The 144,179-nt window shown below is 37.7% G+C and overlaps 3 protein-coding genes and 4 long non-coding RNA genes across 11 annotated transcripts; 5 read left to right on the top strand and 2 right to left on the bottom strand.

Moving 5' to 3' along the window:
* Positions 1-12,848: 12,848 nt before the first annotated feature.
* LOC148407714 (uncharacterized) lies at positions 12,849-19,919 on the bottom strand. The gene is made up of 3 exons (XR_015868689.1): positions 19,743-19,919; positions 19,432-19,571; positions 12,849-12,970 (listed from the first exon to the last, which is right to left on the bottom strand). It is a non-coding gene; the product is annotated as an uncharacterized LOC148407714 (long non-coding RNA).
* A 27,556-nt stretch (positions 19,920-47,475) lies between these two features.
* On the top strand, positions 47,476-54,078 carry LOC148407713 (uncharacterized). Its single transcript, XR_015868686.1, has 2 exons — positions 47,476-47,707; positions 53,689-54,078. It is a non-coding gene; the product is annotated as an uncharacterized LOC148407713 (long non-coding RNA).
* A 34,271-nt stretch (positions 54,079-88,349) lies between these two features.
* On the top strand, positions 88,350-92,842 carry LOC148407712 (uncharacterized). The gene is made up of 3 exons (XR_015863672.1): positions 88,350-88,509; positions 91,078-91,227; positions 91,343-92,842. It is a non-coding gene; the product is annotated as an uncharacterized LOC148407712 (long non-coding RNA).
* A 2,396-nt stretch (positions 92,843-95,238) lies between these two features.
* Positions 95,239-110,858, top strand: LOC148407711 (uncharacterized). The gene is made up of 3 exons (XR_015863671.1): positions 95,239-95,337; positions 108,667-108,913; positions 108,998-110,858. It is a non-coding gene; the product is annotated as an uncharacterized LOC148407711 (long non-coding RNA).
* Positions 107,818-110,970, bottom strand: cbln2b (cerebellin 2b precursor). The gene is made up of 4 exons (XM_088402277.1): positions 110,679-110,970; positions 109,949-110,442; positions 108,976-109,095; positions 107,818-108,883 (listed from the first exon to the last, which is right to left on the bottom strand). Exons 2-4 carry the CDS (start codon positions 110,225-110,227, stop codon positions 108,686-108,688), a joined length of 597 nt encoding a protein of 198 aa, XP_088258403.1. The 5' UTR covers positions 110,228-110,442; positions 110,679-110,970; the 3' UTR covers positions 107,818-108,685.
* A 1,641-nt stretch (positions 110,971-112,611) lies between these two features.
* fbxo15 (F-box protein 15) lies at positions 112,612-137,779 on the top strand. Of its 5 annotated transcripts, XR_015863717.1 has the most exons (10): positions 112,612-115,684; positions 115,956-116,060; positions 116,768-116,995; positions 119,640-119,834; positions 119,926-120,055; positions 121,329-121,411; positions 121,954-122,099; positions 122,312-122,436; positions 126,287-126,526; positions 137,603-137,779. XR_015863717.1 is itself a non-coding variant. In XM_088402529.1 (9 exons), the coding sequence occupies exons 2-9, from the start codon at positions 115,997-115,999 to the stop codon at positions 123,946-123,948; spliced, it is 1,203 nt and encodes a 400-aa protein (XP_088258655.1). In that variant the 5' UTR covers positions 112,612-115,684; positions 115,956-115,996; the 3' UTR covers positions 123,949-124,437. The 5 variants fall into 5 exon arrangements, 4 of the variants coding, with proteins under 4 accessions (XP_088258655.1, XP_088258654.1, XP_088258657.1 ...); XM_088402529.1 differs by lacking the exons at positions 126,287-126,526; positions 137,603-137,779 and adding an exon at positions 123,682-124,437 and having other exon boundaries at positions 115,956-116,025; XM_088402528.1 differs by lacking the exons at positions 126,287-126,526; positions 137,603-137,779 and adding an exon at positions 123,682-124,437.
* A 353-nt stretch (positions 137,780-138,132) lies between these two features.
* Positions 138,133-141,617, top strand: LOC148407708 (uncharacterized). Its single transcript, XM_088441880.1, has 2 exons — positions 138,133-138,342; positions 139,674-141,617. The coding sequence occupies exons 1-2, from the start codon at positions 138,268-138,270 to the stop codon at positions 140,397-140,399; spliced, it is 801 nt and encodes a 266-aa protein (XP_088298006.1). The 5' UTR covers positions 138,133-138,267; the 3' UTR covers positions 140,400-141,617.
* The last annotated feature ends 2,562 nt before the right edge of the window (positions 141,618-144,179 follow it).

Here is a 144,179-nt window from a genome sequence, read left to right as displayed (position 1 = left end):
TGTATTTGTATGTTTCTTGGACCGTTCCAGCCTGTTAAGGGTTAGGGTTAGTTTTAGGGTTAGGGTTAAAGCCTTTGTTGGCTCGTATGTGTGCAGGTGTAATGAGAATGTAAAAAAAGAACAAAAAAACAAAAACAAAAAAAACAACACTTTGGAACTTTAAAATTCTGTTGAAAATAAACACTCCATATTTTCTACTGTCCAGGTGTCCCAATACTTTTGACTGTCTGTACGTCATGGACTTGGAGGGAATGATACTGAAAATGCCCAACATAACGAGTCGGATGTCCTCAACCTTGTCAGATGGCCCCTTGGTCATATTAACCAAATGGTTGCAAAAGAGATGGATAGAGTTACCATAAGGCAATAACATTTTTTCACCACCACCTGTTTACAACAAACATGAATGATTTCATCACCGATACATGTCAGGGCAAGGTCATGACCAGGACTTTTTTTGAAGTAGAATTGAAGGGTGAATTTTAAACAACAGATTCACCCTCCCCTTCTTGGCATTTGTGAATGTCAATGAGGACATCGTGTGTTTTTTCATGCACCGCTGAAGGGGCTACAACAGGAGGGGGCGGCAGTAGCATCCAAATTGTGCATGGGGATGGCCGTGGTGGTAATGGCTGCCAGCCTTGGTAATACAGAGCATGACACTGCGGAGATAAATACCTGCGTGACAAATAAATGTGTCGGCCAAGAGGTATTCATCGCAGGCTGTGTACGACGTGTGTCCTTATGACAAAGGAGAGAGACATTTGTCAGTCTGTTCCACAGATGGCCCCTTGGCGCTTGTGATGTATGGTCTCAGTGTAATTGGCTGCAGAGAGAGAGGAAAAAAAAACATATTGTCACTGTCCAATGGAAATCTGGTACCAGCTAAAGTTTTACTATTTCAACAAAATATTTAAGACCTTGGGAAACATTGTACTAATGCACCTAATGCAGTTAAATGCACCAGTTTTGTTTTGCCTCTTTGTGGTCATTAGTTTGTCTGATGCGAGAATTTACTGTATGTTAGGGGGACTTCAGGGGATACGAGCGATTTTAACAGGGAGTTGGTATATGTCATCAAATCGAAATGAATTCTTTTTAATGCCATGGCAAGAAAAGCGCATGTTTATTTTCAAATAAAGAGCAAATTAATTGCAACATGAAGCAAATTATTGCTTAGCACGGCTATTTTTAGGCAGCTGCACCCATCCTTCTTCACAATAATTCTCAAGCTCCATCATATGTAAATGGAGATGTCTGTGCAAAGCCATTTTCAGGTCTCTCCAGAGAAGTTCAATCTGATTCAAGACTGGGTTCTTGCTGGGCCACTTCAGGACATTAGCAGAGTATTTCTGAAGCCAATCGATTGAGACTGCTGAAAACCTTTGCCACCGTCTGAGGTCAAGAAGGCTCTGGAGCAGGTTTCCATTCAGAATGTCTGTAGATATTGTATCTTTTCCTTCTATACTGACTAGTTTGCCAGTTTCTGTTGCTCATAAAACATCCCCATAGCAAGATGCTGCCGCCACCATGCTTCAATGTAGAGATGGTATTGGCCTGCTGATGACCAGTGACTCGATTCCTCAGTCATTCAAGTCCTTCTTGGCAAGTTTTAAACGTGCTCCTGTGTTCCTTTACTATGGAGTGGCTTTCGTAGTTTAGTCTGAATGTGTTTCCGAACTATTGAGGCCACTGTGCTCATTGAAACCTTCAAAGCAGCAGAAATTTTTTCTGTATCCTTCCCCATATTTGTGCCTCAAAACAATCTTGTCATGTAGGTTCATCCTTGGTGTTTGTACTCTGACATGCACAGTCAACTGTGGGAACTTATATAAGCAGGTTTGTGCCTTAACAAATCATGATGAATCAAATTGAATTTACTGCAGGTGGATTCCAGTAATTTGTAGAATCATTTCAAGGATGATCAGTGGAAAAAGGATGCAAATGAGCTAAATTTCCTCACGGCAAAGGCTGTGAATACTTAGTAATACTCACTGTGATATCTTAGTTTCTATTTCAATTCATTCAATAAATGCCCCCCAAAAACCTTTTAGACATTTTTTGTCATAATTGGGTATTGTGTGTGGAATTTTGAGGTAAGATATTAGTTTAATATCGTACATAATATATACATAATACAGAAACGTGCTGTGAATACTTTCTGGATGCAGTGCAGGTCAAGTTGGGAGGAGGGAATTTTGCTTTCTTTTACAAAATTTTACATCACAATTTCTAATCATGGATTTGACACCTTTAGTTAAAAAATACAACCAATCAACCAACCAAAAAACATTCAAAGGTTTCTTTAAAAAACTAGAGGTGCAACTGGTCGTGTGAGATTGATAAACTGGGGATATTAGGGATGTTCGTGTTTGTGTGTGTACAATTTAATGCAATTTGGAATGAGGCTGGCGAAACGACAAAATGTGGAAAAAGTGAAGCGCTGTGAATATTTTCCGGATGCGCTGTATGTGATTAATGGCTGGTCAATTAGCCATTAACTCTGGTGCCCACACAGCGACATCACAACTCGAGCGAGAGTCTTCTCACTACTCCCCTACCACTGCTTTTAATGACTTTCCCCGCTTCATGTTTTATTTTTACGTCTCCAGTGCTCAGCGCAAACTGCAAAGGACACCCTGCAAGCAAAAATTATCAATTATGCATGTCATGAAATATGTATATCTTTTGTTTATTCGATGGGACGACTCTGATATTTTTTCACCCCTTTTCTCAGTGAATTATCAAGACAATACAGAGAAGGGATTTGTTTGATTGCTCACAAGCCAGACTATGTTGATATTGGACAGCTCCGATGGGCATGACCCGCAGATGACTTTATGGGTACATCATTTTGAGAGCAAATCTTGTCACTTGGCACCTCAAACCAAATAGTAAATCTTTGTCCAGTTAAAGCTATTTGGCGGACTGATGGTCCACACATTGGGCTGAGAGAAAATCGAGAATCGTCTATTGGAGAGTAGGAGGTTGTAGGGATTAGAGCGTGTAACAAACTTCTGAGCACGAGGGAAACAATTTAGCCACATTTCAAACAACACCTGCGGCCTGCACACTAGACTTCTCAAAGGCAGGATGACAAATAGTGGTAGGTTTGATTGTAGGGAACCATAAGTAGCCTCCTAAATGTCACAACTTGTTGCAGATTTTTTATCAGTGCCAATGCCACAGCGTCAAATTGTTTTCACAAGAAAAAATCTAGTATTGTGAACCAGGGATGGTAAAAAAAAATCAATCATTTGACTGAAAATTGTGGCAATTGTGATGAATATGATATTTAAAAAACTGATGCAAGAAGTGCATCCGTGACTTCACCCAGCTGACACGCTGTTCAGTCTCAACTCGGTTTTGGTTTAACCCAAAAAAAAAAAAAAAAAAGACAACAGCTGAGGGTACATCCACTCTGTCTTATATTCCTATTTAGTGCAACTCTGGCATTAAAAATAGGAAATCAGAAATCTTCGGTTTGGAAACCTTTAATATTCAAAGAACTATTATGACTGTTTCTCTGCCCGAATAAATGTAAACATAGTGATTAGACATTTTTTTTAATAATCAACATAGCTGCTTGCAATGAAGAAATGCTTTGTCGTGAAAATGGGTGCACCGCTTGCAATGAAACAATGTTTGCTATGAGAAGGTTGCCATGAGAAGGTTGCTGTCTTGAAGGACGGTTCTGACCAGCCTGCTCAAGCTCAACCACAGACATATATGATTTCACTTATCTATAAAATATCTTCCAGAATGTTTTGACAGGCAGAAAGCTTTTTCACACATGTACTAATCATATGCACACAACGAAGGACAAGTACACTGGGTACTGTGTTTTTTTTCTCTCTCTCTCTCTCTCTAGGGTGGGAATCTTAATGTAAATAAAGACTTCTGAATCAGATAAAAAAAGAGGGTTCAAAGAGGCTGGTTTAGAGCGGAGTAGAATTGTGCAGTCCTTCTCTGTTCTCCTCATGCATGAGCTGAAAAAAAAACCCTTTCTCCTTTTTTGTTTAGTTTCTTACAAATGTCAAACAAGTGAACCTGACACTTCCACAGGAAAAAAAATAATACAAAAAACAACAACAAAAAATATTGGGAGCCATAAAATCTTTTTGAAAATCTAAAGTGAAGATGGCGTTACACATAAAACAATGACAATTCTACAAATGAAATCTCATCAAGTAATGCAATTCCACAAAGTACTTTGCTTATTAAAGTCAAACTTGAATGATTCACCTGCCTCCCACAAGTGCAAAACTACATTTTGAGAAGTAAAACTCAATGATTCACCTGCCTCCCACAAGTGCAAAACTACATTTTGAGAAGTAAAACTCAAGGCTTGGTTAAAACAAATGAAAAAAGAAAACTTTCCACAATCCCCAGGAACACCATCAAATCAATTAAAATCCATCATACATCTTGGATAAAGAATTGATTTGAATTAGATTACCAAAATAGGTCAAATGCTAAATGTGTGAATAATATTTAAGGCAATGCGGTTGCCTAGGCAAGACTGAAAAAAAAAGTGAAGCCATAATTTTGTGTTGCAATGGTGTAAATGAAAGTTTCAAGCAGGTCGCTTGCCCGTTGTTTATCTCCTTGTGTACAAATGTGATTGGAGCCAAAGAACGTGGGCCTGAGTGCTGACCCTGAACACCGTTAAGCCACATGGAGACAGATAGGGTGATTAAAGCACCCTAATGGAGGGAGAGAAGTGACGCCAATTAGATTACGGTATGTGCAAGATATTCACTGGGCCTTCTAATTTTTTTCTCCTGGCAGACAAACAGAAGAGCAACTTAGACATCGATAACATAAGTTAATGGTCTCATTACAATATAAAATTCCTCGCGTCCATGGAGAGAAGGTGTCATCGGTCATGACATGAACACAAACATGCATACTGTACATGCACACAAAAGTCCTGCTCCGCAGTTTGATGATGTTCAATAAATATTAATAATTAATCTAAGGCCATATGGACTACGGGAGAAAAAGCAGAACATGCCAGTGTATGCATTTGAATTATTAAGTGTTTAAAAATCATCTCATCTCCCCAGTCTCGGATGCATTAATTAATATCATGTACTTTAAGAAGCTACAGAACAAGTTACTGCCCCAGTGGAGTTAGACAAGGTAAAGTCATTTAGGCTTGCAAGAAAAAGCTCTTATATCTGCCAACGAGACAATGCAGTTTCTAAAAAAAATGCGTGTAAAGACTGAAAAATGCGGAATGAGTCTAAATGATGTTCAATTATATAAAATAAAAATGTATAAAAATGTTTTGACTCTGTAGAGAATTTTAGAAACTACACAGGAAAACTCCTAAAAACACAAATTTTTGGTTTTGGGGGGTATTCAAATAGTTAAAAAAAAAAAACAAAAAAAGGAAGATTTAATCGCTCCAAACATTTTGCAGTTATGGAAAAAAAAATCTAAAATCATGAATTTTTCATAATTAGCAATTTTGGGCATTTTGAATATGACCTTAAATGGTGAACTGAATGAGTGAATATTCAGAAATAGAAACTGAATCTCTTAAAAAACAAGATTGATTAAACAAGATTTTATGTGGGGAAATTTTGTGAAAAATTGGAATTTCTGGAACGAGTATGTTGAAATTGGAATTGTGTGAAATTGTGATGACTCATGTTCACTATATGAATAGGTAAATTTTCTTGGATGAAACATAAGAAAACTTCCACTTAAAGTTATGTTTTTATATATATATATATATATACAGTGGGCCCCCGGGTTACGAACTTAATCCGTTCAGCGGCTACGCTCGTATCTCGGATTGCTCGTATAGCGGGCAATCCAAACCCATGTTAATTCGTGAATGCGTGCAACGCGCGCCGAAGCCTTAGGTAAAAACGACACACTGTATACATATATTAAAATCAAGTGACATAATCTGCTGTACACTTACATTACATAATAATTACAATGGATAAATAGCTTTTACCTTTAAAACGACGAGACTTGAGCTGGGTGTAAGCAGAGGGGGACAGAGCCCTACCTCAAAGTCAACACGGCGATAGAAATGCTATTGCTCTTACAGTGTTACAGTAACTCTTTCAGTCAGGGTGCAAATCACGCAGATACTAAAACATCATCCTCTTATTTCTTTCTTTACCGCTGCTAGTAATTTTAGAAGCTATGTCTAACAGATAAAGTTTGCAAAGTCTTCACAACATTCCGTTTTTCACTAATTTTCTCTCCTTACTTTCATCCTGTCCCATCAAGCTAGATAAAGGCGTTCGGCCAATAGCATATCGGCATTTCTGTGATTGACGTGTGACGCCGGCCAATAGCATCTCCGTGAGTGAGACCGGGTGACCTTAATCGACCAATAGCATATTCGCATCTCCGTGACTGACTGATAATTATTCGCACTTTTTTTTTTAAACGGTTGGAATGTATTGACAATTAATTTAAAAAAAAACACACATTTAAACCAATGACAATTCTTTGTCCTGCAATCGGCACATTTAATTTCATGTCAGCTGTTTTTCCCTTTAGCTGTACAAACACTACACTTAAATGGTAATATATTTAGACACCGTGAGTGAGACAGTCAGTGTGACGTTGTAAGAGCAATAGCGTTCACGTTACTGCCCCAAGCATCTACTGATGATTAATGCTGTCGCTACTGTTGATTTTACTGACGCAATTAATCGAGAACATATCTATATACTCAATGGCCGGCATGTCGAATTGCTCGTAAGGCGAGAGGTTTGTTCGTAAGCGGAGGACAAAATTCTCCCTGATCCACGCTCGTAAGGCGAATTGTTCGTAAATCAGGGTGCTCGTAAGCCGGGGGCCGACTGTATATATGTTTAAAATTTCTGAGGGGAATTTACCTGTATTGATGAATCTCTCATTGGAAATTCATGAAGCAAGAAAAAATGGTAGCCTACCTGGCCATAATTTTCTATGCTCAAATATGAATGAAGTTGATCAGATAAAAAATATGGAAGGGGATGCAAGAAACAAAAATGTTCAGAGTAAAAAGTAAACTGCAAAAAGTGCCAGACCAAATACAAAAAAATATTCTTAAAAATCAGGCATCTTGTTTTGACCCCCCCCAAAATCTGCTAATGGGGTAAGACCCAAAACCTAATAACAATTTGAGTTAAAAAAAAAAAAAGTCAGAATTTTTTAATTCAAGCAGGTTGCAAATTAAATTTAAGCAAATAGATTTTGATATGAGGTCAAACTTGAAATTTTTTTATTTTAAATTGCATTTACATAGCACTTTACACAGCGATTTACACTGACTATTTATCTATTAATAACACAACATCAGGAGGAACTGGGTGTTCAGTGTCTTGCTCAAAGACACTTTAATGGGGTCACACTGGTGTTGGTATTGAAACCACATTCAACCCCATAAGTACTGTATTTCTAACACTTTTATTAATTAAAGCAATGACTGTGATGCAGTAGATTGGGGTAAATATAATTCTAACACACAATAACTTGAATTACAGGAAAACATAGGTGTAAATGCTTATTTGTAAGTCTATTCTTATAATACGATTTTTTTTTGCTATCAATTAATAAATTAAAATGACTTTTTTTTTAGGAAAAATAGGAACGTTTTGAGCAAATAGTTTCTTTAAAAAAGAAAATTGAAATACTGGTAAGCATATTTTTCTACACAAGCTTTTTTTCCTTTTTAGACAGAAAAATAGAATACATTTCTTATTATAAGCATTTTCACTTTCTTAAAATTGATTTTTTGCAATGTAGAATTAAAAAATAGCGATAACATATTTGTGAAGGCCTTGAGTCTTCACACTATTAAAAAACGTTTGAGTGCAGATTTAAAAAGAAGTGCGACAACAATGTGCTCTCATGTTTGATGTTAGATTTGATCATTTTCAGTTTTTCTGAGAGACATTGTGTTTTGCATGTTTGCAAAATTAGCAGTCTTTTTTGTTATTTTAAACATAGAACTTTTTTTTTTTTTACTGTCATTCTGTTATATTTTCTCTCTAGTAAAACGACACTAACTTATCTTTGAGAAGTCTTTATAATACAGTAGGGCCAACTTCAAGGTCTGAACTATAAAGCCGGAATTTCAGTGTCAAGCGAGGTCACATCACACAACGTTGACTTAAGGTTGAGGTTAAAAAAAATAATTATTGCTGAGGTGAGGAAGTAATAACAAGGGTGGAGTGGGAGAAAAAAGCAAACACCCCAAACAGTCCAAAGTTGTGCAAAAAGTATCAAAACATTTGGAAAAGTAGGGCATCAACAACACACACACACACAAAAACCACAAAGGAAATGACTCCATGTTACTTACATATTGAAAGAATTATAATAAACAACTTGAAATGCAAGATATATCTGAAATTTCACTCATCATAATAACAAATAAACAACCCAATTCTGAAAAGGAGCAATCAGATATAAACAGTAAAATGAAACAAAAAACGAACATAAAAAAAAACACACACACACACACACACACACACACACACACACTTTATATACACACATATATAATGCAATAGTCCAACACAGTTTTTGGAGGTTATTTATTCGTCTTGTAAAGTTGGGTAAAATGTATGACCCACACAAAAACCTAAATAAGTGGAGATGTTTTAACCAGACCAATCCAATCTTTGGGGGATTCAAAGTTTGATATTCATCCTCTAGGGAAACCTATGTTTGTTTACGTCGATATTTTATATATAAAATTTCAATAGTATGAACTACAGGCTAACTTAAGAAAAAAAATAAAAGAATATCATTTAAAGTAGTGCTCTATTTATCTTGAGACCACAAAATGATAAGCAAAAATGTTACCATCATCTCTGATCTAGGGTGTTCACTTCGAGAAAAGAATGGTTGCACCGCTACGTGGGTGCTCCCGTCAACGATACTAATGAAAAAAAAAAAAAAAAAAAAGATGAAGCTGCCTTAATGGCAGAATCAAATAGATGCATAGCTCTTCCTGACTAATGCACATGCGGCCCAAAAAGTGCTCTGACTATTAACTTGCCATTTTTGTGATCATTAGCTCTTGACTTGTTCACTCTACCGAATACCTTTAAAACATTTTTTGGAAGCTTTTTCTTCAGCAGCCACTTGATGCTTTTTTTTTTTCACTCGGTCCTCAGAGGGATAAGTGTAAGGTGGCACCTTGAAGCTTAAGCATCATGCTAATAAGGGTAAAAAAAAGTTGTCGGAAGGATAGAGGTTATGTTCCCAACCCATTTTTAGTGGCTTGCAGTATTACTTGTGAGTTATTATGCTCAGAAAATGGATTTGGCTTGCAGTTCTTAGCTGCTGCTTAATCTTCATCACTGTCTGCAAATCGCGCATATGAGTGTGTATATGTGTTGTATCTATGTTTCACATATCACATTCAAATACAGTAGTATTTCTACTTACGAAATGAATTTGTTCCAAAAGTAATTTTGTACCGTGAATCTTTCATAAGTAGAGACGCATTTTACATGTAAACAGCCTAATCCAATCCTAGCCCTCGTTAATCAAAAAAAAACATTTAAAAAAAAGTCACAACCCATTTGAATTAATCATATTAATTGTAGCAGTTGACAAGACAGTTGAGAGCAATGACAAAACAGTTGAGACAGAGAGAGAAAGAGAGAGAGAGAGAGAGCGAGAGAGAGAGAGAGAGAGAGAGAGAGAGAGAGAGAGAGAGAGGGCGTTTAATTTGCACATTTTTTTTTTTTTTTTTTAGATTTCCTGTAATCCAGGAATCATTTACAAGTCCACTGGAGCAATAATATTTATTGTCTGGATTATTTTGAGCATGTAAGTTTACTTAAATTTAGTTTGGGGTCATGCGAAGTACTTCTTGTGTGATGTCATTGATAAAGTGATGAACACATGTTAACAACGCTAAAGTCGGACGCGATAGACCAACGTGGTATGTTACATATGTTTTTTTTTTTTTTTACGCGAATATGTACAATGTTAGCCATAGCTAATGTCAATTTTATGTTTGTTAACTCGGTGTAAATTGTTGGTGGGATGTGTGGCAGTAAACAGTAAAGATGAAAAGTGGAGGACCACAGTAAACAATGTAAAAAGACTATTGTCTCATTGGTAGGCAAGCTGGTAACTTTAAATTTTAAAACAGTTTCTTGATGGAAAAAAAACAATTGGATATTATTTTTTTGTTGAATCAAGGCTTTTTCTTTACACCTTGATTATATTTACCTTTGATCGCCAAACCTATGTTGAAAATAATTTCAGTGTGTTTTGTGCAACACATTTGAACTGAATCATTATTTTGTCTTTTTTCTTCAATACATTTACTAACTGAATTGCCAAAAAGAAAAAAAAAACACCAATGATAAACTGTAGATAATCTTCCATTTCATCTGCCTGTGCCCTTGCCAGCGGGAATGAAGGCAATTGAGTTTCCACAAATAATGATGACATTCTCTAACAATAGTTGAAGGGGCACAGGATAACAAAAAACAAAAATAAAACTCAGAATAATTCCTGGGCTTTAGTAATAGTGGAAGGTGAAATTGTTTAATAGGAAGTTGGGAAGAAGGAGCATATTCATGTCTTCCCAGCAAGGACCAGATGGCGGCATTTTTCTCAGCTCTGTTCTGTTTGTAAACAAATGTTCATTGCTTGCTCCGGTTGATTCGAATTCAATTCTGTCTGTGACAAGAGTGCAAAAAAAAATAAAAAATAAACAAAAGAAACACTTGTAATTACTTCTTATGCAACTGACACTGTATAGCAAGTACAAGAAACATTTTCTCTTTCAGGCACCATTTTGGTATTTATGAGGGTCATAATTGCAACAATCAACTAAATTATTATCATTAAATACTATTATTGCTTTATTGAAGGGTCATGAGTTCACAATTTAATATAAAATAAAATGAGATGAAGACAAACATATATATTTTGAATTAATAACCAAATGTTCTGTCCTTCTTAGATGTTACAATGGCCTTTATCTAAACAGACAGCAGACAGCAAACTAGTGTAACTCTTTAATTTACCTGTGTCAGTAGTACAGCTCTCACTAATTTAGGTTGTAAAACAGTAAAGAAAGTAAAGAAAACATCAAAAATAATTCAGGTAAGTCCCATATGCAAAAATGATATATCTTACTAAATGAACACAAATTGCATGAGTTAAATCAATCATATAACTGAATTACAAATGATATTCCAGTCAATAAAAAAACGGTAATTAGATGCAAATGAGTATGAGTATCAATGCAAAACATTTGCATATGCTAACATTTACCAAAAGGAAATACCTAGTGCAAACAAAAATGCTAAGGAGCTAAACACATACAAGGCAACACTATATAACATCCAACCATCCATTTTCTAGAGCCGCTTATCCTCACTAGGGTCGCAGGCTTGCTGGTGCCCAGCTGGCTTCGGGCAGTAAGCGGGGGACAGCCTGAACTGGTTGCCAGCCAATCACATGGCACACAGAGACTAACAACCATTCACGCGCCCAATCACACCTAAGGACAATTTAGTATATCCAATACACCTGCCATGCATGTTTTGGGAGTGTGGGAGGATGCCGGAGTGCCCGGAGAGAACCCACGTGGGCTTAGGGAGAACATGCAAATTACACACCGGAAGGCTGGACTGAGGTGGATTTTAACTCAGGTCCCTTTAACGGTGAGGCGGACGTGGTGAAGATAAAAACTAACATTAGCTAGCATGTTATCTAGTGTCACAAGTTGGACCAACAAATATTGAGAATATTAACATGAATGACAACATTCTAATGAAGAAAAGACAACACACAGACACTCGTGGGCCAGATCTCACAAAGAAAAAGAACAACGTGTGCTCACCGACTGCAACTGCTTCCAACTGAAGCCCGCTCACCACCAATAAATGCACTATCAACAGCGGCCAGAGGCCCGCGCCAAAAAACAAAGACAAAGCCAAACAAGGCACCAGTGGTGGCCGTCAGGGCCAGCGAGGCCTTCTCTGCTGGCCTAACACAACATCATAATAAACTATAATAATTACATTAACTATAATGAAAGTCAATTTCATTTCAAATTCATTTTTACTTAATTATTTTCCATATTCTGTTCTTTACGTGTCATATTATATCCACTTGGTTACGCTCCTTTTAGTGTTTTAGTGTTACGTTGGAGTTTTTAGCCGAATTTCATTCAGCTAACTTGTATCACCAGGCCGTATGTAATCTGCCTAAGCCAGAAGCCAGGGCATTCACATCAACATGGTGCGGGCTTCTTCCTCTGTCCCCACTTTTAGAACCAGAGCTTTACAGACTTGGCTATGGTAAGAAACCCCAACATCTGTAAAGATCACTTTTGTCATGCTGTTTAGTCCATGTAATGAATGTGATTTGCTTTACCGTGGACACATCTGTGAATATGAACTGATCAATTCATCAATGTGTGTGCGCCCTCCACTGCATATCAAAGCATTGCAGAGGATTTGATGGCTTTCAGATCCCGCCCCTCCTATTATGGACATTGTAACAGTAGGAGGTCGGCGGAAGGGAAGGGGAGGGGATGGAGAAGAGGGAAGCCGCTCTAAGCGTCATTCAGAAAATTCATCGAGGGCCTCAACGGGCAGGGAAATGAGATGGATGGAGGTTTTTTTTTTCCCCTCATTTTTAATAGAGTCATGGAACTCTTCACAGTGATACGCGTTCACTCTATTTTACCTTCCCTTGATATTTGGCTCCATCTCACAGATGAAGGCCCCCCATTTTTCCATTTGGAAAGCTGGCGTCTGGAGATAAAGACTGAAAACAAACACACACAAAAGTGTGAAGATGGGATGCTGAGAATCAGTCTGATTTGAAATGACTGTGACACAACCTGTGGCTGTGTGTCAGCTGTACAAGGTGAGGCCAGCGGGGACTCAAAATTTGGCTTCAGCCTTCTTGAGTGAAGTTTGCAAGTTCCACCTGTGTGTGTCTGGGACTTTCCCTTTCAGCAAACCTAAAATATACACGATAAGAACATTAAACTGTGAAAATTGTGTGAAAAATTGTTTGTCTATATTGCCTTAAATCCTTTATGATTGGGCTGATTGTGAACCAACACCCTAAGGAACATAGGTCATATAAAAATATGGATGGCTTTTTTTTTTGTTTTTTATGATTAGCCAGATTTTTGTAAAATAAAAATAATTTTAAAAATGTAGTAAAACTAAAAAAGACAACTATTATTCTATTTTATTGGAGTGGAGTGGAGTGTTATTATGTTTTCTTTTTTCATTTATGGGGTCAAACAGTATTTGACAAATGAAGTTTACTTTATTTCACAATACTCAACAGACACAACTTTAAAAAAAAAAAAAAATATTTGAAAAAAAAATAACCTTTGGGGAAAAAATAAAAATGTATCAAAACTAGATTTCACACAATCAAGATTTTTGGGGCCGATCACCATCATCCATCAGCGAATTTAAAGATAATCAATCACCAATTTGATACAAAATGGGCCAATAAGTGTATTTAAACAACTTGTTTATTGACTGTATATACTTGTATACTCATTATGGAGTATCAACAAAAATATTTATGAACTATTGATAATATAAAACATTTTTGCCATGGTTGAACAGTTTTTGCTGTGCCCTAAACTGTCAGGGATGCAAAACATCAATAATGTCGAGAAGGTGTTGAAGAACTGGCAAGATGGCGAAAGTTTAGTCAGGAAGTTAACTTGAGAAAGAAATTATAATGCATCAACTTACTGTAATTTTGTTACTATACTGTCATAAAATTACATTACAACTCCGAGTATATATTGCAAATAACAACTCTCTAAAATTAACAGTAACATGAGCGCAAATAAATGCCATAATGTTGCCCATCATAACGCTTGCCGGAACATGCGGGCATGGATGTCGGCAGGTAGGGGGAGAAACAGCAAAGGGCAACGTTCCACACTCTGATCTCACAACAAGCCGTCACTTAGGTAAAAAAACATCCCAAGTAAGATAATCAGCAAATCATTTGTGAAAACCTCCATTTCAAAAAAATCGGACAGGTCTGAAGATGACTACCCAATGAGGAAGTAGAGGACGTCCGTGAGTTAAATGAGATGAGCTATTTTGCGTGTCAGATAGAGATGATGACTTTTAGAGAAATGAATATTCAACTGTGTAATAAAAACATCCCCAAAAAACATATAATTTTATTGTTGGAACATTATTTCAGCATTTGCGTTCCCACGCACGCGTTCATTGCCTCACAGTCTCCCCCACCCTCTCCACCCATAACCGCAACAGTATGTTATTCGATATACGATGAAGAAAAGCGTCTAAAAGTACTTAGTAAGTCACAGCGTGTGTTTTAATTGGACAGCCACGATCAATGTAAGCACTAAAGTCAGGGGCAGACTTATACTTACGTTTTTGTAAAATTCATTGAAATGAAAGTAAAAAAAAAGAGGGGGGTCGACTTATAAGTGAGGTCGACTTGTACTCGGAGAAATACGGTACTTGCACTTGAAGTATGGTGCTGCTCCCCAAAATGTCTTAAATCACTTTCTGCACATTTTGTACCTTGCAGATATGAACATGATCCAAAATGATGTGCAACATTAAAGAATACGTGTTGTGGATTCTTATTTTTTCCCACCTGCATTGCTGGATAAGTAAGAGCTTAGTCTTTTTAAAAGCATTCTAGATTAGCTGACTCCCTCCTCTTTCATGGAAGTTATTATAAAGGCATAACCCCCTCTCATACCATTCGTACCCATTAGAGGTACCGAGTGATATTAATGGTTTTTAATACAGAAAAAGTGGTCGCTCACGAGGAAGGGAAAAAGACTCTGCGGCACTGTATTCTAACATATTACAGTGTGGGAAAAATGAAGAACTAGTCATCCTTCATGTGAAATGAAAGAGGCCACGCATTACTGTTCACCACTTCCGTCTTATTGCTTCTCTGTGTGTGCAATGTGTGTGTGTGTGCGCGCGCGAACGGAAGATGACATGTTCGCCATGATGTAGGCCCTCATTACCACATAATCGGTGCGGTGATAAAATGATTACGGTCAGGCTAAATAATATCTGCAGATCGACTAGTACTGCCTTGACTGGAGGCACTGTCATTTTTATTCACATTTATATGAGGCCAAATTTGAATATTTTATTCATATGCAAGTGCATGAATTAAATTTATTTGATGACAAAAAAAATCTTGAAACCTTGAGACTTGTGAAAGTCCCGAATGCATTTTGGATGTAAAATGGAAGAACTGGAAAGTAAAAGATGCTGAGTCCACAGTAGAAAACGCATTTGCTCTTCATTTCCCATCTTTTTTCGCCTCACTGACACATTAAAGCCATTGTTAATCTCTCAAACTCAGTACATTGCCTGTCGTTGTTTTGAAGCTCAACTGTCACCTCTTGCTCAGGCTGTAGCCTGGGGTGACAGTTACATATGACACGAATAAATGTAAAAATGGAGACTAAAAACGACTATGCTTAGGCCCAAGGTGATAATCACTCCTTTCATATGAACTTGATATTGGATTATTACACCGAATATCAGAGATGAACGTTTTTACGCAAGTAGCTATGTGCTAAAATTTTAAAATACTTTAGAATTAGAGCAAAAAAGGCATCTGCATGTGGGAACAGTAGTAAAAATAGTCACTATGAATTTACTACAATCAATATACTGCTTGCGATGAAGGAATGCTTTGCCGTGAGAATGGATGCACTGCTTGCAATGAAACAATGCTTGCTATGATAAGGTTGTTGTCTCGAATTTTGCTGTGGGAAGGACAGCCCTGACCACCCTTGCTCAAGCTCAACGGCAGACAGACAGATATCATTTCATTTGTTTTCTACGAAATATCTTGCAGAATGTCTTGACACAGAATGCTTTGCTACACATAAACTAATCATTCACACACACACAAAGACCCACGCACACGCACACAATGACAGTTACACTGGGTTCCGGCCATGATTTTTTTCTTCCTAAGGTTGGAACCTTGATGTAATTAGACACTTCTGAAGCAAATAAAAAAAAGTATTTGGAGAGGCTCCTTTAAAGTGTGGTAGAATTGTGCTCATGCAGTCCTTCTCCGTTCTCTTCATGCCTGAGCTGAAAAGGAATACATTTTCTCCTTTTTGTGTATATTTTCTCACAAATGTCTGACAGGTGAACCTGACACGGTAAATTTAGCAAAAAAAATACTGGATTAATATTAATGTACTTGATACAATAAGTTGACCAGCATTTTCAGTTTGTATTATGGCACAATATATGTTTGAAATCTGCACAGATGGGCAGGATCCAGGATTTCTTTCTAAAAAGTTGGCCTTGGTCTTTTTTCTTACCTTGTAGCCATTTATCAAAAGCATTATTTGCAGTATAAATAAGTTGTCTTTAGCACATAACCTTGATTTGCCCTTAACTTTAGCTTGAACCACGCATACGTTTTTATTTTTGTCCTGCGTCTTATTTTGCCCCTGAGTAAAAGTAGTGTCCAAGCCATAGGGGGCTGCAGTTCTTTAAAACGTCCTCGTTATCAACTTGTTTTACATCCTTACAGATGTGCCATCAAACTTAATGACAACCTCAAGGTGAACACTATTATAGATTAATGTCTATGTTTAACAGTGGGCTGAAGTTGCAGTCGGGCATGAAACGGTTTGATGTGAGACTCTAAAGATGCAGAAGACGCCGTAAAAAAAACTATACCATTAAACGTAAAATGTTAATTTAAATACCCCCGGAATACATTAGTTTAATGAGGTTTTTTCTCCTTTAAGCAGCATAATGTACTGTTTACTTCCAGTAACAGCTTCAGCATAATTTTAATTGCGCGCAGTCTTTTAATACAGCTAATATACAGCATGACTTGTCTTTGAGCTAGTCAAAGAAAAGATAGGTAACGATTTAATAGGATTGAACGGATAAACAATAACTTTTCAAATAGGATATTTCCAAACTGCCTTTTGATAGCCAACATGTAAATACATACACACAACAATTAAAGAAACACTTGCATTAACATTTTAATTGAAAATTCAAACAGGAGATTAATACAAATCTCATTTGGCCTCTGCAATTACAAGACAGTTGGAGCTCGGTGCTTTGCATTTATGTGATGGGCTAAACTTGATTTACTTCTGTGGCATAAGCAAACTCATATAGTATATATAAAAAAAAAAAATGCATATCGCACAACCTTTATCGAATTCATTGGACTGACAACCCTCAAGAAACTCCCCAGGAAAGAGACAACGTTTTGCGACCCGTCACGGCGACCATAAAGATTATTACAGTATCTATAAAGCTTGTATATAAGTACACGTAAAGCTACATCCATTTTAACATTGACACAAGGAAAACGCCGTTTAAAAAACTTTCAACAACTGTCAACTGCTTTTTTTTTTACTGCATTTATACATGTTAAAGTTTTGTCCAAGCAAAAACAAACAAACAAACAAAAAAAACAAAACAAGTGCAATAAATTGATTTAAACAAAAAAAAAGAAATGCCAATCCTTATTTTATTAGAATTACACTTTTACACTTTACATGGCAACAACAAATCCTTTTCCCTGGACCCCCCCCTCGCGCACTTCCATCAATTCAGAAACACTGGGTTATGTCAAACACAATGGCAGTCAATCACTTCACTTATGTTCACTTATGGTTGGATTGACCTTCAGATTAACTGCTGCAAAATGCTGCAAGATTCAAACTGCTGTAAATGTGTGTTTTTATTTTTAGCTATCTCCACGTATCATATACTATTTTAATAGGAATTAAGAGTGGAATTAGAATATGTCTCAAGTAAAACATAAAAAATAAAAATATCTCAAGTTTTATTTTCTGAGACAGAAGCCTAATTTCGTGAAAACACATCACAACAGATTTTATATTTTTCTGTTTTTTCAATGAATTGTTTTTCCATTCTTTTTTTTTTTATATACCTTGCATAAGTAGTGCACTAAATGCCTTGTGAATAATCTTTTGCCCTATTGTTTATTTGTAAAATAAAGAACTAATTATCACAGCTCCCCCAAGAGGAATTTTGATCAGTAATGACAGTAGTGGCATCAATTAACTCCCACTCAGTGGCAATCTGGGCTTCAATGTCATTTCTAAATATGTGTGGAAGTCAAGCCCAGGTTAGGGGTCAGTTAATCCCTCCATGTCCCTCAGCGGGCTTCCCTCAGTGCCGAAGCCCTTGCAAAAGAGCAAACTTCATCTGCAGCAGGTGCAGCTTTAATGATGCTTTGATGCCATCTGTCAAATCCCATCACTTGCTGTGGCGCCTGACATTTCCGTTCATGGCTCCTAGCAACAACTCGCCCTCCATGTTGACGCAACATGCTAACAATAAGGTATGAAAACAACACAAAACAACAACTACAAAGCTTGATTTTTCGACTCATGCCTGGCATTATTTATAACCAGAGAAACAAGTGGCTTTGTAAGTCTGACTTGAGCTCATTTATAGATTTGAGCATTTGTCTGCGCCGGAGGTGTACACAACTGTCATTATGTCATCATCTGACAGCTTCTGATTATTATGTCAAACCCTAACATATTCTTAAGATCTCTGCAGCCTCGACCTCACAAAATCATGCCAGTTATATATTTTATTATCATTATTATTATTATTATAACACTTTCAGTTGACACTTTTTGTTGAGCAACTAGCAATCATGGCACTTGTATGTGATATACGGAGCGCTGCTTTGACTCAGTCATACTCAAGGCGTTGAAAAAAAGTTATCGCCTTCATGCTCGTCAATGATGCAGACAGAATTCACTGTTTGTCCTTGTGCAGCGTGTGTAAAAGAAACTATATCAGCACCATGTGTGTTTGTCTTAAGTATCCAAGGCCTTCTGTGAACTCTGTGGGGATATGGGCTTGAAAAGGAGCATCCAATTAGTGGCTTTGTGTGAAGGGGGCGCTTTGTTTGTTTTTGGGGACAAAATAACAAAAGATATTCAGTGGAGCATTTGTTTTAGTGCTGCCAATGTCTTATCTGTGCATAAAGTAGTTGAACAAATAAACTTAAAAAGCGAATTTGCTGTAATCTTGACTGCTACGTTCCAGAAGAAGAAGCTTTGTTACATTCAGTTAGCATCATGGCAGTGCTAACCTCTTACCCAAAACGCCACAGATATTCTAACAGAAAATCAGAACACTTAGAGATTTGATAAAGGGCTATCTATCTATCTATCTATCTATCTATCTATCTATCTATCTATCTATCTATCTATCTATCTATCTATCTATCTATCTATCTATCTATCTATCTATCTATCTATCCATCCATCCATCCATCCATCCATCCATCCATCCATCCATCCATCCATCCATCCATCCATCCATCCATCCATCCATCCATCCATCCATCCATCTATGTGCTATACAGATATATATAAAGTAATCAGGCGATCATGTACTTCACCTGTGTACTCGATTGAGTGTGTTGATAGCTTTAGATGGACTGTCACGACAGAATTGGGGGTTCAAATTTCTATTTCCCTGAAGCTAGGGGCGCCACCAACTCTGTGAAAGGCTGATACAATATCTGTGTGAGCGTGATTTCTGTAAAACAGAGAAATAAGGCAAAATTACCAGCTAAACAGAGACATTCATACCAACCAAACTTGTTTACTACCGAGCTCTCTAGCTTAGCAAAGCGTGAGCTAATGCTAACGTTCGTTCATAAGCACGTTTACATTTGGAAAAGTAACTCACGCATGGGTGACAACTCACCTATCATGGACGCACACCGGGTAAACACACACACACACACACACACACACGCACACACACACACACACACATTCACACACACACACACTGCTTCAACTTCAAACAAACTTGTCAGCGGCTAATAAATCTTAATTAAGTGAACGGTGCTGCGTAACGCATCTCTCTTACTCGCTCTCACCTCCTCACTAGCTCGACTGTAAAGACTGACAGGGAACATGCGACAAGCTGGCTGAACTTTGCCTGTTGCGAATATCAAAATGAGTCTTTCGTACAGAAGCGCTTTCTGATTTTCTTTATGTAACCAAATGGTCACCACAAGGCCATATATATATATATATATATATATATATATATATATATATATATATATATATATATATATATATATATATATATATATATATATATATATATATATATATATATATATATATATATATATATATGGCCTTGTGGTGATATATATATATATATATATATATATATATATATATATATATATATATATATATATATATATATATATATATATATATATATATATATATATATATATATATATATATATATATATATATGGCCTTGTGGTGACCATTTGGTTACATAAAGAAAATACATTTTGACGACATTTTAATGGTTCAAAACAACTTTGTTTCGATTTTTTTTAATATAAGACATTAACATTGGAGGACTTACAGAGATATGCGCTGCTTGTATAACTGGGATGGAAGATTTTACAAGGTCAACGTGATAATCTTTTCAATTTAAGGTTTTATCTTCTTTTCATATCTAATATTTGTTTCATCCCAAATAAATGAGCATAAAAGTGGAAATTTGCAGCGGTAGCTCTATGTTGCATAAGTTTTATACCGTTTCCTAAAGTGCGGGGATGTTGCTGACAGTGTGACGAAGCACATTGTGTGAGTCAGGGATGCCTATTGAACAGACTGGTTTCAACAAGACAATAAACAAACTGTAAATTGTCTTCTACATTTTGATCATTTTAAAATAGGTCCCAGATAACGTTTATTTATTTATTTTTTTGCGTATGTCTTTTAAACTAAACCTTCAGCATAATGAGAGTGCTTGACTAAAAATATATCCATTTTGCCTATCACGGCAAGCATATATTCCGTCGAATGCCAATAGCTAACAGAGTGACGTGAATCGCCGAGAGCAGTTATGCTAATAATGAGTGTCAATGTTGTGAAAGGTGTATTCTTTCCCCTGATGTCCTCTAATCAGCTCCAGTCGGCTGATCTTGTCCCACCTGAAGGAGTGGGCTACTGATTTTCTGTCAGAGGGACGAGCGCGCCATAATTATGCTTGCCATTTGAAATTCCGTCACTCTCCTTTCACACCAAAGATGAGATGCGGCTCATTGAAATGGAGGAGTGAATGCTGCAGGGGATGTTGTCGATGGTAAACCTTGTCTTTTCAATTAAACATATGGTGGCCTTGGTGGATTGCTTGTGACCCACGAGGGTGATCAGGGGCACTTAAGGGGCTACACTTTGCGTTAAAATGTCTTTAATGTCCCAGGAGGCAGCGTGCCAGGTGTGACTTGACAGCTTTGTGGAACATGATAACTCAGATATTTATACAACCAATTTATATATATACAGTGTGAAAAAAAACTGAAATTCACGATAGCGAACAAAAGCCTGCAGCAAAAGTCGAGCTTCGTATATACTCGACGCGCCAGCATGTGTTTTGCAGCACTTAATACTCGGAGCGGCTTTCCCCCACTGTCAGACGATATTCTCTCATACTCTAGGTGACAGTAAATGCACTTTACAGCATGCAAACAACACTTCTTTGCAATAGAGTTAGAGAATCCTAGTACAGTAGATTCAAATGATCTAAATTCTTCCAAGTGTTTTTAAACAGACTCCTCATCTCTCCCTAACGTGGTGCTAGCCTAGATTTTTTTATGGTATTTAGATTAAGGTATTCCTTTTCATACGAATCATGAAGGTGTTTGTGCCGGGGAACTTCCATAAGCAAGAATAAGTCCACCATATTTTCCGTTCGTAAAAAAATTCCGGAAGATACGCTTCGTGGGAAATCTGTTCCATGTGGACTCCTCGCAGAGGGGGCGGTTGCTGAAGTAACGCCATTTGACACGTGGAGCTCGCTAACGCGTAAATCTTAAATCAAGCGTAACACTTGAAGACATGATAAAAGTAATAAAGGTGAAAGATGGATGAAGCAAAGTGAAAGACATGCAAGAGATTGATGTAGTATAAAAATGAATGCTTATTGTAGATTTGGCAATTTCTTCTTTTCTTTAATGTTGGATGGTTTTGTTTTCAATTTCAGTCAGATTGTAGATTGCATAACACGTTTTGTATGTTTACGTCCAAGACATAGATTTGCTTTAGTGAAAAGTCCCCTGTTGTGAAAAATTTCTGGTTGCAAATATGATTTCGTTGTAAAAGAGTTCTACTGTATAAATCTACATTTAGCATCTTAATATATGTAGTAAGATGCTGAAGAATGTTATGATGTACTTTTTCACTTTTTCAGACATTTTGCATTGGATGCATCAATGATAAAATAAAGGTCAGTAAACAAAAACACTTTCAATGACTTCAACATTCCCCATATAAAAATGCCAGTGAAATGCAGAAAAAGGGAGGGGAAAATATATATATATATATATATATATATATATATATATATATATATATATATATATATATATATATATATATATATATATATATATATATATATATATTCTGAGGAGATGCCGACCTCTGAATTTTCCAGCAATAAATATTAAGCTGAAACAACCAGTATTTCTGGCTGGATGCAATAATAGTTCACTTTAAGAGGATGTGTTACTGTATTTGAGTTCGTTTTTCATATACGTACATTATGCGTATGTTTACTAGTTGCCACAGGCATTTAAGGAGGGAGAGGGGAAGAAGAAGGGGAGGATGAGATGCTAAAGGCTTTCTGAGTCAGCCGTTAGCCCCCCAACTCACCTCTCTCGCTTCACTTCCTCTTACCTTTCACCTGCTTTGTGGCCTTCCGCCCGCAGGCAGACGTTGGCCCGTCTTAGCCTCCTTCCTCCTGCACTCTCTCCCCGCTAGGACAACAAGGTCTGACTGCTCACCTCTGACAACACTGCACCTTTTGGAGGTTGTTCATCCACCCTCTCAACATACACACTCAGACACAAAACAGCAGATGATGCCATAAGGTAACCTTGGCCAGCTGCTTGGATAAATCAGCAACATTGAAAGAGCTCAGACTCAGGTGGCACTATGGGGACCTCCATCAATACTGCACAATAAGGGATTTATATTTTTCAGTTTTTGATTTTTTATTGTTGAGGGGGTGGTGGGGGGGTTCTGCATGATCGTTATGTAGTTTTTGATTTAGACAACTGCTAATCACTCATTCACATAGTTTCAGTGATGAATGGGCATGTTTCTATGTGTACAAATATAGTATATGTACATACATTGTACATAAAGTATATGTACAGAATATCAACATTTTCAACAGACGTCAGCCAGATTCTGTGAAAACACATCTCACGTCACACATACAAACACATTAGATAGATTCTTGCGTGTTTGTTTCATCTCCTGTAAAAGGTAATTATTATAAAAGATATTTAATATAAGAGATAATTAATAAACATTAAAGTATAAAGTACATTTACATACAATGAAGAAGACACTCAGTCTTGATTGCAATTTCAGACGAGCTTCATCGCTAAAGTCCATTAAGTACAAAGACCGAATTCGGGGCGTTTTCTTGACCGCGAAGCTACCGACTCACTAACAAGTTGGGAAGAAAAAACACACTGAGACAATTCAGCCCAAGATTATATTGTTACAATTTGTGAGTACATTCCCCTCTGGGGATTTGGGATAGAATTCTTAAGAAAAACACTTGATATGACACCATCTGGTTTGATTCCATCATTCAAGGCGACTCGCTCAGGTCGACCTGGACTGGCCTTCGCACTCTGTGCAAACATCGTGTAAACACAGCCCAAGAGCCCCCCCATCTCCCTTTTCCGTTCTCACCATCTTCAACAACCCCTGTTTACTGTGCTCTTAGCAAACACTTCTGCTAACAAAAACATCAGCTCTTAGCAAAAACACCAGCTCAACATCAGCTCTTCACCAACTTTAATGTACAAACAATAACAGCCATCTTCAATAACCTTGGTTATAAAAATGACAGCAATCAACAACACCCTGTAATCATGCAATGTGAATTCCAGTTACACAACTGTTCCATTTTGCGTCTGACCCACTTGCATTTACCACAAGTTTAAAAGTATTACAAAAACATAAATCACATACAACATAGTTGAAATTCATTCATTCTGAGTGCTTGAATTGTTTATTTGATTCCACACATTACTGATTAACTTCATTCAATTTGATTACTATGCATAAAGGATCACCATAACTATTTAATTAACACGCATGCTGTTCCCGAAATACTTTTCCCTCCAATAGCTAGACAGACAGATAAACAGATAGATATAGATAGATAGATAGATAGATAGATAGATAGATAGATAGATAGATAGATAGATAGATAGATAGATAGATAGATAGATAGATAGATAGATAGATAGATAGTAATTCTACAGAAAATTCCCTTAACAATGATCCATAATACGCGGTAGTAGCGCAAAAATTGAGGAAGTTACAGCAATTTTAATGTTGCCAAGTTGTTGCCACATTGCCATCTGAAATTTCCCAATGACCATATGGATGATCAGAGGGGGATAGGGAGAATGTGAAGACACCAAAATGGAACTATTTGGTTCAAATACCACTCTGTACCACTGTTTTGCGGAAGAATAACACTGAGTTACATCACAAGAACAGCATACCATAACAGGAGCACTTGACTTTTGTTTTACACTTGAATGTCAATGATAATGACCACAGTTTGACCCTAGGAGGCATTTTTTTTCTTTTTTTAAGATTCAAACTCCTTAAAAAAAATTTCAACCAACATTGTTTAACCACTGGGGATCCGCTGTAGCAATAGACAGGTCATTATTTACTCAGCAGGATATGCCGCTCACTCTAGGTTTTTATTCCCTCGCCATGTTCAGGCGATCCTCCGCTCATTGTGCTTGTTGTCCTGTCGTGTTTCATAAATAAATGCAGCGTGCGGCTATGCTCCCTTTCCTGTCCATGGTGTTTTTGCCAGCAGTGTGCCGCACCGCTCCAAATTCTACATCTCAGGGAATTGTGCATCTGCATCACCTGTCACTCTATGGGAGGCATGCCGAGCAAGCGCCGCATGATAGATGTCTGGTTCAGCTTGTCATAAAGGGACTGTCTCGCATGGTTCAGTGACCAAAATGAGCGCAAAGCAAAAAAGGACATTCATGGGAAAAGTCTGATGAGAGAAAAGGTGATGATTGAATAATATAAGCAAGCTTTGGTAGAATTCTGATGGCCTGTGTTTTGACATTTTTCTATGCGGGGCCTTTCCTGTTGGAAAGTAAGTTTGTATGCGGCCGTCACCAAGTTTTCTCTTTTAAGTCTCTTTTCTAAATCTGTGTCCTGTTTGCTGACTTCCCACCCTGTTGAGCAAGTGACTTTCTTGTGATGGCACAATGTCACCGAAGGTTGTCACAGCACTCTATTTTCTTTAAAAAAAAAAAAAAAAAACATATTCCTTATGAGTCAGAGGTGTGCTGGATCTTGAAAATATGTTATTTTATGCCTGAATGGAAAGCAGAATTACATTGACAGAGGTAGGCGAAAATAATCAGCCAATACCGCTGCTTGGAATTTTGCTGCAGTAACTAACAAAAGAAGTTTTATTTTTTGTTGTTTTTCTTGCTTTGAAAACAAAGCGCTTTATGTCGTCGCATCTGAAGTGAATCATTTAACAGTCACGTTCTGCTGTGTAAGCTAAACGTATCACAGTTGAAAGTCAACCACATTGTTAGCAGTTCTCACTCTGCAGTTTATTCGCCTTTATTTATTTATCAGTCGATGCGTCTGCGCTCTTTGACAAAGAGTGTGTGTGTGTGTGTGTGTCTTTTGATGGTGAAGGCAAAAAAAGTGGGTGAAGTCACGAAAAACAAAAAACAAAGAAAAAAAAGATTCACCTTAGAGACTAACATTACGCTTGTTTGAAAATGTGTTTCACGGATACATGATGCTGTTCTCTTTTCCGAAAGAGTAGAAACTTGACACTTTTGTGACAGTTACCATAGCAACGAGGGAGAGGGTCTCATTAGGGTAGTATAGCAAATAAATGTTTTTTTGGAATAGGGGAGAAAAACGAATCTGGCATGATTCTTTAAGGACCATCGTGACAGAAATCAACATGAGATTTTACATTTTGCTTCAAACCTTCAAATAAAATCGCAGAGTTATTATTAAACATATTTGCCACAAAATGACACATTTTCTCAAGGAGGGTGATATATCTTATGCAGTGGTTCTGCTGGGCCTTGTCAGTCATTTTAACAGCATCACACTGTCTCGCTCTCAGCTTTTCCACTATATCTTCACACACTTAGAGTTTTACACCTTGTAATATTTTAACCCTACATAATAATCCTTTATGGAGAGTCATATTTTTATCAGTGAGTCTGGATTTTACAGAATGCAAGGGTCTGTAATTCAATGTTATGCAAATAATTTATATTATCATATTTACTGTATTTTTTGGACTATAATCCATAACTTTTTTCTCATGATTTGAGCCCTCTGGTTTATAGTCCAGTGCAGCTTTTTTTTTTTTTTTTTTTTTTTTTGCTACCCACCTGGAGCCAATCCACTGGTAGAGCAAATTTGTGTATCTGTTAAAGGTATCAATTTATGGAACAAATTTTTATCAGTTGCTGTGCTCAATAAGCGTTTTAACAAGTTTGTATGAAATTGTCAGGTTCATTTGTCAGACATTTGTAAGAAATTGTACACAAAAAAGGAGACAAGGCAATTTTCCCAACTCATGCATGAGGGGAGCGAAGAGGAACCGGCCAAGGACAATTCTACTGCGCTCTGCCAATCTCTCCGACTCCCCTTACTTTTATTTGTTACAGAGATCCCTAACTACATGAAGGTCCCGGCCCTCAAGGGGCAGGGAAAAACGCAAGTCTATGGCCGGGACCTTGTGTACTTGTCCTTCTATGTGTGAGCATGTGGGTGAGAAACTAATGCATGTATGAAAAAATACGTAGCGAAACATTCTGATAATGCATAGCAAAAACATCGATAAGAGTCACAGGTGTGGGAACGCTCCGACTGGCAGGCTTGAGCGGCCTTCCTTCTGCTTGAAAGAAAACAATGACGAGACAGTTCTTTTCCCACAAACAGTGCACTCATTCTCCCAGCGTACCATCAACATACCTAGCAGTACATCAGCAGTTTATTCATTCATTATTATCATTCAGTATGTGTTTATTCATTCACGCAGAAAAGCATTTCTTCATTGCGAGCATTAATGTTTTGTAGCAAATGTATAATCACTATATCTATAACTATTCTAACAATAATTATTCTAACAGAAATAAAATAAAAAACATTATGTATGAATTGAATACGGTGTTTATTTGCGCATTAGAATAATCTATAAATTAAAAAAGGGAGACAGAAGAAGAAGATACCGGAGTATCGATTATGAGTTTGAACTGATATTTAACTGAAAATGTTGAAAATATACAGCCTTTGCAATAAATATATTGGTGCTAAACATGCAGGCATGTTCAGTCTGTTGAAGATCAGATGTTGGTGTGCGCAGGCAAATAATTTATTTATTTTTTCCATATACCATCTCTTTGTGTAAATATATGATGTCATGACCTGTGGTTTATAGTTCGGTTGTGGCTTATCTTTTTTGCTCCATTTTGCTGGTGGTGCGGGTTATTGTACAAAAAATACGGTATATACAAATCTAGCTGGTAAATGCAACCAAAAATAATAACCTAATATTCAACGGGCATTGCATATTTCTTTGTTAACTACATGAAATGCCCCCAAGTCACAAGATAATTGAAAGTAATGACAAAGTGATGCCAGAGGGATGATCTGTCGGGGCATCCCAAACAAATCATTAGATAGGAAACGGCACTCAATTCACATGGAAAAATTCTGCAACTTTATTGAGTGCTCACCTTTTGTCTGCAATTGGTTTCACTTTTACATGATCACATAAACAGCACTAACATTTATAAATGTTGATCATGTCATAAAAAACAATAATTACTGTATCAATAAGAAGGAAATCACACACTTTCCCCCGCAAATATTGTTTAATGAACACACAAAGGCCATCTTTACAAGGACCTATAAAGTTGGATCACCTTCTATCTTTTATCTTCATGCTACCATCCTGGGCAACGTCATTAATGAGCAAGGAAAAAAAAAAAGGTTCACATCCCCCCCCCGCCCCCGTCCCTAAGCCTACTCGTATTCCGGTGTAGGAAGCTTACAGCTCCAGGTTGCCAAAACGAGTCGCCTCGTGGAAAATTGGAAATTAAGATGGCAGAGAGAGCTGACTTTTATTTATGGAAGCATCCGGATAAACAGAAGGAAATATGACAGCAATACCTGGGGAAAATGCAAATCAACCAGAACGCATTCACAACACAAGGAAGGACTAATGAGTGGAGAGCATTGAATGACCTCTAATTCCAATATTTAAAAAAAGCAGATAACTTCAATAATACTGCATTTATTTTACTGTAAGAAGAGATGTCAGGAGTTCAGTGCCTTGCTCGAGGGTGCTTCACACTTTTCAAAAAGTGAAGTACCCTAGCTCCGAGCTCTCTACAGTCAAAAATGTCCATATTTTCAACTGCAGAGAGTCTTGAACTTGCAAATTATTGGTTCAGGAAGTCCTTCCGCAATGAACAACAACCCACCTCCAAAACCACTTACCATCAGCTCGTTCACCTTTGGCTTTTAAAGAGTTATGCCAATAACCACTTTTTTGTATGGGTAAAAATTGGGATGTGATAATAATTGCTATACATTTTCAAAGAAATAGCACCTTGAGTGACAAAAACAGTCTTGCAATCTAAAAATTTTTTAACCACTGTTGCAGACATAAACACACTTACTTTATGCAACACAAAAAATATTTTCAGATTTTAATATGTAGTAATCGTATAGTGTCATCAAGCTATAACAATACAATAAATAGAGCTTGGACTCGCTTTCTAAATCCTGAATTGCTATTAGTATTGAGTATAGTGTCTAATTTTTTTGGCCCTCACCATGTCCTTAACTTGTTTAAATTCCCAAGACATATTTTTCTGTTATTTTATTATTTATTTATTTTTTTACGAGTCCAGATGTTCAATACCTAAAGTTACTGATGACTTTAGTACTTAATCAATTTAGTGCCTGTCAAGCCCAAAATACACACACATATATATATATATATATATATATATATATATATATATATATATATATATATATATATATATATATATATATATATATATATATTAATATTTTATTATATATATTTTGAACACTGGATAGCACCCATGTAATGATATAAATGACAGAGGAAGTTAGAAGCTCACTAAAAAGATATCACAACATCATGATGTCTACACTAAATACAGAAGCGTTGTGTGCTAACTGCTGAGCTGGAAATAAAGTAAATTTCAAAAGAAATAGCCTACAAGACTAATTGTTATTAATATAACAGAGACCAAAGCTGAATGTCTGGGAATGGCCCAGATTTACCTGCGCTGTGTAGTGGTATGACAAAGTCAGAAGCTAATGCTAACGCAGACGCAAGTAAAGTGTTTTACATCCTGTCAATGAAGTGCTTAGCTAACTATTTCGTTCATGCGTGGCAACTGGTCACTTGTAAGTTGCGATACCTTTGATAACGGTAACATCGAAAATACCAAAATTTGACAAAATTAAGAGTGCGTCTTATAAACAGGTACGTCCTATATTTGGGGAATTCCGGTACTTTAAATTTAGCTATTCCAGGGGTGTGTCTTCAATTTGTTTATAAAGCCGGGGGCAGGGATGGAGGGGACAACAAGTTGATGATTTGAATGAGTGTGACTATGTGTCACATTCTAATAGCCTCACACATGCCTGGTACCTATCAGCTGCTCTCATTTGTCACGATTAGCCGTAATATGAAAGATTCCTCATCTCATCCTGGAGGGCTAATTTGTTGGCTTGCCAGGCTGACACCGGAGCTTTAGTGATAAAATAACCCGATGCTCTTCTCCCTCACTGAGTGCAAAATTACAACCTTTGCATGGTGCCAAATGAGTCCACACTGACACCCTGAACATATGTAAATGAATATCTCTTAATTCCTGAGTGATATCCAGACAGCTGTGTCTAAAAATGGGCTTTGTGAGTGACATGCTGCTCTCTCGGCTTCTCTGTTTTCTGCCTCCCAACCCCCAGCTGTACACTTTGACCTCCCACTCATCTTTGATCCAGCGTCAGAAGACCTCGCTCCCCACCATCACTCAGCTTCACTCGGCAAACTCGCGTCTCGCTCCAGATTTGGGCCCCGAGTCGCTCGGTGTGAACTTCTGAAAGTCTGTTTGAGGCAGCTCCACGGTTAAGCCCTCAGAAGAGAGAATATTTGTTTATAATTCTCTTAAACCAGATAGAAACCAGCTTGCACATCCAAGGAATGGAAGCATTTGTTAATTTAATTAAACTGCAAAATGTAACAGGAACAGAGGAAATAGCTAGGCCATTTCAGTTTATTGCACGGTACAGATAATGCTATTTTGTCTGCTGTAACAAAAACAATAAAACTACAGCATTTTAGTTTGTAGAAGATGAAGGGGTGAAGTCCAAAAATGTTCTATCGGGTGGCCAGGGTGTCAGTCAGGGTGTCATGAAATAAATGTAATTTTATATATATATATATATATATATATATATATATATATATATATATATATATATATATATATATATATATATATATATATATATATATATATATATACACACGTAGACAAAATTGTTGGTACCCCTCAGTTAAAGAAGGAAAAACCCACAATTCTCACTGAAATCAATTGAAACTTAAAAAAGTAACAATAATTAAAAAGTTATTGAAAATTAAATAATCAAAATCAGCCATCACTTTTGAATTGCTGATTAACATAATTATTTAATGAAACAGGCCTGGACAAAAATGATGGTACCCATAACTTAATATTTTGTTGCACAACCTTTTGAGGCAATCACTGCAATGAAGCGATTTCTGTATTTGTCAATGAGCGTTCTGCAGCTGTCAACAGGTATTTTGGCCCACTACTCATGAGCAAACTGCTCCAGTTGTCTCAGGTTTGATGGGTGTCTTCTCCAAATGGTATGTTTCAGCTCCTTCCACAGATGTTCAATGGGATTCAGATCCGGGCTCATGGAAGGCCACTTTAGAATAGTCCAACGCTTTTCTCTCAGCCATTCTTGGGTGTTTTTGGCTGTGTGTTTTGGATCGTTGTCCTGTTGGAAGACCCATGACCTGCGACTGAGACCAAGCTTTCTGACACCAGGCAGCACATTTCTCTCCAGAATGCCTTGATAGTCTACAGATTTAATTTTACCTTGGACACATTCAAGACACCCAGTGCCAGATGCAGCAAAGCAGCCCCAAAACATTACTGAGCCTTCTCCATGTTTCACCGTAGGGACAGTGTTCTTTTCTTCGGGGAGACGACCAAGGAGGACACCACTGCTGAAAAAAAAAATCATAAAAAAGCGAGACTGGAATTTGCAAAAATGCATGTTGACAAGCCACAAAGCTTCTAGGAGAATGTCCTTTGGACAGATGAGACCAAACTGGAGCTTTTTAGTAAGGCACATCAACTCTATGTTCATAGACTCAAAAACCAAGCATACGAAGAAAAGAACACTGTCCCTACAGTGAAACATGGAGGAGGCTCAGTACAGTATATATATATATATATATATATATATATATATATACAGTATATATATATATATATATATATATATATATATATATATATATATATATATATATATATATATATATATATATATATATATATATATATATATATATTTGGTTACATAAAGAAAATACATTTTGACGACATTTTAATGGTTCAAAACAACTTTGTTTCGATTTTTTTTAATATAAAACATTAACATTGGAGGACTTACAGAGATATGCGCTGCTTGTATAACTGGGATGGAAGATTTTACAAGGTCAACGTGATAATCTTTTCAATTTAAGGTTTTATCTTCTTTTCATATCTAATATTTGTTTCATCCCAAATAAATGAGCATAAAAGTGGAAATTTGCAAAAGTGGAAATTTGCAGCGGTAGCTCTATGTTGCATAAGTTTTATATATATCAGAAACGTTTCATGTTTTTGTGTGTAATGTTTGGCAGTTCTATCTTTTCAGGTTAAGAAATGCCGTTCACTTCAAAAGAAAAGGCATTTTGCGTGTTAGCGTATGCTCGGACTCAGTCACAGAAGACAGTGCAGTATGCCTTCTTCACAAATTTTTCAAAGAAGTTTGCAAAAGAGGTTTCAGTTTTTCCCCTAATTGGGGTTTTTGAGTTTTTCCTTCCCCTTCTGGGAGCTTTGACAGGGGATGCTGTTGTGTACCTTGCACTGAAAGGATGTCTCTGTACGACTTCTTTTTTCGAAAGAGGTCTCCACATGACCTCTTTTCATCTGTGAACCCTTTTGAGACCGGTGATTTAGGGCTGTAAAAATAAAATTTGATTGAGATTGAAGTCACCAAATACAATCAAAATTAAGACTTGGCACCATAAATTTCAAGAAAAGGGCTGCTTATGCCTACCTAAATTGCCAGGACAGCCATCAACATGTGCAGAGTCATCCTGAACGGCGCTCATATTGAACATTTATGAAAATCCAACACATATTTGTGCTTTTCTTTGTAAATTTAATCAATAAAACTTATGACCTTCAACATAAAGTGTATTTAGTTTCATTAAGATTCATCGAGTAGTTTCCAAGATATGAGCATTTAAAATGGGGTCAACCATTTTGGAACACCATGGAACACACACAGACATCTAGGATAGGCACCAGCAAGGTCAGCAACGGTTGCGAGAACAAGCAAGTAACAAAATGGATGCATATATACAAAGGGGCATATATTTTTTTTGTGGGTTAGTCACATGAGTACCAGGACATAGAATTTGGTATACACCCTTTCTTTCATTAAAATAGTTTTACTCAATGTCCTCAGTGTTGTTCACATTAGCAGTGCACCTTCTGTGTATGCACACACAGCCTGCGCTCTTGAAAAGTTTCAAAGGTCCATCATTTATGGTTTGTGTGTTTCCTTCGGGACCCAATTTAATTAGTCCAAGGATGTCAGAGGAAAATTATTCGTCAAAAGTAAAGAGACAACGTAAACAATCTCCTTCAGGAGAATGATATGCATCCCTGACAGCCAGCCACCTCATGGTATATTGCAGTAAAATAATACAATACAAATAATAGTGCTATCAAGAGATAACAACATTTTAACTGATTAATCATAAAATTTACCATAATTAATCACAATCATATTTTCAACAACTATTTTATGTGAACCCTGTAACGAATAATTACTTGTGTGAAATCTAGGAATTAGCATATAATCATCAACTTAAAAAATGTTTTTTTTTCCAATAAGCCATCAGAGAACTTATTTAATGATGTATATTTTAAGCATTTTGGCGTGTCTTTCTGTCGGTGACTCTCCTCTCTTTGGTTGTAATGTTAGCAGACTTCAACTGTCACAGGAAGTAAGAATAACAGAGTTATTTTTTTAACACATTATAAAACTTTGTCAGCACTAACAAAATAGCTACTTTACATTCACCACATTTGTGATCACAACTGTTCAACAGAATTTCCATTTCAATTTCATTTTCAATTAAACATTTTTCGAGGCGATCTGAGAGGGAAAAATATGGCCTTTACGACACTCAACCATGCAGCATAATGGGCTATGTTAATCTTTTATACAAAAGGGGAAAAAAATGCTAAAATCTGGCCAAATTATTGAAGTGCATAGAGTTCTTTTTCAGTCTAAGGCACGAAATATGGTTTATGTTCCTGTAAAGGTCATATTATTATAGAATGATAATCATGTAAATTATTAATAGGTCATCTTTCATTATTAAAAGATAGTACATTACGTAAACTCTTTATTGGGAAGGAACTACGGTATTTTTAGTTACCTCTGTAGGTGTTTTATGTGGATGAATTGAACATTATAATTCCTTCTTGACAATGAATACAAAACAAATAACATAACAAAATGAGTCATAAGGACATCATACAAAGTCAAGTAAAAAGCTAATTGTAATACTTGACATTTGCCATTTATAATTGTTTTCATCAGAGAGCTGCTGTGAATACAGCAAACCTGACTCAACTGATGTTTTCCATATTTGAGTGGGAGTTGTGTCATAACAAAAAAAAAAAGGTTGTTGAAAAATCACATGGTGACGCATAAGATGCCCTGCCGTTATTTTATCAGCAGCTTTACACAATTTGTGTAACAATTCTCACTTTGAATCAAGGTGGAAATTGCACAGTGAATCAATGTGTACATTTGGATATCCACCCACTGACCCCCCTCGATTAGTTAGAAAATAAGATTGTTTTATCTCTGAAGCCAGTCCAGTCAATTCAGGTTCACTTCAGGATTTACTCCTTTTCTTTGTTTGTACTATCTTAAGAAGTATTACTTACGGATTCACGAACACACACTCTCTTGCATTTTAAACTATACAGCGAAGTTGTCCAAAAAGCAAACACTTTCAACTTTTAATGCTGCATCACACTGCTAGAGGAAATAAAGTATGTTAATATTTCTGGTCTCAGTGGTGGTAGCTCGTAATGCAGCTCACACCTTTGTTGGTGCCTAAACAGAACATAAAGCTGCGTATTGACAGTCACATTAAGAATGTGGTCTGACGAGACCTCAGTGGTGGCAGCATGATTTGTGTGTGAGTGTGTGAGGTGGTGGTGGTGGGAGATGTCATATTTCGCCCGCATGTGACATCTTGTTGGGCCTGGAAAAGCCTTACCGAGCTCCCCCTTGCCTTAACTCCCAGTTTGGAAGAAGAACATGCTCTTTCTATGCGCTCGGCAGGCTGCTTGGTCTCTCCCCTGTCTACAACAGAGCCGTGCTTCAGAATACCAATGACCCAAACTGGTGGAAGATTCTCCTCTTCCCCTTTTGCTTGGTGTGCTGCCAGCCACCCAGGTGTGACTACGTGACGGAGAACAGTTTTCACCAGAATTCTTTCAAGCTGGACATACAAGTGTTATTTTTTTTTTTATCTCAACCCCGACACTCACTTCTCTTGTTCAGACATATTTAGAAATTCAATATAGAGGAAAATTTTATGCATATTATGGGTGCTGTACCAACAGAAAAAGCAGATGGTGCTGTAGCTTGTTGCTTTATTGTATTCTTCCACATTGTACATGTTTTATATTTAATGCAGAGTTGATATTTATTGTAAAGTATATTTGTTTCATAAGCCGAATATTGTGCTGCCAGCACTTTCTGTTCTTTTTGTAGTGATGTGAAGTTCACAAATGAATGGAGTCTTTTGAACGGCTCTTGACAATATGAACAGTAACACTTGTGTGTTTGAGTTGTTCACTCCCAGTCCCCTCCATTTCACAACTAACAATCTTCTGTAGAGTTTCCTGATGAGCTAATTATATGACTCAAGTGTCTTGGACGTTGGACAAATCGAAAACATGCTGGATAATAGGCGCCGGATAGAACTGGAGGTTGGAACTCCTCATTTAGAGTTAACGATATGTAAACATAAACATTGACAAAGAGTAGATCAGTAGATGGTACCGTTGTTTAAAAAAAAAACCTGTTGTCCTCCTCCAACTAATATGTATGTTTTATATTTGAGAGAGATTGAGTTTTTGCAAAATGTCTGTTTTTCACAATTTTCCTCATAATTATTATATTCGTGTGCTGCTAGCTAGTTCTATGCGAGCACCAGCCTTTTTCACAAAGCCTTTTCCTTCCTTCCTTCCTTCCTTCCTTCCTTCCTTCCTTCCTTCCTTCCTTCCTTACCTTATTTATCCATCAATTTATCCATTACTACATCTTTATAAAAATATAATAAATTGCATTTTTATAAGCAATATAAATAGCATCTTTAAATATAAACTTTTTCTACTTGCTCTTGACTGAAAATGACATCACATCAATGCTCAAGTAAAAACACAATCACTGTTCAGTTTATGAATATGACGTGACCAAAATCCAGAAAACAGGTAATCTGTGATTAAGCACATGATGTCATTTCTAGTCTACAGCAAATAGAAAAAATGTTTTATATCTATTAAAATGAGGTGAAGAATATCTTAGCTGATAATGGCTAAATAAGCTTAATATTGCTTTTGTCAATGTTATCAATACGCACAAATCTTACTCACGCCACAGCATTAAATTCTGTTCTGAGGCGCAACAGCTTTAACAGGCCAATTTCAGTCATTGAGCCATACGGGATATTTATAGGTGACAAAACAAACTCAGGCTAGCTACTAGTGCTTGGTCAAAACTGTATACATTAGAAATTTAATTAGCAATAACATCTCTCTGTGCAAATAAATAATTGTAAAAATAAAACAATGTAATCATGTCTTCAGATAACTATAGTTAATTCCAGTCGGAGAGTAAAATTCCCAAGATGTTTGTGCTTTTTTATGATCAGATCATGGATGGGATAGGCATCACAAGTACATTATAAGAAGCTCTCATCTGGTTTCATAGTGAATGCATGCAATCGCATAATAATCCCTCATCGCATCTTAAATCATGTTTGAGTGTGTGCTTGGCACATAGCAAACACAGACGCTTAAACATTGAATATTAGTGATTTTGAGAGTATGACAACTATCCTTGCTTATTTAAATTATGACTTACTTTGTGTGAAGAAAACTGAGACATTTTCTGTGCTAATTAAAATAGTGTTGTTGTTTTTTTTTCCCAATCCTCATGATAATTTATTCACTGGGTGTCAGGTATGTGCCAAAGCAACAGATGGTGCTATAAGCCGTGACCATAGCCACCGAAAAACTACCAATTGTTATCAAAAAGTTAGCAAATGGATACTTGAGAAAAAAACTGAGTTAAACATGCTGCCAGAAAAAAAAAGTAAAACAATAGAAAGGAAATTAAACAATAGAAAATGTTTTTATATTATGAGTTTGAAGGCATCGGACGATATCAGAATATGGCGTTATGATGACCCTGAGCAAAAGTATCAGTGTCATGGTATCAAAATACAGCTCTAACATATATAATGTTGAAATCGTTTTTTGCAAAAAAGCCATTTTTCTATGTTAGTAACATTTATTTTTTTAAATATATAAAATACAACAGTTGCTACAATAACAAACATTTACCATGCTAAATTAAAATAAATAGTGAAATAGTGAAGTGCTTCCTGTGTGATGTTCTTGCTTAAGCGCTAACGATGTGCTAACAACGCAAACGTCAGGCGCAACAGCACAAAGTGGTATGTTACATATGTGTTTTTATGTCAATATGTACAATGTTGTCCACAGCTAATGTCAATTTTATGTTTGATAGTTTTACATTGTAAATTGTTGTTGGGAAGTGAGGATGAAATGAGTGATGAAAAATTGAAAACCACAGTAAACATCAATGCAAAAAACTATTGTCTCATTTGTGGGCAAGCCGGCGAATTAATAAATTCTAAAAATGCATCTCAAACTGTAACAAATACAGGTAGACATGACGGGTTGTAATACCACATTACATTAATGTTGGCGCAAGCCCTGGTGTCTCGTGCCTAATATTATATGCCAACAATGTCGCCTTTCGCATCTTGTACTTTCTCCTAATACTAGAGGCAATATTTTTCCGCCAAACTGCTTCATGACCTGAATTTTTGTAAAAATAGTAGAGGTATCACTGTTTTGTTGATATGGTAACTGTACTGTCAATATGGTTATCTGCCCATGCGAAGTAGTACTGTAACTTTGAGTAAATGTACACATTTTATTGTTTATATATTTAAATAAGACAGCAGTACTTATAATTAAATCACAGTCCTGTGAATGTTGCATCCCGAGGTTTAGCAATTATATGCATGGTGTTTTCTTCATAAAGCAGCTCAGCTGGTTGGTTTGTGTTGTCTGACACGGCTCCCATGTCACAGCAGCAAGGTTTACTTATGGGAGCACCTGCTGTGCTTCCCCGCTTCCTACTCACGGAAATTACTCCTGGAATCTTAATTAGACTATGAATTTTGCTTATCGCAGCTTTTTGCAGTGCTCTGGAGGTCCTGCCAGTCTTTTTTTTTTTTTTTATGATGCCTATTAGCAGCAATGATGGTATCACCAAAGAAGGGGTCAAATTAAACAAAGCAAAATTGTGTATTGTGTCCTGGACTGGACACAACAAGTGTAACTACACAGCTCCATGCCATTATGCTTTTCTCCAAATACACAACTTTTTGTTTTAGCTCTTCAAGTCTTCCTCTGGCCTACACGTCTGGATCATTGTTCAACGTAAGATCCTTTTTATTGACTGTCATGCACTTTTCTTACAGTTTTTTTTTGGGGCGGGGAGGGGGGGGGTGTAATTTGAAGTAAACTCAGCGCAAGTGGCTGAGTCGTTGTTTTGTGACCCTGTTTGTGTTGGATGAGCGCACCGTGCTTCTCTTGGGAGCAGCCTACAGGCATCCCACAGATCTGACACGCAGCTCTGCACGCTCACACTGAACGAGAAGGAAGAGGGAATAAAAACAACAGACACAGGAAAAAAAAAATCACTTCCCTAAGAATCTTGGCTGAATATATTAGCGAGAAATAAACATCATTCTCTACTTCATTCTATTTTCCCCCTCCAAAGCTTGAGGTCACATAATTAAGGATGGTACAATATACCCAGGAGGGAAAGAATAACATCCTCTGAAAATGGAAAACTGACACCTATTTATTTATTTTTTTTGAGAAACCCATTTTGAATGCTAAAGTGGAAATAAATCTGTTTCAGTAATGACAAGAAATTATCGTGCACTTCACATTCAAATGTTATGAGCAGGTTTTATTTGAGAAATTTGATTTGGCTCAAAGGAAACTTACCACAAACAATACATTTCTCTATTTATCCCATTGACATAGCAAGACAGGAAAAAATATAAAACACCACTCTAAAAGAAGGCTAAAATTCATGTAGTGAACTGTGTGGTTTTCCTCAGCCAAGCTTGGAAAGTGATGATTGAAATAGTTTTCATTTTGTTAAGCTTTTTTTTCTGTATCATAACTGTACCAGTCACAAAAAAAACAAACAAAAACAACAACTTTGGTTCAATTAAACAGCGATTACCCTCTAGAATACACAATAACACTGTTGTAAGTCATCCTTTATGTGAGGCCTTCCTAAACGGGGAACGAACACCCCTGGTGGTAACTTGAAGGCACTTCCTTCATCTTTCCAAAATGAGAACATATTAATTGGAACATAAAGCAGCTTGTTGCTAAATTGTGTTATAGAGAGTCCTTTGCCAAACATTGTATGCCTTTATTTTGTTATGTGTTATAAACATGCACATTGACAATAGTGAAACCATTTTCAAGCAAAGGAGCCACAAATAAAATAGAAGTCACGAATGTGATCGGAACAAACAGGGTGAGAACCCCAGAGCAGACTGAAGGCAGCTTTCAAGATATAAAAAGGTTCATTAACAAAAAGTGCACGCAATGTGTGAAGTAGCAACTCAAGAAGGCAAAAGTGCAACTCAGGAACAAAATTGGAATTCAAAGTAAAAAACAAAGAGACATGACAAAAGCGCATGTAACTGACCATAATCAAGGGCGGAACCAGCAGGAGGACGTTGCCATAAAACTCAGTACAAACCAAATTTACCAACGCAGATTGCGGAACAAGAGCAGGCAAAGTAGCAACTAAAAAACATATGGTGTAAAATAGAGATACTTGGAAGAGGGGGACTCGGAACAGGCCTAGATATTGGATGTGCACAAAGCAATAATCTGGCGAGGTCCTTCTGCTTCGGCCGCACCATATAGTCCCCTGATCCGCCCCCTAATCTGCAGGCAGGACAAGACATTAGGGACACAGAATGTGACAATAGATGTTACAAAATCTTCTGGTAATGCTGAATACATTTTCCTCACAAATACCACTAAAAATACAGTTAGACTAAACTTGATGGAAAGTTATATTTTTTCATTTTAATCTGTCATTATAATCCGTCATTATATTCGTCACCACCTGTCACCTCAAAGTTTTATCAGGTAAATCTACCAAACTACTGAGAAATGTTTAAACTGCCATATACTGTACTTGGCAGCATGAAATGATGAGCTCAGTTTTATTGGCAGCAAGCGTAAATACACATAGCCAGAAGTGACTAGCTGAATGCTAGCCTATTAGTATGCACTAGATAAAATTTTGTCCTTATAGAAACAGCTGTGCTAGCCTGGGAAGTCAATGTTTGCACTGCATTTCAGAGTCATAGTTTCATGAACTGAACTGCACACTACACACAATCTTCCTCAGCACATTCATTGTACAGACATAAAATAAAAAGCAATCTGTAGAATTAAGTAATAAGACATATTTATGTTATTTTGTATTTTAATTACGATTCAAATTAATAAATAGCTTGCAAACAGTTGCGCAAAGCATTCTGGGGTGTCTTTCGTGGGCAAAGAGGTGACGTCATTTCAGTGACCAATATTAAAAAAGAAAAAACATTAAGTCATAAATTAGGCTTAGCAAAACCTTACTTGGAGTTATTTGCGAGATGATATGTATCAGGTGAATTTTGTTTTATGTTACAGTTTCTGAAAAAACAACTTCACAGAGATAAGTGTGCCTGAATCACAAGGGTGTCTGTATGCTCCCTACAGGAGCTGATTGCTAATTACTTTAGCTGTAGATTACTGTTTAATAGTGTTTTTAAGAGGTTTAATTATTTTTGTCATTTAGAAAGATGACAGAGGCTTTTCCTTTTTTGATCATGATGACGGGAGTGAAGGATGGATTGGCAATTTGCCGATGGAGCAACGGACCGACGATTCAGATTTTCGGCTTGACCGGCCAGGATGGAAGGGGAGGACAGGGCACCGCCAACTGATGGACCAGCAAAAAAAATGTCAAATGCTCACCTTTGTATAAATATATTTCCAACGTTTAAAAAAACAGACAGGGGTGGCACAGTACTTCATTTAATTTAGTTTGCCCTAGTTAATGTGTTCGACTTTAAGAAAACGCAAGAGGGTACCTCGGTTTTAGGCACCTCTCCACTCGGTAGGGTGTCTTTAGATAACAGAAGACACCGAAATGTCAAGGGAAGGCTGGAAGATGAGACACGACAGAGGGTTTGTTGGCAGTGGGGGTGGCTGAAGGTGGAGGCGCCCCCTGGGGATACCAGTGTGGGGTGTTGTGTGCCGGCACAGGCCGGAATTAGTAAGCTACCCCCCTCCCCCTTATTTTCTGTTCATTCATGCGGAGGAGCTGCAGCACCTTGCAGCGCAGAAACACTGATGTGCACAAATAACACCGGTGAGAGGGAGGAAAGAAAAATATGGACGTGTGAGAGGAATATGGATGGTATCATGGGCCGCTTTGAAAATAAGACAGCTGGAGCAAAAGTAATTGAGCAGGGGTGTCTAGTGTCTTAACAAATCCCCCCATGTGGATCGTAATACACCCACCAGATCCGAAAAGGTACGCGGTCTAAAGTATGCATCTGCCTCCATTCAACAGTGAGGGTCACCCTTGCTTCAGTCTTCCGCTCCGCCGCAGCCCCCTCGACAAGCGCAGTAATTAAAACCACAGGTGGGACCCATAACACTGCCTGTCTGCTCCCAGCGTGCAACAGGTACCATCTGGTTTGCACTTTCTATCCTCTTAAACCGCAAGGGGTTAAAACATCAAAGTCCCGCCTCTTTTGATCTGAACAGTACAAAGAAGAATATTCTCTCTGAAAAGGTTCGAATGGGGAGGAGGAGGCACCTGGATGTACACTGACCTGCATAACCAGTATTGTGTATCTGTAATGCTTTCCTGCCTACCAGTTAGAATGGAGATCCTGCAGTGCCGATTTGTGCCGCTCTAGTGCGCAACTTGCTAAAGTGAACATGCTCAGTACACCTTGAAACATGGCCCACCTCAAGAGAGGACAAGCATAGTCCGGGTCACAGCACATCGTCGGGTATGGGATGGCGGAACATGATGGCGCCAGACGCATGGTACTGTGCAAATATCTCAATCATGGATTAATGGTAAAATAACAGTAGAATTAAGAACAGTCAATACGAATATTTTGATCCTTATACCACCAGGAATGATTGTCCGCCCTCAGGGTAATTTTTTTTCGAACCTAGATACATTGTATTGTCGTTGCAGTTCTTTTTTTGTTTTACCAGATTTTGACAGATGCATTAGAAAAAAACATTAAAACTTCATCAGATTTGAGCAAATGTGGGGTGTTCTTGAGTTTAGTTTAAACTCTGCTATGGCTCGCTTTATTAGTGACACTGTTGTTATCGTTAGTTGGGGTTGCAGTAGCGCCGGGCTCTTTGCATTTACTGTATGTAGCCTTAATTTTTGATGCGTCTGTGGTAAGAAAACTCATTTTAGCAAAGATAGAGATCCATCCATCCATTGTGCCTATCCCAGCCATCTTCGTGCCTTTGGCAATGTGTTTGTTAGGGTTAGGGGTTAGATTAGGGTTAAATTTAATTTCTTTTATAAATGTTCTAAATATAGACAGCTACAATGTTTAAGAAAAACACTAAAAAGCCCAAACGGAAACTGAAACCAGGCACTCTGAACCGTAAGGCTAATCAGTCTTCCATCATGGCAGTTATTCCTCTACCTTTTTTTGTGCGTCAGGGCATTTTTTAAAAATTCGATTCCAATGTTGAATTATGACCATTTTTTGGCCATTTACTTCCACATCATTCTCTCTGTAGTTTAGTGAAGGAATGGCACATTCCTGGTAGTGTGACAACAAAATATTAGAGGCAAGTAGAACTTTGAAATGTTCTGGGTGAAATTTCAGTTCCCTACTGTCTTCTTTCCATGCTTTTCCTTTGGAGTGAAATGCCTTTGAGGTAAAGCTCAAAGGATTGGACAAAATACTGCACAAGAATTTAAATAATGATTCACACGCACAGTTCATAAATTCCCGTAAAAGAGGCCAATCAGGTTATGCCAAACACGATGACAGCCAATCATTGTCCAAAGTGTAATTGAACTTGGTTTTCCTACTCCCAACACCTCAAGCATAAGAAGCTCAAATACCTAAAAATTGATCTAATCAGCGTACAGAAAGTTTAAAGTTGGATGTTAAAAATTATATGAACACAATTAAAAAAAGATTTGACACACCTGACAATAAAGCAAACTAAACAACCATAGCAAATGCATAGCAACTAATACATCAAGTAACAAACCAATCACAATCACTTGCAACAATACATAAAGTTTCCTAAAAGAGAGATGTGAAGATTACAAAAAGACAAAAAGTGAAAACTACATGACCAATATGACAGAGGCAACAAAGACATCTGTTTAGCAATTATACAGCAACTGATATCACAACTTGTTGATATTACAATCAAAACTGCTGTGTTAGATTACACATTAGCATGAAAGCCTTTGTAGCTTTTGAGGTACGCAGAAAGTGGTTGTTACCCCATCTTTTTCACATCTTGGTTGTCGCCATTTGGAGACAGAGTACTTTTAAATTCATTTGGAGTAGGAGTTGAGTGTTACCACTCAGGATAGAAAAAAAAAACCTCATTTGTGAGGGGGGCGCAGAGAAGGACAGACTTTTACCCGAGGCGTTGGCAGATTGCAGATGTCTGTCTCTCCTCACCCAAGTGGTGCAAACACCCAGTATGAAGCAGTCCCCCCTCCCAGTGGGGAGATTCCCTGAAATTTTGGTTCATGAGGAGCCGCAAAGGAGACTCCAGTGGGTGTACCTCATATTTTCATCTATAATCCCCAAGCATTCTGTTACACTGCTGTCTTTGTTCTCTGTGACTGCCGCAGCAACACAATTGCTATTTACATGTTAGTTTAATGAGCCTTGTGCATGTGTTTACAGAATGTGTCCATCTGTTTTAAAAATGTTCGCTCAAAACTAAAAACAGCGGTGGCATTTTATAGCACGCAGGTGAGTGAAAATATTCAGTCAGTGAAAGGCTTGCAATAAAGCATGATAATTATGGAATACACAATATGGGGATCACATTTGTAAACAATATTGTCTGTTAAAATGAGTTTAAGGAGGTGGTGGTGGGAAAGGAAGTCTGTTTCAAAGTTCAGTTCAGTTTCAAAGTTCAAAGTTGTCTCCCTACGTAACGTAGTTAGTCGCAGAAGAAAAATGCTGCATCGAGGAGCAGTCATCAAAAAGCAAGTTATTTATGCAATGCACATGGTTTGTTTCTATACAATGAAGCTATCGTGAGCTATTGCCTCCCCAATGGGTACAATTGTGGGAATTACACCGGTTTTCATTTGAAACTTAATGGAAAATCCACTTGTATTGGCGATGGTTTACGATATCCTCTGTGAAATTGTGCCACAAAGATCTGTTGGTTGTCCAAAGCTGTTGTTAACTTGGCTGACTCTGTGCAAAATCTCTTCTCCTCAACTCCAGTGTAAAAATAAGTAAAAATAGACACAGCTGCTCAGATGATGTGGCCGTGTTTTTATGCTGCACGGGTGGTACGGAGGCGAAGTAGAGGCGGTAGTGTACCTTCCTCCTTATTGTGAAGTCACATCGAGAGACGCGAGAATGGAAGTCACTCAGCGCATAACAAGCAAGAAATCCTCAAAAATTGATCAAGGAAGGAGAATAACAGTTTGGGGGTGTATAAGGAGAGGAATTAACATTGTTTTATGGTTAACTGTTACAAAAAGTTTCATTTCCATGATAGTGGCCCTTTAATAAGTGCAGGTGGCCCTCCATTTAAGATACCGTTGTACTCACAAGTCTAGCTCCAGTTTGTAGAGAAATCCTAATGCCCAACTATAATTACCTATGCTCATGTAGTACAGTAGTTACGTCATAATTTTAGACGCTGAGTTCCAAAGAGGATTCATTCATTAGGTGTTAGGGTAAATTAAAGTCCGAAAATGGATGGGACTGAATGAGTTACGTAGTTGGTAACTATTGATGGCAATTATTTGATAGACGAGTGGTTCGCATTGTAAACCGCACGTCCATCATTTTGCCAATTTTGCAAAATATTTATTTCACAATTTAGCTGATCTTCAAATCTTAATTTTTTAAAATGACAAGTAAATCAAAGTAAATGTATTGCCAACCTCCATAGTTGTGACCAGCACAGACATTTAAACATACTTGCATGTATGATTAAACAACTTGCATATTTGAAATCATTTGTAGGCTAAATGTTAAACATCTAGCATTTTTTCCCATGATGCCACAGAAGTATGACAAACCTTATGCATTAAGGAGAAAATAACCAACACAAATAGTATTAAACTATAAAAAATATTGATGAACAATGTTTACTTATGTAAATTTTGAAAATACTGGCATAATTTAGGTTAAATAGAAAAAAAATAGAAGTTCAAACATATTAAAGGTACATTGAGACATACAGTACTTCCAAATTTATCCGAACATACTTGCGAACAAATAGAAATTATTTTTTCAGTCAAAAATATTTACTCCACATTGGTAATGCCAACCTTTCGTGGCAAAGCAATTCGTCCATAAGTATAAAAAAAAAACAAATGAAAAACAGTGTGTTTTCCTCGTGTAAACCTGTGAAAAAAGTACCTGTCTATCATGTGAATTTTAGCGGTGGCCGCGTTCTGATAGATGCAATGTGCTTATTGAACAAAATATGCTTAACAACTGGCTGTGATCTGATTTTTAACTGGAGTTGGTTAGAAGCAAATATTGCTTGACTCGCCCCAGGCAGTACAAGCCCAACTACCCCACTGCATACAAGCATGTGATGTATGTCTAATGAATTATTATGTTCATGCGAACAACTGCATATGAATTGAGCATATGAAAGGGGTGTGCCGCTATTATCTTGGATGTGATTAGAGACCCTGATCTGAACGACGTACTCCCTCCCTTGTATTGGAGGGGAGGAGTCAAAATAACACATTCCGCAGGGCATGACGGAACTCAGGAGCGACTAAGCAGGGCCTTCTTTTTTTTAAAATCTAAATTCAAGATTGAGATTCTCCGTAGATAGCGGTAATGAGCAACACGACTTGGACATCAGTTCACATCCTATTTCCCACTCGCTTCTTCTCCCCTCTTCCGCCACACTTTTGTCTCACACTCCATCATCCCCCCCATCTGTTCTTTACCCCTCGTGCGTCACATCTCGCTGCCCCCTGCCAACCATCTCGACAGCACCTCCTTCTCGTCCGCTTCCACCTAAACGCCCCACTCCATCACTTCTCTTCCGGGCTCAGCAAGGAACCCGCAGAAGTAGCCACCTCAGAATTCTGATCAGCCACTTTATGGTCAAAGAAGGCTCGGCAAACTGTCTTTCCAATTAATCAATGGTTCTACTGGCTGTGGTTAACACCTGTAACCTCTGCATTAGATGGAAGGAAATGGAGCGGAATAACAAGCACCGGACATTGTTCATGATTTGTGTGAGCAGCAACTTTCACTTCTTTCTTGTCTACTCAGTAAAGTCATTGCTGGTCCAAAATCTGTTCATTGCTATATGGATGCCTCATAAATGCGAGGCCCTCTTGGATGCAGCCATGAAGATGAATAAAAATTGGTAACTAGGTCATTTGTATGGCCCAAAGCAACTCTTGCTTCCGTGCCTGCCTTTTTCCGTGTTGCTGGAGTCTGTGGAACATCAAGGAGATGAAAACACTCCACATCCTGTATATGCGGGAAGTGCTCTGCAGTGGAGGCTCCACCGAGGTTCTTTTTACATATTATTGAACAAATTTAGTACAAACCCAGATTTCAAATGTAAATTACCATGTAGAAGTTTACCGAGAACAAAAACTGTAATTGGCTATTTAAGTTGAAATGGTTCCCGAATCAGTGAAGAATTATGACAGTGGAAAAACTAAATACAGTTATGATTTTTTAAATCAAATAATTACGATTTATGAGGAAGTATTTCTGGCTTAGTTTGTATTAGCATTAGATTTTCTTATAGTCACAGTGCAAGACTTGCTTGACTTTTGTTCATGCAGCATGGGGTCAGTATATGTTTTTGAGGAAAATGAGGAATATAATATATGTATATAAAAAAGAAATAAAGAAAATATACAGAAAATTGTGCACATAAAAGTACCCCCTTTACTTAGAAGACCGTATATATATATATATATATATATATATATATATATATATATATATATATATATATATAAATACAGTACAGTGGACCCCTGGTTTTTGACATTCACCTTACAACATGGAACGCGACTTTTTTTGTGCCCTCTGTACCCCATATTTTTGCCTTACAGCACCTCAAACATGGCTGTCAGTGGGCATGCATGACTCACGTGAGTCACTCCGCGCTCATATGTCTATACACACATCACTGCTTATGTCACTAATATGCTGGTCAGCTATTGGTTGGCGTCACGACTCCCTAAGATACTGGTCTACTATTGGTCGGCCTCCCAGGGTCACTAAAATGCTGACCTGCTATTGCTCAGCAATACTCATTCCAAAATGGCAGCCAATTTAAGCTTTCCTGTGAGTGCTTACACAAATGTATTTATAGCGGATTTTAGTGCTTAATTCACACTGGAATTGGTTAGCCATGGGTCCCAAGATTGCTAGTGATGTTAAAGAGAGAAGTAAGATGATTTATATGGAAACAAAGCTGGTGATAATCAAGAAATACAAAGAAGCCTAAACTAGCCTAGCTTAGGCTACATTCACTATGGAATATGACCATAACAAGCTTGTCATGTCAATCAAAGGTAGATAAATCCTTTCTATAATTTTTTGTTTATGATGTTCTTTAATTGTATAGCTACCGTACATGTGTATTATATATATATGTAGTAATAGTTATACTATTTTGATACCATTTATTAATATGTATATACAATTTTGATGTTTTTACCTGGGGTTTTACACGCATTATCTGTAGGTTTGAATTGCAGGCCATAGGGCGAATTTGCGTTACGATTCTAGCTGCGGAACGGATTAATCTCGTAAACTGGGGGCCCACTGTATACATGTCCATCCATCTATCCATCCATCTCAGCCACAGGGCACACAAAGATCTACAACAATTCATCCAAGAACGATTTAGAATGCTAAATTCAGTGCACATTTGATGAAGCATATTGGTTAGAACATAGGTGTCGAACTCCAGTCCTCGAGGGCCGGCATCATGCATGTTTTCCGGTTTTCTTTCCCCAACTCACCTGATTCAAATGATTAGCTCATTAGCAAGCTCTGCAGGAGTTTCAAAATGACCCCAATCATTTGAATCAGGTGTTTTTGAGGGAAAAGGTTTGAAAATATGTAGGATATCGGCCCTCGAGGACTGGAGTTCGACACCTGTGGGTTAGAACATTTGAAAATGGTTAGGTGTCTTGTAATTGAGTGATTCAGCAAAATTAATGCCAGGCAGTATGTCCTTCTGCAAACAATTGGAGTGAAATGAACGAACAAACATTATCAAGCTTGTTAGGGAGCTTTCACTATTAGAGTAAAAGATTATTTCAGGCAGATTGGAGTTTGTTGAGCCATTTATTGACTCAACTTAAGTTTACTCTATAAAGAGCCACCCTAAGGATGTTTCAGTCACAGTAAAATGCACTTTAATGAGGTAAATATATTTCAAACTCCTTACTATCAAACTGTATTGATCTAAACAAACTCTACTGAGGTAAAAAAGAAAAAAAAACAGATTGAATACATCATAATTATTCAGCAAAGTTTGTTTAAGATCAGTACTTTGAACAACTTTTTGAGAAGCAAAACATTGTGAGACATTTAAGGAACTGTGGTAACAAACTGAATTTGTCACTGACCATGAACAAGTGTGTTATGAACAATGTAAAAGGGTTTGAGAGAAGCTTGTCTCCACATCCCCTCATCCTCAAACACCCACAAACATAACCTTCACCCAGTCCTTTACAGATCTTTGCAGACCCTGATCCTTGCACACTCTCGGCTGTTCAAACATGAGCACAAACATCCTCCCGCCTTGCTACATACACACACATGCACACACAGCATCACTGACCATGAAGTTCATAAGGATTTAGTAGGTCAATACTATCCATGTACATAGGGCTACTTTTTAAGCTTTATTGCATCTCGCCCACAAATATGTTCAAATGTATTTGAAATGTAGCTGCACTCCTTGGTAGATATATATGTACCGGTATATGTTTAAAGTGTTTGTCTAAAGTAGGGTTGAAGATGGCTGGAGAATAAAGAATTATGTATGAATTAGGTGCTTAAGTATTCATTTACTTTTGGGCCTAAATACAAATTTCTTAGGGCCTAAGTACAAATTATTCGGTTACATTAGGTACTAAAGTACATTGGATGCTAAAGTATTAAAATATTGTATTACTTTAAGTACCGAGATGCTAAACTCTTCATTTAATTTATGTAATAAGTACTAAAATAAGCTATTACTTTAGATACTCAGAAATAAAAGTAATGGATTACTTTGTAGTTTTGAACTTAAATAATTAATTTTCCTCATTGAAATTGAAATTGAAATAATAGACTGCCTATTTTAGCATTTACTCAAAAGATCAACATTTTTTTAATTGAGAGCTGGTACTTGGGAACTGATTCATTGGGAATGACTACCAGTACTTCTGAAAAAATAAATTTTGACCAAATTACATGAACTTTTTGGATGAATGGATAGAAGAAACTCATTGCCAGAACTCCTCTTAATGATATGCCAATCAAGCACTGTTGTAATGTAGTTATATACATACGCAAACTGTCATTTTGCCACCAGAAACACATTTCCATTGTTTTTTTTTTTTCATGTTTTATCGAACGGAAGGACTGTAGAGATGTTTCAGATGCAACTTAAAATATATATTCGTGTCAAAGTGTATAAGTGTGTGGATTTTTTTCCTTTTTTCCAAAATGGCTTCTTGTCACTCTAATGACCTAGTTTTAAACAGTGACTACTAAAGAATGGAATAAGTAAGCATTTTTCTAAGTAAAGAATGGAATTCATATGGTACCAGCAATCTGTACATAGTCATACAATAAAATATTCTCCCGGCCTTGAAAGATGCTTCAAAATGCTCTAAGTGAGCTGGCATTTAGGGGGTTGCCTTTTCAGATAATGCTTGGCACTGAAAGGGTTAAAATGTCATTATCATTGTCAAATCTCATTTCTGTGAAGACATTTTGTTGCTAATTTCTCACCAATGAAGATGAGGTTTCACTTTGTAATTGTTCCAGTGATCCTGCTGTTTTGAAATGAAATATGTTCTATTCAGTTTTTTTTAACAACTTCTGCTATGATTTTACAGTATTATTCAGTTCTATTTTTTTTTTTTTTTAACAACTTCTGCTATGAGTTTACAGTATATGTTAAACAATATCAACACTATTAAAACCTACATTTTTCAAAGGGTTTAAATTTGGACTCTGGCCTTCTTGTTTTCATTTTGCATGTTCTCTCCATACATGAGGAAGTTAGGCTCCAGGTCACCCGGGACCCTAATGAGATAGATAGGTTTCTTCCAACCAGCTAGAATGTGACACTGGTTCACTGAAGTTTGGGGACACAAGTACCTCACTTGCCCCCGGCACTGGCACCTCCCGCGATTCCACTGTGCTCGTATATCAGACATACAGGAAGGCCTTGTTATTGTCTTTTTTGGTGTGCTCACGCTATTCACTGGAGATATTCTCCATCAACTGTCATAACCTGCAGTGGACCTTGAATCAGGTACAAGATGAGGGATTTCTCAAGCCTGCTCAGTGTGTACGCGTGCGTGCAAGAAGCCTGAGCCTCCTCGGAGAAGACCTTTGATGACCAGTGCACCATATTTTTAAAGTATACACCCCAATTTCACAAGCTTCTTTTCCCTTCAGATGCAAATAATCTGGCATTCTACTATGTGAGGATGGAAACTCCTGACACAGATATGTGGGTTTAAAAAATAGCTATTAAAATCACAAGTGTAAATTCCAAGATGCAGATTAAGCCCAAAGCGCCCACATTGTTTTGTAACCAGCTGCTTCTCAGTTTTTTTTATGTGGGATCCATCAAGCCGCAGCATGAACAATGAGCTACTGTCTGCTCTTTGTCCACAATTTGAGAAAGTGTTGATGGTTGTCTGTGTTTTCTGGCTCTACCCGTGCCTCTCAAAGTGGGTGCCTAGCCAGTGAGCCCCTTGAGCGCAGCTGTGGGTGTGGATGCTAACAGGTCATCTAATTAGTGCCGCGCCCCGTCTGTCTGAAAATGCGACAGGACTGCCAGACTGGTCTTTATCTTCTCATGCTGCCCCGGGTCTCTTCAGACACACACAAAGCCTCATTCCACTGCAGATATTACTGGAGATCTTAGCAGAATATTAAGAACTAATGCAAAATCATAAATGTCTCCAATGGAAAATATTCTAAAGAAAAATATACTAAGAAAGCACAAACAAATCAGTTGTGTTCCTATAAAGATTTTCTTGTACATGGTTGAAGGCACGTATTGCTCAATATGGCACAATGTTTAATCTTGGCACTTGGCATCTACTGAAGCCTGTAGAGCCTGAAAGAGGATTCCTCCCAGCTGTGGTCCCTTCTCAAGGTTTCTTATTTTTCCCCAAACGAGGTTTTTGAGTTTTTCCTTCGCCTTCTGGGAGCTTTGTTCTGGGATGGTGTCGCGAATTTGAGATATTGATTGTGATGTTGTTTACTTGTAAAGCCATTTGAAACCCTGTGGTGGCCATACATACATGGAGGGCTATACAAATACTTGAAATGTAGCCTATGCCAGCTGAAATCAGAGCAAAAGCAGGCTGTATCCTGCAGACGGACTAATTACCCCCAAATTGCATTGTCATTAAGAGTGAAGTCATGCGGGTGGGGCATTATAGTGACAGGGACACAAAACAAAACATTTTCGGAGTCGCAAATTTAATGGTTGTTAATTATTTTCTTTCACTCAATATTACCTAGTGTGTGACTCAAGGACATCAGGAGATTATTATTATTATTATTATTATTATTATTATTATTATTATTATTATTATTATTATTACATCAATTAATTGAAAACTCTGATAAAATATTATTCATCATTAAAATTATAAAAAAATAAAAAAGAATTCTCATTAAAAGATTATATACAGTACCAAATGTTGTATATTTTGCATTGTGTAGTAATTAGAATAAAACAACAAGCAATATTACACAAGCGGGTTGTACTCACAAACCTTTTGCAAAAGCATTTTGTCTCAGGTTCAGTCATTTTCCTGACAAAATGTCATATTTAGAATAAAAGCAAAAGATAAATCAAATACATTTCATGAAGCAATCACAGCAATCACAAAATAATTACTCTTGAAATTTAAGGAGTTTGATGGGTGTTTATGTAAAAAGGATGCGCTATATCAGGGGTGTCAAACATACAGCCCACAGGCCAGTTTTGGCCTGCAAATGGGTTTAATCCGGCTCTCGAGATGGGTTTGTAAAGTATAAAAATGACCTTGACACCCCTGCTCTAGGCTTTGAGTCGATTGCACTTGCGAGGACTAGTTTAACATGTATAGAGAAAAATGGCAATTTATTCAATTGCACAATGATTAATTAGATGTTTGTTTTCCTGTCTTTGTATTTGGACGATAAATTAGTTGTATAAATGTGTAACACCTAAATTTTACATTACTAATACATAAACTACATATCTAACTAATAGATGCTAAATTGATTTACTTAGGATGTCAAATGACACTGCCTTTCAAAACAATTTTCTATTAACGACATTGTACAATTTAGTACAAACCACTAATTTCTCTTCTTGTGTAAATGCTGCACAAATATACGCACACACCCTAACATATGAAGCGCAAACCGACTGTAAACTCACGTGACCGACCTTGAGGGAGGCCGCGTTAATTGTAACGTTAGCCGTATCCTGAAAAAACCATTAGCCTCCCCGACCTTGAGGGACGCGGCGTCACCACAAGCGTCACACGCGCGACCGCTGAGGTTGACTTCTATTTCTCCGAGCTCATCTTGACCTACCCCCCAAACAATTCTTTGTCATAACCCGACACCTCCCCTTAACACACTGCTTGACCCTTTTGCTCCGAGCAATGACCATACTGTCCGAACAGATGGAGACGAACACATGCACACGCATTAGCACACTTAGTGGCTTGCTAGCATTCGTGTACCAATGCCATTTACAAGATGTGCACATCTCATGAGCGAAAATGCCGTTTGCATTTGAAAAAACTCCATAAGATTGCTTCAATGGATGTCTTTATCCAAGCGGGTTGACGAAAAGTTTTATAGTACAGTCTAAAAACCTTTTATGTTGTAGCCTACATAAAGTAGTGTTTAGTTTTGTTTTTTTGTGGAAAAAGGCATGTTCCTTTCAAATCGAAACGTAATGGATGTAAAAAAAAAGTTTCCATTTGTTATTCACACTTGCAGACTGTAGTAGTTTGAGGATGATTTGCACTTTGAGGCAGAAACATTTTTTAATTGAATCGAATCGTTTTTAATTGAAAATCGATTCTCAGTTGAATTGGAGACCCCAACATTAGAATTGTATCGAATCGAGAGACTGTCAAAGGTTTCCACCCCTACACCGTAGTGTGCGTGCTGCATTCACGTAATACCGGTAAATGGCAATTCTTAATTCTATACAACGCAACTTTAAGCTGTCTTCTTGGTTTCTAGTTTCTGAGTCTAGTCGTCACAGCCCGTGTACCTAATCGCGTGTCCTGTGTTGCAGATGAGGGGGTGGAGTAACTGGCTCTACACCTGCTCTCCATTCCAATTAGGGGACGATTTAGGTGCGGCCAGAGCTGGAGAACTTCGCCAGATTATTGCATTTGGCAGCCTTCCAGCGTCCATGCCAGCTCCTATTTGCTCATTCCTTTGCCCAAGTGTTTTTTTTGCTACTTTTTCTCCTTGTCTCCATTCTGCCAGTTAGTCAGCATTTTGTTTTGTTACTTTGTATATTTCGGCAACGTCCTCCTGCTGGTTCCGCCCCAGGTTTTAGTAAGTTACTTGCCTTTTTGCATCGTCTCTTTAAGTTGTACTTTGAGTCTCATTATCATCTTTCTGTTGTTCTTTGAAGAAGTTTTGTTAGTCTTCTTGTGCTAATAAAACTTTTTGTCAACGCTGTCTCCTGTGTGTCCCAGTGTTCACCACCTACGGGCGTGGCACTAGTGTTCCAAGTGAAGTTCTAGAAATTTCAGATTTGTGATTACTGTGGAATTCGGTGCGTAAAGATTTCCTACTTGTCCACTTCTGAGTTGTACCTGTTTCCCAACTCGTCGTCTCACGTGACAGCAAACCTGATAAAGAATCTGCAATTGTATTATTACATATCGGAATTACATAACGCACTACAAAGAATATTAAATCATACGATACCTAAAAGGCCATATGGATTTTGTTTGGCTTTTGAATCTCATGCAGAAACGATCAATTTTAACATGACAATTCTATTCTAGTTTCCTGCTGACAGAGAATTATATTCTGACTAAAAACAATCTCCTGGGAGGAGGTCATCAATTCCAACTGGCATGGAGTTGGCACTGGCCAGTAGTGATATGTTACAAGGATTATCACTGTAAACTATCAAAAAGCGTATCCATGTGAACTATCGCTGTAATATTGCAAAATATGCCGACGGTCCATGGCGACACTTAAACGACTGCACTATCCCGCTCTATCCCACAGCTCCAAACCGAAGAAGGTCTTGAGCTTGACCTTTTTTTCGTTCACAGAAATTGCTTATTTTCTCCGCTGTGAACTGGAGCCTTTCAGCCCTTGTCGGCCATCTCCCTTTATTGCCCTTAATGCTCCCTACTACAAAACGGACGACTCTTAACAGCGACATCCGGCGTGATGCCAATCAATTTTTAATCACACCTGAATCAATAGTGGCGAGCTTATTTTTGAGAAGGAAAAACAAGAAAAATGGAAGGCAAATACATGCTATTAATTGAATTTGGTCAGCGACCTCTTACTGCGGCTCAATCCAAACAGCAGGTTTAACGTCCGCCTGGTGTCAAATATTAAAATATTCAGTTGTGGTTTCTGATTTGGTGTACACTCGAGCAGTAAAATGAAATTAAAAGGCCTATTTGAGAGTTTCTTCCATTGTGCTTGATGGATTTGGGAACTTTTTTACGACCTAAGCTGTGGCCCCTTTGCAATAATAGCCAGGCTGCCCACACTTTTTTTATTGGCTCGTTCATAAAATCCCACTATGAGCCTAAAAAAAAAAAAACAACAATCAAAATGTTGAAAGAAAAACGTTACATTCCACACACACCAGCATGCTACTGTACAGCTGCACATCTGCACTCAATTTGTCATGCATGCAAATATGTAAATAACATGGCTGCATACAAGTAGCATCTCTGTGTACTAAATGAGTGGCATATGGTTCCAGTCGTGTCTTTGTTGGCAATTTGTATACACAAGGTGATATAATGTGAGCCAAACTGCAGAGGAAGCAGAAAGCTTTACTGGAGCCGTATGCTACCACCCGGTAATGACTGAATGCACTTTTTGGACATAAAAAGAGAAATAAACAACTCAGAAAAGATATACAAGCACAAGCATAAGCACAAGGCAATCAATTCTCAGGAGAATTTTATTAAGAAATCTTTAAAAACAACAACAACAATAAAAGTACTATACACACTGTACAACGATGGGCAATATTATATTTTATGAAAACCCCAATCTAATACGTACATCTTCTGATCGATGCAGTGCAGGTTGGTGAGTAAATGCGTATAATTCAAATTTATGGAGTGATGGCATTTGGGGCCAAAGGAGAAGCCTTTACATTTTGAATATAATCAGTAAATTATCCAGTCAGTGTGGTGTGAATGGAGGTCCGCAGCTCCAAAAAAAAAAACACCTGTGGTTTACAAATATCTCATGGTCCTCACTTGACTGAAATTCTAGTTCTAAAAAAACAAAAACAAAAAGGTTACCAAAGTTTTGTTCCATATATAATAAGGTCCAACTGGCTTTTCCAATGCGCCACATGTTTGGGCAGGATGCATTTAACTTTGTTGTCCTGCTGAGACAAAATGAGACAAAAGTGGACACAAATGAATAGGGTGGGTATCAGGAGGATATCATGAAATTTGCAGATGAGATCATTGTATGGATTTGACAAAACAAAGCAAGATTGTATTTTTTAAAAGCAATAATTAGGTGAATAATGCAAGGAAGTTTTGCGAGGAATTGGCTTGGACTTCACTGCTTAACACATCACTGTGTTACAATTTGTATACAAGTGTAGTTGAACATAAATCAAACATGTTAAATATGGCACCCATTCAACTACTGGTAACACAAACTCATATGCCAAGCATATAAATTAATACATGAAATGCATTGTCCCATGCAATGAATTCTGGGAGAAGAAAAGTGTTTTTTATTTTTTTTCATTTAAATGTGACCCTTGCTATTTGTTCTTAATAGGTACCAGGCCGACTCACGAAAAGTAAAAACCGGTGTAGCCTTGATGCCCATTGAAATGCATCAATATCAACCCATCCATTTCCTATAGCCGATTATCCTCACTAGGATCGCAGGCTTGCTGGTGCCTTTCACAGCTCTCTACGGGCAATGGGGGGAGGGGGGGGGGGGGGGGGGCACACTGAATTGGTTGCCAGCCAATTGTGGCGCACACAAGGATGAACAAGCACTCACACAGCCAATCACACCTAAGGACAATTTGGAGTGTCCAATATACCTACTGTACATGCAAACGCTACACTGGAAGGCTGGAGCCGAACCCACGACCTCTGCATGTGCGGCGGACATTCCACCGTGACACATGAAACGATTGTCGGTTCATTTATTGTATAATTTCTTGTTATCATCAGTGATTAAATAAAAAGATAAAGACAAAAGACTGTTTATTTAAATAAAAAAAAGTGCAATATTGCACTACGCTGTCTAACCCCCCCCCCCAGCTCAAATGAATTCTTTTCTTACTTTGTTTGTCCATTCAAGGCTAGTAAAATATGTTATTGCTGCACCTCCATCATCACCTGAGAGGCTGCAGCGTGCCGAGATGCAAAGACTGTCAGATGAGTTTCAAGTGATATGCAAAAGCTCCCGTGTTAATAATTCATGCCCGCGTTTACAAATGGCACTGTTGTGCTGAAACGAATCAGCCAAGTTGTTGAAATGCTATTTTTGAACAGATGAAAGTTTAATTCCTGTCCTAGATTACTGGCCCTCGTCTATAAAGCAGGCCCATTATTGCACCTCCGCCCATGTTTTCCCCACATGCTGTAATGGGAGATGAAGGCAGGCAAAGGTTGCACTCGGACACTTATGTACTTGCTCCGGATGCTCCTTGATAGGTGACATCTGGGTAGCCTGATTGCATGCCCGAATTTGGCAGCAACCCCGAATTTGGGTTTTCATTTGATTTGAGGTATGGTTAATCACTCAGGTCATATTTACATGCATACATGCTCCTACAGTTCAATGTCATGACGTTTTAATAATCACATCAAAATAAACTTAGTAAATGGTTCCACATTGAAATCAGTGAAATGTTGTGCATTGCACTCGCTAGTTTCTGAGACCCAACTCAGTGACAATCAAACTTTTAATGCGTAATATAAGTCAGGTACATTATTCATTTGTATGATTACATTAACTGAGCTCGACAGTCCATGACTTCCGATATATGCCTTTTTATAATAGGACTTTGAGTGAATTCCTCCAAATTCTCATTAAAAGTGTGGACATTCATAAAAATAAAAGAAAAAGGAATTGAAATGCTAATACATTTTGGAGTATGCATCTCATGTCTTTAGACTCCAAATACCTTCATTTTACCCAACAACATAGATCATAAAAATGCATTTCAAATCGCCATAATTTGAAGTTTCTTCAGTGGAGATGTAATTACATATGGAGTATTTGCTTGTGAGTATGTCCTTCCGGCTATGAATTAATTGATGGAACAGCGAAAGTGGTTAAATCATTGATTGCTCCCATGCAAAAAGGAATATATGGACTAATAGAAACACAGAAAGGTTTGGTTAGTAAACGAGAGATGTACGTACGTGTGCGCGGGTTATTCTCAAAAATACTTGCAGGAATTGAAATATGTTTAATTGAGACTGAACTTTTTTTTCAAGGTGTTAGTTAAAAAAGAAAGACATAAAAGTTATATATATATTTTTTGTGTGGTCCAATGGATGACAATTACCGTATTTTTCAGACTATAAGCCACATCTTTTCTATATATATATATATATATATATATATATATATATATATATATATATATATATATATATATATATATATATATATATATATATATATATTTTTTTTTTTTTTTTTTTTTTTGCTAGCCACCAGCAAGCAAATGTGTGTATATGTTTGTGGTGTCAATTTATGGACCAACGATTAAGTAGTACTGAAAAGATGTGAATCATTGGCTGAGTTAAAACAATATATTTAAAATAAATATATATATATATCTACATTTTATAACATTTTGGGTCAATTTATGGTGTACATTTTAAATACAGTACACAGTATATGTGAATTTATTTAAGTATTTCTGATTGTATATAAATTATTAAGAATGTGTTATGTTCATCAAAATAAACTATCAAACAAAGGGAGACAAAAAAGATGCTGTTGGAGTATTGATTTCAATTTTGAACTGCTATTTATTTGACAGATATCCATCCATCCAGCCATCCATATTTTATGAATATGTTGGGACTGTTAAAGGGAGGATGTTACTGTTGGCAGACAATTACCGGTACAAAAAAATTAAATAACAAAAAAAATGTATAAACTTCATACAGCATCTTTTTGCGTAAAGATCTGATGTTATTTCTTGTGGCTCATAGTCCAGTGTGGCTTATCCGTGACAAAACTCATTTTTTTGATCATATTTTGCTGCTGCGGCTTACCAGTGCGCCTTATAGTCCGGAAAATACGGTACAATGAATAATAGGTAAACCTGCAATAGATATACTCATGACTGAAAACGAATGTGGTAGAGGGTTTAGCTATTTTTTGACTGGTCTGATTCAAAAGAAAGAACATCTAAAGAAAAATAGCAAGGTAATCCTGCAACAGAAAAAGTCATGCTCATAAACGAAAATCCTCCATAGAATGACGGCCGCAGTAACTGAACCGCAATAGTAAACACTATACTACAGTTAGGTCATGAAAAATAGCTAACAACATTTTAGCAAACTTACATCCAGAGGTATGTTTTGGTGTAATGCTTAAAATAATAAACAATCTTTCCAATTTATTGGGAATCTGTGAGGGAACCTTGCTGTGCCCGAACTGGTACAGCATCACCGAACCAGATATCTGAGGAACCAATTGACGACACACCAAAAATCTACTGTCTTAACTGTATATACAGTATATTTTACAATATTCAGATTTCACAAGCAATGTTTTTTTTATATATTTGCTTTTATCCAAGGAATGTAAATTGTGCTCCCTCTCTTGACCACCCAGTACTGCTTACAGCCAGAAAAAAAAAAAAAAAATCAGTCAAACCATTGTCATTAATGTAAACACACCACCTGATACGTTTAGGAAATTCTAACACTCTTGAATTAATGTAAGATTGTAAGATTCACCACTATAGAAATGACATAGTAGGAATGTTACCTACATTTATATAAGATTAAGTCATTCATACTTTGTATGAGATTTTTCATAAAGCATGCATTCAAACAAATAGGAAAATAATTCATAATGCCATGAAAGTTGTTCTTTCCCACTTTCAATTAAACACTATTTCAGGTTTTTGCGAGAAATATGCAAAGTGGCTAAGAATAAGTGAATGTGTTAATAATGTGTCATTTTCTGGTGCCATCCAATATACTAGAGCCACTAATTTAAAAGTGTGAGTATTTATGTGAAATATAATTGTGGTGCCAACTCAACGTGTGAAAGCAATGTACTAATAACTCAGATTCACAGCTTGACTTTTACACTTTGAATCACTTCTGCATCTAAAGATCCACTCATCCTGAATCGGGAGGGAGACAAGAGTGAACAAAGTTCTTAAAAAAAAAAAAGAAACAATTAGCATCCAATTATGCATTTACAAGACTCAACAGAGACACAAGGTCCGAATTTTTGTTTTATTTACATACAAAGCATGTACACACAATATGAATAGACACTGTGTTGTCTAAAGCCTCAAACACTCATTAGGAATGAAAATATATGCTAAATTGTGTCCTCTTTACTCGTTATTTCACAAAAAAATCATGTCCAGCACCTATCTCTCTATGCACAAACATTAACCTCGGGACACCGTCAATTAGCAATGGCTCACACTGGCAAATTTGCATTTATAGCCATCTGGCAATGCTGCTGATGAGAACAAACAACCATTGTTTAATTGATGCACATGCAAGCTCACGTACAGTTGTTATCTTAATGGGTTTGGTAAGGTGTTAACATGCTCATTTTTTACTGCCTTCTAAGGTTTAATGTCATATAAAGTAGGTTACGGTAATTTGAACGTATAAGCTTATTGATCACTACTGATGTGGCAGAAATATATCAAAGTTAAGTTCTGATTTAGGAAGATTTTTTCAGAGCTGGTCATCTCTCCCGGGAGAATATTTTGTAGGCATTTTGACTTTTGCAAGACTAGCAGCATTGGTGAATCATGAATGGGAGCTAAATTTTCCAACCAAATTGCTGTCGTAACCTTGTGAACAAGCACAATTGTTGTTATTATTTGAGTAGATGAGGGAGAAGACACTTGGATTGGCTCCCAGCGCGACCATTGACCAATGAGGGCAGGAGTTGTTATCTACTCCCGCCACAACTCATGAAACTCACACACGTAGGTTAGGTTGATGTGAAGAAAGAGGAGGAGAAAGCAGCGCTGCAATGGGGCATTGTATATCTCATACCTAGATTTTTTTTCGTAATAAATTTGAATTTCAAGTGTAAACTCTGATTATTATCATGTTTGATCAGTTACGGGCTTCACTTTAATTAGATTTCTGGAAGTGCTAATTGTAGGAATTTTATATAACCACGGATTTCCACAAGACTACAGCCAAAGGGATGGGATGGGAAGGGATAACAGTACAGTTACTTTATAAGGTTTATTATTTTAAGATTTGAGTAAATATGTGCACTGCAGTAGTTTGAGGTCTGAGGAGTGCCTGTGGCAAGTGAATTTATCATTAACTTGAACATCTGGCATGCAGGAAACTTTCATATAGGTGTTTTTTTTTTTATTATATAAATCGATGCACTGGGGGTGCGATAGGTGAGGTGCAAAGTAGCAGGGGATCACTGTATATATTTTCAACAACAAGGCACACTTTATATTTACTTATTAAAAATAATTAATTTATAGTTGTGATTTATACAGTACATTAATTCTATGGTGGTCTAATGACTTAAAACATTAAAATTATTTTTGTCTGAGGCTAAAATCACCACACATCTGGAATACAATATGGCAACCTAGGTAATACGGCTGGTTCTGCACAGCAGAAATGGGTCGGGGCGAGACTATTTAAAAACATTGACTGGATGTCAGTATTAAAAGCATGGTTTTGACTCATTTTTGTGAATTAAAAAAAAGAACGCAATACACGTGCCCAATTTTTCATCGATAAATAATGGACAACAAGTATGACACTGCAGCACTAATCATAGCCATACGAAAACCTCTGCTGTTGATGATACATAACCAATAATATTTATAAAACAACGTTAAAAACAAACCATTACACTGTGTACAGGACCACCTAATTGGACCACAGTGGTGCTGTATAATTTCACAGGAAAAGGATCAATCGTTTTCCCAAAGAAATGATATTTGCCATCAGTGTGTGGTCAAAATGCTCCAACACGCAGACCTTGAATTGATCCGATCATAAATAATATCACAATTTAGCTCTTAATGAGGCCCCACTAGATAGTAAACCATCTGTGTACATAATAAATTGAGTCTAGACATGGTAAACTTTTATGATTCAACATATAAAATAAAAAATGGAAATAAATATTACATGTGTTTGTATCGGTGAATGCGGCGAGAGAAAAGAGATTCTTTTAAGGCATACTTTCTAGTCAGTGAGTTTGTTTACTCCCTGAAGAAAACTGCTTTAATTCCCTGTATTGTAGACTTGATGTCACGATGTGTGGGAAGTTTTACGATGTCCGCATCGACGGCGTACTTTCTCTTCTTCGTCAGTGATTAGAACACCCTCACCTATCATTCGTGTCGGGAAGAATGTACGAGAGAAGAGAACATGACCGTTTACGGTTTAAAGAAATGCCATCTTCAAAAAGGTATAGTGTAGTAACAGTAAAAACAATGATTTCTGACCTTTAATTCAGCAGATGTGCCTTATCTTTTGGGTCAAGGACACAATCAAAGTGTTGTGTGCTTTATAACAACCACAGTGACCGTACGTGTGGTTTTGTCCTTGTTTTCACCTGCCATGGCTTTCCAATATAGTGTTAGAACAACCATATCAAGAATTTATTTCATAGGTTCAGATCGCGGAAATTGATGAATCTTCAGACCAATAACATGTGATAGGGTGGAGAGGGTTACGTTCAAATTTTTGACACTTTAAACCTCCACACCCTCAATGGAGGTGAATTTATTTTTACGTGTGAAAGTTAAGATTATTTGATGATATGACACAAATGACATTCACATTTAGCCAGTCAGTAATGAAGGAATTTATATTTTTCAACAAAGTCAGTCTATATATATATATATATATATATATATATATATATATATATATATATATATATATATATATATATACAAACACAGACACATATTGAATGAGTTATAAGTTAAGAATGTTACATGTCAAAAGCTTGCTATTTATTTTTCAAAAATTTAGAGGATTCAGACTGTCTTGAACTTCAGTGGTTCCTCTGTGAATTTTAGGAATAATTCAAAATGGTTTAAAGCCATCGCAAGCCAAAGAGAAATACAGACTGTGATGCACGACGTGATGTCTCCCACATCCTTCAAATCTATTGTTTTAAATGGCGGGAGCTTTCACACGATTCAATTATACAGTCAATATTGCAGTGCTTTGCTTTCTCCCGCGAAATATCTGACAGTATATGAGAACCTCGCGTGACCCATTTATTTTGATTTGGTGGGAAAACAATTGTATCTCATCCCTAATGTCGAGCGTGGGCTCAGGTTCATAAATCACACAAGACTTGTGCAAGAGTGTGGCTGTGAATAGAGACAATATCCGAAACATAGCTTATAAAAGGACAATACCACAGCAGAAACCAAGAAGTTTCAAATAAAATTATATTTACGGGTAAATACCTCGAAATTGTTATTTTCACAGATGCATTGTAACAACTGCATATTTTGTACAAAATAGAGGAAAAAATATTGCATGAGGTGTGCCGCCACTAACGCAGATGCTACCAAGTGAGCGCCTGCTACTTTCCCAGCCTATTGTCGTTTCTTACCATGAAAGAGAATGATTAAATAGACCTCCGCCACCGCTGCAAGAAGGCAAGCGAGAGGAAGTATGGGTACACAAAAAGAGGCAAGGGGGTGGGTGGGGGTGATGTAGAAATAGCGTTTATTGCTTGTGGGAGGGAGAGTGATGGCGCAGCATAAAACCCAACCAAAGCGAGCAGATGGAGCCCGTGTGACAGTAAAAAACCCCAAACGTCCGCTGAAGGTGCCCCCCCCCCCCCTTCCCCTCGCCCCTTATTTTTTTTAAACTTTGACTTATGAAAGCTATCTGTCAAAACAAAAGCAGGAGTTAGCGGGATGATATGCTAATGAAACAGCATTTGTTCCGGTGACAAATTATGTTCAAAAGTAAATAAGCACATGAGCGAAGAGAGCAGCGGGATTATTCGTTCGGGAAGTGAGACAAGTGGTTCTGTGCAAAATGGAAACCATGAATTCATTTTTGTTTTGTTTTTTTTTTCTGACAAAAAGAGTATCTCTGGAAAATGGTTTCAAAAATATCTGATAAATGTGATATGCCATACGGCTAAACGATGACTTCCTTACTACATCCTGGATGTAATTTTCTCTTGTAGAGAAGCTCAAACTTTATTAAGTTGCACTTTTTTATTCTTACTGGTAGGCGAGAAGAGTAACAGAAGTTGATAACTTTTTTGGAGCCACATATAAAGTAAAAATGACCACGAGGGAACAGCAGGTTACAGTGACCAGGCGGTCATTGTGTCTCCATCCAAAGCTTGCAAAAGTTAAAAAAAGGGCAAAGCTGCAGGAGGTTTCCGCGACGCCAGTGTTTTACATGCCAGGTGTCAACGGTGTTACAGATTGGCGTCTCGGTGTGCTCAGCCAGGCTTCGACTCTGTAAAGCCTCTTCAAACGTAGGTACAGATGGCAAAAGAAAATATGACGGCACTTAGACACTTAATGACCTGTGCTATCTTACGAGACCCAATACAAGAGTTGTTAACTCGAACTGTGTAGTCATATACAGTACAGCCAAATTCAAGTCTTCACATAATATAAAATTGCCGTGTTGGCAAATATGTTTGAATGTATTTGTCGGCTAAATGCTCAAAACTTCTCTTTTTCTCATAATCCATCCACCTTCACCTCTTTTTCACGCAAAGGTCACAGACAGTGGATGTCATCTAATCGCATGGCACGCATAGACATTCACAGTCACAAACGAATCCAAGGGCCGTGTGGAGATTCTAATGCACCCATGCATGTTTTTGAGTATGTTAGAGTAAATCAGAGTACCCAGAGAAAACATGTGCAGGCATGGGGAGAACATGCAAAATCCAACTCCGGAAGTCCGGAGCCAAAAGTGAATTTGTGACCTCTGCACTGTGAGGTGAATGTACTAAACACTTCAAATCATGCCTTGTAGACATATTATAATGTTCCCGGACCACATGTGCTTATTTTCTTACACTTTGTATACATTTTGAAACTTTTATCTGCAGGGAAATGAAAGTTGAGACCTTAAGGAGGTTGTTTTGGTAGAAATCCCAAAATAGGCAGTTTTGTCAAAAATAGAAATTTTTGTCAATAATGTAAAACTAATCTCACTTACATAAGCCTGGTTTTGTGAAAACACACATACTATGACTAATAATCTTTAATTCTAGATATATGTAATCCTAAATTCGTTGTTTTCATGGCCTCATTGGGAAAGGAGGCTCACCCTCAAGCATTTAGCCTGAAACTAAATATGCAAGTATTTACATTTACTGTATTTTTGAATGTATTTGCAAAGATGTGCAAATGAATTTTCAAGTCAAGAATATATTTTTTTTCCACACTTGCATGCCTATGTGGAGTTAAAAGAAAATGATTACATAGTGTTTTTGTTCATGTACGAGTTACTAATGCATTTGATTGGATGTGAGTGGATTGCGCAGGTGTATCTGCTGGAGATGAGAAGTGATGCTTCAAAAAACCAAGGAAACATTTATTTGAGGAAGAAAATCTGCATACTTTAATAGGCAGACTTTACCCAAATAGAAGAATGGGGTTATGTGCAACGCTGCATGAACTCTTTAATTAGGATGAACTTCTCAAATATTCCATTATTAGCATGAGTGGCTCATAAAGGGAAAACAAAGACAGATTTTTTTGTGCCTCAACAATGCTTGCGCTTGACTTTGAATGGGGATTTATTTATATACCTGTATAAATATATATAACAAGCTCCTGCTAATGTGAGTAACTAAAAGAGAAATACGACACTATTTCATGTCATTGCAACAGCGTTTGAATTATTAATGCACCCCAATGACTTCTGATCATGTGCAGGCATTGTGCGCAATGTGGGCCAATTGGTATTCCAATTGTATGCCATGTTTTATGAATCATGAAGCTGAGACTGTCGCTGCTGGTGTTATATTTTCCATGAAGAATCTCCTTATACACCGTATGCTAGGAAATGTCTTAAAGGGAGCGTCTTCATGTGTTATGCAGCAGGCTGTGTGGATGCACCCAGAGATACACCATTTGCTGAGCCGCAGCGGAGTGTTTGATTTCCAACCATTTTTTTAAGCTGATCATTATATTTTATTAAAAGTATCACAGCTCATTAAATAAAAAGCTGCAAACGGCAGAGGAGGAGGTGTGTAATAAAAGTGGAAACCCGAGCAGAATAAGCCTTTGCAACGAATGAAAGTGACTGAAAGCGCTACCAGACTTGGTGTATTATTGTCTCCTACGAATCGGTTCAACTTGAGGCTTCTGGTGTGTTTTAGTGTTGTCCTGTGGGGGTGTGTGGGGGTGTGTGTGTACCACTGGGGACACCATCATCCACACATCATTAATATTTAATTAGGATAACACAGCTGCAAATCACATCAGAAGAGATGCGTGCTAAATCATATTGTCTGATCCAATCGCGTGATCCTCCGCTGCTATCAATTACAACTTTGGCACCCAACTAATTTGTTTGATGCTTGGATTGGTAATTTGATTTCTGGCTCGCTCACTTGATTTCCCTTACCCATTAATTTCATTTGCACTTGCCCATCAGTGCGAGCAGCACATGTTGAGTCACCCGCGTCCCACAGCTCATCTTAGCCCGCTTTTATTAATACCACCAGATGTGGCAAGTGCCAGGCCTGACACTCATCCAGCATGCAGCTGCCACTCTCACTCGCAGCCATCATCGCCGGCATCTCTTCTTCAGTGGCTCGGAACCTCTCAAGCCGTCCACTCATCACCCTTGCCAGCCGGCTTTTGGATTTGGAATCGCAGACCTCATGGGAGAGACCTTTTGTGCATTTCCTGCCAAATGCAGTCGAACACAATCTTTTGTGGTGCATCCTCTGATTTTTATGGAAACAGATATTATCCATTTCAGGGTGAAATTACCATCCGCTTTGCTGTATGTAGATTAAAAAAAGAAAGAAAGAGATATTTTCAAGAGTGATGACAAATGTTTACCTTTACCAAAGTGATGGAAAGGGGAAACTTTCATCTGTTAACGGTTCCAAACGTACAAGCTCTTTTATGAAACTCGCATGGGATATTCTTGGATGGGCTCATAAATCTTCATTGAGGTATCTCAAACTCAAATGTTCAAAGAAACATTTTCTGTGCCAAGTTATATAAACTTTTGGAGATTCTTCACCATGCAGCAATAAGATGAGCCAAACCAAAAATAAAAACAAAAGCTCATTCAGGCAAGAAACGGAAGGTTTGAGACTGGCAAAGTTCATCTCCAGACTTAGAATGAAAAAGTAAAATTTGCATTTTGTCTTCTAAAAAGAAGGAAACCTTTTTTTTTCCTTTTTTTCCCCCTTTTTTTTAAAGACAGGAGGAGATAATTATATTCGCACAATGAGACTAAAGTCATCTTAGTGGAAAAGCACATTCAGAACACAATGTGTAAACAATTAACCTTTTATCACACTGTCATCAGAGTAATTTAAGATGGTCTTTTTGAAATGTACCAGGAAATTCAATTTATTTTGTCATAGTGTATTTGAAGCAAGGGTCTTGCAATGAATAATAGAAAGAAGAAAAACACTACTTGAACATCTAAATGAATGAAAATCCCCTTTGTATTGACAAGCTAATTGAAGAGCTCCACAAGGAAGGGACTTGTGTTATTGCAATTTTAACCAGGATAAATGGGAACGACACGATGGCTCCCTCCCCCGCGGGGGAACATTACCAGCATGTCCCCGGTCATGATGCTTAAATGAAGTGAGCCGCTCTATATTTCATATTTTGCACAATGTCTTAGAGCGAATTATAAAGGAAACCCAAACAATTATGAGGGTTTAGTCGTGCCTGGGTGGCCGTGCTAATGCCTTGTCTGTGAGGGGAAGTGTTCCGTCTTAGTTAGAGGAGCTGTCAGCCCAAGCCTTTGCATCCATCTCAACATGGGAAGTCGTGGTGGCCATTTATGACTCTTCATTCATAATATATTGAGAGTATAGCTGCTTGTATCACATGACATACTGTATTTTTTTGGACTATAAGGCACTTTCATTTCTTTCATTTTCTCAAAACTTGACAATGCTTTATGTGCTGATGTTGACTTAAAGTGCAATAAAACAGCGCTACCGGTTTGTTTCCCTTTTTTCTGCAGAAATGTGCCTTATAACAATGCGCCTTGTAACCCAGCATGTGCTATATATGAACATTTCCCAAAATGGACAAGTTCAATGAGACTATAGTTTCTAATCGTCCTTATTGGCGCCGTTGAATTTCTGATTTATTGCAAAATTGGCCAGATAAGAAGAGGCTTCTTTGAAGGCGTTGGGCAAGCAAGCGATGCTCAGACTCGTGTTACGAATGATCTGAACTGCAAACTGGACTGAATCCTCGAGGAAAATGGTGGTCATTATGGAGAAGTTGGAGGCTCACATTGATTGATTTATTGCAAATTCGGCTAGTTGAAGCCCATTCAGAGTCTCATCCTATGGACTCAAGGTCGAACACACTTTATCGGCCTGCTCCCAAAACAACCGCCATCTGGACTTTCTCACCCCAGAGGACAAGAGGTTCTCAAATTACCACAATTTTCCCTCTCCCTCCTATCAGGTGGCCTTAATACAGTTGGTTTGACTGAGGTGGCATCTAAAGGACACTTTTACGCACACACATACACAGATATCATATACATGCACATCACCAGATGTTTAATGCGGCTGCTGTTCCTAATCACCATCTGCATGACGTACGTTGCGAAAGCACCGGACATTGGAGTCTTCGAAGTGTGGGTGAAGCATGTAAAGATGAAAAGTTCAAGATCACATTGAACATCAGTGCAAAAAAAAAAAAAAAAAAAAAAAAAAAACCTCATATCTCTCATTGGTGGACAAGCTGGCATATCAATGAATTATAAAAATGCATCAAAACCTTTAACAAACATACACTAGAATTATTAAGAGGGGAGACATGGCGGGTTGAGATGGTTACCCAACAGAAAAAAAATCTGTCTACGCCCCATAAATCAAAGATTAACAAAAAAGTTGCTCTTTAGAAGAGGAATCAAAATATCCAGGGTTACCTCCTTTTTTCTTTTACTGACCCAAGGACCAGTCACTGGTTCTCCAGATACAGTATCTGTCATCAATACACTGGTCTAATACATCTTAGTAACATCGGATCTGCATACGCTGTTATTTTTTACTTTAATATTATTTGAGATCTTAGTAAATCTACGGTGGGATGCCGACATAAGCGAGTTCCACTTGACCTAACTTCTCACCCTTGTGCAATCATCATAAATTTAATTTGTGTCAATTTCATAAACTTGAATGAACTAATACACATTTGTGGCACATAATAAGTTGCCATAGAGAATGTCCTCAATTCATGTTTGTAAGGATGCTGACTGGAATGAGCGATGTCATATTTGAAAAGTAGATGAAAGTTACATAGGGCTGTAACTCGATCAGCAAGCTCCAGAGTGTGCACTCTTGCTCTGTGATTGATGAGCGCACGGCAGGCAGGCTATTAAAACATAATAATAAAAAATAAGATGTGGGTAGTCTATACACAAAAGAAATGAATGAAAATTGTAGGAGTGCAGGATTCATAATGACTTATTTAGGGAAATAGCTTTCTGGCGTTTCTAGCACCAACCTTGGAATAATACACCCCACGAATATACAAATGACTTATAACTTAACAATGAATAACTTACCATGGATTACATGACTGCTACGCCATAGAAACAAAGGCAGCGTGTCATTTCCAGTTTATATACATGAAACACATTATTTGAATGCAAAACTTAATGATTACGTTAAGGTTTCTGTTTGCAGCAGCAGTCATTTTTTCACCGTTTTTGTTGCAAATTTAACAATCATGTCCACTGGATGGCATTATCATGCTTTACATGACTCTGGAATGGCAGCGTGTAAGCAAAAAGGAGCGTGGTGGGCTGACTGACGTCTGACGGATATCTGGCGTAATATTTATCAATGATTATCCCAACGATGGATGAAAACTTCAATCCTAATATTTTTTATATTTTTATCCTGATATTTTTTTTTTTAGCATTACCGTCCTTCGTCCGTCCGTCAGCGAAACGGTCCATTGGCGACAAACTGACAGACTGGCTCTTCTATGTGTTTTTAGTTTCTTTTAAAACAGCAATATTTTTACTCATAAAATAAACACTCACATTTAAAAAGTAAATAAAAAACAAAATAAAAATATAAGCACTTAATCCCACACTTTAATTTTTACTTCGTCTGTACAAGAATCCATCTGAGCAAGATTGCGTGCAGTATGCATTTTGCTTCTCAAAACCTTGACACAAAGAGGCAGGACAAACAATGACATCCAAACACTGGCTGTGAGTGACAAGCAGTGAATATAAACAAGACAGTTCTATCTCTTAACTGGACAATCTTCTCCACTTCTCGGTGGTGAAGTAAAGCTATTGTAGTCTCACTGACTAAGAAGCGATTCCAGTTCACAGCCAATGGAAGCACGCAACATGACAAATGATCAGACGAAACAGTTGGCTTGTATTTCCATCAGCAAAGAGGGGAATCGGACCAAACACATCTGACAGAATGTCTATCCGACAATAACAACAATGGACAAAAAACACCCCCCCAAGACAATTACAACAATGGACGAAAAACACACTCCTAACCTCTGTTGGTCAGCAGCTCCTCCGCTACGCTTCACCATATATATATATGTATATATATATATATATATATATATATATATATATATATATATATATATATATATATATATATATATATATATATATATATATATATATATATATATATATATACAGTTTTTTTTCAGCTTACGACGTGGTGTGATGTTTTTTCGTCCCCTCTTTAAGCTATTTTTCCCACTTTACAACAAAAACAATGGTCATGACCCTAGGGGTTAGCTGTATTTGTGTTGTTTTGTCTTCATCTTCAGGTGGTTTTAGGTCATTGCTCTTATTTTCTGGTCCCGTCAAACTGCCTGCGCTGCAACACGTCACACAGATGCTGGTCTACTATTGGTCTGTGTCGCGACTACCTAAGATACTGGTCTGCTATTGGTTGGCATCACTGTCAAAATGGCGGCATGCTACAGACTGGATCTCGTCTGAGTGCTTAAAATAACTATTTATTGTGCATTTTACTGCTTAGCTCAAACTTGAATGGGTGAGCCACAGGTCCCAAGATTGCTCGTGATGTTAAAGAGAAATAAGAAGATGATTTGTATGAAAATGAAGCTGGAGATAATCAAGAAATACAAAGGAGGCTAAGCTAGCCTAGCCTAGGCTAGGCTACCCACACTAGGGACCATGGCCACAACAATCTGTGGAAGGCATGGTCCAGTAACCGAAGGATCGGCTCTTCGATCCCATCTCTGTCAGAGTCATGTGCTGTTGTGTCCTTGGGCAAGACACTTCATCCATCTTGCCTCCAGTGTTTGGTCAGAGGGGCAGTATGGCAGCCTCGCCTCTGTCAGTCTGCCCCAGGGCAGCTGTGGCTACGCAACCTAGTTTACCACCATTGGTCTTACTGTGTGATAGTAATAGCTTTGTAAAGCGCCATGGGTTTCATGAAAGGCGCTATATAAATGTAAGCATTATTTTCATTACATTTTTTATTTTTTATGTTTTTTTAATTGTATACATGTACAGTATACATGTGCCAATTACTATACTATTTTGATACAATTTTTTAATATGTATATACAATTTTGATGTTATTAGTTGGATATATATATATATATATATATATATATATATATATATATATATATATATATATATATATATATATATATATATATATATATATAGATAGATAGATAGATAGAGAGAGAGAGAGAGAGAGAGAGAGAGAGAGAGAGAGAGAGAGAGAGAGAGAGAGAGAGTCTTTCAGAAGGGGCCGTTCAAAAACTTGTTTCATTTGTGGACGTTACTCCATTATTGGCAGCAGGCAAATCATGCAAAACTGCTTTGGATCAGTAAGATGTAGATATTTTAGTTTATCACAGAAATATAAAAAAAATGCAAATTTGCAGAGCTTCACCAACAAATCAGCAAGTCCAAATTCCCATTTTGATTGAAATGATTTGGCAGTCTTCTAAGACAGACAACCAATGCGGGTGTCTGAAAAGGTTATAATTAAAATAGTGATCAAAAGAAATATATTTGGAGACTGTGCAGGTGATTTGCAGCCATGTAGATGCTTTTTTTTGCCATGAGGCAGCAGAAGTGGTGGATGGGAAAGAAATCCCTGCTGCAAATGGATAATTCATAAATGTGAAGAATCCCAGGAGTTTATGGCGCATACCTAAGAGTATATACCTGAAATCTGTCAGTTGATGAACAGTTAATGGCGTAATAATAAAGGTATGTTCCTTAGATAACGTGACAATGCTCTGACGAGGCATTTTTGACTAAGTTATTTAGCTTTTTCCAGTTCATACTGTTGAGATCAAAGCATATAAAACACAACAGATGTACACGTATGAACGGATGCAGATGCCGTATGAGTGCTGATAGTTGGTACAGGTGCTCCATTATTCAAAGTATCTCCTAGGGCTTTAAAGCTCTGACAGAGAACTTGACAAGGTTTCTTCCTCTCCTCTGCACCCAACCCAGCCGGCAAAATAATATTACCAGGGCTTCCCTGGGGAGACGGGAAAAGGGAAACGTGATCTGGAAGAGCGGGCGAATCCACCACAACAACAGCTGTTTCCAAATCACAACAACCTGGGGAAGGGTTGTGGGTGATATTTTGTGGGTGGAGAGGGACCACCGATCCTCATTTATTCATCTCCACCGTCAGTATCAGTGTCTGTGTGTATGCATGTGTGAGAGAGGTTTTCCATCACCCAGTAGTGAGATGAGACCCATTATGAAAACATGCAAATAATATTAAATATTTGAAAAAAGAAATAATTAGGTCCCTTAAAATCAAGTTTTTGTTCACTTGCATAGATGGCATTTTACCCTGCTATTTCATATATACATACATATATATATATATATATATATATATATATATATATATATATATATATATATATATATATATATATATATTACAAACTCTTGCACTCTTGCACTCTTGGACTTTGCACTATAGCAAAACTATATCTCAAAGTAAACATAAAAAATGTGTTGTGCAATCTACAATCTGAACTTAAAGTTAAAAGTTAAAGTTAAATGTTAAAAGGAAAAAAAGAAAGAAAGAAATTGCCAAATCTACAACAATACATCAATTTCTTGCATAATGTCTTTCACTTTGTGTCATCCATCTTTCATTTGTATTACTTTTATCCTGTTTTCAAGTGTTAAGCTTGGTTTAAGCTTGAAGCATCCGTGAGCACACGTGGGCCAGATTTTCTGCAATGCATACCCTCCGGAATTTCTTTACAAGCGGAAAACATGGCGGACAAATTATTGTTTATGGAAGTTCACCAGTTCAAACATCCTTATGATTCATATGAAAAGGAATACCATGACCTAAATACCGTAAACAACTCATGGCAAGCACCACATTGGAGAGAGATGAGGAGTCTGTTAAAAAAACGCATATAAGAGTTTAGATCGTTTGTATCTACTGGGATTGACTACCTCTGTTATAGATTAGTGTTGTTTGCATGCTGTAGAGTCCATTTGCTGCCATCTATCGTATAGGAGAGTATTGTCTGACTGCGAGGGAAAGCCACACAAAGTATAAAGTGCTGCAAAACATAAAAACTTTCCAAGGTGGGGGCTTTGCAAAAAATAATTAATAAGCACTGAATCTTTTCGTGTTCTCGATAAGAGAGACTGCAACCGAAGAGCACAACCCGAGTCAAAAGCTGCAGTTCTTGCAAAGGGAGAAGGGTTTTGCCTCTTAAGACCAAACCATTTTGAAGAGGACCTTTCTCCTTTGGCTTTTATTTTGTTTCTCAAGCAGAGTGTGGCTTACAAACTCAAAAAAAGGAATCCATCTTGCAAGTAACTCATCTGTTCCAATCGATTGGGAATCTTCTACTCTGTCATACTGTTCCTCATCTGAACAGAACTGTTTCAACTTGGTCTGATCTCCCCGTGCGCAACAGTCTACCCTTCAATAAACTTACAGTGAACATTGCAAAACCTTCTTACCATATCCTTAGCAAATACTGGTTATTGAATACAAGGCTCATGTGTTTAAATGAGATAAGTTTCCAACAGAGTCTCACCTAACATCTTGTATTTCTCTGGGCAGCGAACGACAGTAGTTGACAATACTGTTAATCGACAGTTAACTTTGTTGATTGCAAACAAGAAAGAGAAATTATTTTTGCACATTTTGCTTGAGGGCAATGTTTAATCAACATTAAATACCTTATGAACAACCAAATTTATTGATTGTAAAAGTGGAAAGATTAATGAATTAATCAACAACTAACAACTTTTTTTTTTATTATTATTGTTTAGAAACCTAAAACTGTCCAATTCCTGTGAATTTCGTTATTGTAACAGTGGATATTCCGAGATTTCCTTAGCCCTTTATGAAACAAGACGGGTCATTATCCAACAGTTAGAAAGTCATTCCTGTCAAGCAGGTGATGCCATAAGTGAATGCTTAAGCCTTTATGCCCTGCTTATTTTTCTGCAGCCTTTTTTTCCCATTAAATATTGTTAAAGAAATAAATAAATAAAAGTGCCTACTCTATCTTATCTTTCTCTTTAATTTCACCCATGGAAATGCATTTGAGTATTTTAAATTCTCACGTTACACTGAAAACTGTTGACATTGGAAAAAGAATTTAGCTATAGGTGCCTTTTTGGGGCTTGAGCAACTGTTTCAAAATTTTCAATGCGCATACCTGATTCCTGTTGTATTTGAGTACTTTTTTTTTTAAACGTGTGAAAAAACTTTGCTACATTGGAACGTTTGACTGAAGGGACCTTTTTAGCTTTTGTTGTGCTCCACCATCTGTCATGTTGTTAAACAAATTGTCCTGCTCGTGGCCTTCTCTGCCTCAGCCTCACTTTTGGCAATCTGAACTCAGTCCGCAGACCAACAAAAATGATATTCAAGTCGACGCGCACGTCACGAGTTCTTTGATGCCAAATAGAACCGGAGCAATGAATAGCCACATCTACCCTCTTGGCATTGTTAGGGGAAGACTGAAGACATAGACAGACACAGAGAAAATATCCCATCAATCTACAGGATATTAGCTTCAAGGCATCGGTTCATACTGCCAATGATGCAAGCCTATTGGTGCCAGCATGAGCAAGTGCCACAATAAATGACTGCTTTTATCTGATCACGGCGCTCTGTGTGGGTTGTGTGATTTCAAGACGGAGATTGTGTTGCTGCTGTTGTTGTTGTTGCTGGATTCATTTGGTGTTTAGTGGGAGGTGAGCATCTGAAAACAGAACTTATCACTTATGTTTAAGATATATTTAAAGCTAACCACTTGGGAGAATGCACACCCTTTTGAGTATATTTCCTGACTCCTATTCAGTCTTTTCCAAATCAGACAGGGCCGTTATCAAATGAACAGCAAGTAAACAATTCAATTTCTTGTATGCAATTGTGGATACAAATTTTACTTGAGTAAGACTAATTTTACTTCATGAAATATGATTCAAATAAAGATTCAATCTCCAAATATTGAATATAATTAGAGTTCATTTTGTTTTTGCTTTTGCTGAACCATAATTTCGAATTACGGCTAAAACATTCTCTTGAGAGAAACATTTTATGGTCTGTTCATGTCACCTATTTAGCAAACCTGGAAGTGGCAGCACAGAATTAAATACAATAATGTATACATAAATATGTCAGCATGCATGTCTCTTTACTGTAGTTGAAGTCTGTTTCGAGAAAATACTGTCAATGTGTTTGATTCATACCCATGTATACATTAATTTTACCCTTATTTGAAAAAAGGACTTATTTCTATCTGATAATATCCAAATCAATATTTATCGACATGAGAAGGGAAAACAAACAAGATTGTATCACTTGAGCCACATGCTCAAGTTACTAATGAAGCAAATTAATGGTTAAGCCTCCAAAGAAGCAAAATTGCACTAAGCAAAAAACAATGAATATATACCAAACCATTTTCAGGCTTTAACCTTTGAAATAGTGATATTTGAACTGAATATTGAAAAAATAAAAATAACTTGTGCCTAAAGGTTTAAGCTTTTGACGTTTAAACAATTACCAAGGTGTTCAGCCAATCATCTGGTTAAAATCTGAAATATGAAACATTCAACCTCAGCAAAACATCTGAAATGTAATGAAATGTAAATAATAGAGAATCGTGGAGGTGGTTCTGTTCTCCACCACTAAATAATGAGCCTGTCTGACTTATTGCCTTTGTCTTTATATCCGTCCTGTCCTCTAACCTTTTCAAACTTTCATTAATCCATCAATTTATTTACCACTTATTTGGCCATTTGTATGGAAATATGTTGATTGCACCAGAGCATAATCAATGCCAGACTGTGGGCAGTGATGACTAATTACTGGTCATAATCAGTGAGGTGTTGTGCAATATGTCAATCAACCCAAAAGGATTCTGTTACTTAAGCTGGACAAACAGTATTTATTATTACAATATGAATATGGATGCTTCAACTTTCTGATGAGCATTAAAACAGATGAAATTTGGTGTGACATAAATCTGAACACATCAATTTTCGCAGAAAGGCGAAACAGAACCAACTTGATCTACAGTGCAAATGTGATTGCTCATTATTATATCACTGTTATAAATACTGTTGTCAGACATGTACAATCATAACCACAGATCTTCAATATAAATGCAACATGCAGCTACACTATGAATGGCTACATACTCTTAGTTGTCATACCCCATTAATCGCTGATTTAACACCAGACTCACATTGTGGGCAGATAATTGAGGGAAAAAAAAGCTATGCAAACAGATGTTGGGCTAAACAATCAGATTAGTCATTAGCATTTGCTAATTTGTTGACTTGTAATGAGACAATGACAAGTGGACACACACACAGGAACGCACACACACTCTCACACACTCCATTCTGTTTTACAGTACGTCATACTGTATACAATAATAAACAACAACTAAAATACCAGAAACAATATAACAGAATATCATTACCCTCACCTGTGTTGAAGCGGTTTGTATTGTAGAAATCACAATTAAAGTATTATCAATATTATTATGAGACAGACATCAGTGTTTTAAAAAAAAATCATCAAACCATTTTGCTAAAGAAAAAGATTTGCACTTCAACTTATGTTCTTGCTGCTGTGTCATCAGCAGCAACACCATGTTTACTGACCTGGCAACATGTCATATTGTGTCAAGTCCTTAGTCCTAAGAAGACTCGTTGAACAGAAAGGTCAGAAAAGCATGCTTATAAAGACAAGTGGACAGCTTTTAGCCCATGGCTTTGCTTTAATCAGAGCCACATGCAGTTGCAGTCAGAAAACACTTCTGATTTACTCATTCAACAGTGAACATTGGCTCTGAGTAAGACCTGTAGGATTCGCGGCATTGAGGGCATTGACTAAGAAACAGCAACATTTTCTCTAGAGGTAAGATGCACATGTTTGTGTGTGTGTATGTGTGAGTGAGAGAGAGAGAAAGAGTGATAGTGAGCAAGTAAGAAATTGAGTGCAGGTTGTCCTTGTGGCCAATTTGAGCCCTGGGCTGTTTTTCCACCCATATTTTAGATGTCATCAACATGTGAGATGAAGCAAAGCACCTGTAAATCATGGCGTTAACTCACTTGGGGATGTGCACTTCACAGTCCTCAGGCCAGTCCAAGGTAATCATTATGTTTTTTTTTTTTAGCTTACAACTGCAAGGATCAAAAGAATAAGTACAGTACTTATTTTTGTATTTTTCCGCAATTCTCCAAAGACACTTTTTTTTTTTTTTGCTCCAAACGCATGACATTACTGCTTCTATGGCAACATCTCGTAATTTGGTTTGTTTAGTAGGTTGTTGTGATTGAGCGCGAGGCACACATTTGTAAACGCTCCTGCATCACAATGAAAGACAGCCCACGCAGTTTCAAATTGCTGATGCACTTATTTTTAGACAAGGGTCTGCCCAAGCGTCTAGTTTACATGCGGGACTGTTGAAAATGTAGAGCAGATTTCCAGGCTAATTCTTGTAGCGCAAGACTTGCTACTCTGTAATTAACCAATTAACAAGCAACATGGCCCACCAACACCACTCCTGATTCAGTTTGCAATCACGGATGCTCGTCTGCAAAGTTTTAATTGTGCCCGAGGCAATAACTTACTGTTTGTAATCACATTCTCTCTCTCCTCTATATTGCACCGCAGTGCGTTTGGGAGGTAGAAACTTACTAGCGCAAGCTAAATCTGCAAACCTCCACATTGGAGGTGAGCACAGTGCACATTATCTGCAATGCTTAGGGTTTTGCTGAACAACAGAATGTGAGTTAATAAGCTCACCAAATTGTTTTATATCCTCTGATGAGAAGTGAGAGGCAGGCAGGGAGCACTCACTCAGCTTGTCCCACTTCAGAGTGAGCTTGGGCAGAAAATGGAACAGTGTTGGAAGATGGATGGAGTGAAGATGAAGTGTTGGAGTCAAGTCCACACCAAGACATATAAAGACTAGAGTGTATGGAGACTGAGACCTTTGACGTTGAGAATGAGATAAGAACAAGACCTTTGGAGGTCAAGATCAAAACAAGCCCAACACTGTATTCAGTGAAGAAAAATCACTCAAAAATGGAATTACTCCAGGTGACACTGGGAAGGCAGCACAGCACCTGCACTCTACAGTTTTTTTTTTACTCATAGTACTGGCAGGGTCTCGACCGGTCTTGCTCATTAATCCAGAGTCCGCTCTCTCCAAGTAAAAATGTTCAAGACAAAGACCTTTAAAAAGTAGTCTCAAGACCAAGAATGATCTCTGAAACTACACCAATAAGACAAGCACGGTGGATATATCAAAGTCAGCAAAAGCCAATTTACTGGCTGTTTCAAAATGATACCCTAAACAATTAAACTATAGTGTAGAATGTGCAAAGTTTGACATCCTGCATCCAATCTGAAAAAAAGTCATGGTCAACGATTGTAAATGTTTTTGCGATTGGACACTTTTGTGTTTGCTCAGTATTTAATGTGGCTGGCCAACAGGTTTGAGGACGAGAACGGTTAAGATACTAAAACTAATAATATTAAACTCAGCTGATGTTTCGCTTACTTGTGTCAGGTTAACTGAAGGTTAGACTCATGGTGATGATTTCAGAGACTGCAGACATATGCAGATAAAACGTAACCCTCCCACATCCTTCACAATAAGCTCTTCGTTTAAAGCTTTCTGAACAAAAAGGATACAGCATTACTTCACAGGTCTTGACTGTGTAAGCCACATGCTTTGCTTGCTCAGTGGAGTTGAGGCCCGTGCCAGAACTAATCATCACTCAGGAGGCTGACTTGCTGCTTGGACGACATGAATCACTCAGCTGCCATGTGTCTGTTTCGCAAACTGACTGTAGGAAAGCAAATTATAGGTGACTCAGTTTTCTTTCTTCTCTCATTTCTGGTGGTCTGCCAGGCCATACACTGAGCTGAGATGCAGAAATATGGTCTATCATACGGAAACGCTCACTAATTGAAATAATACAAAAAAAAAAAACGACAGCTATATTCTATTAAAAATAAATAAATAATCAAATAAAAGCACACAGATGACACCATTGGCGACTTCAGGCAATTGCAAGTGTGCATTCTAATATGATAGACGCAGGGCAGACTAGGATTAGCTTTGCCAATTGATGTTACAAACACAGACCCAAGCTGCACAACACAAATAATCTCGGCCAGCTATTCCAAATCCAATTGTTGTGAACATGTAGCCAGATAGTTTCAGGCAGTAGGCAGAGTTTGGCTCACACATACCAATTAGGCATGTTTCCAAAGCAATACTGCACAATGTTGCCCAGAGGACTGCAGCAGAACAAGACTTTGATTTCCTACAATATGATCGTAATTTCATATTCCTCTGAAACACAACATGGCGGCTGTGGCTAAAGTCTCAAAAAGATCATTGAATTGGCTTGTTTGGTCATTTGTAAGCTGATTCTTAAATAAATGTACAATACTGAGGCCCAGTTTCATCGACAGGTGCATGTGTGCTTGGCGGAAAAACGGGTGCATCTTTATTTTCTTGCCAAGCTTGAGAATTTGGCATATCACATTGCACCTGGCTGAGAGTTCCAACAGACCAAGGGCATTTTGCATTTCACGTCCCTGGCACACCTGGCCATTTGGTGACAGAAAGAAGACTGAACTTTATATCAGGTGAACCCTCACCTAAGGATTGGATTTGATCCTAAAGTAGGCAGACATTGTGTGGGATTGTTTGGGAATCAGGTCCGCTTTGTTCACCCCCACAATGGTAGAAATAATCATTTCTAACTGCACCAATCCATCCATTCATTTTCTATAGCCGCTTATCCTCACTAGTGTCTCTGGTTTTCTGTCTACGGGCAGCAGGAGGGGGACACCCTGATTAATTGCAGGGCACACAAGAACGAACAACCCAATCACATCTCAGGTCAATTTAGAGTGTTCAAAATATTGACATTGCATGTTTTTGGAATGTAGGAGGATCCCGGAGAGAACCCATACATGCGTGGGGAACACATGCAAACTCCACACAGGAAGGCCGGGGCGAGCTGGAATTGAACTGAGGACTCTGAACTGTGAGGCGGCTGTGCAAACCGCTCCTTCACAGGACCGTCCTTAACTGGACCCGTCAACAAATATTCCAAAACTAAGAAAATTCTATTATTCACACAGTTCATCAGCACTTTGTATTCAACTTATGTTGTGCACAAAAATAGGGCCCATTGTCACTGGTTAGTGCCATAAGGCATTAGTTTAATGGAAACTCTTTCTTTGCGCCAGGCAACAACCTCACAGAACCTATGGTAGACTCTCTGTTAAGAGCCATGTCTAACCTGATCAGAACTTCAAGTCTAGCTCAATCAGAAACTGCCCAAAATATCGAGAAATGTAATTTTTGCATGAATGTGTGTTGATAAATAAATAACGGCTAAAACAATGAGGTGTCTTAAAATTGTTTAATGGCAGTCTCGCTGCTACGCATCAAACAGATCAACAGAGGAGAGGAGGAGGCGTGTAATGAGAGCCTGGAGAATCACAACAATATTTATAGAAGGTGCGAGATTGTTTAGCTTTTCTTTCACTTGCATGTGATAACATGCTATTAACAACATACACACTGTATTGTATAAACATTGGTCTCTGGACACACATCTTGATTACTTTTAAAAATGTATCTGTCACTGGATTGATCGACCATTAAGGTACACAAATAAAGACATTGACCTGATTTTGCCCCTTACTAAATAAAGAACATCAAATGCCAGACAGTCCTATGCCTTATGTTTGAAGCATTTTGAGTGGATTTGTCCTAATAGGGTCCAAAACAAGTTAAGCCAGACAATCTTACATTATGAACGTGTTAAATATTTACAACCCAAGTCTTTGTGTGAGGTAGACCGGCTGTGTGTTATCTGTTTGACTCGATGGGATGTGACGTTTTTAGCCAATCAAAGAAGCCCCCTGACAAACCAATAACAACAGTCAGTAAATAATACAAAACACGTCCATCCCAAATCTGCTTTTCGGACACACTCAGGTAATGTTGCCATATATCCTGGAGCTTCTCTTGATTTTTGTTTTTGTGAGTTCACATGTGGAGAAAACCTGGAAGTCCAGTTTTGACAGGAAACACTCACATTTTAATGTCGCTCCATTACAGACTTTCGTCAAACTGCAGCAAAACTGCACACTTCTTACACATATGGGAGTAAATGAAGATTTTGTCTATTTCCACCTTCTGTGCTGTCGTAATGGGTTTGGTTCACTCAAAATATTTCTCAATTGCCATTTCGTGGAATTAAGCCTTCAGTTTTCACGATTGCAATTTGTGTATGGGTCTTCTTCATGATACATCTTCAAAAGTTGTTTGTCCTTATTCACTCCTTGCATCAGGTCATGAAATACAGCCATTATCTGAGGGTTTTGGAAGTCATGGAGATAAGACAATCATCTCAATCGAGTAATACTTTCATATGAGATGATGAAAGGAGAAACGATTGTTAAAATAAATCTTAGCCCCCTTTCAGATGAACCAACCGGGCATTCTGGCTCATTTGTCATCGGGGAGGTGAAGAAGTGCCCCAAAGAGAGTAGGAGGTGTTACTATACGGAGGCGGCCATATTAGCAGAGTTATTCTTCAGGATTACGTGGGCCCTTCAACCCAAGCCTCGAATTTGTCAGCAAAAGTGCAGATATGGCTCTATCAATAATCCCTGGCATTGTGTATTTCCCAGCTGATGCCATTATACGACTGGGGTATGACAGCATTCACCAGCTCCATCATCTTATCCACAGGGACCAGGATCTCATAAAGAGCTCTCAACATAGACATCTCATATAACGGGTAATAACTCCAGCCAGTTAATACAGAGGAATTATCAGGCAGAGGAGCAATGAACCTGGCAAAAAAAATTGCGTGGCCGCTGCTTTATTACCGGCATGCAGTGAACATGGAGCACGGAGGTAGTTGGAGAGTTGCATAGTAGGAAATAGAGAAGGGCAACCAGCGTGCAAGATAAGGGCGACAGTTTGCTGAAGATAAGAAGGGGAAGGTTGAGACATACTGTAAGTGGAAAAAAAGAGGTTAGCTTGACATGTGAGACATTAGAGGTAGTGGAGAAGGGAGCATTCAGGTCAGAGAACACATATCCAGTATATTAGAAGATGCCTTCACCGTGTTCACTTTTTTATTGAAACACTCAAACTCATAATCTCCCAAAAGCAGATAGAAGATTCCTTTAGGTTACATTACATTTATGGCATATTACCATCCTTGCATCAAAGAAATTATTTCTTGTGTTTTAACCGTAAACACACATTGATGGGCAAGACTTTTCCTGTAAATGTTGTCGGTTCGTTTGTTTGCCTCGCCACGTGGTATTTGTCTGGCTTTCCCAAGAGGAAACGACGGTTTACAATAAATAGACATTTTATGGTGTGGGAATTGGTGTCTGTAATGGGCTGGGAATAGTTTTTGAGAATTACTGCTAGTGTTGTATTAATCCTCCTCTTTGGAGTCAAGTTGACCCCATTCATCATTGATGTTACGGCCCCTAAATGTATGATTTACATAGTATTTGCATCATGTTGTGATTTTTCATGATTTTTCCTAATTAGTAGACAATAACAGGGTAAACGGGATGTTTCTAATGTCTCATATTTGCATGAAGGTGCGTAAACGATTGCACATGTGGTTTCGGTGTGTGTCTAACCTCAAGCTGTTTGAGCTGTACAACACACACAAAAGTAAAATGTGTTATGGTGTGTTATCACACATCTAGAAATAACATTAGTTTGCCAAAATTGATGCATACACTCCTGAGCCACAGTCTATTCATTTGTGATCACTGTTGTGTCTATTATGTCTCAGCAAGAGAGCAAAGTTAATTGCATCTTAAACAATCATTCGAAAGGTCAGAATGTCCTCCTGAACACACTAGGACTTAAAAGGGTAGTTTGAATTAATCAAGCTACACACCAAAAACTACAAAACTCCGTGAAGTTGTAACCCTGCTACACAAATGGACTCAAATTAATAGGCTGGGTCTCAGGAAGATACTCACACTGTACTTACTTCAAAGTATTTTTATTTTCATTTTTTCATTCATATTTCCTACAATATCATGTTGAGCAATGTGCTGAGAGACAACAAGCTATGCAAAGATAAGTTACCCGGAGAAGCTATGAACTTACACCTGTTTAGCGTATTACAAAAATTTAGTGGAAGATGGTTGGCTTCTAGTAGTGATGAGACAAACTGTGACAGAACTTAAGAGTTTCTAGTAAGGTTCATTTACGTAAAAACACCAAAGCTGCATTATTTACATGTAGCAGAGCACGGCTAACGTACAGCTGGCCGGTTTCTTGTCATGGTACAGAGTGTTAGGTTATCATATTTGTACAGTGGGCATAAAGACTTGCATAGAAAATATTGCATGACTTCCTGTCAGCGGATTAGACTGACAAAAAAAAAAAAAAAAATGATGCAAACCTCTATCAAAGGATTCTTTTTAAGGCATTTTCTCACAGGTCAAGGCTAGTCTGATAGATTACATCATCTCTACATCACATTATCCATGTCACTATCAAAACAGCGCATCCACATGTCACTGCAAATCAGCGTCCACATCTGTAACAAGTGGAGTTTAATAATGTCAAATGTTATTGAATGATGTCTTTGTGAGTGTTAGGCTGATAATGACTCATGTTACAGTCTGACAAGGCCACTGGAGCTTGAAATTTTCCTTTCCTCGGGAAAGGAGGGGTGAATTGAGTAGTATCCAGGTGGCCGTAACCTCCCCACAGAATGCCACTAAGTCGTGCACACTGGTCCCTTTAAATGTGGGTGTGTGCCAAACACGGGTACTAATAGCAGGCAAAGGCACAGGAGGGGGAAAATAAATATATAACCCACCAAGCAAAGATATCCAGTGTTTGCATTTCAGCAGACAATAAAGAGGGCCATCTGTTCCTGTCATTCCTGCTTTATTGTTTTCCTTGGCGGGGCCACTCACTTTGAAATGGCACATCACAACACCCCCCCAAATACATCTTGCACACACACCCTGCCCTCAAGAAGCCCCGGCATACAAAATCTACAAATTGCGTACAAGCAAGTTTGACCACACATAAACACAGAACATAGCCTGTGTTGAACTCACCCCTTCGTATTGTAGTCTCATACAGCTGTGATACAACACTTGGGTTAGAGGACTAATGCATTCTCGGTCTTGAAACATAAAAAAATAAATAAATTAAAAAAAGATGCCCAAATGGGCCATGACTTTGATTACATTTTCTGTCCTTGTCCCTCATTTTGGCACCAACAGCCACATGGCAAACATTGCCAAATGTTTTTCTTTATTCCTGTGTCACTAGCCATTTGGAAAAGAAAGAAGATGTATTTTTAACATTTTTATCCTATCCAGCCATACAGAAGCCAGCAAGCCGCAGATTTTGTGGTGTATACACTATATCTAAGTAAATATGCTTGGGTGATGTCACGCCATGATTCAAATTGATTTCTTTCGATCTTTTTTTTTTTTTTTTTTGGTCGGATTATGGAATACAGCCTCAAGAATTCAATTTTAGAGATTATTTTAACTCATTTTAACTTTCAATCTGTTGCCAGATCTATCATTTTGTGGACATTTTGAGAGGAAAATTAAAAAAAAAAAAAGTCTACTCACACTTTAATATAATTTTTTGGACGTATACTGTATTTTGGTTAAAACAAAATAATGACATATATATGATACATATGTTTCTCAGTCACATTATTTGGTTGATGGTTGTCAGGCTAAATTCCCGAAGACAGTGATGTCATTGATAATCAAGTAAGCCATTTCTTGTCTTAAATCCAGGTTTGTGTGTTTTATTATTTGAAGAGAAAACAAAAACATAAATTGGGTGTGGAACTGAAGACGTTTGCCATACACTGACATAAAGGAATAATAGCACTCTATCTCTTACTTACCAGGAGGAAAATCAAATGAATGCATGTTTTCTCATTTCTTCTCTCATTTTCTTTTAACACCATGGGTAGACTCCTAAACATTATTAATTGCGAAATGAAGCCGCTATGATTTATACATAATATCTCACGGAACACTCACCGGCAGTGTTTCCTCACCACCAATGACCTGACTGCTTGCAAGATTTGCAGGTGCTTTTCCATCACAGTCAGCAAGGTTAAACTCCAGAGAAATTAAACAAATTGCTCCTCTAATGCCGAATAAAACAAATGGAGAACTTTAGTGCACACGTGGAACCCTCTTGGGTTCTAATTATGTAAAACTATAGACATCAGAAGGCACTGAATTCTTTAATGAGCACTTGAGAGAACAAAGGGAATTTAAGTGCATGTTAATAAGAGAGGCGAGACAATAGGAGGAGGCAAAATGCCACAGAAAGAATAGAAACACATTAAGTCATGCCCACCAATTCTAACAAAATAAATCTTTATCTCGGGTGGATTTTGGCAGCTATATGAGCATGCTAATACTTTCCCGTGCACACAGTGTGCAATCGATTAACCAGAATTGTGCGAGACAATGTGAAAATTTTATACACGTTGCCGCCACTAAATCCCATCATGACCGCGGTTGAAAAGTGTGACGAGTTCGTTCTACAATTAGGACCGCTTCAAAAAGAAAACAGGCGTGATGCATTCCGGAAACTGCGTTCCACATCGCCGCTTGGTACGCTGGCTAATTAGCATTGACAAAGACTCCCGTGGGTATAGGCAGGCACAACACCGCCCAGATAGAGCATTTCTGTTCTGGAGCCAAAATGGATTGCTCTGTGGGAGGTCCTTTAATCCTAACTGCTCCACTGAATCACGTTTGAAATCACAGAACAGTAGCGCTGGATAACATAAAGTAGCCATATGTCTGTTGACTGGTGTGTGCCATGCTAAATTACATTGCGCGACTGTACTGTATGTGCAACTTGTTTTTACATTATATACTCACAACACCTGAATACAAAATAATTTTTAAATAAATGTCTATGTCAGCCTTAATGTCATCTACAGTATATGTCGTTAAATTATTCTTGCCGGCATTAATGAAATGTGAAGTGCCGACAGCTAAATACTGCCCTCTGTGTGACTCGAGCTTGCTAGCTTACGTTAGCCAAAATGACTCAATAACCTTGCAACAGTTGTAACGAAACATCTACCTTACGTTGTCCTTTTCCTTTTTTTTTTTTTGCTACCTTTATAGTTATTGTTGTTTTTTTTCATCATACAATAAAAATGATCTGATCCAATAATCAAAATAATATTGATAATCTAGTCCTATTGGATACGTTTGTAATCTTTAAAAACAACAACAAAAAACATATATGTTGTCTCAGTGGCATTAGTGAAACCATAACATTTCGAAGATCAATTTACTATTTCGGAATACCTGCCCGATTTTTAATGAACACCTGAATCTTATACAGTGAAACCCTATTTATAACAGATGACAATTACCATAAACACCCAAAATAGGTGAATACTGAAATATAAGTGCAACCATATGAAAAAAACAACAACAACATACATTTCAAATACAGTATGCATATTTTTGAACACAAGTAAATTTCAAGCAAAAAAAAATGTATAGGACATACATTTATGTATTGAAGTATCTCTTCTCATATTTGTGCTTTAAAGAGGCAAGGCCTTCTGAGGCGCCATGTAAATGACAAGTCTAGGTAAGAGGGTCACCAATATTTTTGAAACTGAGAGCAACCTTAACTTATTAATGCAACTGGCTATAATATTGATAAACACTTCTGCAACAACACATTTGCTAAAATTACATCAATATTATTTTGTCACAATCTATTATTGATATTCAATAATGTTAAGACAGTGGTAATTAATGATTTCTCATACTGACATACCATAGGTTTAAAAATGCAACATTTAATTTCGATAAATCCCTGAGTGTTCATTGCCATCTTCAAAATTCTTAGTCATAAATTCTCCTCAGTGGTGAGTAGCTACTAGGTCTAATTTGTTATTGTGGTTCATGGAGAGCCAAGTGGCTCCTCGAAAAGATACCATGTGTCTGGATACAAGTTGAAAGAAAAGTTGCAATTTGTTAGGTTGTGGTACAAAGCAACACGATCAACTGTATGTGATCTTGCAGCTAATGTGTAAAAATATTCAAAGGTAAAATATGTTTCATGTGTTTCGCTTCTGTATCACTTACTCGTTGTGAATTATCAACGTCTTCTACGCTGATCACCATCATACTGTACAAAACATACATTCTAAATGCCCTTTCCATCCATTCATCCATTTTCTAGAGACACTTATCCTCACAAGGTTCGCAGGCTTGATGGTGCCTATCCCAGATGACTTCAAGGAGTAGGAGGGGAACACCCTGAACTGGTTGCCACCCAAATTGCACCAAAGCACACCTAAGGACAATTTAGTAGGTCCAATACATCTGTCATGGATGTTTTTGGAGTGTGGAAGAAGCCGTACATGTTTTTGGAGTGTGGAAGGAAGCCGGAGTGCCCGGAGAGAACCCACGCGGGCTCGGGGAGATCATGTGAACTCAACACAGGAAGGCCGTACTTTAACTGTGAAGCCGACGTGCTAATCACTGTGACACCAAGCCGCCAAAATACCCTCTCCAATAATTTCCACCTCAACATGCTTTGAAGTTTTTTTTTTTTTATCTCCTCCTCCAACACTATTGTTAAAGAAAATGCATTTCACCCAATTCTGTTCAAATTTCATAGCACCACCTTTGATATCCAAAGTCCAAAGGAAGTGATGCCGCAGGGCTGTGATGGACTGTCAGCCCTCCCCTGAGGGCAGGAACTGCACTCCTCAGCTCCCTAATGATGCGCCTGTCTTTGGAAGAGAGAAGCTCGTGCCATGGCCTATCACTTAGAGAGATTAAGCGAACGGGGGGCGGCGGATTCGACAGAGAGACACCAGGACAGAAACGAAGGCAGACAGAGGTGGGACGGTGTCGGCTTGGCTCTTGTCAGATGAAAGCTGTCCCTTTCGGAATTTCGAACGAGATACGTTTAAAGCCTTGACATGTACGGTAATGAACCGTGACCATTGATGCTTACAGGTCAGGAAGGGTGCCGTTCAGAAAAAGAGACCCCAAGAATTAATGAACAGCGCTTTGCTCAATATTGCATGACGGGCTGTAAAACAGCTGTTATTGTCTTTGGAATCATTGTGTCCATTATATCCTCTGCGCCCCTGCTAAATGACAGCACATGCAGAGCCACACTGGCCTAAATCAATGGTGTTTCCCACTTGCATTACCCCAAAACCGACCTTAGTTTTGCTCTCTTGTCTGTATGGCTATCTCTCAATAACCGACAGCTTACTCCCTCCTCTTGATTGATTCAAACACTCCTGGAAGCCAATTTAGTCTGTGTGAATGTTTCTATAATCTTCAGATTTGATTCAGCAGGGGGATTGTTGTACATCCAGTACATGTGAAAAGCATAAAATAGAATTACACGGATGTCAACGAGGAAGCGGCTCAAGGGTGCGATGAGTTCGTCTTCGTTGTTACTTTTGTGAAATGATTAAACCGCATTGAGGCACCCTGGACACGGAGCAGGAGAGTTGCAAAATTCGGACGAGAGAAGATGCTTGTATAGTCTGCGGCAAGGATTAACTGCAGCCCACGCTGTCAAGGACGGATCAAGCACTCTTTTTATTTTTTTTTCTGCCCACTGCTAACTGGGCAGATTTTCTTAGCTCGAAGAATCTGAAGGATTCGCTGCAAACCAGGCAGTTGTTTGATGTAGGACATGTTTTTTTAAGGTTTATCATCCCTCTGTTCTTCTGCATATGCTGCTTTAAAGGAACCTACAAGTGACTGAAGGACAGCCTTTTTGATAGCCCAGTCCTGTATGTCTGCCTTGTTTGACAACTGTATTGCAGCAGTCGACTAAGTTCCACAATACACCCCGAAAGAAATGGTACTCCCTTAAAACACAGTGAGAAGTGTACAATTTGTATATGCATAGTTGGTAGAAAAAACATCATCCGGTGAACTACTGGGAGATGCAAAACAGAAGAGTAGGTGGAATAGGAAAGGCATAAAGTGATTGGGATGAATGCACTTTGGGAGTAGAAAAGGCAAACTACCTTTGCATTAAAAAAAAAAAAAAAAAGAAGCTTGCAAAACTTTTCGGTATAATAGTCAGGTACTCGGGAGATGGGAACAAAAGAATAATCACTGTAAAAGAAAAACCTTTTTTTTTTTCATCCTTCCTTGTCTGCCTGGGTAGAGTCTTAACACGTTGATGACAGTTTACTATGTGAAGACGAATTGGCAGGTGTTGACACAAACAGAGTTTGTGATACTCGTTTGCAGCTATTCCAGAAAGATGTGCAATGGGGAGCAAACACCCAAAACCCCTCCTCACCCTCATGAGTTTCTTGCTGACTCTCTTAACTGTGTTTACTCTTTCAACACTGACACCCAGCGATACGAAGACAAGTCTACTGCCAGCTCAAATTTAACTGTAACATTACAGCCCACCTTAATATTTCATATCAGTTGCCTCAGTTTTGTTCAGTGTGTGGACAACTTTTGGTCTGTAAATTCCACTGGGGAATTTTGATTTAAGAGGTTTCGCCCTTCCTTAGGTTAAACGATTTCTTCACAATGAATCAAATAATTAACAATTGATTGACAATTATCTGTTCTTCAGGAGTAAACATTTTCTGATTACTGTCCTTCATGAAAGCAGACTGATTACCATTGTGTTTTTCTTTTACTTTTAAAAACAATGGTCAACATTTTTGCATATGCCCTGTTGTGTTGAAGACCAAGCCAGTAACTCACGGGTGTCCAAATTTTTCCTCTGTGTGCAGCGATTAGAAAAAACAAAAAGGCACAGCGACCACTTTATTTAGATATAAAGTAATCAGTGCTCTCATTTGCCTTCATCCCCAACACATGATTTATGCCATGGAATGCATAATTTCAATTTAATGTGCGTCCCCGTTTGTAAGGGTGTTGCTAAACAATTGTTTCACATGAGGCAAATGCAACCTGTAACGGGGTGTATCGTTTCAATATGACTCATACTCTTTGGCTGCAATAACCAATCACGTTCTAACATTCACTTCCTCGTTTATTATCCTCTTGAAGTGACTCACAGCCTTTAGCTCCCTTAGCCAATTGCTACTCTGACACCTTAGGCAACTCTTAATGTTGCTTAATGTTGCTGTTAAATATCTTAAACACACACCGACCTTATAGTTTTGTTTTGGTTCCGGAGCTGAGGAAGAGAGATTTTGCACCGAGAAACCCATGTAAACAGCAACGTTTCATTTATTATCTACAACGGTTTACTGTGGAAAATGCTGAAGAGATAAAAATGTGTGTTTTTTGTGTGCACACACATTCGAGAAATCAACATCAGTAGGTAATATTTCAAACATGGGCGGAACTATTGTTATGAATATGGTTCCCACGGGGACTGATTTGATAGGAGGACCATTTGTTCGAAAGAGCAGTGTATTGAAGTTATTTTACAATTTAATTTCAGTAAAACGCCTGTTGGCCCCGTGATTCAATCTGTTGGACTATTCCCCATCAGCCGTGAACCTCGTGAGGATGCGTTGCCAACATGATGGATGCATGTTTCGTGGCCGGCCGGCATTGAACGACGTTGTGAAGGGGGCAAGGCAGCCACACGGTAAGAGGTGCAATCCCTAAAATCAAGGCATTTCACTTCCCGGTTAGATATATCAGTACCATTTCTTAAGAAATTAAAATGGCAATGTGCCAAATGCAATCTTTTGGCTGGCCAGGGAATGCGTGGGGATCCTCCCAAAGGAGATGGACGAGGTGGCCAGGGAGAGGAAATTCAGGGCTTCTTTGCTCAAGTTGCTGCCCCCATGACCCAACCCCAGACAAAATGGTAGCCAATGGATGGATGGATGGATGGATATTTAACTGTGGAACGTGGAAAAATACCAGGAGTTCAGCCCTTTAAGATAAACATGACTAAGACTGGTTTGCCCAAATTCATAAGTGACACATCAACGACTTGTATTTTATATTTCCATTTCAATAATCTCAACCCTATTTTAGGTGAAATCCAAATCCATGGTATAGTGTCAAATCCCCTGGGTGGCTGAGCACTGTGATGCACTGTGGTAGCAATGCTGGAGAGGCTGTGATCATGCCCAAGTTTCATGTGAAGTGTCTGAGCCGCCATCGCAGACACGACTTCAAGCGAAAACCCACAAGAGCACAGAGCACGGATAAGAGTAGAAAAAAAAAAGAAAAACAACTGATTTCCATCAAAACAGATTGTCAAACCAGATGGGGAATATGCCAGAACTGGGGCACGATGGATGAGAAGTCATTCTGATTGGGAAAATTTCAACATATACACAAAAAGAGAACACTAACCTCAGAACAAAATGGCTGTTCTAAGCATCCTGGTGCTGATACATCATGTAATTCTGAATGGCACTAAATAATTCTGAGGGAAGTTTTTTTTTGTTTTTTTTTACTTGATATTTGAAAAACTACAAAAAAAACATTGCAGTCTCAACTCTATTGTAGCTCTATCAATCACTTTTCTACAGAATTGTAGAATGCCTGTTTGGGGTAAACATTTAGGACTGGCAAATACATTCTAACATATTTACATTTGTTTGAATGGAATTGTAAGTACATCAAATTCATTAAAATATGTTTAAAGGTACTTATGTAGGATACCGTATGTATGTATTATTGTTTTTTTTGCATGTGTGTTTTAGGGGGGGGGGATTTGCCCTGCTTCTTTGCTTTATGCATATGGTCCGTTTTTTTTGCCACAACTGCAGCAATGGCATAGCCTGGGCTCAAACCCTGTTTGAGGTGGACACACTAATCAGTTGGCTACTGTGCCACGATGATTTGGGCATTTGGCCACATAATATATGTGAAATTACAAACAGGTATAAATTTGGTACTTCAGTGTACTCTCTGTAGCCAATTTCATTGGCCGTTTAGACAACCAATAAAATACTCACTTAAAGATAACAAAGACAAAATTTATGTTTTACCCATGTGTTAAATCAGCTTCTCTGGAGTAGTAATAACAGTCTGGGTCAATTTGAAATGAATGTGTAGTAATCCAAAATTTACAGATTTTTTTTTTTTTTGTGTGTGTAATCCTGCCAACTAACAAATCTTGTGCCTTCCAACCTCCAATTCCCGAAACAGCGATAATATCCTTGGTTTAATTTGGCTCATGTTTTGTTAATAAAAAAAGTTGCCATTTAATGGATATGTTGATGATTCATTATACTGTATATTTCATTGCATCTCATTATATCATGCATAAATCCTGTACCAAAATAGTACATCTAACAATAGCTTCCGAATGGGTTTCAGTTCAATCCACAAATAAACAGGAGAGTACTTGATTTACTTTTCTTAATACTTTACAGTATAAGCCTGGTACACTTAAGCATACTTTTCTGAATTATATAAAATATACCATTCAAAAAATAAAAAATATATACTTTCCTTGTTTTATTATATAAAACGTAAACTCCAGGTATCACGTGTATGAATAAACTACATTTTGCTAAGAGCATTGATGTTTGTGACGATTCATAAATACACCAAAAAATTATGTGAAGCATGTGGGTTTACTTTCTCAAAATTCTAAAATATAGTCTTTATTTGTAAAACAGAGGATGTTAAATTCACTGTCCACATCCTTTCTTCTATTTTGTTTGAATGATTACTTGGAAAGGCAGCCTTTAACAAATTCAGCGTTGCAGTTTTTGTAAGCATATCATTGACTTGCCCTCGGCTTGCCAATTGACATTAGCACAATGTTGCAAAATTGCCGGCTTGCAAAAAGTCTTTCTGTCCCTGACTGCAGTTCAGCGCCTGTTTGAGAAGCTTTATGGTCGTCACACTGCTCCAACAGATAGTGGTGACATTCAGTTGTTGTTGAGCATCATAATCTTGAAGACTCGGAACAACCTGAAATCGGCAGGAGTAAAGCTTTATCACTCTCTGAAGCATTTGCTGAAATGAGCTTTTGTGGATGTTGAGTCCCAGTGCAGGCTTACGGCATACGGCTTGACTTTCCCTGTCTTTGGGCATACATTGCACTTGAACTGAGAAGTGATAGCTACAGGACATCCGCTGCATAGTTCGGCAATAACAGTACTTGTTTTGAGACACTTGCCATAGATGGCATAAACCATATTATAGAATGTGTTGTAACACTGCGATGGCTATGAAGCTTCTTAAACTGGTGCTGAAATGTGGTCCGGCATGCAACTTTTTGCTAGTGGTCAATTTTGTAAAACTGCTTCAGCGTCAATTAGCGAGTCATGTTCAACTCAAAGACATGCTTAAAAACAGCAAAGTCTAAGCTTTGACTCGGATGGCCTTGCTCAAATGATGCCCAAATCCAAAACGTGACAAACTATTTTTTTCTGAATATTATCTGAATTTGAACACAATATTCTGGCCGTCATTGAGGTCTTCGACTTAGTTTTTCTTTTTCTCTATTCCTGATGTTTTTCTGAGTAGCAAAAATGACCTTCCTTTCAGTATCTTCCATCCTTGAGACTCTCGAATTAAGATGATTATTGACAGTGAAATAAATATCTCAGCTCACCGTGGTGATCCATAGCCAGAGCAGCCTCATTTCTTGCACGCCTACTGAAAGGCTACAGCTTACTGCCCTAAAAACATGCCTGTGGCGTTCCTCAAGGTTTCTTGTGTTGCCCGAGGCACTAAGACGCCATCTTATCATCGAGCTTCCCTGCCCAGATGTTTATGATGAGATGAGCTTGACATACATACTCAAGCTTTTATCACATTTACTGTAGATGTAACGATTTTATCTGTGGCAGCACATATTGAATCAATATCGAAAATATTTAATTGTAAGCGCTTGAGTGAAGAATGGCATGTATTTTATTTCCCATGAAAGTAATACACCATGAAGCTCCTTGAAATATACATTTTTCACATAAAATGTAGTTATTAAACTGGATCCTATTTGGCGACATCCACCTCTCTTGGGTGCAGTGTACAGGGCTGTGAAGCTGAAACTCTGTGAAGATCCAAAATGTGCAAATGAACAAGCACTTTTACATGTGAAGGAGTTCCTAAATCCATCCATCCATTTTCTAGAGCTGCTTATCCTCACAAGAATTGCCTATCCCAGCTGGCTTTGGGCGGTAGGTACGGAACACTCTGAACTGGTTGCCAGCCAATCACATGACACACAGACAAACAACCATTCACGCGCCCAATCACACCTAAGGACAATTTAGTATGTCTAGTACACCTGCCATGCATGTTTTTGGAGTGTGGGAGGAAGCCGGAGAGCCCAGAGAGAACCCACGCGGGCTCGGGGAGAACATGCAAACTCCACACATGAAGTCTGGAACAAGATGGATTTCAACTCAGGTCTCTGTAACTGTGAGGCGGATGTGCTGTTGTAGTGGTCCCCAACCTTTTGATCAACACGGACTGGGGTGCTGGCTGCTCTAAAAACCACATCATCCTTCTCACTATATATGTGTTCTGCCCACAGTAATATTTGTTGAGAAATGTTTCCAAATGTTGTAGTTCTTTTGTTCTGTTTACAATCACGTTTTTGTTCCGTGTATTTAGCTTCCGTTCTCTACTTTATTTTGAAGGCGCAAACAGGAAGTCGCTGTGTGTAACGGTAGCATATAGGCCGTGCTTAGAAAAGAACGTGCGCAACTTACCTACCTCCGGCTGGACATTGTGTTTGTCTTCGTGCTTTCTTGTCCCTCCGAACGCAATGGCTGTAAGTCCTGTATTTTGCAGTGTTCTAGACATTGTTTTGGTTGAATTTATATGAATATTAATGGCCAAATTAGCATATTAAAAGATCGCGAACGTGTTCGTTTAGCATCGCTAATTGCTAGCTGACGTTAGCATCTAAGCTAATTCATTTTCTACGGAAGTCATTTGTGACGCATTTATTTCGTTAGCAAAGTGCTAATACTAATTTCGTTTGTTTTCAGTTTCACTCTGAATGTTCATGAACCTCAAGTCATCCCAAGTGTAATAAAAGGAGCAAGACGCTCAGCTACCTGGCTCATGAAACTAATGAGTTTGGCTTGCTGTTGAACAACGTTCACATACTACGCGTATCCAACACGTTGCGATAACAGTACAATATGTAATATCAACAGCGGCCAGAGGCGGTGCCAAAAAAACAAAGATCAAGCACGAACATACGAACTGTTAAACTAAATCATCTCCAAAACCCCTATGCTATTGCACTGCGCCACCAAGACGCCTAGTTCCTAAATTCATTGATTAAAATATACATTGTGTGTGTGTGTGTGTGTGTGTGTGTGTGGGGGGGGGGGGGGGGGGGGGCACGGTGGAAATGTGATTAGCACGTTATAATCTCCCTCTGTCCGCATGGTTTCTCTTTGAGTGCTCCGGCTTCCTTGCACATTCCAAGAACATGCATGGCAGGTGTATTGGAAAACCTAAATTGTCCTTAGGTGTGATTGGGTGCATGAATGGTTTTTCGTCTTTGTGTGCCCTGCCATTGGCTGGGAACCAGTTCAGGGTGTCCCCCACCTACTGCCCGGTCTGCTGGGATAGGTAACAGCAAGCCAGCAACCCTAGTGGTGATAAGTTGCGAAAGAAAATGGATGGATGGATACATGGATAAATTGTGGGTGACAATTGGTGTCAAGATGTGCCTGAATATGAATGAGAAGTAGACAATATTAAATATGCAGTGTCTTCCAAGCAGATGTGCGAAGATGTACTTCCAGTTAATTTGTGCTATCACACTTCAACGTTCACTCTTTTTATGTAGGTATGTGTCAGTCAAAACACTTGTTAAATCCATAAATTATTTTGTTAAAATCTGAATTTTCAAAATTTACTGATGACACAAACCCCCTTTAAACTGTTTAAGGATTTTTAGAACGGGGGGGGGGGGTCCAAACCTGGGCCTCAAAACGTCAGTACAAGGCATGTTTTCTAGTTCTTTGCCCAAAACACCTGATTCAACTGATCAGCTCATCTGCAAGCTCAGCTGAAGCCTGATAATGAGCCTGATCATTTGAATGAGGTGTGTTTGGGAAAAAAACCTGGAAAACATGCAGGGCAGTGGCCCTGAGGACCGAGTTTGGACATCCTTGCTTTAGGATGTCTTAAAAAACATTTTGAGATCATGAACAAACGTTCGCGAGAACGCAATTTGCTGTCTTCGCCAACATTGACAACCATTCGGTCCTTGGCTGTGAATGTTTTTGGTCTGAGTGCCCTTGAACACATCCAAACATGTTTTGTAAGTCAAAGGAGTATTTTAAAGAACAAAAACAAAAAAAGGAACAAAAAATCTTTGTCCACTAACGTTCACGCATAACTCATCTTCTTACTCTTCACTGTAGAACCATTGTCATGTGTCTCTAGTCCTTGCCACCAAAGAAGGGAGCATGTTTAGAAAATTTTCCCTGGTTACTCATGCTTTCCACTTTCTAAAGCCATGCAAGGTTAATTACGGACTCTGACTTCATAGGTATAAATGTATATTTTGTTTATACAGTACGTGCCTGGAAACAAGTCGGGTGTACCCTTGCCTTCTGTCCTAAATCAGCTGGGATAAGCTCTAGCTCACCCTCATGAGAACAAGCAGTATAGAGAAAACTGGATGGATGGATTTATACTGTATTGGTTGCGATGGCACAGGTACACCTAAGGTTGCATTCAGTGACTCATGGCGAAGGCCTACTGTCATTGTTAGACAAACCATGGAATCTACAATTATGTTGTGACAAGTTCCAGTTCTGCCCTGAGCAAACACGCTATAAAAGACAGCTGACTCTTGACATGAGGATAAATAAATATTGACTATGCATTCCTACGGAGTACATTGTATATGTAAAGTACTGCAGTAGAAATCTACTGCAAATGCATCATTTCCCGATAAGACATCTCTACTTTATTTGATATGTACGGTATGTTTCGAACTGGAATAATTAGGTTCCGTTCGATTCAATGTACTGACATCTTTTAAATCATAAAGTGATTTTCCGGTTTGAATCGGGTTTTCTTACACCCGTAGTAGTTTGTGTAACAATGATTCCGCTTATATTTAGTGGTCTCTTCTTTATATGCATCACAGTATAGAATCATTTACTATCAATTTATTGGATAATTTGAACCAAAAGCAGTGTTCCAATTTGCCTGCGTCCTTGCGTCCGTGACGGATAATTTTTGCCATGGGACGCATACTTTCATATCAACGTGCATCTCCAGACGCAACATTTTTTGTGGGGAAGTTGTGAAACACTTGGTTCACACAAAGCAATTTCAACCAGCAGTGGTAGGCTGCTTTCGATGTGACTTATACTCTTTGGTTGCCTTAGCCAATCACGTTCTCTCATTCACTTCCTGCTTTGTCGGCGTGAGTTACCACCTTTAACGCGACGCTTATGCTACTTTCACGCAGCGTATTTGATATCGTTCGAGGTACTGCGTTAGCTGAACATCAAGCTAAAATATGGGTCTGGAAGGTAAACCAATCGAACAATTCCCCTCTTCAAACATACAAAGTCGGTTGTCTGGGAGTTTTTTTGGCTTTCAAAAACGAGACTCTCATTGAAATTAAATGACAAAATCCACTTTGTGCTATTTATTAAGACACATAATAGTTGATCGATTGATTTGAAAAGAACTATCACTCGATGGCAGTTAATTTCAAATAAGTCATCTTTCAAGGTATTTTAGTGCATTTATACTATAAACAAAAATGTTTAAATAATTTACAAAAACTGCTATTTAACAAAAGATTTTGAATTGATACATTATAGAGCTCTCATTTGAATACAGTGGTATTTTTGTTTAAGGCTATTGTAACGTCAGATTCTGATATGTCCCATGCCTACTCACAAATGTCCAAAAAATTAAATGTTACAATTGTGAATGATAATTCTCCCGATATGCTCAGTGATGAGCAAACTGGCACACGTTGAATGCTTTGCATATACAATTTAAAAGCTCATTGAAAAAGTTTATTTTTATCTCTTGCTTGTTGTAAATACGCTGAGAAATATTAGTAATTTTTGTTTGGGCAACATTTTTTAATTTTTGTCTGATCTTATTTTATAATGTAAAAGTTATAAAATGTATAGCTAACTTCAAAGAGTAGCAGTTGGTCCACATGTTATTTTTGGGAAAAAAGGCATGTTTCTTATCAATCAAAACTTGGTTAAAAAAAAAAAGACTATCCTTTTTTACTCTGTCTTGCATGGCAGAATGAAGTTGTGTGATGATTCTTTGCACATCAGTAGATTGAAGCAGAAATCACTTTTGCTTGAATTGAATCATTTTGAATTTAAAATTGATTCTGAATTGAATCTGAGACCATAAACTTGAATGGTGAGACAGAGATATCCGCTCCTAATTTTGTCCTTTTTACTGCACAATTTTTGGGACTTTACATAGTTCTGTCGGGACCCATAGTTTTTAAGCATTTGGAGACCCAGGGACCCAACACTTTCCTGAGATAAAACGAGCACTGCAAAAGTGTATGCCTATATGTTGTATGTTGCCAATGCCTATTGTCATCATTTAGATTGATCCAACAAAAACATTTACCTAGCAGCAAATATTTTGTTAGTATTGACTTTCTGTTGTGTCATATATATTTTTTTCAAACCCACTACGGCTGGTGATGTAGTTCCAGTCACATGCACAGGGCCTGATTAAACCCAATGTTGTACGTTCCTTCCAAATGATCGATCGAATAACCATATCTAGACCTGTAATAGCATATGCGGATTTGCGCATGTTGCTGTCCTCTGTGGGACCAACAGCTCACAGTGTGAGCTTTGTCACTGAGCCCAACTATTTGTGTCTCTTCCCTCCCAATCATAATGAATGTTGTTCAAGTTGGTTCGGGTGTATGACGGGTCCGGAATTATGTCTCTCGGGCTAGCTGTGGCTGAATCTGATGTGCAGGCAGATGATGTTCTGGAACCATCACATCAATGCGTATTGCAGATGAGCCTCTGTTGCCTTGCATAGACTATGTGGTGGTGGGGGAGCTTGGAAGGAGTCGCATTTCCTTGAGGGAATTGTGTGTTTCAGTATGGATATTGCAAGCTGTGGCAGTGAGAATAAACAGACTTTGTTTAACACAGGGGATGGGCCTGTTCACAGAAGCGGTTCGGTGACTGATGTTTGTCTGCGTCTATGTATTTGTTTGCCAAACAAATGCATTATTAACAAAGCGCTGCCACGTGATCCTTGCTGGGGTTTTACCGTTTGTTTCAGTGTATTTTTCCGAACGTGAATGAGTCGGGTGGCTGTGCCACCTCCCCAATGCCAAAGGTAGCTAAATAAAAGAATATGAGGTCACCTCAAAGAAGTGTGGCACGTCAATGAATTATTGCATTCATTCTCACATATTGGGGCAAATTGCATATCTCATTTCAAATTAAAATAGGTAAAGCAATGAATCAAACTCATTCCTTTTTTTTAACCAAAAGTGAAGACAAATGAATACTTGTGTGTTGAAAAGAGCAGTTTTCTTAATGAACGCAAGCATTTACGAAAAAATTGTGACGATGTTGCTTCTGTCGATAAAAGTCATATTTAGTTGTTGAACTACTGTTTCTGGAAGACAAGAGTCTTCTCGACAAACACCGTAGCATAAGTTTTACAATAGCAAAAGACGCCATCAATACAACATCCAGAATAAGGTCATTAGCTGACGTGTCACAGTTCAGAAATAAAGTTAGGTTATGTGGTGTCGGTCAACTTGATGCAACGCAGGTGTGAAGAGGTTTACAGAAAGTGACTATACAACACAAAAACCACCATATATGGTAAATACTTTAGTAAATGAAAATGCAGACATTGCATGCAACACCTGATATTAATTCACTTTTTGTACAGGAAAAACACAAACGGATGTTGTTAGGTTCTCTAAGTATTTGCATGTTTAAAAATAAAAAAAATCACTATCCTACTGAGAGGCGGACTTTGGCGAGTGTTTGCAAACAGTGGCTTTTTTTATTCCCATCAGGGTGTGTTCAACGTTGTTGATGTTCCCTAAAATGTTGCCAGAAGTTGCCAAAACCTTTGCTGGTACTGCTTTTGTCGCCAGAAACTGTTCGAAAATTCCTTGCAGCAAGATGATCATGTTTATTTTTCTTTGTCACAAGAGAAGAAGAAAAAAAAAAGATTAAAACTCTTGGTGAAAGGTTGGCAACTTTTTCACAACCTACTGTTTGTTGCTCAGTAGGGCAAGGGGTTAAAATAATTGAGAAGAGCCTCTCAATCATTGCCATGGTGAATAGGGAATCATTTAGTTTAAACCTGTACAGTATTCCGTGCGGGGCAAAAGTTGGTGAGTGTTGGCGAAGGTCGTGGCTCTTTTCATCTCGTCAAGGTTCAAGGTCGCCAGTGTTCACCGAAATGTCAGTGCTTACCAGAAGGTTGCCAAACATTCACCAAGAGTTTTAACAATAGATTTAAAGACTTTTGTTCTCCTGCTTTCACAAAGACTGTTTGCCGAACATCTGGTGACCTCTGGCCACATTTTGCTGCCGTACAGTATTCCACGTGGGGCAAAAGTTGGTGAGTGTTGGCGAAAGTAGAGGCTCTTTTCATCTCGTCAAGGTTCAAGGTCGCCAGTGTTTACCCACAAAAATGGTGGCCTTCTCACACTGTGCAATTTCGAACAATAACATTTAAATGTATGTGCTGATCTCATTAAAATAGCGGGTGGTGCAACTAGGCGATTGTACACTGTATTACATAGGTATTTGTGTATTTATGTAGGTGTCATATTCCATGACATCTATACAGATTATGTTTATGGTGGAGTTTCGAAGAAAGTGCTGCATGTGCACTGTGGCATGTTCTGGCACAAAAAGAAACAGGTATTTGTGTATATATTTGTGAAAAAGGTATTTGTGTATTTATGTAGGTGTCATATTCCATGACATCTATACAGATTATGTTTATGGTGGAGTTTCGAAGAAAGTGCTGCATGTGCACTGTGGCATGTTCTGGCACAAAAAGAAACAAAAAAACTGCAAATTTTAAAACTGACCCTAATCCAGTTCAGACCCTATCCCATATAACCTTGGGACCAGAAGTGGTAGTGGAAATCAAAGGGCACATATGAAGACAGACTAACAATGAGAAAATATGCAATAATTTGCCTGGCCTCTCAATCATCAGTTAAGCCAAAAATAAAACAAAAAATGTCAATATGTTACAAAAAATGTACCTCAGTTAATAACAGCGGGACAAGCACAAAAGTGAAATATGTAAAAATGACCTTTTTTCTCTGCAGTAAAGGGGGAGCTTTGCAGATTTGATGTGTCGTGTAGGTTACGCCTCCTTACTCTTCAGACAAAGTGCCTCCATTACCCAGCCCATGAAATTAGCAGAGCTCATTTGGAAGGAAAGATGCTGAAAATGGCTTTCAAACATGATAGAAGCGGGCAGGGGTTTTTAAACTTGCGATAAATCCTGACATTCGCGATGCCTTCTCCTTTTAACTTGCCGCCACATTAGATATTAGGCTGAGTAGGCCCCTGAGCATCATTGCATCTCTAAAGGGAAGTGCCTGTAGCTTTGCCGGGGAGTAGCTTGAATAAAAATAATGCTGTGAAAGGCTTCTTCGTACTCACAATTGCACTTAAGGCAATTCTGCCATTTCAGAGACCAGCAATGGGAGAAAATGAGTCTATGGCAACAGACACCTTTTTCAAACTTTTTCTTACCTCATGAATAACAATGTATTAGATAGCTCATCTGCAATCAGTAAGAAATGCTGTTCACTGAAAAATATATTCCCATTTATAGAATAATTCTTCGATCAGCCATTGAGCTCATGATTTAAAAATAATTCTTTGATAGAGGTTGAATCTGTCATATGTATTTATAGGATTTTTTTTTTTTTTAAACAGACAGCCATTATGTTATCTTGTCAAAGCATAAAATTGCGAGCAAGAAAGGCACTGTGCTCACAAACTAATGGTTGAGATTCAATATGTGTCAACAGCTTTGGCACATTTTGACCTTTAATCCCGGAATACTAGGTGTTTAGAATTAAATAAATGTTCATTCATCGTTCGTGAAAGACATTTAAATGGCCATGTCAAGGTCAAAGAGACAATCAATAGGATAAGTGCTACCACACGAAATTAGAACATAATTACATGGAGTTTTGTACATCAAATATTGATGAAAATTCCATGTTCTCTCACAAAGAACACACCTCTAAACCGAAGAAAATTGTTTTAGGATTAATTACTGAATTAATTAATGATAATTGCTACTCACCTATTCTCTAGCTGAATAAAAGAACGTTACGTTTTAGTATTCAAAGAAGTTTTAAATTGCTTTTGGCACTTTTACATGAATTAGATATGTTAAAACATGAGCTGGTGCATGTACATTGCAAATCTCCTTCACATTACATTGTTGTCTTTAAAGATAAAGTTTTTTGACACATTTTTACTAGGACAATCATGATTTTTAATATTTTACAGCTAAAATGATTGTACTGCTGATGAACAATGTGAATAGTTTCACAATGATGAACAAAATTTCTTAAACCGCTATAGGCAGGTATGAAATTGATTTTATAGCATTGGAAAATGGGTCATCAGGAAGTTCTTAAATAATGGTAAATCATTATCATAGTGCTTATTTTCAAGTATTTTTTAAATCAAATGTGAATCATAACGTTGTATAATGTGTGCATGAAGATGCACACGTTTTAGTAAAAAGAAAAAAAACATTGTTCAGACTATAAAGCGCATCAGATTATATGGTGCAGTCTTTGAACGGGTCTATGTTTGGTCATTTACATTTAAGGGCAGAGTGGTTAGAATGCGTGCTGGATTGTCATGTTCATTCCTGAAAAATACAGAATTTGTTACTGCCTTTACGCAGGGGTCAATCAAAAACTAGTGGCCTAATACAATAATAAGAGAAGAAAAAATATGCACATATCACAATCTCTGATGTCCATCTATCCATCCATTTTCCAGAACCGGTTATCCTCCCAAAGGCCGCAGGCTTGCTGGTGCCTATCCCAACTGTCTTCGGGCCACCATGAACTGGTTGCCAGCCAATTGCAGGGCACGCAGAGACAAACAACCATCCACACACTCAATCACAACTAAGGACAATTTAGCAGGTCCAATTCACCTGCAATATATGTTTTTGGAGAGTCGAAAGAAGTCAGGGTGCCCCTAGACAACTCGTGGGCTCCGGGAGAACATGCAAACGCCACACAGGAAGGCCGGAGCGAAGTGGACTTTTAACTCGGGTCCCTTTAAATGTGAGGCGGACGTGTTACTCACGGTTCCAAATGTTCAATGTTCCAAATTGTGACATTTCTTTGCTATTATGTAAAAGTACTCAGTAGTGTGCAGTTTCCCACCAAAGCTAAATTGTAAACAAAGCACCAAATTTACTCATCTATCAGTTTGTCGACTAGCTGGTTGACTGTTGTTTGGTTCTACCCCAAAAGACTAAAACAGGGAAATCAGTTGTGGGACCTCAAGTACCCCAAGTACTACCACCTACTAAGTTTCATGAATATTTGTTTAGCGGTGTTCTCTTATTGCAAACTTCAAACAACAGCGTGATCAGCATATTACAAAGACTGTTCCATAATCAATTATGCAATATTTCCATTGGTGTTGACAAAGGAAAATGTTTTGAGTCAGTCATCTGAGGAATCTTGTGAACATGAAACATTTTGCAAATAGATGACACTTTACCTGCCAACTATCATCCTCTCGCGAGGCAGAGTAATTAAATGTTTCCATGTTTCGAAACGTCTGAGATGAGCAGCGGCGAATGTCAATTAAAGTCGTCTTGATGTTCAGACGACGCAAATTCCGCTTCTGTGACTCAAACGCTTCCCGTCTCGTTTTGTTTCAGATGTGTTAATAGACACTGTACAAACTATGCAATGAGCATGCAGGAATGCACCCACTCGTACACATGAAATAGACATGCTCACACTTGCGGCCCGCGTGGGTGTTTATATACTAAAGCAAGCTCACTAATGAGTTAGTGACATCGTGCATGGGTTTCTGCAACCGGAGATGACATTTGTCTGATGAATCTATTACGTAATTTACATTGCTAAACAGGACCGCTGCATTTTTTTTAAACTAAAAAGTGCATTGTGTTCCGAGTCCATAAAACACACATGCATCATTGCACCACTCCTCAAAGAAGTCTTTAAAGAGACCTTGGACAAACAAGTAAAACATTTATAAAATACCTAAACCGTCCATGGATTCAGTGTTTTTTAATGGTTTTTACAATTTTGTTATTATGTTTACTCAGCCTGCAAAGCAGAATAAAACACCATCTGTGCTTCAGTAAAAATGTAGCTTATATTTAAAAATGAATTTATCTGTAGCTTTTATACTCTCCGATAACGTGGATGACACAAAATTTACTGCAAAAAAAAAAGCATATAAAAAAATATGAACCCTGAATTGGTCCAATTGCAGTGCACACAAAGATGAACAACCATTAATGCACCCAATCACACGTAAGGACAATTTAGCGTGTCCAATTGACACCTGGATTCGAACTCTGGTCCCTTAACTGTGAGGCTGACGTGCATATTATATATATCGTCTGCATGTCATAAATCTTAATAATGGCAATGTGGTATAATCTGTACTCTATTGGGGAGGATATATCCTCCTGAATCTTAATCCTTCCTGTAGTTTAAAACAAACCCATTTGTGGAGAGTAAAAAAGAAAGAAAAGGAAATGAACTGATAGTCAGCGATCTACTAAAAGAGAGTCTGTTTCTAAGTTTTTGTGTTTGATGGTTCTAATAATGCAAGGTGGGAATATATTGCCCACGGGCAATATACATCCTTTGAGAGAATTTAACCCAGCCCTCCATGCAACTGTAAAAAACTAATTGGGAGGAATTAGTTCAGGTAAAACAACTGGTAATGGCCCGAATTTACCTAAAATGTCAGCATACCTATGTGTTACACTTCATGGGTTTGGGTTTGGATTTTTTTGTGCATCCTGTCATGGTAACAATGCATGTTCTATACTCCCAGGACAGGTGGGAAATTCTGGTCTTTGAGGACAAGTATCCTGCATGTTTTGGATGTTTCAGATGTTTGCCGATCCCGATTTAAGGGTTTGTTACATTTGTTACGCAGTTGCATCTTATTTTTCTCATACCCATAGTATGGCCATTGGATGACTGGAAAAAGATTTCTCACTCCCTATTACAGCGAGCTTTTCTAAAACATTTGATTTAAAACTTTAATAAACCGTGGTTGCTGCATTGCTGCACTTTCATTTCAGATTTGTTTTTTCCAGTTTTTATTAAACGGGGAAAAAAATGGTGGCTCTATATAGATGATTATGGATAAGGGAAAACCAGTGGAGGCAGAGGCTCCCGTATGATTCTTTTTTTGCGGGCTTGCAAGTTGTCTTTCTTCACTAAAATGACCAACAAATGTAATTTTTAAAATACATTTACATATTACAAATAAATGCATGCAAATATTGCATCTTCATGAAGGTGAGTATTACTATTATGTATTCAAAATGACTCACATCCACAGTTTGAATACATTTCCTATATGAAGATGACTGCAACAGGTTAGTGACGACACACACACACACACACACACACACACACACACATATATATATATATATATATATATATATATATATATATATATACATGTAGCATGATTCTGTGATGTGAAGTGAAAATTTTCTTTCATTAATATTCATGTTTAAATGAAGTGAGTCCATAAAAATACAGTAATCATCATCATTGTCATCATCACCATCATAAAAGTAATATCAACTGCTCGGGAATAAGCAAATCTAAATGCATAAATGTGCACACCCTTACACTGTTTATGCACCTTTTTGCTTTAAAGGCAGGATTCTTTTTTATAGGCCTCTTAGTTGTGATTTATTTATTTAATTAATTAATTTTTAAATAGTTATGCACACTTTCTTGGAAACATGCTCGCATATGGAGGATCATGAATCATCCTTTCACATTCCATTACGTCAGGCCACATATTGACAATTGTATTTAGGTATGGGTTCTGACACAATGCTGCCCAAAGTTGTTTTTTTTCTTTCTCTGTTGCAGCTCTTTTTTTAGTGGGTTCACATAGTGCAGCATTTTGTGAAGTTCTTAAGGAATAAAAAGTCCTAGTTCCTGTAATAATAATTGTTTTTACATCATAAATTTGGTTTTTTAATAAAGATGTGTTCAGTTTCTGTATTCAATGCCATTGCATTTTTTTCTACATGATTTAAGGGACTTATGAGTCAAAAAAAGTGAAATAACCTCATATGTTTCCATATACGTACAGAATAAATAAGATATCCATAATGGATTATATGATGACATTTTAAATTCCCGGGTCAGAACATCAGTGTTTGTTTCCTGACTAAATCCAAGGAATAAAATGGGTTTAAGTGTAATTACAGCAGTAAAAAGGTCACATACTAATAAGATCACCACTAACGAACATTAATGATTTTGTCCTTTTGACCCAAAGGGCTCACATTAAGAAGAGATTAAAAGCTCAACACAAGAGATGAAGTGTAACTTACACGTTGTGCTCAAAATGTCTCAAATACTGCTTTAACATCTGGAAGCCGTCTGAAACAAGCAAAAGGCTTCACCTGGGGTTACATCTGAGTAGGACCACTCAGGGTACCATCTATCCATTTAACGTGATAAAATATTCAAAACATGTTTTACATGTTTAGAAAAAGAGCTCTCATTATTACGTATATTTTGTTTTTGTATATAATACGCAAGATGTATAGGGGGCTTTGGCTATGATATTTCCAATATAGAAAATACAATTTAAAGTAACATCAAACTAAGTAATGATATTATATGATTTTTTTCTAACTGTTTTGCTTTAGCAATCTTATATGTGTGTGCCTGTGCATGTGTGTACAGTATAAATGTGTACAGAAGCTTTTACTTCTTGATACTTCTTAATAATGCATTTCAATTATCACCATATTTATTGTTTCTGTTAATAAATGCAAGCTAGAGTGACATGCCATGAAACAACATATAAATGATAAAAATTGCAACTTTTTCCCCCCCTAGCGTCTTCCTTCTGGATTCTTACTTAGGCCAGTCATGCTTCAGCACCATGGACAGTCACCATAGGCCTGTCCACAATGTGAAATGTCAGTAAACTTTCATTCGGAGCTCATTTGAATAAAAGATATGTGCTTAGGCTTATACAATACAATATAGTTTATTAAGCGGGACATATATAGGGATTCTTCTATTGTTTCCACAGCTTACATTTAGTGAGCAACGTCACTGAACATTAAATCAATCAAAAGCTATACGCAGATTCCGCAATGTAAAACACACTAATGTGAATAATGTACTTTTAAAAATTATAGAATCATTCTTTTTCTATATTTCTTTTTCATTAAAAGGGCTCTCCAAGTCAAGTCGTTTCCAGAGGTCTCTTCTTTACATCAATAACTCTTCTTGTGGCCCAGATTTGGCTCATTTTCACCGTTCAAACGTAACATCATTGACAGCACAAAACATAACAAAAAATTGAAAAATGAAAACAAAAACAAAACAAAAAAACCTTCCATTCGTGCAAAAGACGGCTTTGGGCGTGAAACCACTTCTCTCTCGGGTTGTCCATAATTCCATATACTTCACTTGGTTGGAAATCATATATTTTTTAAGGCTATACAAAACTTAAAATAGAGCTTAACACACTCCTCCCCTCTTCCATGGCATGTTCTCTCTTCTTTTAATGTTGTCCGTTTTTGGCAAAGCTTCCCAAGCCAGCAAAAATTCCATACACCACGACGACGTCCGGACTGCATACAAGATGACGGATGTGAATATTTGAATCTCCAAGGTTCATATTGGACTAGATAGTAGACTGATGTGAGGGGGCGAGAAGGGGAGGAGGAGGAGGAGGGTGGGGGGGAAGATGGAGAAGGTTAAGGACATTCTGGAGTTTCATCAACTTCCTTGGCTGACAAGTTCTTTGAGTTTCAAACAAATTGCATGTTGTTTTTTTCTTGTTGTTGTTGTCGTTCCAAGCAGAGTCACATCCAAGGTCAGATTATAGAGGAAAGACTAGAAAGCCTGAGAAGGTGGAGTATTTCCATCCGCCCATGAGGGTGCCTCGCTCCAGCTTCAGATAGACACGGTCCTCTCGCTCCACCATCAGCAGTACTCCATTACTGGCCGCCTCCCTTGTCACGTCCTGGTCCCCGGCAAAGGCTGATATGACTGGGTAATCATTTTGCATCAGGTTTACCTGCAGGGGAGGATAAGAGAAGAGGGCGGGGTGAGGTTTTTTTTTTTTTCCATGTACGCTTACACTTGCATTCGAAAATCACAAAAGCTCACCTGAATGGTTTGTCTGTTATAGACCTTCACCACGTGGAAACTGAAACTGTAAATCCCCCTCCTTGGAGCTTGGAAAACACTTGCCTTCAGGTCAAAATGGTTGCCGATGTTCACTAAAACCTATAAATATGGATATTTTGTTATTTGGGAGGGGGGGTACACACATTAGCCTGTGCCAAATGCTTCAGGCGTCATTCTGTGCGTCAGACGGGAGCTTGATTTGGTTCCAAATGTGTAATGTTAGTGTACACACAAAAGGACACAATATGCGTCAAATCACTAGCTTTAGTCTTTTTTTCTTTTTTAAATTTGAGCAGTGAGTTCGACTGAACACTGTTTTGGGTGACTTGCAGAAATAAAACATTACAAATATATGAAATTTATCAACTAAAACATTGTACACAAAACAGCTTAAGCCAGCCTATGCAACAACTTAAATGGGTTGATATCTGGCTGTTCGTCAACAAAAACACTCATTACACACACATATCAAACAGCCTTGAGGCTGCGGCATCTTTGATATCGAGTGGTAATAAATTAAAAGCTGAGAGAATCATTGATATACACATTAAAGACACGGGCATAAATTACCATGTAAAGATCAACTTTACACGATTGCATGTTTAAACAAAACTCAAACGGTTTTCACTTCTTTTTTTTTTTTAAATGATTGAGTTACGCTGAGTTGGATATGTAGTTACACGATGCACGTAATATTAGATCCGGCCAATTTTGCGTAAAAAAACTTGATTAGTTGCCCACCCTGAAGAAAAAAAAAAAAAACACTACCAGAGTTGTAATTCAAATCACATAAAGGGAATTGTTGAAAGTGAATTGTAAAATTAAACAAGTCAGGTGACGGTTTTTAAAATGTGGAATGTAGCGTGTTAACTGGTCAATTTTACGCACAACAAGCTGCAAAACACGTCCAAGTGAGTTCCACTGGACGGGGAAAAAATGCCAGTGATTTTACCTGGTCAAAGTAGATGGTCATGGAGGTGTTGCTCATCTCTGACGGCTCGTGATTGGTCCCACGCACGGCCGAAAAAGCCACCTTTGCCCCGGCCGAGCGCACCGAGATGCCGAGAGAGGACGTGACCGCTCCATCCGAGGACGGGTTCGAATCGCACACGACGAGACACTTCCCCTCCAGTACGATGGGCTCCGTGTCGTTCTGGCCGAGGCACAAAGCAACTGTGCACCCCAGGAGGAGGAGGAGGAGGGCCAGTCCCGGGCAGCGCGCTGGCACCATGGTCGCTGATCCTGTGTTCGAACCCGGCAGCCCCCGTGGATGTTTGTTAGCACTCGATCACCTGGTCCACACTTTCCTCCCAGTCTCTCCTCCCTCTCCTCTTCTAGCTCACTCTTACACACCCTCTGACTCCGCGTCTCCCCTCCTTCCTGCGCACCTTACTTGGCTTTATTTTGGGAAGGCAGTGTTCAGTCAAACAGAGATTGATGTGCGTCCTGAAAAATGAAACCAAATGTTTTTTTGTTAGAGAAAACGTGTCAGAGAAAACGAGTGATGAATAGTCTCCATTCGATTTGAGCCCGCGTTGTTGTGCGTAAAAGTCTATATTGTATGTATGCGACTTTGCAAAAGGAAACTTGCGTTTAACCTTGCCCGCAGCTTCTTTTTTTTTAAAGACAGGCTAACTTATAAAAAACACTTTTAAAGGCGCAACATGTAATTTAGCACTTACCCGTGCCCTCCATGTTGTTGGTTCCTCTTCTGCCTCTCAAAGACTGAATGAAGTGAGTGCTCGGATCCTGGTCCGACTGAGGAAAAAAAAAAGCCAAGGTCTCCAGGCTCTCATTCACTAGTTAACTCACGCCCATTCTTTGTGTTAACTCCTTACAAGTGTTATAAACGCGTGAACTCATGTTTGATTTGTTTGTTGTGCTTTCACGCAAGTTTGGGTGGAGAATTCACTTGGCTATCGCTGGATGTCATTTATATGCTATTGCAGTCTCATGTCTGCCTCTGATTAATCCAAAGTAAAGGGTGGGGTGCGCGGGCTAAAACCTTGCTGATGCGTACCACATTTTGCATCCATGCACTGTACGTTACCAAGTTAACGCTCAAGCTCGGCTTCCAAATAGAGATACTTTTGCGCCATCCAGTGGTTACTTTGCGTTCACCCCGTGAACACTATTTGGTACAACGGAACGTTCCAAATTTTATTATTATTATTATTTTTTGAAAATATTAATTTTTAAAGGCACTGTATAGGAGAAGTATTATTTTAATTGTCAAATTAGTTTAGTTAACAGTGCTGGAGAAATGCAATGTATTTCAATGTGACTGAGCAACTAGAGTTGCAGCTACTATTCTCCCATTATAAACACAACATTGCTGAAGTTGTAGACAAAATGTTTATACTTGTGGTCAGAGTTCAAACTACATAATAAAACAAGTTTATAACATGTTATCACTATAATGAAAGTATATTATAAATGGCGTATATATTAGTTTAACCATGTTCAAAAATGTGGTTATTGTTTGCACTGAATCTTACTAAAACTGACACATTTTACTAAAATGGTGTCCCTTCACATGCACAAAAATTGACACATTCTCAACTCAAACGTTTTCAGGAATTAGAAGCTTAAATCAGTCCATTTTTTAATTTGATATTCAACGCATCTATTGGGGCAAGGTTATGTGACCCAAAAATATAAACTCAATTTTTCTTCTAATTATTCTGATAAATTCTGATTTTAACGAAAAATCATAAACAATAAACATTGATAAAAAAAACTTTAATTTATTAAAAACTACATCAGGTTCAGACAGCAAGAATTTATACTGGTTTTAAAACGTTTAAAACAAACAAATCATAGCTTGTATGAAAAAAAATGCTAGTGTGCAAAACATCAATTTCACGATTTAACCATTGTCAGTGTCGATTTTTTAAAATGAATTATTTGAATTAATTTGGTGTATTTCCCCCAGACCTATATTAAATGAATTAAAATTAACGATGTAATCCAACCTATATAAATAATGAAATATAGAGCACTGCAATGCTTAACTGATTAATCTACAGTGATCATATTCATCAATATACCTTTTTGATAATCAATTGTTATGTCACCTGTAGTTTACCTTAAAATTCTTCAAACTCTCACCAATAAGCATGTTCTTATTTATGTAATACTTCATGTAAGCAAACGTATTACTTTTGTGTTAAATCAAACTAAAACATGTGCTTTTACTTTGGACAAAAACCTATCAACCTTTCAGCCTATCAACCAAACAACTGACTGAATCTTACTTTATATTTGGCATTATATTTTCAATTTAAAATAATGTCTTGTTTTTGAATAAATTTGATGGAAATTAAGGTTGTTTTTACCCGTTTAATCACAAAAAATTTTTATTCCTTTTTTTTTTTTTTGCACAGTACTAAATAAATGTATTAGTCCATAAAGCAATTTCACATTGACACCATGCAGTTGCCTTAGGTTAATAGATCCATATACATGATACTTAATTCCAAAATCATTTCTATTTCATTGCATCCCTAAAAAAATGTTTTATAATTTAAAGGTTATCTACCTTAATCATTCCCATTGAACTAGGAAAATTCAATTTGAAATGTCTCACTCCATTTGAAAATGCTAAACCCTCAGTAGCACAGTGTGACGCTGGATGCCCCTCCCCCTCCCTTTTTTTTTTTTTTTAAGACAAGTGGTCTAATTAATTTTTTTAAACATTTTTATGCTAGTGCAAGGGACACTATAGTCAAGGCCTTTTAATGATCCAGCACTTCCCTGCATTGCTTCCCACAAGCTCACATGGGACATGTATGAATAATGACTACTTTTGTGTTTTTTAACATTCATTTTCATTTACTCGGTATTTGGACCATTTGCAAACATGTGCATGACCATTTGGCACATCTACAGCAGCATCTCGTGGTGTGTGTGTGTGCGTGTGTGTGCGTGTGTGTGTGACACAAGAAATCAAAGGGGATCAGATAAGCATGAAGCTGCAAGCAAGATTATAGCAATGGCTCTCTTTTTTAAGGCAAGGATTGCTTGAATATTTATAGAATGGCACATACTAGATGAAGACCAATATGTAGTTACATCTGAGCCATTTTCTGGCATGAATGGGTTTTTTATCCATGTGAGGAAGGAAAAAAATATCTCAATGTATCGTTTCAAAAACATGATGTGATTCGGGGTTTAAATCAAAGCAGGGGGTTTCTTTAATGCTTTTAAATGGATTGAGGGACAGGAAAAACTACACTTAGCAGATAAAGGTTTAGAGCAACATGAACAATCTTGATAAAGCTGCATGGTGTGGCGGTGCAAAGCTTTACATGGCTTGTACGGCAAAGAAAAGGGAATTTTCAGCTTAATCACAGTACTCCTTTCCCCTTTCCCAACCCGATTTGACAAACATTGCACTGTCAGAGTGGACTGCCAAACCATGCGGAAGAGTGACATCAGGTATCCGAGAGCCACAACTAACCCCAGGCCTTCATGAAGGACACGTAGCGATGGGAAAACATCAAATGTCAAGTACGGGGGACATGCAAGCAAAAAGGGATGTGGCCTATATGGCATTAACATACCAGGGGCAGCCGTTGCCCTAAAAGAGGCCGTACGTCCTTCAGGAAAGCTGATTGGCCAGACTGACGACCACGTTACGGTTATTTTCCCTGACAGCTAGCAGTGCCTACTGGCTTCCAGGAACGGGGAGGTCGATGATGTGCCGTCTTAAAGCGAGCCATCTGCCTTTTTTTTGTAGTGTGAGGAAAATGACTCAGTCTACCATGATTGGTTTTGTGTTTCTATCTACGCATTTTTTCCATGCAACAACTCCACTTAGAGGTCAGATGTGGCTTGATGAGTCATTATGCCCTCTGGTTGTTTAGGACATATTGTCTGGTGTGTGTTAAATGCAATCCGATGCAATCAAAACATCACACATAAACAAGCATTACATCTAAACGGCACATTCACTTTAATGCCGGCACACCCCCTCCATATCCATCTGTCCTCCCATCCATCTGTCAGCTATGAATATCTCTATAAATTAGGCATATGTTCATCATGAGAATTAGTCCAACTTGTCATTTTGGCTTGAAACAAACCCTTGAGTGACATGAGGAGTTATTGTGTCTTGTGTCTTGCATCATAATGTGTAAGCTTCTTATGACATCAGTGTGACCATGTTGTCCCAGGGGCTTCAAAATTCAATTTGCGCCGCTGTAAAGGTGACAAACTAAATGAGTAAAGCCTTTGCGCTATTATTGCGCATCAAAATATTTGTCTTGCATTTTTTCAGCATTCGCCTTCGGTAATGACATCACATGCACAGCGCATTTAAGATGATTATTAAAACCAATTAAACATATTGCTTTAGGCCACTGGTATGTTGGTGGCTACCATAGCTGATGTTGGTGCATTCGATACATCCCTTCACAAATTGAATTTATGGCTGCTATTATCGTCATGACTCTTGCATATAATTTATCTTAGCATCATTTCCCAGTAGTTACTGGTAATCCATCCATCCATCTTCTTAGCTGCTTATCCTCGGGTCGAAGGCATACCGGAGCCACTTTGGGCAGTATGCACCTATCTTTTTATCTGTTTATCCTAAGGTCGCAAGCATGCTGGAACCTATCTCAGTTTTATTTGGGCAGTATGCAGTTTATAACCTTGCAAAGCAACCGCAGGGTACACATGGACAAACAACTATTCACACTTACCGGATGTTCTTGCTAATTTGTGCAATGCACATCCAATAATACTTAATGCAGCTCTTGCTTACCTTTTGACTTTGATGTAGTGCCTTAGTCGCCTGACTCTCAGACTGCAAACAATGATGGTTGTGGAAATCCATTTCCACGGTGCAATCCAGGCCAGCCACCCAGCTCAGGCCATCCATTGAAAGTGGCTTTGGATTTTCAGCCAGCCTATCTGATCTTGTCATTGGCTGAGCAATGTCTTTGGGTGCCAGATACCTAACAATAAAAGTGCAAAAGGTTTCACTAACAGTCACATTTTCACTACTACAAAAGAAAACCAACAACCTAATACTCCATCCATGGAATTTCCCGCGTCAGTTTAACACCTACCGTAAATGATCTGTTGTCTTGAAAAGCGTTCAAGACATAATAGGCAAAACAAAACATTTGTTTGTTTGTTGCATGTGAATGCACAGGATTGAGGTAGGAGATTTTTTTTCATCTAAAACGCCGTCCTAGTCCGTAGAGATAGATCAACATATACCTACTAATTAATTTTCAATGCATAATTTGTCACTCGATGACGTTAAATTATTTTTCACGCAAATATTTCACCTACGTGTTGTTTGATTAAAGCGTTAGCATAGGTTAGTGACTGATTGCCTTCTTGTTTGTATTTCGAAGGGGACACATTCTTACTTTTAATTTTTTTTTTTTGTTTGTTTTAAGCGGAAGTCAGTACCATTTCCGGAAGTGTCTTCAGGCTGATTACGCTCACACCTGTTGCTACGGTGACAGGACTCCTGGGGGAAACTGTTTGGTATCCCGGTTTCGCTGACATCTCATATTTCATTAAGAATGTTTTAAAGACGCGCTTGCTATCATAAAAGCAATGCTTCAAAGCAAGACGAGACGACATCGAACATGTTATCTTTAAAAATACGAAAGTCGCAACGGGTGAATACAGTCTCACGATCATCTCTTCAAAACTTAATGGAAAGGTAACGTTCTCATATTTCTTGAATCATTTTCTTTAATTGAATGCCAATGATAACCATTTATTTCAAACCCTACCAGAGAGTATGTACTCACTGTTTGTCAACCTGTAGTAAATGTATTACTGATTGTATTCGTGGATTTCAGAATTTTATGGGGTTCACGTCATTCAATACACTCAAGGGTATTATCATACTTGCAAAAGATCAGCAGGAAGAACAGTTTTAAAAAAAATCAATGTCTTCCTGTTCTTGATGTTGTGTTACCTTTTTGTAGACTGCCATTCGAGATCCAGAATAAGATTCTGTCCTACCTGGATGCTGGCACATTGCTCTGCATCAGCCACGTCAGTAAGCTCTTCTATCAACTTGCCAATGATGAGTAGGTGTTACAACATATCACACACAGTGAGCATTAAAAGGCAGCAATGTTACAATCCACTTTGAAAAGGATTTCAGGGTTCATATGCAATCGTAAAAGCCTGTAGTAAGGGAACAAAATCACGGTCATGGGAACTTTAGCAGAGATATTTCGAATTCAATTCAGCAGCTTCCATTGGATAATAATTTTGATGTAGGCTATTTCCATTATACAACATCAGTGTCACTGCGAGTTAAGTGACAATTTCAGATATAGTACCATTTGTATGTATTTATACAGAGAGCCACACCATCTACATTGTATATTTTAACTTGACACATTCGGATTATGAATTGAGGAAACTGATTACATTTATGAATAAACCTTTCATGCACTGGAGTCCCTTTAATTTGAGATTCCATCATAACATTTAAACAATGATTTATAGAGCTCTCATTGGTCAGGCTTTTCCACAATTGTTAGGTCATGTGTCATTGTACTGACCTAATAGGCCACTGATGGTCTGTTGAATCCCTTTTACTTACTGTCCCACAAAATGATGAAAAAAAAAAAAATGTTAATAACCTTGAAGTCTGTGGCTTCCTGATTGTGGATTGTATTTCTATTTCAAACTTACTGAAATTGAATAAACAAGAATATCTTACTTACCGCATCTAATACAATACTAAATTAACTCACCTATCCCTTTACCTTTACAACCCATTCAGATCATTATGGAGAAATATGTACAAGAGGCTGCTGAACAAGAAGCCAATGAGCATGGTTGAAGACTTGCTGGAGATGACCACACTGGAGGCTCAGGATCAGCCATCGGGTTACTGGAAGCTACGTTTCTTGAAAGCTCTGGATTTGTGGAATAGGAAGAAGTGGAAATCACACAGTAGAGTCATCAGCCGTCACACAGGGTTGCCCAGTCGCACAGTTCAAATGCTCCGGTGAGAAAAACCTTCTGATCCTGTGTATTGTGTCCAATCACTCTTTATGAAAATAAATCATCCCTTGCCATACTGCAGTTCACATTTGTGGACTTCCACTGTTGACACATTTAAATTGTACTCATATAATTTTAGATGAGCGTTTCCTATAGGAAATGCGATTCAATTCTGGCAAATGTGTGCACATTTTTTCAAGAAGTATTGAAGGAATAGCTCCTTCAATTCCATCCAATCTTTTCCACCAAATAGTGCAAGTTTATAATTGTTGCTAAGTACAGTATTAAAAAACCTGAAAATGTATAGTGGTTTTACATTGTGGTTGTGTATTTTCAATTCATTTATTTATTAATTTCAAAACAAGAACAATATTAACTTGTATGACATTTATTGTTGTAGATCTGCAGTGATTAATTAATTGTAGAAATTGATTTGTTTAAAGACATAAATTGTCCAAATTACCTGAATTGAAGTCTCTTGATTCAAACTATTTTACGTTTTTTTAAGCCTTGTATAAAACAATGCTAGATTGATTCTGTTGAATCAAAATAAAACATTTGCGTTCATCTGTTTTTACTTCAGAAATGATCGGCTGCTAATATTCCAACGTTAATGTCCAAACCAGCTACCAAATCATAGAAAATTTGTTTTTGCAACCCTAAATTAAAACTATTGTTTTTGTTTTCATCTGAGCCATTGATTAATCAATAACATAATGTTTCTTTTATTACAATAATCTTTAGTTGCAGCCACAGCGCACACAAATCAACCTTCTTTAAACTTTCAGGGATTATTTCTTCATGTCTGAGGAAGAATTCTACTCATTTGGTCTGCTTAATTGCATAAAATAATTATTACAACAGAAATTATAGAAATAATAATAAAAAAGATGCATATTTTCTGCTGTATAATTTACAATGGTTATTTTTATGGTTTGGATTAGATAAAACTGTCATGTTTGGTCATCTATTTGAGGTTAGCTTTTGTTGAACTATTAATTAGAGTTTATTCATTTTCATTCAATGTTCTTCCATTTGAGAGTTAGAAATTAGTTTTAATCTAATTACATTGATGGGGAATTATTTCCATATTTTGTGCAGCTTGTGCTGCTTGGTCTGAATGCAATGCCTGCCAAGAATTATTCCAGCACTGATGATCGGAGGGGGCTTCCATCACCACCTCCTCTTACCACTCTGCTGAGTTTTTACAACCTCTGATTAGAGGTTGTAAGGTGCTCCATTCTGACTTCTTTGCCGGTCGCCGCGGTACAGAGGGGAAGTAGAAATAAGTGTTTTCCTTGCGGAGCCTGTCTGAATTGTTGAAATAAATTACTTACCCACACCCCCTCCCGACCTCTCATCTAGAACACATACTTTGTCTCTCTTCCTTCCCCACCAAGTCAGACACTTCCCCGTAGGGGTTTGTCTCTCTGAGACACTCAGGAGCATGCGATTTACCTTGCTAATAAGCATTTCAGAAGACATCACACACACAGACAATGGCGGGCCAAATCCCCAGGGTCATCTCGGTCCTCACAGGCTGCTCCAGTTTTTGCTTTTGTTCCTCCCTCAGCGAGGCACAAGCTAAATCACAATAGACAGTCCTGAACGTCGGTTTAGACTGAATTAGATCAATAAATTCATCAGAGCAGGGGCCGTTGATGTCATTATTTTATTTTATTCCATTAGTAATTTCACTGAAGTCCCTCGACTGCCGATAAAGCAAACAGAATAGCCAATAAATTAAGTTTGGTGAGTGTAAAATGGAATAGCCAAACAAATGGCTGCCTGTCAATTAAATTACAGTATACCCTTTTCATTGTACTTTACGTAACATACAAATATGGACTAGGTCATACGCAACAGAAAAAAAAGGAATAAAAGAATCACAATTTCAACACAGTGACTGATAAATATGGCAATATTACAGGAAAGACTTACAAAAAAAATGGTTGATATAGTCAATATACATTTTAGTCAATACAAATACTAAAGTTCCAATGATTATCAACCAGAATTGTGTCAAAACAAATATTTAAAAAGGTAATTCATTCAGTGTCATGGCTATACATGTCAAATATCTATATTTATTGGGATTGCAGTGAAATAAGTTAAACATAAACAAATATAATCATTATGTAAGGTACAGAGTATTATTTGTTAATCTAGTTTTTCCCATGTTGTCTTGACCCTTAATTATAAATTCAGAATGAAGGCCATGGTTATTTTTAAATCTGACGCTTTTCTAAATCTCTTAAATATTGCATGTTGTGGCTCAAACTAACATTTCAAGGAAAACATTGAGTTGGTATTTCATTGTGTTTAGCGTGGATAAAATGGCTCACAGTTTGAATTAACAAGTGCTGCTTCCGGCATGATGCAATCTTTTTTTTGTGTGTGTGTATTATATACAATATGTGCAGTATAATTTATTTCGATATTGTCATATACTAAACCTTTCTTGTGCAATCCTTTTCAGGTTTTTTTTTTTTTTTAATGAATAAGGCCTTGCTGCTTTAATTTGTCCTTTGATAACCTACTAATAGCACTTTTCCGCAGTTTACTACACGGAAGTGTGTCGTGTGCCAATTTAGATACGGGCATTTTAAGTGTAGCCTAATGATCTTATTTATTATGCACGTTACTAGAAACATAACCTGGGAGCTGACAGTCATTGACAAATCAAAAAACGAAGCCACATATAATCTCTGCTGGCTTCAGTTCTTTGAGACCTCTGTGGTGCTGTGCTGGAATGGAAACCTCTGGCCCGACCTCCATCAGATTTCCACCATTCGGCTTCACGGCGTCAGGAGAGTAGCCCTTAACTGCCCGGGACTCAAGGCGTAAGACAGTCGACAATCAACGTCCTTTCTCGGCGTTCGCTCCAGTGCATTTTTCCTTTACTGTAAAATTGTCTTTTTCTTGTTCTGATAGACCTGGCTGGAGGTCCCTTATGGATGTCGTGGATATGGAGAGTTTGACCAAAAGCATGCAGGACTATGGTCAGGACCAGCTCGTTGAACTGAAGCTATTAAAGCCTGACATGGTGATGGGGCTTTGGAAGGTAATTTTGATATATTGACGGTATATGTTATTTTATCTTTACAGAAATAATTGCACACTCCACACTAAAAATACATAATTAAACCTAACCATCGATAGTGGAAAAAAAGTATCTATTTGATTTTCTTTAAAACCATGTCAACTTATGTGGTTTGATAGCATCTGAAAAGGAAAAAAAAGGACACAATAACCCTTTACAGGACGTGGTTGGGAATTTTTGGCATAGAAGAGAACAAAAACTAATGACAGCAACAAGCCTTGAAGGATTCCTGTGGATTAGTAGAAAACCGACCCTTGGGACAGTGACAAGTAACATCAGCCAATCTGTCCTTCTTAAATACAAGCTTCTTGTTTTGACATCAACAATGCCTACATGTTTTGAGAGAAAAGATTGGTTAGCCTCTTTGACACAAAGTTTCTGCAAAATTAGACATAGCAGAAAAGAACCCAGCAATGCAAAACTATTACAGAAACTGCCTCTGACTTCACATAGCCAGATAAGCGCCTGCATGTGGTATGACATATCAAATACTAGCCAGACATTGAAAATTGCTTTCAACGCAGTAGGATGAGGAAGTGAATTTCTGGGTGTTAACTATATCACACCCTCTTTTCCGTCTTTCTGTTATTTTTCTTCGTTTCTCTTCCCTCTAACACTTCGAAGTTGGGTACTGTAGGGTTGCCATCATTCTTCATCCATTATTCCATGAACTTACCTTTTACATAGGACATAAGAAAAAGCAGCAAAAAATGGTTTTAGCAAGCTGTGTTACTTTATCACAGATATTTCCGATTTCATTTTCAATTCAGTTTAACGATCCAGCTCTTATTGATTCGTCTATTGAGAATAGACAGGTAGATTAGCATCAGTTCTGTTTTTATGCTGTGTGTGCATGCGCACATTTGTGTTTGTGTCCATTGCTTGTGTGTATGTGTGTGTGCGTCCATCTCGACTTTGCAAGCTGCCTTGTTTTTATATTATGATATAATGATATTAGGCACCATGCTGCTCTATTACTGTAAAGTTAGTTGTACTACCCAACACGCATGATGATATCGTACGTCTAGACTCGAAAATAGAATCGTTAGTTAAAAACAGCAAACGATCCTGAGAAACGGTTCTCAACAAAAATCGTTTTTTGATTCCCATGTCGATTCCCTGTCACCATTAGTTTTAAGTGACATAATGCAAGTGCTAGGTGTTTTCTTTTTTTCTAGTATTGTATGAAAACTCAAGACAATGACACTGATTTGAGTCCTATTTTTTTTTACAGGGCCAGCACAGTGTTGCCTTTGTTATGTTCACCCTCCACTTCTATAGGCTGCTGGAGAGAAGTACCCAGGGATCCCCTCTGAGGTAGGCTACACCTCTTTTTCACGTGTTCAAATTGTAAAGTGTGTCACCAGCAAATGCAACTGACAGCATTCATTCCCCAGGTGATCTGTCTTTGATGCTCTGCTTGTGGATGCGTCACTGGCACTTCCACTTCCACAGTGGTTGTTATCTTGTCAACATTCTGACATTGTTCCTTTTATCTCATTTGTCCGTATTAGCCTCAACTGAGCAAATGTGTGGGGATTTGAGATTTTAATGTTTAAAAGAAAAAGTCAAAAGATAAAATTGATTGAAATATGGGTAACTGGATGAAGCCTTAAATTGGTATAAACAAACTCCATCCATACCAATCAAATGAAATCAAAGATCAGTTAAAAACGAAAGGACCTTTAATTTCAAGACAGTAGGTGACATCGGAGCTCGTTTCCCTTTTTTTCGTTCTTTTCTACAGCAGCTCGAGCACATCATATGTTTGCCTGTAGCCCCCTCTACTGGCTATATATGAGAACACTGTTTAATATTCTTTCTATTTAATTAAAAAAAAAAAAAAAATCTTTCAATAGTCTCTACATGGAGCCCGTGGTCAAAGCCCCATTTGATGATATCGATCCTGATTATGGTCTTCATGGTTACCAGCTACACATAGTTCTCCACAACACTGAATGTGAAATCATGTCTGGAAGTTTCTTGCAACTATTCTGTCGAAGAGGTAATTATATAATTTTAGGTGTTATAATTTTGTTTCTTGATTAAATTACATTTTGATTATCTTTTTTTTTATTGATATAGAACAGTAAGTGTTGTTAAATAATCCATTTTAAACTACTGATTTGTCAAATATCATGTGACTAACTAAACTAATGTAAAACAGTTATAATGAATGTGTTGGTTAAGAACATATCGTATTATAATGGCCTTCAGATCAGATCTGCGATGGCCATATCCAGCTTACTGCCGTTAAGGGAAGCTGCTTTTCACAGCACACACCTTTGTCAGGAAATGTCACTCTGCCTTGGAGGTGTGAGGCCCTGCAAGGCGAATTGAAGGTATGGCTTTTAGTACTTTGTTAGAGGACTAGTTCACTGGTTTGGATTCATTTACTAATTTGTAGAAAGTTCCAAGACAGTCAAACATTCAGAACTCAAGAATTACTGTAGTTTTACATATAGCGATCAATAGCATCAATTTACAACCCCAATTCCAATTAAGATGGGACATTGTGTAAAATGTTAATAAAAACGAAAAAATATGTATTTGCAAAAAATTGTCACCCTATATTCAATTGGATACAATACAAAGACAAGTTATTTAATGTCTAAATTTGAGTTGTACTACAGTCTGGGTTCTCCATTGTCACATTTTTTGCTTCACAATGCGTCACACATTCTCACTAGGATACAGGTTTGGGCTGCAGGTACTGGTGACAATCTGGATGGTCTTTCTCCTCTTTTGCCCAGCGTACACAAGGTCCACAAGTTCCAAAACCAAATTAAAATGTGGACTCTTCGGAACATGGCACAGTTTTTCACTCTGCATTTGCATCTGCATCTTTTGACGATATTATGGACTGTAGATGATGGGAGACCTAAGTTCCTCACAATTAAACATTGAGTAACATTATTCTATACTGTTGGAGATTTTTTTCACACTATTGCTAACAACATGGTGATCCTTGCCCCATCCTTGCTTGTGAAACACTGAGCCTTTTAGGGATGCTCCATTTATACTCTATCATGACATTCACCTTTTTCCAATAAACCTGTTTGCTAGTGGAACGTTCCAAAGAGGTGTTATTTGGGCATCCATCCTTCCTTGTCTTTTGTTGCTCCTGTCCCAGCTTTTTTTCAAACAAGTTGCATCCATTTTAAAACTTGAAAATATTTGCACAAAGCAATAGTTTTTCATTTTCAACATTAAGCTTGCCCTTGTCATCTATTCAGTTGAATACACAGTAGGTTGAAGATCATTTGTAAATCATTTTACTCAGTTTTTATTTTCATGTGACGCAGCGTCCCAACTTGGTTGAAAATGGTGTTGTAATTCACTACATTTTGGCGAAAACTTTTATTGAGATAAATACCCATTTTTAAAAATTATATTAAGCTCTGTTATATGTGATCTTCAGTTAACTATAATTGAACTAGGTTGTTGCAGACACAAGTTACAACAAATTAAAGTACCAAAGTTAAAAAAGAATCCATTTTAATAGGTGGATTTTTTTTTCTTTTTTACATAATGAATTTAAACAATTTGCCCTCAATCACATTTTTATCATGTCTTCTTTTCATCAGAATCGATGTATCATGACTCTCACGCTTCTTGATGAGTTCAACAAACCTTTTTGGTGCGTCAGCTCACCAGTTGTAATGAAGCGCATGGAGATGCCATTTTTACTTTTCGCTGCCGCAGAACATTTTCTTGTCCACTATCAGGACTCAGAAGGTCAAGTATTGATGAATTTTGTGCAGATGGAGCAGCAGAAGGAGGTTTTCCTTGTCAGTTTAGCAGTTTATGTGACAACTGGCAAAGTCAACAAGTACTTCAGAAAAGAATACTGAACATTTACCTCTGGACAACAATTGGATTGACCTTTCTTTATTTAATCATGGAGGTTCACATTCTGGGCCAACCAATAGAAATCAGTGTAAGGGAGCAGTCACATGTGCAGTTCAGACTATGGCATCTTCCTTTTTTTATGCATTTTATGATCACCTAGAAAAATGCTCCAATGTTGGCGCTGTCCATAATCACTTGTGGAAATGAGCCTAGGGGCAGGAATGTTTATGTTAATGATTTAGTAAGTTTGCATTACTATATCTTAATCCAGTCACCCTTCTACTGGCTGTAGTAGACATCCTGTACTGGTAAGAAAATGAACATTTTCAATGCAGGAATATAATTTTTTTTGTTTTTGTTTTTAATCTCTAGCTTCTCACTTTTAATCACATACTGTGCGATTTGTTTGTTGTTGTCAGAAGGTCATGTTTATGATCAAAGAAAGGAAAGAAATCTTTCTAATAAAAACACATGAAGCCTTCTTAAAAGTATTTCCTCTCTGGCTCATTTTTGAAAAATAATTGGTCCCTTGTGAAGATCAGACAGGCTTCCTACTGCATTCAAAAATATTTGTTATTGAATATTTGCTTGAAAATTAAGTTTTTCATTCACATGGTCCTTGGGCTCAAATAATAAAGCAAGCATGTAGGTACATTAATGACTTTTAGGTTTTGAATATAATAAATTCATATTTAGATCAACATGTCTCTATAATGTTTAATTAGAGTTGTGTATGACTCAGTTTTTGTTGCTGATTGCTGATCATATTGTATATCAATTCTGTTATTGATTATCATTGGGTGACCCTATGAAACAAAATGAATGATGTCTCATATAATTGTTATTATTATTAGAAATGCAATTAAATAAAGTGTTTCTGCATTGTGTGATCAGGACAACATTTAAAACTCACTCATATATAATTGTACATAATATATACAGTATAAAGGCTGCATCAGAAAAATAAATCATAAGCATAAATAATGCTAAATAGTAATTTCTTAGTAATTTCACAAGTAGTAGGGCTGATTTTTCACTGTTGATGTATTTTGTCTCATTGATGAACATTGAGAAAAGAAGTTCAATTGTCCACCACAATTAAAAAAAAAGCGAGAAGAAGCAGAGAATGGCATAATACCAAATTAGTTACAAATGTTTAAGAAGTTTAGAAAATGCGCGGGTAGATTTTTTTCCAAGGGAGGGAGGAATGGATGGATGGATAGATGGATGGATGTAAAAATGTAAAAACAAAATCATTTGGGCTCTGAGATGGGACATTGATTGTCAGTAACATCTATGCCTTTATATTTTATTTTTATTAATACAATGGCAATTGTTTTTAAAATCCTCTGCCATTTATTATTTTTATCCAAATGCTTGTAAAGTTTATGATTCTAAAGCATGCAAAATATTTTAACTGAGCATTCTCTTTTTCCCTGTGGGTAGACCATGGAAATTCAAATGACTTTTGTGATTGGAGTATGACCTCCTCTGCTGTTATATCAACCCTGTAAATATGTACTGGATCGTATCTGAAAATTTTAGATGACACTTAGAGGACAACATTTATCCGCAAAGGTGACGGCCGGTTAACATGACTTGTATTATCACTGACAAGCAATAAAAAGAAAGTAAATCAATGTGACTTTTGTTTTCTAGTTTGAATACATCTTAAACATTGCTTTGATACTTAAACACAACTTTGATCTTGTATTTCGTGAATCCTTATCACCTTTTGGAGGCATAGGCTTGAGATAACACAATTTAAACAACATCCTGAGGCTCTTAGACTCCATTGCAACAGAGACTCTACAGTAAGTGCAATACAGTTAATGGTCTTTTAAGTATAGTATATATCCGCAATCCATTGCTGGGAGTGTTTACTTACTCCACTAAAGGAGGATTTATCTACCTTATTGCAATTCATGTCAAATGAACTAGCCCAGAAATACATACTGTACTACTGTATGTAGCAACCAAATCAGTCTACTGTGGGAATAATAATTGTCATTAATGATAACTTAGCCATACTGTATAATGTAAACTCAACTTTACTGCTACAGTTATTTACAGTTTGTTCTTATACTTGAAATAATTTTGACTCTGTGGTTTGGTGTTTAGGTTCTAAGTTAACTTTGTTCAGTAATTAACTCTTTTTGTTGGGTTTTCATGAATACATTGTATTGTATTCTAAGGAATTTAGCCACATGGTGACTTGTGCATGATAACTGTATTACATCTGAGTGCATTTAAAGTGGCTTCACGTGCCAAACAATTCATGTTGGACCTTTTTAATGCATGCAAACTATCTGACAAGATCCTTATCTTCTCTTCATGCAGGGCGAGAAAGAGTTAATCCTCTCTGATTTCACTGTCACTCACCCAAGATGACACGAGGCATCACAGTGTGAAATGACATACACAGCTCCACACCAATGAAGCGTAAAGCGAAGATAAACAGGATCATGAAGAAAAACGTGATGAAGAAAGTTGGATGATAAATTGTGCTGTACCTACAGGAAATAAGAAGCAAAGAAATCAGAGTGAACTGATTGGTGAGATTCACCTGTGAATCTGATGGTAAGAAAGCATTTAAAAAGCTATGGACGTTACCAAAATATAGTATTATTTCAAAAGCCGTTGGAATCGAAATTAGCCATTTATTGTTTTTAAAACATGATTTGGAATATATTTCAGGGGTATTTAATGTCAATTTGCACCAAGCGAAAATACTTTAATCAGGGACTTTGCACTTTGAGGCATTACATATCCAGAATGACCACAAATACTATTGAGGACTCTACACCACTTTTAACACCTTCTCCGCCCGGAGCACTTACACTGTGCAAATGTCTCACCATCATAAGGCCACTTTTTATGCAACATCCAGTAGTGATGTGAACTTTACCTGGGCTATCTTTAATATCCACCTGCTTATAAGTGTCTGAAGCAATTGGAAATATGTTCTATATTTCTGGCATATTGCCATTTTAATATTAGGTCATTTCCTAGGAAAGCTGCCAAATGACTCAAAAATTGATGAGTCATTGTGTTTTAATGACAATGCATCAGAATGACTCATAGTGACGTCTGTGTGTTTTCTTTTAAGATGGGGCAGCCATTTCGAGCATGTTGTCCTCAACATAATGTATTACATTGTTTTGCGGGATCTTTTGTTAAATGAAGCTAACATGTTAATAATATTTTAATATGCTTACTGTAGATGGCCCTCGCCACACTCAAAACTTTTGTCTGCGTGTTGATGTTGATGAATGAAAAAATCCCTCTTACTTGAACCTTTGCCACTACACATTACAATCACTCATTTATGCTGCTATACATGCTATAAATCTTCAATTCTTTCAATCTAGCACAAGAAACACATTTTCCTGCAAGGTAAAGCTGCAGTGGAGAGATAATACCCAGTAAATAATAATTTCTTCAAGTTGTGAGGCTGATTTGTCACATTGAATACATTTTCTGTCACTCATTAGCTGAAGCTTGAGATAAGACGCTTTACACTAGAGTAAAAAAAAAGAAAGAAAGGACATATTCATATAAAATTAGTAATAACAGATTAAGACGTTTAGGAAATGAATGGACAGATTTTTTAAGCGAATTTTGATTGGAATCCTGTTTGGTTTACTTTCCAATTGATATACTGAAGCAAGAAGAGGAAAGCGACCAGACGAGGGCAGTAAAGTACCGAGTTTCTTTTACGTTTTGGTTCGAGTAAAACGTTCAAGCGGATAGATGGATGGATGGATGAAATTTGTTTTCCTATTATTATTCTTATCATTATTATTATTATTATTGGACTCTGAGATGATTGACAGCACCTCTGTAGCCCATGCATTGGAATTTATTTCCAAGTTTTTAAAACATCTAATGACAAAAACGTCAGTTTTCCATCTTCATATTTGTTTTTACCTAAAAAAGCCACCCTTTAGAGCTCAAATAATCATGAATATCACAAATGAATTTGGTATTAAGACTATTTTTGAGTAGTGACAAAGCTCATGTTCTGATACTGAACCAACTGCCCGATGATGTGAAAAAGCAGTTAGATGAAATAGCTTTGCTTGCCACAATGCAAGATTATGCTACGCTCTTAGGTTTTATGATTTCAATATGTGCAAAATGTTTCGATGGGGGGGGGTCACTTCATCTATTTGGGTAGTTTTTCAAAGAAAGACAAATGACTTCTTTTGTGACCTGTGTATATCCTCACACATGTCCTCCTTCGCTGTCGTTATATCAACCTTGTGAATTGGAACACACACCGCGTCTCATCTGATAATTTTAGCGAACACTTAGAGGACAGCATTCATCAACGTCATGGGCTTTTGCCAGTTGTGCATTTCTTTCTACACATGCCCTATACCCATTCCTGTGTATCCAGCAGCACCCTTTGTGGCCTTTGCCACCTCAGCAGTGCACGGTATCCTCTTTCAAGGTTCTTTAGTCATGACAAAAAGGTGCTCTTCCAAGTACATGCTTAAAGCACAAGACAAAATCTTTTGCAACATGTCAGGGTACACGTGCGCTTTTCCACAATGAAAATGTGATTCATGACTTTGCTGTTACATTAAGCCAGTGCTTCTTAATTATATTTTGCAAAGCCCCCTCCCCCTGTAAAGAGAAAACATGTCAACGCTTTTCAGAGAAAACGAGAAAACCCCCCACTCGCCACACCAATTGTAAATATGATTATTATCTAGCAAAAATCGATAAGTACGCCTAACATTTTATTAATTTCAACATTAACAAAAGAGCAAAGGCAGTACAGTATAAGTCACTTCGGCAAGTGTTTTTTTTTTTTTTTTTTTTTAAACAGGGTTTAAGTTAGTCTACAACTGAAAGAAAAAAATACCAAGTGCATCAAAGTGCCTAAAATAAACATATATGTCAGTCCCTATTTTATTGCAATTTCAATTCACATGGCAAAAACAAAGCATTTTCCCTGTCGTGACCCGCCTCGCGCCCCTCTATTTGAGAAGGACTGCATTAAGCAAACTGGCTGGGTTTGTTTTTTTTCCATTTCTGAACACTTTCCAATCTGAAAAAATGTGTGGAATGAATATTAAATTTTAACATTTATGTTAAGGAAGATTTGCACCACAGCCTGCAAAGCATGTTTCTTTCAGCTCAGGGTATATGGCGATTGGATGGTATCATACAACGCGAAATTGTCTTTGTTTTTTGTTGTACCACACGATGTTGGCAACGCCGCTTTTTATGCCTAGCTTCATCCGGTAGAGCATGTGGCACTCAACTTTAGAAGCCCAGCAGCAATCGTTGTTCATTTTGAAAAATGCCAGACGCCCTTTAGAATGCCGCTTTTTCCAGGCTTTTCAAAATAGCAATTTAAAAAAAAAAGCGTCTTCCGAGACGGCCTCTAGAACACCGCTCTTGATGTTTAGCATTCTAAAGGCTGTTTTTAGGCATAAAAAGCAATTTAATAAGAAGTGTTCTAAACTTGTGTGGCGTAAAAAAACAAACGTGGATTAGCGTTGTATGAGTTCATCCACCTGCCATAGGCTTGGTGCCATCAAAAAAAACAACAACAACAAAAATGGGTATTTAATGTGCCGTAGTCGAGGTGAACAGAGGATTCAAATATTCTTGGACTTAATCATTTGTTTTTATCGCCCTACCTATTGTCATAGGTACATTTTATAATGGGGTACATTTTATAAATGGGGTTTCAATTTTTTTTCAGTACATATTTGGAGTGACATACAGATATTATTGTGTTTTCTTGCTTAGGTATGAGAATGGCATTCCATTTTGTTGTTTTTTTTTTCAAATTCTCAAGTAAAAATAACAAAAATTTGATATCTCTGTTGTATTTCTATAATTTTATCAACGCAACAAAAACTTCATTAATGTTGTAATGGAAGTTAAACGTAAAGCACCATCATAGAGCAGTCACACGGTGTGTCATTCTCTCGATTAAAGATTTAATGCCTTGCAGGAAAAATCTGCATTTAATCATATATATATATATATATATATATATATATATATATATATATATATATATATATAAGCCTTAAAATGAAAGTGACACATGCCATAAGTGTCTATGTTAGCTATGTTAGCTATCATCTATCAAGATGACTTAAACAGCCTTCAATAATGAGCCTTCATGATTAAATGCAGATTTTTCCTGCAAGGCATTAAATCTTTAATCGAGAGAATGACACACCGTGTGACTGCTCTATGATGGTGCTTATATTTATAATTTTTTTTTTTTAGAGAAATTCATTTATATTTATTTATTTTTGGTTTGATTTGGCTCTTTCAGCATTCTGGATTGCTGACCCTTGTCACTCGCCACTGCCTAAATGGAACCAAATATCATAAAATGACACAATTATAAATTAAGTTCTCTTCTATAGAAGCAGGAAACAAGCCTTGTCAATCAGCCTTGTTCTCTTTTATCACTTTGAACTGGGTCAATTCCCTCAGTCGTTGACTTTCCTGTCAACAAGTGATAAAGGACAAAATGTTACTCTGACCAATCAATTTCCTATGTACCCAGGGCACATTTGTTTCCCCAAAAAGACTCTCGTCGAACTGAAACTATGTATTGCAGAAATGCTTGCGAGGTAAGCTCAATTGTTGTTCTCAAATGGGAAGCAAAAAGTAATAATAAATTAGACTACCGTATTTTCTGCACTATAAGGCGCACCTAAAAGCCTTATTTTGTTTTGAAAGCTGATGATCCACCTTATAATCAGGTGCGCCTTATCAATGGATCAATATTGAGATTGGGATTCGTAGATGGGGAATGAACTCTTTCTTTTGTGTGTTTACAGTTGAACAAGGTTGGTCATAGTGACTGAGTTATTATGCTATTGAGAGTTTAGAGTTATTATTTGAGTTATTATTGTTATTACTTTGAGTATTACTATATTGTGCTTGAAAAAGTTTTAAAATATGTCATTGAGGGTGCGCCTTATAATCCGGTGCGCCTTATATATGGAAAATTTTTTAAAATAGGTAAATAATTGAGGGTGCCCCTTATAATCCGGTGCGCCTTATAATGCGGAAAATACAGTACAGTGGTACCTCGGTAATCGACCATAATCCGTTCTGAGGTGGTGGTCGAGCACCGATTTGTTCGAACACCGAAAGCAATTTTCCCATAAGAAATAATGGAAAGTATGTGTGCATAAGTAAATGTGCACAAGCAGTACATGATAAAGATAAAGATAAATAAAGCATTATAAACCATTTTGTATAATTTACTTACGTTTTGGAGAGTGGTTGATGGCATTCAGGAATGGATGTGGAGAGGACGGGAGGGAGTTACTCCTTCCATGATGACGCTAGCTAACTGCGACGCGAGGTACACCGCGTTCATATTTTGCTATGATTTCCTTCTTCGGTTCAATAGTGGTCCTCATTGTTTTCCTCTTTGCCTTCCCCTTATCACTGTCTTTCTTTGGACCCATTATTAAGGGCTAGAGCAACGCGAAAAAGTTTAAATCCGGGAAGAAATACTCGAACAAACGTCTTACTCCGCTGGCGGTCTGAGTTGAACTGGCGCTTACCCGCTGGCCGAGAAGGGCCGAGGAGCGCGTTCGGGTCGGCTCGGCTCGGCTCGGCTCGGCTCGGCTAGTCGAGCACCGAAAATCTGTTTGAGGTCCGATGCATTATCTACTTGAATTTTTTGGTCGAGCACCGATTTGGTCGAGTATAGAGGCGGTCGAGTACCGAGGTACCACTGTATATGTTTTCAAACGTGTGGAAATTGGTTATGGTCCAATAAAAAATGTCTTCTCTGTACAAACAATAGACACCAAAAGATTGTGATATTGACAGTCAAGTATTAGTTATGCATAGGTTAAAATGAATTATCTTTGTCCTCTTTTTTTTTTTTTACCTCAGAAAAACCTGACATTTGAACAGACGTGTCTCGTTTTTTATAACATTTGTAAATAAAGCAATCCCTCCTTGACATTATGATCAGTTAGTGTAAATCTTGAATGTTCACCACATTTCTGAGGTAAGTCATGCAGCTGCATTTGAACCTACAAATCACCGTCCCAATTAAATCATAGTGACAAAGTTTGTTGTTTTTGCTTTACCACTCGTCAACTCTGTGTCTGTCCTTTATGATTTAAGCCTTCCTCACGGTGCCACAAAATGCCCGCCCGGATCTCGGTGTACACACAAGTCGTTTGAAACCAATTTCAGATGTGTCAGAGGAAGTGATGCTGCACGCCTGTTGTGACAGTTTGAGTAGAGAAGTCTCATTTCAGAATCACCTTGCTTTACTGAGGAGAGACCGTTGCTTCATTTGAAATGCTATTTCACAATCCAGCATTCATGCATTATTATTGTAATTAGTAGATTGTTAGGAGAGTGTATGGCCATGTTTGCCCGTAGGAAATAGAACTGAACGTAAATTCACTCTCTAAAAGCATTACACCAGTGAGGGGCAAGATCCAGAGCACTGAACATATCTGATAGGAACTTTAGAACATGGAACTAAAATGTGGCTCGTGTGTTTTCAGTAAAGGAATTAATGTAGACATGCGTCTTCATGTGTTCACGCTACTGTTCAACTTCAGAGTTAATTGTCTGTGTCTTATGTGCTTGAAAGCCTCCAGGTCTACATGTTAAGTGTATCTTGTTATGAAAAAAATGTGACTTGTCTTATAAGTAATTACCTTGTTGTTGAGTTCTACTCCTGACATTCCTCTCCCCTCCATTAAATTTTGACTAGTCTATTTCTGCGTTTCAAGATCATTCAGATCAATTTTATTAATGTAATTGGAGCCTGACATCACCTCCAAATCCCAGTTGGAGGGTACGCTATCTCCTCTGAAACGCTTCTGCGGGCATAAAAGAGTAAGGTTTGAAGACGAGCAGAAGGGTAAAATATAAAAGGCTGTGGTAATATATGCAAGCCCTCTGCTCTATTGCATTAAAATCCATTACTTGGTGCCCATTATAATCTGTCTAGTGAAAGCTTTCACTTGCAGAGTGTTCCCGCAGAGCATATATCACGGAGGAGCTGTGGTCTGATGACAGAAAGCGTCCCGCCCTGCCACCACCCCCCTTCTTCCCCCATAGAGGCTTATTCGGTGTATTCCTGAATAATTACCTCAAAGTGATTAAAGAAATCAGTGGGTTGCAGTCACACCTGAGGGTACAAAGCAAAGCCTTGCATGGTCACATTATGTACCCACCTGTCCAGCGCTCTTGAACGAAGATTCAGTAAACACTCAATGTCTCCATTATACATTACCAAAATGTATTAAATCTGAGGCATTTTTATGGACATTTTCTCACCGGCCACAAAGCTCTCTGTGCGTCTTTGCTAATTTGGTGTCATCGAAGATGGTTCTGGTGGAGTGATGATTTGATGGTAGAAAGTCAATCTCAACTTAGACCTTGTCATATCATGTCTAATGAGGATAGAAAGCTCATTTCATGTAACATATTTCATTTATAATTATGTGAAGAATGAATTGCTGTAAATTGTTCATTTGTTGTTACGGTTTATATTACAAATATTATGACTAGCATTTAAATGAACAGAGAGAAACTAATTTGATTGGCCATGATTGATATTGTCTGAGACAGCTTTTGCTCATCCCCAAAATTGACCAAGACCAGATCTCAACAGTTGCCACAAAGTAACACAGCAGTGTAACAGCTGTGCCTATACATGCACATTCATGTCAGTAAGAAGTAATAAATCTTGGAAAATGTTATTCACCCTACAAAATTTGGAGTTATATAAAAGGGCAAATTAATTACAAAAAATGTTGTTTTTAATCTAAATAGTTTTTTTAATCAACACATTCTTAAAGGAATTTAAAGTTAACTCTCTCCTTGCTAAGGATGACAATTTACATCATGTAATATACTTATCCTATTTTCCAGCAATGAGAATTATCAGAAACTAAATTATTATTATTATTATTTTTTTTTTTTTTTTTTACGTATGGCCAGCACTCCTCTTAATACTAAGCCCACTGAGTACTGTAGTTATTAACTTTGACCAAAAAAGATGCGGCTAAGAAAGATATAATCACCGCCTACCCTTGCGTCAACCCTGCCTGTCCCTGACCACTCGCCTCCCTGCCTACCTATCTAGCCTGCTCATACCTCAACCCTGCCTGTACCCGACCACTCGCCTGTCTGTTGACCATTTTGTTCTGCTCGTGTCTCGACCCAGCTACTCCCCGATCACTCCATCGCCAGCTGCTTTGGTAAGAAGATCTGTCCCACATGCCTATCCACACTTCTGCCAGTCTTACCTAACGTACACTCAGCCCCACCTTACATCAGTCTGTGTGCCTCCTTGCCCCTCACGCCCCTAAGTGTTCCAATTCTTACCTGTCTTTTTGTGCTTCTGGATTTTCTCTTCAATCGAGATGATTTATTCCTCCAAATAATCCATTATCAGCCACTTTGGCCATGAATAATTGTTGTCGGAGACAGTCCTGAAAAAACATGTTTGTGTATCTCTAATACAGACTTGACAAATATTATTTTTATTATACCAAATGTGTGTTCTCTTGTCATTATGAATGGTGTAAATTGATTCCTTTAAAGTACCTCAATTCCAATTATAAAGCTAAATCTGACTCATTTTCTTATTCAAAATAAGAAAATTAAGGAAATATATGGTCAGGCTTTGTGAGATTTTGTTCAACTGGTCTCCCATACAGAGGCCTCAAAAACAACCCTATTAAATTCAAGTGATCTCTGACAACTCTAAACTTGTTTCTACTCGCTAAGGTGAAGAATCAAATCGATACATGCTCATTTACATGTACACCTTCCATTATTCTCTATCATCTGAAATTATCCACAGATTAGTTATGCCAATTTCCACCAGAAAGTCATCTAACCTTTTGAGGTGCTTGCTATATATGTCAATGCAAGATCCTCCTTTGCTTGGAATAAAGCGTGTCAGCCTCACAATGTGTGAAACACCTGAAATGGATTCATCGTTTTTTAGTGTGCATCGATCATTGCTAATCAACGATTAGGTCTTTGTACATAGATAAGAGAAAATGTTGTGGCAAGCAGAGGTTTTACATGAAATGATTAACAGCAGCTAAAAACATGTCCCATGGGATTTGTTTGTAAGTTTGATCTTATAATTCTTTACAAGGGAAAGCAGCCAGTGTGGATCATAGGACCTCATCATAGATTTACACTTTATTGCCACAAAACTGGAGAAACCTCTCAAACATAAGAGTATAAACCTTAGTTAAATGCGTTATTAAGAAAATGCACAAAGGTACATTGTGGTACAAAGTAAAGGAGAGGCAGTGCACCCTCCTATTTGTTTTTGGCAGCATGTCAAGCAGCTGTTCAAGTGTTCCTCCAGCTTTAGTGAGCGTCCTACAGTTGAACCTTTAGTTAATCTCCCCCAGGAAGTAAAGTGGGGGAAAAAAAAGAAAACCTACGTGGGTAAATAAACGTCTTTAAAAGTGTTCACTGACGGGAAAGTCATTTGGTGTAAGCACTTGAAGTGCCAAATCTCACTGTATTATTATTCTCTATTTTAGCCTTTGGGTTCTCACAAAGAATGTGCAATACTTTTCTTCCACGCAAGCAGGTTGGTATTGTTCAAAAGAATGGCATTATCATGTTAATGAAGTCAGACGTTGGTACTAAAGCGTCATCTTTAAACACAAGTTGTGTGTGCCACTTTGTTGCTTGGAGCATTGGAAGAATTTGTGGCCCTTCATCCTGAGATCACTGATGTGATGTTTATATGAAAGATGTTTTATGGGGTGGTCAGTCAAATCATCATTTGGGCGTGACTGGTGCTGAGCTGGGCTCTCCATAAACATATTATGTCAGATACATGCACCACTGTGAAGTGTGGAACACCAGGGTGGCTTGTTTATAGAATTTCAATGTTTTTCCAATTTCGAGCAGGTGTTAAAATGTGTAAAAAAGACAGTCAGTTTACTTCCTGAGGCCTTACAACACGCACATGTGCGAAAGAGTTGTGCTATCTCAGGAGGAGGCGATTTGACAGATGTTTAATGCAGCATAGTCAAGATGTCAGGACGCAGATAACAAAACAAAAACATTCACACAAATCTGCCTGCAATATTGGTGGAAAATGTTTCCTGACGGACCACCGATAACCTTGAACACCTGAGGGGGCTGCATGACAGCTCAGACTCCGATAGGCAAAATCTGTGAAACATTAGCAGGATTTCTTCAGCAGCCATTCTTTTCTTCTGGTGTAACAATGAATGATATTGATCGCTGGATCTTTATTTAATAATGTTACCTTGCTGCCTTGACATGGTTAATAAAGACAGCCAGTTGGCATGCCTTGCAACGCTAATAAGCAATTACAGGAAAGCAAATCTCTGATATTTTTTCTCGGCTAATTGCCTTGTTTGCATGCATCTTCGAAATCCTTTCCTCATAATGCATGTTTGATAATGTATCTCGTGAATCCTTATCACCAAATCATCAAGATTTGATTTAATTTTGATATGGATGCGAAGTTTATATCAGGAGTTGAATGTTTCCATGGAAAACCAATTTGAGGCTGAGGCTGGAAATATCACAATTTACACAATGTATGGCGAGCCTTTTATCTCCACTGCAAAAACAACAGTACAGTAAGTACAAGATTCAAGAGTTTTATTGTCATATGTATAGTATTTTTATACAAAACAGAACAGTTAATAAAAAAAATATTTGTAGTATGTTTCCACAAAATAATTTTGTAGGGCAAATTTTTATTTTACTGCAGAAGCATGTATCTACTTGTACATTGCAGTTCATGCTAATTGAACTGGACTTTAAATGTTTACTGTGTAGCAACCACTTCAATCTACTCCTAGAATATTTATTTTTGAAAATTAAGATTAAGATACACCAACATTTGGTAACAATGTAAAAACTATAGCAAAACAGGATAATCATCTTCCTAAATTTCCTATTTTCTTGTGGTATATTTAATTCACATTATTGTGGTATATTTCCCACATTGTAAGTGGTCACTGAACGCCTCGCCAAGGTAACGTTGAATGTGCTAAAAAAATAAAAAAAAAAGAATCCTTCGTGATTCGGCTCGAGGTAACATTACCTTAAATACCCGAAGTTGCGGACCATCTGTGTTTCACTAAGTTTATTATTATGTGTCTATGCTACAAGACCGCAGTAAATAAACGAGTCTAATGGAATACCTTTCCGTGTAACTAAGATAACACGAGCTGTTGTTAGCTGTAAACGGCTAACTGTTTACGCCATCTACCGTTCCTTTACGGTAATTATTGTACGTACGGCCGATATAAAAAATGTTAATCCGTGCTTCAAAGCTTGAATTATGTGGCTGACGGACCAATCTTCGAATAGTATCGAAAATAACAAAACAAAAAGGTAACTACCTATATATTTTTAAATAAATAAGTTCCCATTTATGGGACGCATCCATACTTTACATTTTGGGGGGGGAAGTGTGTCTTATATTTGGAGAATTACGGTACTTCTTGTTGCGCTGCCATATAGATATTGTTATATAAATGCATTATAATAATATATCTAAAGCATTAAGACTCATGTTTGGACGTCGTATACCACACAAGTTGTGTTGACCTTTTTTTTTTAATGGATGCAAACTGACAAGATGCTCATCTCTTCATGCAGGGCAAGGGAGAGCTAATCCTCTGATTGCACTGTCACTCACGTAAGGCTGACGAAGCATCACAGGGTGAAGTGACAGACACAGCTCCACACCAATGAAGCGAAGTGAAGATATGATAAACAGGATGATGGAGAAAAACCTGACGAAAAGTTGATTAATAAAACTTGTTCTTCACAGTGTGTCCCTTTTCCGTCCATCATTTTGTTGTTTGATAGTTGTAAAAAGCCCAGCACGTCTGAAAAGCAGCATGCCAAGTCAGTTGCCGCGATAGCATAAAATTTATTTTTCTGAAGCAGAGGATTAAGTGAGCTGGGGCCACAAAAAATTAACCTGTCTGTTGTTTGCTATTAAGTAGTCCTAAGACCTGCATCTAAAAAAAAAGTGCTTTTATATACTGTTCTATATGGTTTGGGGCAGCGCCTGTTACCATGACAATGGCTATTATGGGACACAACATGCTATGATCTTTTCCTCTTTCATGTCTTTCATCCCATGTGACTATGACTTTGAGCCCTTATGACTTCAGTAGTGTCAATATCCTGCTTAGTTCATTTATTTTGTTGAGACGAATCATCAGAGCTAGGCAGGGGTCTGTAGGTGGTTTATGCCATCAACATAAATCTGCTAAACGTTCTTTAAAACTAAAAGGTTATTCCTGAAACACAAAATGGAGGAGAAGGTGACGAAAATGAGCTGTGATCATGGCAACTTTGAACATGTTGAGGAAAACAATCTACTTTGGGTGAGTTCTGACATTTATATCATTATTTTTGTCTGAAAAGGAAATCAGCAGAAAGGTCTACCTTTAAAAGTACACTAAAATGAATTAAGTTAATATGGTTTTGGTTATATTGTGATTGTATTGCATTGTTGTAGTGCAGAAACACTATACTGCCTGATAGAAATAACATCACTAAGGATAGCAAATGGAGCATCTGAAATACCTTGTGACACCGTAGAACATTATTAGATGCTATGGATTTATAGTCACGCATATGCCGCTGAGATTCCTTGAGAGGAGCATGGATGACAGCTTTATATGGATTATATTCAAATTTGTGTTATTAACGATTTGAGAACTCAGTATTGGCAGCAAAGTGTAAATCTCACTTTAATTGTTCTGGAGTTCGGACATTTTTAATCATGGGATCATTTTTAATTATGGGGAAAAATACTTTTTAGCTTTTATTTGAACAGCAGATGAAATTTCGGCATGGTTTGGATTATTCAACTAGAATAAACATCAAAATGTTTCAGGGCAGATATACGGTATGTTATGTAGTATCATAAATGACTCCCACAATGCATTATAGCATTCTGTACACATGTTCTTTAAGTTTTGTTGCATTTTTTAGGGTCCAAACACTTTGTGAAGGCCCATCAAAACTATTAAGTTGCTTTGTTCTCCATCATTGTTAGGCCAAAGAAACTGCCATTTTGTGACTTCTCACACAAACTTAGCATCTTCTTCCTGGTGATATGTTGAAAAATTGAAGTGTAGATTGTTGAGTATTTAGACTGTGACTGGAAAAAAAAAGGCATACAGCAAGGGTGTCAAACTCATTTTTATCGTGGGTCACATTGTAGTTATGGTTTCTGTCAGAGGGCCGGAATAAATCCAAATATAGTCTAAAGAAAATGATTTCACCTGAATTAAATATGATGTACTAGCACATTAAGTTTCATGTTCCAAGTAATTTGCTTTCAATTTGAAGAAAAATGTGTGTGCATATATATATATATATATATATATATATATATATATATATATATATATATATATATATATATATATATATAATAAAATGTTCCTGATGTAAAGTGCTACAAATATATATCTAATAAAAGTATCAGTGTTGGCAAGTAGCAATATAGAATGAATAGATGGCACAGTGAATCTGATTAAAAGTAATCTAAATCATTGGAATTTTATCAGTGCTAAAATGTACTAAATGGATTTCTCTTTCATAGCTGAGCATTGCTGTCAACTGTACTGTTCTAGACACAAAAAAATAATGTTTAATGGTAGATGAACACTTAGGTATTAGTAACCATAGTGTCATTGTTTTTCAGGAACAACAACATAATCCTAGTGATGCTGTCGGAGTTTGCCACACATCTTGTCTTGTCTTTGGAGGGAGTGCCGCTCAGGTAGAAGGAGGCGCTGCGATGAGGGAGCACCAAGAGGGACAAGACCACAAGAAAGCTTTTGAACACAAGAGTACAAGAGATATGGAACGAAAGCTCATGGAAAAAGAGGAAGAGGTTAACTATCTTCTTCATGCGCTGACTGAAGCTGAGATGGTCGCCGTGTTTGTCAGCAATTCATGGATGGATGCTTTCGATCAACTCAAAATGACCTGCGAGGAGGACTGCAATAACAGGGTGGCAGCCATAAATGCTGAGTGGCAGAAGTGGTGGGCCTACAGAGAGCAGGAGACTGCCGAACAGTTTGATGACGTAGTAGCCCATTTCAAAATTGAGATAGACAGTATGCTGAGGCACAATTTAGAAATGTCTGCATACTTCAGAAGTGAAATGAAGCGCCTCAAAGAGCACATGGCAGAGGTCGTCCAGGAGAAGTATGACTTGATTGCAAAATTACAAAAAGAAAACTGCCCTCTTGTAGCAGAGGATGGAGCGGTGTCATGGTCACAAATTTTAAAATATGAGGATCCAGAAGAGCACCAAAATCTAAACGCTTTAGAGGGTCCACTAAGGGTGGAGCAAGAGGCAACGGCAGCTCTTGTTAATGTGGTTGAAGTTGTAGGTAGTAATCCAAACCATGATGCACAATAAAGCATCACTTCCTTGTGTGGACTTGTTGGATCTTCATGTATCCATTTACATGGTTCCAGACGAATGTCGACAAAAAAAACAAAAAAAAAACAAAGACCTGGTAGCAGCAAAAAAAGACAGCAAGCAGAGGCAAATAGAAAGTACATTAAACAAGGCCAAAAATCACTGAATGGCAGCGAAAGTGCGTCTATAAATAACTACGAGGTGAGCACAAATGCTGTCAATCAGATGTAACCAATGCACCGCAAGTACTGCAGGAAAAGATGGGGAAAAAAACTGGGCTTGTAAAAACAATGTTACAGATCTCAACGGCGATGCAGATTCAGCTACTGGACATCAGCCTGGCGCACCTGACAACACTCTGGAGATCTGCTATAAGGGTCCAGTGCAAGTTCTTGACGCTTACATGATATCTTCTCTTGCATATCTTGACTATTTTTTTTTTTTTTTGTCAAAAAAGTAGAGCTTAACTATATGTGTAGCATTCAGGCAAGAGTGGTGACAGATTTTTAGAGCTACAACGGCCAACCTTTGCAACTTCCAAAGTCCCACCAACACACTTTTAATTGGTTTCAAGGTTAAATCTGTATATTACTGCCTTGACTGAAAAGGTTCCCACCTTCTCTAAAGGGGGACAAACATGAAACAGACATTAGCATGCATTATTCTGAAAAAAATGAGCTATCCTTTTTCTGGTCCATTTAAGAGGGTTCCTCCCTTGATGAAGACAGTGACCGCACTAATGGAAGAGACAAGGGACTGTCACCATTGTGGAATGACTTATGTAACCTTGTCATTTGTCTTGAACACCTTGAAAATACATCTTTGCAACTACTGGCCATTGTAATCATTGCCTTGAAAGTCAATGTGTACCGTATATTAGTGTAGGCAAGGCCTTAACATGTCCACCATGTGTAGTCGTTTCAGAGCTTAAAGCTATAAATTTGGTCAATCCTGTTCAATGCTATTACGATTACATCGTTCAGAAGCCAGTTTGTTGTCTGATCTGTTAATATACAGCATTTCCTGACTTTGAAATTGATCACAATGGCAAGGAACCTCAGTGAAATCTTTTTTTTCAGAAAAAGTTGGGACAATATAAGGGAAAAATACATTTTTGAATGTGATTTCTGACATAAAAGATTACAAATTACTTTACAGAAGATATTACAAATGTTTGTGGAAACTTCCTACAGTAAAAATGATGAGTTTAGATGATTGAGATGGTCTGTGTGCTTCACTGACTGACACTAAAATGAAGGCAAATAAAATCTAAGGCTCAACAAAGTAAAACTCTTAATTTAAATGCAGTGTAAATAGGACAATGATTCCTGAAGATTGAATCGGTTCCATGGCGACCCGTCGGTTGAGCTGTGTGCTAGAATTTGGTCAAGTCTGGTGTACGTTGGGACAAATGCGCATTGACCAGTACTATAACAGAATGAAATGCTTTTATTTATCATAAATTGCAATATAATTGTACTTTATATGAAGCTAGGGATGGGACTTTTGGCCCCCTCAAAAGAAGTCGCGTTTTCACCAACTCTTCACTAATGTGATGTTGAAAAGATTGTTTTATGTGTCCCGTAAAATACTAATTTAGTTTCTGACTAAAACACCAAATTTGCGAGTTGTCTTCATTTTAAAAAAGGGGAAACGACGAGCACGTTTATTGTCGATTAGCACTTTTATTATCGATTCCCCAACTGTAAAGGTTGTACAGGCTTCTGATTTAAAGTCCTGGAAAATTTTCAAAGATCATTCTCCACTTGAAATTTTTTGGACTTCATAGTCATAATGGCCCTCCGATAGAAACTATAACCACAATGCAGCCTGCAATAAAAATGAGTTTGACACTAATGCCTTAAAACAAGTCTTAAAACATATGTGTTTTAAACTTTGGAATCCTTCAAACTTCATTTCTATTGGTCCACATAAAAATCAACAAAGTGTCTTTTGGATCATAGAAGAGATTTGTTAGTAAAAACATTAAATTATTAATAAATATTTGTCCACAAAAAAATAATCAAAGTATCAGACCTCTTCTCAAAAAGAAATATTTATAAATATTTGTCCACAGAAAAATAAACAAAGCCTCATCTTTTGGGAATTACAGTAGAGAGGTGGCACTTCAGTCAAACCATTCTACTATGGGGGAGAGTTTTAGAAAATGAATAGGGGGCGGCATGGCTTCGTGGTAGAGTGGTCGTCTCCCAGCCGAAAGGCCGTGGGTTCGATCCCCCGACCATCAAGACCATGTCTAAGTGTCCTTGAGCAAGACACTGAACCCCCAGTTGCTCCTGATGCTGCGTCATCAGTAGGTAAATGACTAGTTAGTGTAAAGCGCTTTGAGTACTTAAGGTAGAAAAGCGCTATATAAGTCAAAGTCCAAAGTCCATAACCTACTGAACATAAAATGTGTTTTATGAACTTATATTTTCCTGAAACTAATTTACTCCATGATTATTTTTGAAGGATTTTTTTTGCATGTTTTATTTAAAATCTGGAGTACCCCCTGGAGTTCATTCAAGTACCCCCAGGGGTACTTGTACTATCATTTGAGAACCACGGCTCCAGAGCTAAAGGCATGTAGACCCACTTACAATGGTATCACTAATGTTCTAAGATGTGTTGCTGGGAGGTGGCTCATTACGTAGACTTATGTTCCTCTGCTCCCAGTGCAGAGACGTTCAAAAGACTTCGCGAATGTCACATCACTAAGTGAAACACAACCTTTCGAAATTGGCATAGCAGGGGGGCATTCTAGCTGTCTTTGCTTTTGTGACAAATTGCCTTGGATTTTCAGTAATTGCTTTTGGCTGTTTTACATAAGGCAGATCCTGCATGTGCCGAGTCATTACCACCAAATGTTGAACATGACTACCGTATTTCTTCGTGTACATGTCGACTTTTTTTCCCCTCATTTTCAACCCCCATATTGGGGGCGGTTAACCTATAACTGCATATCTCAAAACCAGACCAATTTTCTCCACATATGTGTTTGAATAACATCAATTTGAATATGAAATGAGTCGTATCTTGTCATGTATAAAGTTTAAAATTATTATATGTACTTTTATTATATGTACCTCTAATTCTATAAATGGTATGGAGGCTAATTTTCTCTGCAAACTTTTAACGTATAATGCAAAGATGCCGAAACCCCTACGAAGTGGCGAAATATGCTATGGAGCACAACAACTGTGAGGCAGCAAATTGCTTTGAAGTTTCTAAAAAAAATAGCCAGAGGTTGGAAAAAAGATGTGAGGTTCACCTTTTAGACATTTGTAAAAAGTCATACACAAAATAGAAGAAAAGACATTTGATTCTTTTCCCAGATCATGGGAAACGGAAAAGGATTGTAAAATTACAATTCTGCTACGTTCTAAAGCGGACTCTGAACCCTCTCTTTTTGTTTGATTCAGAGGTCCCTAGTTACATGAGGGTTCTGGCCCTAAAAGGGCAAAAGTGCAGCCAGGGGGAAAAAAAAATCATCCGGAACCCAGTGTACTTCTCCATCTATGTGTGTGCATGTGAGTAGAAAATTAGCACAAAACGCGACAAAACATTCTGTGTAGGAAGACATTCTTCAAGACATTTGTAAATCACAAGTGACACTTGTCTGCGGTGGAGCCTGACTGCTCATTCATTCTCATGGTAAAGCATTTCGTCATTGCAAGCAGTTTTTTATGATCACTATATTCACAATTATTCCTACAAAAGAGCTTGACAAGTTGAGGAAAATGTCCAGGACAAAGAGAGCAAACGGGCAATACTTTT

The sequence above is a fragment of the Hippichthys cyanospilos genome, chromosome 19, assembly GCF_059441005.1.
Source record: "Hippichthys cyanospilos isolate Australia breed blue-spotted pipefish chromosome 19, RoL_Hcya_1.0, whole genome shotgun sequence".
Lineage (NCBI taxonomy): Eukaryota > Metazoa > Chordata > Actinopteri > Syngnathiformes > Syngnathidae > Hippichthys > Hippichthys cyanospilos.
This window is presented reverse-complemented; position numbering and strand designations above follow the sequence as displayed.

Coding starts and splice junctions, on each gene's coding strand:
- LOC148407708 (XM_088441880.1), top strand. CDS start 138,268: ATGGAGGAGAAGGTGACGAAAATGAGCTGTGATCATGGCAACTTTGAA. Junction 138,343..139,673: donor AGGAAAACAATCTACTTTGG/GTGAGTTCTGAC, acceptor ATTGTTTTTCAG/GAACAACAACATAATCCTAG.
- cbln2b (XM_088402277.1), bottom strand. CDS start 110,227: ATGGTGCCAGCGCGCTGCCCGGGACTGGCCCTCCTCCTCCTCCTCCTG. Junction 109,096..109,948: donor TGACCATCTACTTTGACCAG/GTAAAATCACTG, acceptor CCATATTTATAG/GTTTTAGTGAACATCGGCAA. Junction 108,884..108,975: donor ATAACAGACAAACCATTCAG/GTGAGCTTTTGT, acceptor CCTCCCCTGCAG/GTAAACCTGATGCAAAATGA.
- fbxo15 (XM_088402528.1), top strand. CDS start 115,608: ATGTTATCTTTAAAAATACGAAAGTCGCAACGGGTGAATACAGTCTCA. Junction 116,996..119,639: donor CGCACAGTTCAAATGCTCCG/GTGAGAAAAACC, acceptor GCACGTTACTAG/AAACATAACCTGGGAGCTGA. Junction 122,437..123,681: donor CCCTGCAAGGCGAATTGAAG/GTATGGCTTTTA, acceptor TCTTTTCATCAG/AATCGATGTATCATGACTCT.